The following is a 144,179-nucleotide window of genomic DNA, read 5'->3' on the forward strand; positions in this document are numbered from 1 at the left end:
GAGTCAAACTCGCAGCATATAACGGGAATTAAACCGCAGCATATAAGCTTTTTTCCACTAGGAATTAAATGTAAGTTGAGTTCTAGTATAGAGCACCTACATATGACCATTGGTGTAGAAGAGGAATTAATAGCTAGTCATGCCTGATCGCTCTAAAATCTCAGTTGCATTTTTCTTTTGAGAAAGAAAAAAGAAAAGAATGATTAGTATTAACAATCCCTAAAAATATGAGTAGCCCTAAATCTTTCATGGAAAATTTAGAATTTAGCTAAGAATAATGACATCGACATAAAGTAGATAAGCAATATTGTAAAGGAAAATGAAATTATCTGATAAATTCTCAATAGTACCGCAAAAATTAAAAATGTTGGTACCGAGCTTGAGGTGCTTATTTCAAACCGTAAAGTAGTTTCCTTAGCAAACAAATATAATTTGATTTATCTGGATTTTGAAAATCCATTACCTAATGCATATAGACTGTTTCATTCAAATTTCTGCGTAAGATGCAATTTTAACATTTAACTGATAAATAGATCAAGATATGGATAAGGCAATACTTAAGACAAAACGTATAATAGCTGGTTTGACAACAAGACTGAAGGTTTCATCAGTATCAGGACCTTTTCGCTAACTTTTACCATTACCTAATATCTAATAAGAAGATTGAATTATTAGCCGTGCTCATTCTCATTCGTGAAGTCAAATATTTACAAGAGTATATAGACTTGGCCAAATGATCCATTAAGATACAAGAGTATAGGAATTTTAAAGAATTTATCAATTTTTGCTCCGCCTCTACTATCTATGCATTTAAACTAACTTTTCTATGATTATTATTTTAGTTGAAAATGCATAAATAGAAAGGGTTTTGCCACTAAACATATCCATAAATGAGACAAATTCATTTAATCAATCAACAAAAAAATCATTTACATTTATTCATATAATCAATAAGGTCGCGTACATAAAAGTAAACAAATAATGAACAATTAACCTTCCAACAGAAAGTATCGTCCATTCTAAAAACCAAAATGATATAAAACATATCCTCTCCATAAATTTTAAAAAAATAAATAAAAAAGTGAATCAAAGTTATTATGCACAATATCATCGCATGAGCTATATGTGAATACTTCTCCGTCCATTTAAATTTGCTAATGCATATATAATTGCTTTGTATATAAATATAGTAGCAAATTCAAAGCAACGGAGAACATAATTGACTTAAATCTATTAATTAATTAACAAACCTACAATGTCTCCTAATCTCACCCAAAGACCCAAAAAGTGGGCTAATATTTCCCATTTTGAGCATAGCATTCACAAAGTCTTTGGCAAAGACATAGTTACTCCTCCCATAAAGCCTAACCCAAGGATCTTGGGACCCACCATTGAATAACACTTGGTCAGAATGAAGGAGGCCTTGCTTACTCATAAGGTTCTTGAAATAGCCATTATCAAAGTGATTAGGGGTGCTCATATCAAGAGGGGCTAAGTTGTTGTCCCCACCTAAGGATGGACAATTTGACATCTTGGTTGTGGCAAAATTGGCATTGATATTGTTAGGCTCATTGTAGATACGGAACCGAAACGTCGTGCAACGTGCCATGCCGATTGTGTGGGCCCCGCTTAGGGCGGTCATGTCTCGGGCGGTTAGGTTTTTAGTGGCAAAGAGTGAGATGAGGGTGGTGAGGTTGGCTGTTGGTGGTGGGAGGTTGGCATTTGCTGCACTTAAGCTTGCTATTCTTGCGTCTTTTCTTCCTAGTGGTACCGTCCATGTGGGACCTCCCAACTGTTTTTATAGAAATAGAAAACAAAAAATATTAAATACTACGTTTAGAAATAATGATTTCATTTGAAAATTATAATTGACTCAAATTTAGTATTGACAAATAAAAAATTGTATTTGAATTTCAGCCAATTTCACATTGTTAAAAGTAGTTCAATTTGAGAATTTAAAAATGACTTTTCAAAACTTGTCATTCTCAAATTCTTGATTTATAATTTCATAATTAAAATTTAGAATTTAAAATGAATTACTTACTCCTAAACACAAGAGATATTATGTTTGAAATGATCATCTAATTGAATAATAGATTAAAAAAAAAAACTAATTTTATAATAGTTGGCTTTTTAAAGTAAATAATCATAATAAATTTAGGTAAATATATAATATACAAGGTCATAAGATTTTAGTATTTTTAATGTTATTGACCATTGCTTTGAATTAAAAAAAAAAGAAATTTGTGTGATCTAAATAAAAGTTTATAATAAGTTATTACTATTTTTATATATTTAGATTTACAGGTTGATGATAGAAAATAATGTAAATAAAGAATTTTTAATAACGACCATTAGAATTGATTTATTAGTTATGTAGCAGACCTTAATCATTCACTACAACAAATTTAATAAATTTAAATTTTTGTGACATTGGATTTGATGGCATTAAAAAAATGCCACTAATTTGTATTTTAAATGTAATAATTATTGGTTTTTATTTAATGTTTCACCATAAAGTGATTTAGTGACACTTTATTTGGTCTTTAGTGGCATAAGTAATTGATACTATAGTCTATTGTGGCATTTGTGAGAAATGTCACTAGATCTTATGCCGCAAAAAGCTTTTGTGTGATTTTTTAATATGCTGCTAAAAGACCTAATAAATGTCATAAAATCCTCTATATATATACTATTAGCAATTTAAAATAGCGACATTTAAATTAAATGTCATTAAATATATCCCATTAAAAAAAATTATGTTGTAGTGATTTCAAATTATGACTTTAGCATTATTAATACAGATTAATATTATATTAAAGAATCAATGTTTGCGATAGCATGATTGTAGTGATTGATTTACCACAAAACAATCCCTAAAAAAACAAATAATTATAAGAATTAAAAGTAGAAGTTACCAAGGAGACCGAATCCCGTGCAGCAAGTGCAAGAATATCAGCACAAGACACCTTTCCCTTGCAAACACCTTCCACATTCCTTTTAATTGTGTCAATCAATTTAAAACCCCTCAACGAATTTTGATTTGCAAAGGCAGTTTTTTCGCCTTTGAAACTAGGTGTGTCATTTAGCAGTATCGATGCATCACATCCCTATTCATACAATAAATTAAAAAAAAAAATACTTCAATAAATTTAACACAATACTTCTCATGTAAGTATATATATACGAATTACATACAAAATTAAAATCCAGACGATACTCACATTTACAAAGCAATCATGGAAAAACAAGCGAAGAATTGAAGCACCCATTCGCGGTTCCTTAGCAACGGCTTTAGACATTGTTCCACGTACAATATTTTGCAAATTTGGGCAAGTTTTAGCGTAGAAAGTGGGCGTAAGCTGCGCATTGATACTGTTGTTACAAGAAGTGAGTATTAGCCAGAAAACATAAATCTTAGCCAAGTATCTTGATGCTGAAGAGCTGCTCATATCTTTTGTTATTCTGTCTTGCAACATTGAAATAGTGGGATAATAGTTGAATGGATGTCTATAAATACACATATAGCACAACTTGTGGAATGGGCTTTTCTAAATACACCAATATAGGATTATTCTAGTTTGTCCGGTATTTCCTTCTTATTTAGTGTTCAAAATAAACTTAATGACTAGATATTTACCCAATCTTGTAATTGAATGAATTAAACCGACCTGATAATTTGAATATACACCTATTTATTGTAATTTACATTTTGTACTAATATATCGTAAGGAGAAATTTTGTACTAATTGAATGAACAAACTCGAGACTCATTTTGGTGAATTAATTTCAATTCAAATCACTTTAACGCAATTTAATTATTTTCTTGTGTGTCAATTATTAGACCATAATTATTTTGTTAATGTATCGTCTATTTTGACCCGTAGTTTATGATTCCAACTAAGTGACTTTACCCTTGAACAATAATAGAGTTGGCTAAAGGAGCTGGAATATAGACTGAACAACTATAAATAAAAGTAATTATACGTATTCTTTTAAATAAAAGTAATTATATGTATAAGAGTAAATTACTTTAACAAAAGTATAAAGTACGAAAATACAGCAAATGATCGTTATTAATTATACGTGTGGAGCCGTATATGTATATGTATATGAAATTTGCAGTAACTTTGTAATAAGATACAGTAGCTAGAGACAAATTGCATAGACGCGTATAAATGTAATCTGTCAAGACGATAATAATAGAAACAATGGTTTCCTTTTGTTTGTCCAATTGAATGTGGAAAAAAGATGTCTCATTACATGGAATTGCTGCTCAACGAACTACCCGTGAAATGATGTACTGTCAAAGGAAGGAGCCAGGATATTGTATTGCTCTACTAAAGTGTCACGCTATTAATAGATTAACTTTAAAAAGTTGGCGTATTTATGAGTTATGACCACCAAATGGGAAGCTAGTATAAGTTTTGATGCCAATTGCCAAATGATATACACCAACTCAACAGAACAGTCTTTGAGGACGTGCGAGGTCATGGATCGCATAGGAAAAGTTAATAAAAAAAGAAGTATATTAAATTTATTAAATAAAAAAAATAATATTTACTATAAAAAAGACGCAAAATAAAAGTTTAGCACTGTGCCCTCATATTTTTCAAGACAGCTCTGATACTCAAAAATAAATATAGTTTTATTGTAGAGGATTAATCGAAAATAATTTATACAACAATCTAGGTTCAATCGATTTTGGTTTTGGTTCCATTTGTTTTCGATTTCTAAACAACGTAAACTAATTTGGACCATAGGGTTTTGATTTCTGCATATATATATATATATATATATATATATATATATATATATATATATATATATATATATATATATATATATATATATATATATATATATATATATATATATATATATATATATGTATATATATATATGTATATATATATATATGTATATATATACATATATATATATATACATATATATATAATATGTATACATATATATATATATATATATATATATATATATATATATATACATATATATATATATACACACACACACATATATATATATAAACAATTGTTAAAAGATTTATTAAAAAGAAGAAAACATATATAGTTAATTAAGAATGATAAATTAATATTAAATATGATTAATAAAAAAAGAAGGATGAAAATAGACTTCAATTTAGTATTCGAAAGAAATATTAAGCAACCTTTGTATCCAAAGGAATCAAAGTCAATGTAGTTCTTATCATACTTTTTATTTGTTTGTTTTGATCGTTGTCCAATTTACGTTATCCTAATCTTCATTTCTGTCATCATCTTCTACCTTGTTCGTTATAACATATTAATTATTTATATAATATTATTAATTCTTTTACCCCTGTCATAAATTGATATCAAAGTTAGTATCTTGGTGTGTAAGGTGCTAGATATATTTGGTGTTGTATGCATAGTCTACTCCTATGTTTTTTCTTTGAGTTGCTTGTCTTTTGGTCCCCTCTTTTAAAGGTTTTTTCCCTCGCGGAGTTTTTTATGCTGGCAGTTTTGGGTACCTAAGTTTCAATGTCTTGTTTCTAAAAAACTTTTCCCAATTTTAAAAAATAAGTATATAAATAAATAAATTGATATCAAAGTCTTTTTTGTTATAACTAAAGTATTAAATATGTATACCACGTAAAACACTTTAACCTCTACCAGGGTATTCTAAGGGAGATAAGGGAGTGTTTGCAATTGGTTGTTCGCTGTTGGTTTTTTTAATTAGTTCGTTTGACCAGCTGAAATTTTTAATTCTTTTTATTGGTTTTTAAGCTAGCTAAAAAATGCAGCTATTTATGGAGATGTTTGTAAATGTAGATATTGGTTATTAGTTGTTTATTAGAGAAAAAATAGTTCAACAATCAAAAGCCAACAACAAAGCTAGCTGGAGTAGCTTTTTTATATTGGCTTAAAAACCATTTACCAAACATTTTTTTGGTTTTTTGATTGATTGAAAGTTGTTGATTGTTGACTTTTTTAGTTGACTTGTTTGATCAGCTGAAAACGATGGTTGTTTTGTTAGCTTTTAAGCTAGTTTAAAAAGCCAGCTTTTATGGAGATGTTTGATAAATTTAAGTATTGGTTTGTAGACTCAATTAGGAACGGGAACAGCAACAAGAGGGGGGGTGAATTGTTGTTGTTACTAGTTTAAGCGTTTTTGCCCTGTTTTTGCGGAATTGAATAAAATAAATAAAGCTTAAACTTAGAGCGAAATAATTAAAAGAGACAAACGATTTTTACGTGGAAACCTTCTAGGCCTAAATAGAAGGAAAAACCACGACCCCTCGGGATTTCTAAATTCTCCACTATGTTTAAGGCAACTCGTTACAATTACATTAAACATCTTACTTCACTCGAAGCGCATCAACTAGGCCAACTCTTCTCTCTTAAATTGCTTCACTCAAAGCAACAAACTTAGCTTCACTAAAAGCTAATTCTCACCACAAGCTTCATTAGAAGCTTTCTCCTTAGCTTTACTCAAAGCTAATCTCTTCTCTAGCTTCATTAAAAGCTATCTAATTTCCCCTTAGACTCACCCGAGTCTAATTACAAATTCTCTCAAAAACCCTTACAAAGGATAAAAATTCTCTAAAAATAAAATCAATGAGTTGCACAAGAAAATATTATAAATTAATTGGCATTTTAAAAACAAAATTTTCTTGTAAAAAATTCTCCCAAAATTACGTATGATTTAATGGCTCATACTAAGGCGAGTTTTGAAGAATAACCGAGTCCACTATTTATAGAGCTAAAGTCCCTAATAAAAAGGAATATTCCAATCCATTATTCCATTATCAAAAGATCATGGGAGTAATGTGGATAATGCAGCCATACGGTTATTTGACTAAGTCAAACCAGACAGAAATAACCGCTGTCTTCTGTTCCCTTCAAGCAGCAGTTTCTTCAATAGCTGTTCCTGTTCCAGTACTAATTGCTGGAACGTTTTTGCTATTAATAGAAACGGTTAATCTTAGTGGGAATGGTTGCTTGCTAATTTTTAGGAATAAAAACCAGTTAAGAAGATAGCTAAGACTAATTCAAATCAGTTAGTTCTATATTTAACAAATCCTGGATTTACTAAAAATAGATCCTAAAATAAAGGATCTTAAAAAAAAACGTTAATTCATTTTATTTAAGAAAAACGATTTGCCAATTAATTTAATAAATTATTACTGCAACAAATTAATTTTATTAAATACATTAACTAAAAATACTAATTAAAATATAATAACCAGAATTTTCAGTCAACGTAGTCAACCTTCAGCTTAGGAACAGTGCGCTGTCTCCAGACTTCAGTTTAGCTAGAACATCCAACTTAGGAACAGTAGACTTGCTGTCTCCATTTTACATCCCAAGCGATATGCTTCTCCTAACCTCTTTTGAAACCTTTTGACATGTACGTTTCCATAAGCTAAATCATAGGTACTATCAACGATCATTATCACGACCGGATATCGACCTGCACACAATCTCTAAAAACATATTTGCTTAAATAAAGTGTAGTCATCATCAAAACTCAAGAGGTCCAACAAATTCCCCCTTTTTGATGATGACAAACTTTTTAAACAAACTTAAACAAAATAGAGTAAAACCAATATTGAAGAGCATGTTCGAGATTAAAACAACTCTACATTACTTAGTAAATTAAATCGTTACAATATAATTTACCAAGCATACATTAAAAACAAATTACTCTATTAATTAGAATTATTTAAAATAACTTAAGCATAATCAAAACATCGGAAGTAGTTTATAACTTAAGATTTCAAATAAAACTAAACAAAACAAAACTTACCAAAATTCTAAGCATTGTAAGAACTTTTATCATAGCATTCAAGTAATCATCAGAGCATATAAATCATAACAATATTCAAGTAATCATCAGAGCATATAAATCATAACAATATTCAAGTAATCATCAGAGAATATAAATCATAACAATATTCAAGTAATCATCAGAGCATATAAATCATAACAATATTCAAGTAATCATCAGAGCATATAAATCATAACAATCAAAGTATGTATCTCAATATGTATATCAGAGCTAAACTTATTAATCATCAGAGCATAGCCATCAAAGCATAACTACCAGAGCATAGCCACAGTCCTAATGTTCAACAGAATAAATGTATATCAGACTAAGCATACTCAAGCATTATTTAAGTTTGTGCTAAATATTCCCCCTTTTGACATCATTCAAAAAGAAATGGAGCAATCAAGCCACAGCACTAAACATATAGTTATAGTCAAAGAGAGAATTAGGATGCACAAATTAAAAGAGCATAAGCAATGAATGCAAACATGATCAACAATGATTAAAATGACAAAAGTTAGTAGCATAAAAGGAAAATATGATCGAGAGTATTAAGCAGTACCCCAGCTGGTACAAATTGAAAAACATAAAAAGATTGTTTAATGAGAGTGATAGTTGCAACAAATAAGAAGGAATGAAAAAGGAGAAATTAAGTTGCAGGAGCTTCATCATCAACATATTCTGTCTCCACCTCTACTGTGTCCAGTTTGGCCCCTAAACGTGCTTCCATTTGGTCCATTTGAGCAGATAGTGAGGCTATAGAGACACGAATTTCATCTTTAAAAACAAGAAAGCTGGACTACAAATCATTGAGTTTCAGGAGAATGAAGGATAGAGGGGCTGTAGGAACTGTAGTGTCACCTAAACCTTGATGTGGTGAAGGGGGTACAGGTGATGGTGATGGTATAGGTGACTTAGGTGGTGAAGATGGTCGTATTGGTGATTATGGTGGTGATGGTTTATGGTATGACGGTGTGGCAGGTCTAGGTGAGGAAGGTTGGCTTGGTTGTGCTGTTGTGTATGAGGTAGAGTCATCATCAATAACAACAACAGGTTTCTTTCCTTTAGAAGCTAGCCTTCTACTCTTCCTAGGGGTCAAACCAGGTGAAGAACCCTTCTCATTTTTCTTTTCTTCTTCCTCCACAGCAACCTTCACCAGTTCCTTCTCTACTTCCCCCTTACAAGAGTTTTCCTCCTGTTCTTCCTCCTCAGAATGCCCTTCTGCCTTCTCAGTGGCAGAGGGAACAGGCTCCTCCTGTTCCTCCTTGTTTACTTCCTCCTCCTCAACATTTTCTTCAACTTCTTCTTCTTCATTGGTGTCCTCTGATTGTTCAAAAATGTTTTCAAGGGTCCCATTTTCAGTTAATCTTAGATGTAAATTTTTCAAACATTTTACACCCACTTTGTTGTTTGGACCCATGTGATAGTTTGGACCATCAAGAGGAACACCCAATTTCTTAAATATCCAGGTCAACAGTCCACCATATCCTAATACATTCCTTTTAAAAATACAATCATTTAAATGACAAATCATTAAAGAAGGAAAATTAATCTTGATGTGGTTCGCCAGACAGTAGATTAACGTAGCATCTCTAAGACTAACCTCACTTCTTTTTGATGTGCGAGGCAAAATGAATCTTCTTGCTATGTTGTACAACAGTTTGTGCATAGGTGATAGCACATTATGACTAACTTTTCCCTTTTTCTCATTCAACCCTAAAAACTTCCACACCAACTTCTCATTTATACCGGAAAAATTAATTTTTGACCCAACAACATATCTATCAAAACCAGTCGAGGGAACACCCAACCATCCTCCTAAAATCAGGTTATTAAATTCAATTTTGATCCCCTTTACTTCACTAGTGCAGACTCCATGGTCAAAAGAAAAATTTAAAGCAAACTCACGCATTAAGTTGGGATACATTGGGTTACAGCAATAGTTTCCCATTAAAGATTCCCAAGCTTGATTTTGCAATATGGCGTGAAATTGAGGAAAAAAAATTTGATTCATACCATTGTTTGTCCAATCCGAAGCCAACAATCATTTCTTTTGATATCTCTTCAGCAGATACCTTAACATTAACCTTTGCCCTCTTTGAGGATGAATTCCTCACTATAGCATCTCCTTTGCGCTTCGAACTTTCATGCACTTCAGAAGGATTAGGTGTGTCCTGCTGCTTTCTTGATGAAGACTCAGTTTTAGGAGTGAGTGGTGTTGGATAGATGACTTGAAGAGGTGTGGGTTGTTTCATTTTTGGGGTTTGATTCTTGGTTTTCATGGTGGTTTGAAAGTTCAAGAGAATAAAAAACTAGGTTGAAGACGGTTTTGGGGGTTAAATGCAATTGATGATGAAGTGAAGGTTTCGACGTGAGAGAGAGTATAAAATGCATGTGAGGGGACGTGTGTTTAGGTAATTCAAGTTCCTTATTTAATTCGTGCATATGAACACAAAATGTGAAATGGAAACAGACGAATTTAGTGAAGAACTATGATGATTTAACTCCCACTTCTTAAAAAAAATGCTGGATAAATATATATATTTAATATTATGAAGAAAAAATTTTTATGATAATAAAAGATAAATGAAAATTTTATGCTACTACAATCTGATCAAATCAAACATGCAATCATAAGAGCACTCACAGTATATACTTTTAAATAGTGCGTACCTGATTCTTTCAATAATTGATTTTTCAATCAAGATTTTTGTGGTTGATCGTCTTTTTCAAATTTCCATTTTGTTTTTAAGGATCACATTTATCACTTACTTCAATTCAACTTAATCATGCCCAGTTCTAATCTCATCTTTTCATGTTGTTCCCTTGGAAGCGGCTTTGTCATGAAATCAGCTATTTGCTCGTTTGTATTAACATGCTTGACGATAATATTTTTATTTTCGACGTTGTCCTTAAGAAAATGATGCCTAATGTGAATATGTTTTACTCTAGAATGATGCACTGGATCTTTTGAAATGCATATGGCACTGGTATTATCACAATAAATAGGAACACATTCAAACTTAATACCAAAATCTCTTAGCTGTTGTTTTATCCAAAGCATTTGGGAACAGCAAGCTGCTGCTGCTACATATTCAGCTTCGGCAGTGGATAGTGCAACAGTGTTTTGTTTCTTGGAACTCCATGAAACTAAACATGAGCCAAGAAATTGTACCATACCTGATGTACTTTTTCTATTTACAAGATCACCTGCATAATCTGCATCACTAAAACCTTTCAAATCATAAACATCACTTTTAGGGTAAAATAAGGACAAGTCGTCTGTTCCCTTCAAGTATCTCAAAATCCGTTTTACTGCTGTGAGATGTGATTCTTTGATCTACGTTAGTCCCATTTAGGTCTTCATCTAGTCTAACATTGGTAGCCATAGGTGTAAGGTTGGTTTTAGCACTGTTTAGTCCATATTTCTTAAGAAGCTCTTTGATGTATTTTTGTTGATGAATAAAAATACCATTTTCAGTTTGTTTAATTTGCAAACCAAGAAAGAAAGTTAGTTCTCCCATCATGCTCATTTCAAATTCTGTACTCATAAGGTTAGCAAATTCTTTACACAATAAATCATTAGTAGCTCCAAAAATAATATCATCAACATAAATTTGAACAACCAAAATATTAGAACCTTTATTCTTAAAGAACAAGGTTTTGTCGATTTTTCCTCTTATAAAGTTATTTTGAATCAAAAACTTTGAAAGTCTTTCGTACCATTGCCTAGGAGCTTGCTTCAAGCCATATAGGGCTTTATCAAGCTTGTAGACATGATCAGGACAAGAGGTATTCTCAAAACCTGGGGGTTGTTCCACAAAAACTTCTTCATCAAGATAGCCATTTAAAAAAAAGCACATTTCACATCCATTTGATATAATTTAAAGTTCATGAATGCAGCAAAAGAAATTAAGATTCTGATAGCCTCTAACCTTGCTACTGGAGCAAAAGTCTCCGTGTAATCAATACCTTCTTGTTGATTATATCCTTTAACCACGAGTCTTGCTTTGTTTCTAACAATTGTTCCATGTTCATCTAGCTTGTTCCGAAATACCCATTTCAAACCAATTACCTTCTTGTGTTTCGGTTTGGGTTCCAAGTGCCACACTTTATTTCTCTCAAACTCGTTCAATTCATCTTGCATGGCAACTATCCAATCGGAATCCTTTAAAGCTTCCTCGTGACTTTTAGGTTCAAGTGATGATAGGAACGCAAAGTGTGCACAAAAATTTCTCATTTGAGATCTAGTTTGTGTTCCTTTATTCAAATCACTTATAATCAAATCAAGAGGATGGTATTTTTGATATCTCCAAGGTTTTGGCACAAAATCTCTTGTGGGAACAGTAGCATGTTCTGGTTCATCAGCTTGATTAACATTCTGTTCAGCTACTGGATTGTTCTGCTCATTTGTGGGAACAGCTGGATTGGGAACAGTCTGCTGTTCCTGATGTTCTGGCAGTTCCTGAACTTGATCAGTACTTTCTGCTTCTGCTGGAACCGGCTGTTCTGTTCCTTGATCTTGCACTTTAATTCCTTCATCATCATCTTCCAAGTTTGCAAGACCTATTTTAATATTACTTGTTTCCTGTTCACTTGTCGAAAAGTTAGATTCATCGAAAATTATATGAACGGATTCTTCCACACTCATTGTTCTTTTGTTATAAACTCTGTATGCCTTACTATGTGATGAGTAATCGAGGAATACTGCTTCATCACTTCTTTCATCAAACTTACCTATGTTTCTTTTACCATTCACATGAACAAAACATTTGCATCCAAACACACGAAAATAGGAAATATTTGGTTTAACACCTTTAAGCAATTCATAAGGTGTCTTAGAAGTAATTGGTCTTATTAATACTCGATTCAAAATATAACATGCAGTGTTAACAGCCTCGGCCCAAAAATTTCTAGGTAAACCACTAGCAATTAACATGGTTCTAGCCATTTCCTCTAAAGTTCTATTTTTCCTTTCTACTACACCATTTTGTTGTGGTGTTCTTGGTGCGGAAAAATTGTGACTTATTCTTCCATGTTCATTGCAATAACTCATAAAACTTGAATTTTCAAATTCTTTACCATGATCTGACCTTATGTGAATAATTTGATTATTAGTAGATTTTTGTATTTTGTTAGCGAAGGAAACAAACTCATTAAAAGCTTCATCTTTACTAACTAGAAATAAAGTCCATGTAAATCTACTATAATCATCAACAATAACAAACACATATCTTTTGCCACTACGGCTTTGTATTCTCATAGGTCCACATAGATCCATATGTATTAATTCAAGTGGTTTATTAGTGGTCACAATATTCTTAGATTTAAACGATGATCTCACTTGTTTTCCTTTGGCACAAGGATCACAAATTTCATCCTTAAGGAATTTTAGAGATGATAGTCCTCTAACTAGGTCTTTTGATCTTAATGAATTAATTAATGAATAACTAGCATGACCTAGACGCTTATGCCAAAGAAGTGGGTCGTCTTCTATAACGCTTAGACACGTTAGACTGTTTCTGGGAACAGTGTCCAGGTCTACCACATAGGTGTTCCCTTTTCTGATTCCCTCAAGAACGGTGTCTCCTGTGTCATTCCTAGAAATAATGCATCTTTCAGAAGTAAAGTTTACAGAGTTACCTTTATCACAAAATTGAGAAATGCTAAGTAAGTTATATTTCAAATTCTCGACTAAAAATACATTATCGATAGCATGGGAACATGACCTTCCAACTTTTCCTTTGGCTATTATCTCACCCTTCATATTATCACCGAAGGTTACTGTTCCCCCATCATAGGCTTCAAGTGAGAGAAACTTAGATTTGTCACCCGTCATGTGCTTGGAACACCCACTGTCGAGATACCATGAGCTGTTCCCCCTCACTTGGACCTGAAAAAAATAATTGTTAGTTACAGGAACCCAGACTTTCTTGGGTTCCTTGTCGATTTTGCATGAATCATTTTTCTTAATCTGAATGTTATCGACATAGTTTCTGTTGGAGACAGTGTACTGTTCCCTTTTGGTGCACTGGTCCTTCAGATGACCAGTTCCTCCACAGAAGGAACAGAACCTGTCGCTAGGGAGATCAACGTAAGCCTTTTTCTTCTTGTTATTCTTAAAATATTTTAGGCCTTTTGAATTTTTACTTTTAGCATCTTGAATCCATTTGGGAGTAATTTTGATTTTCACTTTTTCTCTTGAACTTAATTCAAGCTTGTCATCATTGTTACGGTCGGATTCCTGATTTAATTTTAAATTTTGAAAATCATAGCATAAATCTTTAATAGATGCATCATTCAATTCTTCATTTAAGCCTAATAATTTGTATTGTGATAACTCAATATTAAGAATAACATTTTCCTTTTTAATTCTCTCCATACTTTCCTTTAGGATTATGTTTAGGTCCAACAAACCGAAAAATCTGTTTTGGACATCATATCTAAAGGTGTTTATATAGGAGACATGGTCTTTGCTTACCTTGAGATCCTTTTCTAATTTGAGACACTTAACATTACAATTTTCAAGTTTAGCTTGTGTCTCCTTTAGCAACTCTATTAATTTATTTTTACTAAATTTGGATGGATGAAAATAAAATGAGTTAGAAATATGTACCTGTTGCGGGTTTGAGAACAATTTCATTGTTGGAGTTAGTAGTGGTTACCTCAAAATCTCCAATTTCGATTACTCTCCAAACTTGATAATTTTCTGCTTTGATAAAGATCTCCATCCTATTTTTCCATTATTTATAGAATTTTCAATCGAACATGGTTGGTCTTTGAGTAGAATACCCTTCTTCCATTCGCTCGTTCATAATTGACATTTTCGGGAACACCAGGATTCTGCCCTCAGGGTTTCCTGATCTACTGGGAACAGGGCTCTGATACCAATTGTAGACTCAATTAGGAACGGGAACAGCAACAAGAGGGGGGGGTGAATTGTTGTTGTTACTAGTTTAAGCGTTTTTGCCCTGTTTTTGCGGAATTGAATAAAATAAATAAAGCTTAAACTTAGAGCGAAATAATTAAAAGAGACAAACGATTTTTACGTGGAAACCTTCTAGGCCTAAATAGAAGGAAAAACCACGACCCCTCGGGATTTCTAAATTCTCCACTATGTTTAAGGCAACTCGTTACAATTACATTAAACATCTTACTTCACTCGAAGCGCATCAACTAGGCCAACTCTTCTCTCTTAAATTGCTTCACTCAAAGCAACAAACTTAGCTTCACTAAAAGCTAATTCTCACCACAAGCTTCACTAGAAGCTTTCTCCTTAGCTTTACTCAAAGCTAATCTCTTCTCTAGCTTCATTAAAAGCTATCTAATTTCCCCTTAGACTCACCCGAGTCTAATTACAAATTCTCTCAAAAACCCTTACAAAGGATAAAAATTCTCTAAAAATAAAATCAATGAGTTGCACAAGAAAATATTATAAATTAATTGGCATTTTAAAAACAAAATTTTCTTGTAAAAAATTCTCCCAAAATTACGTATGATTTAATGGCTCATACTAAGGCGAGTTTTGAAGAATAACCGAGTCCACTATTTATAGAGCTAAAGTCCCTAATAAAAAGGAATATTCCAATCCATTATTCCATTATCAAAAGATCATGGGAGTAATGTGGATAATGCAGCCATACGGTTATTTGACTAAGTCAAACCAGACAGAAATAACCGCTGTCTTCTGTTCCCTTCAAGCAGCAGTTTCTTCAATAGCTGTTCCTGTTCCAGTACTAATTGCTGGAACGTTTTTGCTATTAATAGAAACGGTTAATCTTAGTGGGAATGGTTGCTTGCTAATTTTTAGGAATAAAAACCAGTTAAGAAGATAGCTAAGACTAATTCAAATCAGTTAGTTCTATATTTAACAAATCCTGGATTTACTAAAAATAGATCCTAAAATAAAGGATCTTAAAAAAAAACGTTAATTCATTTTATTTAAGAAAAACGATTTGCCAATTAATTTAATAAATTATTACTGCAACAAATTAATTTTATTAAATACATTAACTAAAAATACTAATTAAAATATAATAACCAGAATTTTCAGTCAACGTAGTCAACCTTCAGCTTAGGAACAGTGCGCTGTCTCCAGACTTCAGTTTAGCTAGAACATCCAACTTAGGAACAGTAGACTTGCTGTCTCCATTTTACATCCCAAGCGATATGCTTCTCCTAACCTCTTTTGAAACCTTTTGACATGTACGTTTCCATAAGCTAAATCATAGGTACTATCAACGATCATTATCACGACCGGATATCGACCTGCACACAATCTCTAAAAACATATTTGCTTAAATAAAGTGTAGTCATCATCAAAATTCAAGAGGTCCAACATGGTTGTTGGCTGTTTATTAGAGAAAAAGTGGGCTAACAAGCCAAGCCAATAAAAAAAGCTAACTGGAATTTTTTTTTGGCTTAAAAGCTATCTTTTCGACTAGCTTAAAAGCTATTTACCAAACACTTTTTTTGACTGTTTGACCAACCAACAAGCCAAAAGCCAAAAATCAATGTAAAAACCAAGTACCAAACACCTTCGGTGTATAAGCCAACATCTAAACACCTGATATGTATACCACGTAAAACACTTTCACCTTCAGATTCTAAATCACAAAGAAGACAATTTGTTTTGAGACTTTGTTTAGCTATATATGACTACAAATAAAAGTCAAGGCCAATCTTTAAAAGGGAAAATTGCTAATAATATACTAACTTTTATTTGATTCGCTGAAAATAAATCAACTTATTATTTATTTGTCACAAATTCTTGTATGAGATGATCTTATCATGAGACATGCCTCACTCTTGGGTCAAATAGCCCAATAATAGAAACTTTTATCTCATGGGCTTCTTATTTAAAGGTTTTCTCACCGTGAGACGATCTCATACAAAATAGATTGCTTATTTTTGAATATTTCTCAAATCCTACATCGGTAAATGAAAGAAGGCAAGACCATTATCCTCTTATAAATATAGTTTCGTGTAGACTATATGCCAATGTGCTCTTGTTGGCTGCTTATAGACTTCTATAGGCTTGGCTATTTGAGCATAGGCCATAGGGTCTAAAGTTTAAAGGACTTGGGGCTTTTAGGTTAGGTTAGAGGCTTAGGGTCAATAGGATAGGATAGGTTACAAGGGCTTTTAGAGCTAGGATGGGGTAGAGGCTTAAGGGCCTATAGGATAGGTTAGAGGCTTTAGGGCTAGGATAGGGTTGAGACTTAAGAGCCTATAGGATAAGATAAGGTAGAGGCTTTAAAGCCTATAGGATAAAATAGGGTAGAGGTTTTAGAATTTATAGGATAGGATAGGATAAAGGCTTTAAAACTTATAGGATAGAAAATGGTAGAGGCTTTTAGAGCCTATAGGAAGGATAGGGTATAGGATAGGGTGGGTTAGAATAGAGGTTTAGGTTTGTAGGGTTATGAGTCTGTAAACACATATTAACTATAAACTTATGAATAAATTCTTTGTTTGAGAAATTTTTTTAAAAAAGAAATTTCAAAAACTTTAACTATCTCAACATTGAATCTATAAGATTTTCATAACTAAATAACTAAATAAAAACTTAAGAAAATTTAAGTTAATATTTTTTTATCTTCATAAGAAATAAAAACTTAACTCAAGTTCTCAAGAGAATGCAAAAAAAATTACAACAGTGAACACAATAAATAGTCTCAAATATAAAATTCTATTAACTTGATATCAAGATTGATGTTCATCAAATATTAATGAAATTATTATTGTATTTTTCATACATAATTTTAGAAATTAATTAATATTGATGAAATTACTAGAAATTAATAGATCATATGAGTATATTATACAACTATTGTATTTTTCATACATAATGTCGGATGCATCACCTCTAAACCGTAAACGTGGCATGGTCAAAATCAGCAAATGCTACATGTAGGGAATGAATATTCCATTGCACCAAACAAGACACTATAAACACAAAGGAGGACGGAGCAATCCCCCCTTTTATCGCATCAGTATGAAGGAGAGACCTACTTTCAATAAACGGACGTCTCAACTCACTCTTCATGTGCAGAGAGAAAAAAGCGCCTCACAGACAGAATCAGAAATCAAAATCTATACAAGAGTCTAGGCAAATAATAGTATACATTCCTCATCAAGGTGAGATGGATAAAGAGTGTAGATCCTCCCTTTAACCTCTTGTTGAACTTTGTGCAAAATAGCTAAAGTAGTGCTCATACTAAGGTTTCAAATCGCATCATTTCGAGCTGTTATGAATGGTAGTGTGTGACTTGAGTGCACATTAAAGGGTTGAATTCATGAGTGTGACTCTTGGATGATGGTAACTAAATGGGTGTAATTATGTGTGGAGTATTCATGAAGAATTATGGGTGTTAATGAAGATTAATGAAGAAAATGAAAGGGTTTGATTTATTGTATGCTCGATCAAAATCTGACAGAGGAAGCAGTAAGGTCGCTCGACCTACCCGCTCGACCGAGCGAGTCATTTTGGTAGGTCGAGCGGTCAGACAGAATGCCCCAGTTTTGGCTGATACTCGCTCGATCGAGCGAGCTCTCTGATCCGGTCGGGCGGATCCTCTGATATGCATGGGATGCTTGTTTTCGACCTTTCAAATCCTTAGAGTTATTTCATAGTATTCATTACTCAATATTAACTATGTATTCAAGTGAGCTATTTATCTTCATGTACCTAGTACTATAAATAGGGCTCTCATACTCACACATCAAACACATCAAACACAACCCCTAAGCCAAACACATAGCCTTTCTTGTTTGTTATCTCTATCTCAATTGTAATTCTTCATATTGAAGTGTTGTTTGTATTCTTTTGATATAATATAAACATAAACTACACACCACGGAGGACGTAGCCAACATTGGGTGAACCTCCTTAAATCTTTGTGTCTTTTGTTACATTGTCAAACTTATTTTATTCATTGTTGTTTGTTCTTTGCATCGTATCGGTATTTGGCGGTCATTCTCACGAGCCCTCCAAATGTGATAGCAGAGGCTAGTAATAATTATTTCCCTTTTCATACTAGAGACTTTCCATTTCTTCCTTGCTAGCCTATCCAGACTGGAGTTAAGCAGAGGGACACCTAACTAATTCGATAAGGCAGCAATACAGGAGAGCTGAACACACATTCAAAGAAAAGGTGTTCCAAGGTCTCAGCTGCAGTGAGGCACATGGCGCCACTAGCATCATCAATAAGACCAAACTTGAAAAGTCGATCTCGAGTCTTAAGTTTGTTTTGGAAAGCAAGCCAAAGAATAAACTCTCTTTGGGTATTGAAGGCCTGTGCCACACAAACTTTGCCCAAGCTACAGGGGTGTTATGTTGAGCATACTCCTTATAGACATCAGCACTACGGTAGTTGTCCTTCATCACCCAGTGGCTGAGAGTGTCCCTTGCTTTGCAGATCTTTCGTAGGAACCAACTAGCTGTAGGGGGGATTAAATCGTAACCAATTAGCTCCTTTGGTATAAACACCATGAATCCATCGAATCCACAGTGACTCTGACATATGATAAACATGCCATGAGAGTTTGCCAACAGTGACAACGTTCCACATTTCCAGGTTTTGAATACCAAGAGCACCCTCCTTCTTACCAAAACACAAGTTTTGCCAGCTAACAAGCCCTGGTTTAGTGTTGTTAGCGTCCGCATGCCAAAGAAATGCTCTGCATGGAGCATTCAAAGATACTTATCTTTAATAAAAAGAATTTTTATTTATCTTTAATAAGTTATCTTAATTTGAAAAACAACTGCGTATTGTCAAGGAACCAACTAGATTCGAACCCGTGACCTCTCACGTTGGCTTCTGATACCATATCAAGAGACCAACTCAACCAAAAGCTTAAGCTTATGGTTGAGGCCCCAGGATATGTTATATACTCTAACATGTATAAGTAGTTATCAAGATTTTTTAAAACAAAAATATATAATCAGATAAAAATATCATATTTACACATTTTATGTTTGGTTAATAAAATAATATTGATATTTTTATAAAACTAGCAAGCAACTAAAATCGTAAAATTAATTCCTCTCATAAGTGTTTCAGTCATCTAATTAAAGTAAACGCATCTATTATACACCTTTATTAATTGAAATATATTTAAAAAATATATTAAGGTAGTGTAACATGCTAGAAAAGATGCAGTGGATATTAAAAGAATGGAGTGAAGAGTAAAAGAAATATACTTAGAAAAATTGAACAAAATCCTATTAGACAAATTATACTACTAACTCATTGTAACTTTTGCTATTAATATTGATAATGAAGGTCTTTCAAAAAAAATATTGATAATGAAGTTGTCTACAATTATTAGTAAAATCTCAAAAACAAATTTTTAGGACTTATTTTACATCGATTAAAGTTAATTAATACGAATAAACTAGTGTTAATTTTCTTAAAAGGTGTTATAACATTATCATGGTAATCAATCTTTTATAATTAGACGATATAATATGACTTACAAAAATTCGTTTTTAAAATTTAATGACTTATTTTGATAGTAAAATCATTGCTATTAGGCTGGCTCAAATGTACGTGTACTAAAATAATTTTATACGATTCAATTTTAATTTGCTTTTAGCTTGTTTTCTTATAAATTTTTGATGTGTTCTGATAGTGAAATTATCTCTATAAGGCTGGTTCAAATATATTCTCATAATAAAACCAAATGTGTTTTTGTAGTAAAACCGTGTCTATATATTTTACTTTTACAGAAAATATAATAATTAGTTTTCATTGGAATGTTTTCTTTAGTTTATCAAGTCCTTTAATTTCTCAAAGCAACGTTCACTTTAGAAGAAAGTTTGTTGTTATCCCTCAACTCTTAGCTTGCCACTCTGTCTAATATTATACTTCTATACTTTGTTTACTTACTTGAAATTAATTAGTGGAAAAACTTGCCATCTTCATGCATATAAATGATTACATAGCATAAAATTGTGGTTATATTTAAAGAGAATAGATTCTACTTTGAGTTGCCTTCTAATTCTTTTTGTTCAAGTGATTCCCCACTTTACATGTGCCTTTATTTTCATTTTTATTTTAGTCATCAATAATTAACCTATTTAGTTTTGCAATCATTATTAAGCCAAGTGCCCAAATCATACTTTATACTAAATCTATCTATATATAGCGCTAAAGTAAAATAATTACTTTTATGTAATACTCCCTATGTCCCGTTAAATTTTAAGTATTTTTCATTTTGATCCGTCTTATTTAATTTGCATCATTTTTATTTGGACAATGGCCTACCACTTACTTTCATTCTTATCCATACATTTTAACCATTTTTTAATTTCATTCACACAATTTATTCTTTTATACATTTTAACCCTCTTTTAATTTTACCCGCATAATTTATTTTATCTCTTAATTTATTACCATTTTCTTAAAATCATCTTCTTTTCTTTAATTTAATTCTGTCAGGACAGATGAGTAATTATCTTTTAAAATTGACTCTGTGTCACATTATTATATAGGAAATTTTCCATTTACAAAACATAGATGATGTCATTTCACTTGGTATGGTATACTTTGAGAATTTCTTTTTTAGTATTTTCTCTGTTCTATAATACTAGCTATTGAGTGTGACATATTGTATAGAAAAATTGTCACTATCAATAGAAAATATTATGGAATTGAAGTAAGTATTTGACTACTAATATATTCAACTATTATAGTACTTTTAATCACCTTCTTTTGGGTATTTAATTTTCTTAAGTTTTTAAAACTATTATACTTTGCAAATTGTACTAAGTATAAATGGTATTATATATTCAACATAAACTAATTTTCACAAACTTTTGATCAAAAAGATAATACAATCATGTGGCTTTATAAAGTTAAAGAGATTAAACAATGCCATGTAATTTATATCTTAAAATATTTTTCTCACCCCCGCAGTGCCGGCTCAAATGCTTTAGAGGCCCGGAGCAAAAAGCAAATTTTGAGCCCTCTGAAAATATAATATAAGTGCGTGTTATTATATAAATTAATAATAAAATAATTACATATAATTAATTATGTAAAAAACTACTTAAATTTTATTCTAAATGAAATGGACACTCGTAATTAAAATGAAAATCACCCAATAAACTTAATGAAAAAAAAAAAAAAATTATAATTTTCAAAGCACATTTTATCATCTATCTACTCTTGAGCCCTTTCTTACCTTTTTCTTAAAATAGATAGATAGAAGTACCTTAGGAATGAAATTATTTTTCTTATTAAAAAATACCCACTTCTATTCTCAGTTTCATTAGTTTTTTTCTTCCCAACAATATATTTCATTTATGAAATAATTTCCTAAATTTTTTTTATTTTTATTTATACTCATTTGTTTCAGAAAATTTTGCTAAATCTGATTTATCAGACTCCTTAAAATCCAAAATTTTGGCAGTGAATATGAGTGATGAATTTATGAGAAAAAAATAGGTAAGATAGGACAAGCATAATTGATAGAGGAACTAAATTATATTGAGGCTTCAACTATTAACTCTAATATTATGTTAAATAATCAATTTAATCAGCTAAAAACTTATACGGATGATTAAATTCGAAAAATATGTTTTAAACTTTTCAATAATCATAGGAGTTGTCAAGTGTTTACCATTAATGCAAAAACATAAGATGCATGCAAAACTCAACAAATGTTTTGATGTAGCAGCTAAAGTGGAGTAGTAAGGCAATCTTATTCCAGCAGATGGAGATAGAGAATGACACATAAAATAACAAAAACATGATTGAATGTGGGATTCCCACTTTATAATTTTTTGTATAGATTTTTTATTCATTAACAATGTGGGACAAAAACATCTAAACTGCGCTAGGATTAATGATTCAAGCCATCAATTGAATTGAGAAAAACAAGATTAAAATTAAATGGTTTAGAACATCTAAAATGCACCTTCTTAAAGATTCTACCTTCACTATTACATACTACTAGCTCACATACTAATGGGAGATTGCCCAACTAAATCTACACAAAGACCAAACTTTGGTAGTAGAAAAAGTTTTGGTCATTTTATCCGAGGAACTATCTTTTCGATTTTAACTAATGTCAACCTTTTCAATTCAATCTGGTCCCAAATGAAGTTGTATTTTATATCAACGTGGTTGGTTTACTAATAATAAGTATTCTAATTTCTAGCGAAATGTATTGCACTTTGACAATCACAATGCACACATACCAAACTCAAGCTAGAAAAAACTCTCCAATCTAACCTTTCAGCCACTTTACTTCCTTAAAAGACTCCACTATGGTTATAAATTCACAATGAAGATAACCAACTAATGAATGCACATTGGAATCGTTTATTTAGACTTAATTCAATGAAATACTATAGAATACAAGTTATAAAACATATCCAAGATATAGAAACTTGGTACAAATAGTCTATCACAAGTCCTTTTGACCCTAATAACATTTTATTAATAAAAAGTAACATATAATATTAATTAATAGTTCCTAATTAATAATCTCATTGGCTGTGTATGAGTTGTCGTCTTTTTTTACTCTCTAGATCCTGATCATAGTTCCTACTATCGGAATACACTGAGTATGACTGTGATGAGTTCCTAATTAATAAGCCTACAATTCTTCCTAATTTCACCATTAGATCCACTAAGTGGACTAATATTTCCCATCTTAATCATTGTATTGACAAAATCATCAACAAAAGCCTTGAAATTCACACTATATAATCTAACTAGGGCATCTTGTGATCCACCATTGAACAATTCTTGATCCGAATGAAGAAGCCCATGTCTAGCCACCAAATTTTGGAAGTAGCCGTTACCAAATCCATTAGGTGTAACGATGTCAAATGGGGCAAGATTATCGTCGCCCGTGCTAGAGGTGGGACCCGGACATGTCGCCTTACGAAGGGTGGCGAAATTAGGGTCAGTTTTTTAAATGTGGGTCCGAAAGGTGGTGCAACGCGCTTGACCGATTTTGTGGGCGCCCGAGAGGGCGGTCATGTCGCAAGCATTTAGGCCTTGCGCGGCGAATGGGGAGATTAGGATACTGAGGCTTGCTGTAGGTGGTGGGAGGTTGGTGTTGGCTGTAGTTTGGCTTGCTGTTCTTGCATCTCTTCTTCCCAATGGTATTGCCCATGACAGGCCTCCTGACTGCATGATCTTTATTATTGATTATTTTTTGCATGGGTGAATAATATTATTGATTTTTTTATAAGTAAAAATATTGGAAATTGGAATTCTATATATAAATTGTGGCCTTGAAATATAATTTTTATTTTCATTTATAAGATAATATTGGTTATTGTTGAGTGTAAATTTAAAGTTTCGCATCGCAAAAATAAAAAACCTAAATGCTGACAAACATATAAAAGATCAAACTCTAAATTAATAGCGCAAATAAGTTAAAATAATAAGAATATTAGTAAAAAGAATATGACTTAAATTATTTTAAGGTTAAGGGAAAATACCTTAGCTTATAACTAAATTTAGCAAAATATAAAGTTCTAACAACTTGGGAGAAATAAGGTAGGTAACAAGGAACCAACTTAACCAAGAGTTTAAGTCGATAGTTGAGGCCCTAATTAAGATATGATATATATTCTATCACGCCCCTCATGACACGAGAATCATTTAGACTAGAAGTGTGGATGCAACACAGACTCTTCTCAAATCTGGCGCTAAATACTCCATATTAAATGAGGGTGGCTTACCTTTGAACCCGTGACCACTTATCACGATGGCCTTTGATACCATGTTAAGGAATCAACTCAAACAAGAACTTAAGCTCATAGTTGAGACCCCAGGATTTACTATATATTCAAACACTAGTTCATTATGAACAAATTTAACAAAAATAAGATGAATAAAAGTAATTGAAATTTAGAAAAAATAACAAATTATGCTCAGCAAAGTTAAAGACAACAAACTAGCTAGCTCTTATATATCAAATATTCTTACCAGGAAGACAGCTTCTTGTGCTGCAAGAGCTAGTATGTCTGCACATGAAACTATGCCACTACAAGCACCTTAGCTTCTACATTAGTTTTGATGGCACCGATGACTTCAAAAACCTCTAACTGAGTTTCTATTAGGAAAAGCTTTCTTTTCACAAGTAAATGTAGGTGCGTCGTCTAGAAGTAGAGATGCATCACATTCCTAAAAATAAGAAAAAAAATTACAACGTTAATTAGAAGTAAAATATAGAACTAAGCTATATGATATATACTATGGTTAAATTCACGAACCAAAAAATTTAAATTTTTTCACCTCAACAAATGAACGTATTCACTTATATTAAAAAAGGAATCATGAAAGAAAAGGCGAAGGACAGAAGCTCCCAAACGTGCCTCTCTAGCCATAGCTTGCCTCATTGTGTTGTGGACTATTGACTGAAGATTAGGGCATGTTCTTGAATAGAACGAAGGCGACAAGAGTTGTGCGTTACTAGCACATGCAAGAAGTGCAATCATAAAAATAACGGGTATACTTTTTATTACTGTTGAATTCATGACTTCTTTAAAAAATGAAAAAATTAAGGAAATACGTTTACTTTTGTTGCAAAATATTGAGATCTTTCTAAGTCTTATGCTTAAGTGAAAGATTTTTAAGGTGTGATGAAGAAAAACGTACAAATGATGAGGAGTATTTGTAGCAAAGAAAATCCAAGAATTATGTTGAACGTGTGCATGGGCAATTAAATTTTACGTTAGAGAGTAACGTCAAATATTTCAGCAATCAGTTGACACGTTATATTTAGAATATCAAGATGATGTCATATGTATATATATATATATATATATATATATATATATATATATATACATATATGTATATATATATATACATATATATATATATATATACATATATATATATATATATATACATATATATATATATATACATATATATATATATATACATATATATATATATATACATATATATATATATACATATATATATATATATATATACATATATATATATATATACATATATATATATATATACATATATATATATATACATATATATATATATATACATATATATATATATATATACATATATATATATATATATATATATATATATATATATATATATGGGTTTTGCTACGCTTTTCGTTTTAGTTCGTCATATGAGTTTTCCTATATTTTTAATTATATTTAGCAATGACTTATTATTTTTCATTAATTCTCATTCATATATTTAATTCTCATTCATAAATTTAACTTATTTTTATGATTTTATATGCACATTTTTAACTTTGATTCCAAAAAAATGTATAATATTGCAGCTTCACCACGACCAACGCTTCTGTAAGATTGGTCGATAAGAATATGCTCCCACGCCCACAACTAACGATTGCAAATGTAATTAGTATGTAATTCATCAAATGTGGATTAGAATTAAATGTTATTTTTATTACCTGTAATATGGCTAATGGTCCTGCAATCTCCTTGACGTTCTTATGGACAGCACCACATAGCCTCCTGTACAAGTATCCAAAGGCTGCGGAGCCCCAGCTATACTCGGCGATGCGCTCCCATGGGTCGTCAAGTAATGTCAAATATAGGAGCTGTATTTGGTTGCTTGTTTTATCAGCAAACAAGACAGATCCTATCAAATATAAGAGAGAGTACCTCGAAATGGTGCCCTCATCTAGAGGTGGACATAGAGCATGAGGTGTAGGGGAATGATTGTAGGAATGTTGCCTAGGGTCATGTCATTTGCTAGCGCATCCTCATCGTCATCCACATCATCCTCAGAAGGATCGTCAACGAGCTCATTACTCTCATTTCCATCATCTCAAGGTCCCATCTCATTCTCCTAAGTTAATCATTGAATCATTTGGTACATGATTCGGAGGGGGTTGAGAAAGAGTACAAGATGTGGAAGGAACAAAAGAATTTTAAGTTTCTTGAGTTGATATAGGCATAGGGGTAGGAGTAGGATTAGAAGCAACTACATTCCCTAAGGATACTTCTTCTATGTATAACTTCAAAGAGGGAATTTGGGTGGACTTTGAATGCTCCCACATAGCATCTATAGCCTCATCATCCTCAACAGGAAAAGACTAGCAATTCTCCACTCATGTCATATTTAAAGCTTATATTTACGGTACTTCTAGTGGAGTCCAATCCAATCTTAGAACATATAAAACGTTTAAACTGATTCAAATCCATGTTCGAGTTGCATGCTAAAAACCTACGTCTTCCCCCAACACAATTAACTTGCCACTACTTTCTCGAATAGAACCATTCCAAAAACATACTATAGTGACGCGAAATGATGCCATTTCTACATGAATACAAACAAAATCAACATCTTCATGCCCATACAAGTACATTATATTCATTTGATTATAATCTTTTTGTTCTATAAATTAATAAAGTCCATAATATAACTAAGATCATACATATATAATGCACATAAAATTCAACCAATAAATCAATTAATTACAACATCAAAATTTCTAATAATATATAATGTACATAAAATTCAAATAATAAACCAATTAATAAGTTCATAAATGATAATTCTAATAACAACATCAAAATTTCTAATAATATATAACGTACATCAAATTCAACTAATTCAATATGCTCATCAACAACAATACTTCAAATAACAACATAAAACTATGAAAACAGTCAAACATTAACTTGAACAGTTATGGAAGATTAAGAAGAGTGTTGATTTTAGAACTAGTAACCTACATTAGAGAAAATAACCAAACTTCATCAAAACCCTAAAAAAAGATATATATATATATATATATATATATATATATATATATATATATATATATATATATATATATATATATATATATATATATATATATATATATATATACTAAAAAAAAGCATACAAGTTTACCTTTGTGCAAGTTAGAGTATCGTAGACTAAATTTGAAGTGCCAAATTGAAAGAGGAATATAAGAATTGATGTATTGAAGCTAGTCTAATAGTGGTTTTTGTAAAGAGAATGTCGAGTTGTTTAAGATAGGGTTTTGAAATTGGGAAAAATGGAAAAGAAGGGAGCTGCTGCTGTGTATTTGTGGTCGACGCTGCGAACAAGGTCAAACAAAAGTCAACACCTGTTCGCAGCTGCTTTGTTTTTTCCACCTGTTCGCAGTTAATAACTGCGAACAGCCCCAAACCTGAATTACACGTTTATTTTTGGAAATAAGTTGAAACTTATCTTATTTTGTGCATTTTTTTGATAATTTTATCTTATTCATTTCAATTTTTCTTAGATATATGGGCTAATTAGCCCATTAATACAAATCAAAGAGAAAATGAGAATGTGGGCTTCTTATTTTTAGATTGTCTCTTTGAGAGACGGTCTCACAAGAAACAAAAAAGCTACTCCAATTAGCTTTTGGTTTGCTGACCCACTATTTTTCTCTAACAAACAGCCAACAAACAATACCTTAATTCACAAGACATCTCCATAAACAACTAGCTTAAAAGTTGAAAAAGCAAACAAAACAAACAAGATTTCCAGCTGGTCAAACAAGTCAACTGAAACGGCCAACAACGAACAACTAACAGCTAATTGCCATTACACCCCATTTAATTTGTATTAGTTAGGTTATTTAGTCTATGTATATGGACATATGTTACATTGAGACCTTCTCATACAACAATCTAGTTTAAGTAACTGATATATCACAATATTAATCCTAACAAAGTTTGATAAGAGAAAATTTTGTTCAACTCACAATAAAAATGGAAAAAAAAAGGTGAAGAAGCTTCATTTATATAGCAAAGTATACAATAGATTTATAAAACGGAGGAATTTGTTTGAAGGATAAGATTTACATACATATGCATGTTCATTGTTGATGTGGGTTCTCAATAATTTTTTCCTCCATAAATTATTTCTGTCTTTTGCGGAAAAAGATAGACATTCATAATTAATAATAATTATAGAAAAAAAGAGAATCTGTTCTTCATTGGATCTAAAATTTTCATAATATGCGTAGCCTAGCTGTATACAACCATATCAACTGATTACAATTTCTTTTTAGAAAAGTAAAAAATCAGGGCCACCATTTTTCAGTTACCCCCTTGATCAGTAACATCGGCCCAATATGATACCCTAGAATAGTCACTCCAATAATGATGCATCACTAGAAAAGTGAAAAAAAAAATGATAAAGTATATAACATATATTGAGAGTTTAACTATCTAATAATTAGTTAGTATATTTTCTTCATTTTGAAATACTCGCTGCATAACGATTTTTAACATATTCATCGTTTAAGCTTATTTTATATATTACGGCTAATGTGTTAGAAAAAATATAGGCAGTTGGGATCTTGTTTGAATCGTCTAATCTCATACTTTTATAATATTACGTTTTTATAATTTTTAGATGTGCATAATTTAATCTATAAATGATCAAAATAACATATTGAATTGCGTAAAAAGTCAAATGTAGAAGTATAATGGAATGGAGGAAGTATAACATAACTCGAGGTTTGATTATGACTTTAAGAGCTATGGGTTAGAATTTAGAAAATGAGTCTGAACAACCCAAATATGAGGAGAATAAACATTATTTAAGGCTCCTTAATCAGTCGTAAGATTACATGTTCAGTCAAAAAGATTAAAGACACAACAACAATTTAAGCTCTCATACCATGTTAGAGTTTAGAAAATGGATCTGGATAACCAAAAAAAAAAAAAAAAGGTAACCCACATAAAAACTCAAAAGATGTTTAGTACTAAAATTAATTGGTATTAATGGGAATTACTCCTCAACTTTATAAAATTGCATACCCTTTTCTCTTTTCTCTTTTCTCTAATGCAAAACGACTCACTTGTAGGTAATAATGGGCACATTTATACTATATTTATGATTAAATAATAGATATATTATATACTCTATTACAATCCTAATCCAACTCTATTTGAACAATTTTAAACGAATCGATCTATGAACTGAATTAATTAAGTTAGTTAACAACCCTACAATTTTTCCTAATCTCACCATTTGATCCCATAAGGGGACTAATATTCCCCATCTTAATCATCGCATTAGCAAAATCATTAGCAAAACTCACATAATTTGTACTATAAAGGCTAACCAACCCATCTTGTGATCCATTATTAAACAAGACTTGATCCGAATGAAGAAGCCCACGTCCATTAATAAGATTTTGAAAATAGGCATTATCAAAACGGTTAGGTGAAGTAATGTCGAGTGGTGCGAGTATACTGTTTTCAGAGGTAGTGACGGTTCTAGGACATGTAAATTGTCGTAAAGTTGCAAATGTGGGATCGATATTTGATTCGTTATAGATACGCGTCCGGAAGGTAAAACATTGTGCTTGGCCTAGAGTGTGTGCGCCAGAGAGGGCAGTCATGTCACGGGCATTTAGACCGTTTGAGGCAAACATTGAAATTAAGGTACTAAGGCTAGCTGTGGGTGGTGGGAGCTTTGAGTTTGCTGCACTTTGACTTGCTGTTCTTGCATCTCTTCTTCCCAGTGGCACTGACCATGATGGACCACCTAACTGCATACATCATAAAATTGTCCATTAAATAATTAATTCGGTGGTTTTAGACACGCCACTGCACATTATTTCTAAAATTAAGGTGCCTTTTACATTTACTTATATTTTCTCCGTTTTGAAATATTTTTATTGACACTATTAATCGTTCAAGCTGATTTTATATATTAGATTAATAAGTAAGAAAAAATATAATCAAATAGGAATTTGTTCGAATCCTCTAGTAACATATTTTGATGATATTAACTTTTTTTATAATTTTTAGTTTGCATAATTTAATATATAAACGATCAAAATCATGCATTGAGTTGCGTAAAAAGTCAAATATAACAAGTATAATAGAGCAGAAGAAATATTTGTTTGCATTATATTTACTTTAATTATTCATTTATAGATTTCAAATTGTAGAGTAATAGAAAATAAACTTCACCTTAAAATTTATACTTTAAAGTCTTAATTAGTTTACTTTCATCTTGCTAAACCAAAATGAACTTGTTTTTTTACTAAAGTAAATATATTTTAAATAAAATATAAGAAGAAATACTTAAAAGTATAATAGCAAAGAAAAATCATCAAAAAATAAGAAGATGAATAACGGATCAATTTGAATAAATCTAACATATATAGACTTAATCCACTATAAAATAGTATCAAACGTTTTTCAATTGGCTCTTCGCTAGACTATATTTTTTACCGTCCATTCAACTAACTCACAATTTTTTACTTATACTTTTCAAATTAAAGGTTAATATACATTATTTTAATCTAGTCTTTTTTTAATACATGAGCTACTCATAAGATTTAGTACCTTCATTTTATGCATTATCATATTAATTACTAAAGTTTCATCTAATCATTATCATTATTTCCAAAATCTCACATAGATTATCTTAGTCAATTGTCAACACTCAAGAAATATTCTTGAATAAATGTTTGGTGAGGAAATGAAAATCCAACTGAAATAAAGAGTATATCAACAATGTGGAGTAATTTTATTATTATCTAAATATCATTTATTTGTACAATTAATTTAACTTAATAATATAAATTTTACCAATTGATAAATTTTTACTTACCAAGAAGACAGAAGAACGTGCAGCAAGTGCAAGAATATCAGCACATGAAACTGTCCCATTACAAGCTCCTTCCACTTTAGACTTGATGTTATCAATTACTTCAAATCCTCTTAGCGAGTTTCTATTCGGAAATGCATTCTTCTCTCCTGTAAAGTTCCCTGTATCGTCTAAAAGCACCGATGCATCACAACCCTTCATCACATATCACAATTTATTTTTTAAAAATTAGTTGATATCAAACATTGAAGCTAGTAATAAAGAAAATAGTTGTCCAATTGATTTAGGATACATGCAGAGATAAATATGTGAGGGTGTTTTGCAAAACATCTTATTCGGCAATTTTAATTTATTTTGCTACAAATAGAGGGTTGGGTGGCTAATCATCCGATACTAGTGTTTGGTGAATTACTTGGTTGAAAAGCTGTTTTTAAACAAGCTGCTCATAGCAGCGGGTTAAAATCAACAAATCAAATTAGCCGCTGCTATTAGCTACTAACTACCAACAATTAGTTGTTTGTCAAATACCCCCAATAATATCTTGAGTTGACCACATATAGTAGTTGCCAAGTACTAGCTACCAACAATCAACAATCAGCTAATAGCCACCAACAATTAGTTGTTTGTCAAACACGCCCATAATATCTTGAGTTGATCACATATACTAGCTACTAGATACCAGCTATAGTTACCATCAATCAACAATCAGCTACTAGCTACCAACAATCAGTTATTTGTCAAACATCTCTATAATTAAATTAACCACATAAACTAGCTAGAATTAAAATAGGGACAAAAAAAAGATAAATCTTACATTTACAAAGCAATCATGAAAAAACAATCGAAGTATGGAAGCTCCAACCCGCGGGTCCTTAAATATTGCCTGGCTCATTGTATTAGTTACTATAAACTGAAGATTAGGACATGTTGTAGAATAGAAAAACGGTGAAAGTTGCGCGTTAGTAGAGCTCACAAATAATGAAATAAAAGAGAGAAAAACTAAAAGATGGATTGCTGAAGCCATGAGTATAAATTTTGTTGTATATATGTTAACTACATATAGCTTAGATGAAGAAATGCTTACCATATATATATATATAAGAAGCAAAATAAGGCCAAAAATCACGTGCATGAAACATTACAGCTAAATACGCGTTTAATATAATGTGTTCCAATGAGTGGAAATTATATATGCAAGTGACAATTTGTCCCTAATTTCATATACATCCTTCATGGATTGCTTTACTCTTAAGCTTGTTTGGTTCATCCAATTAAAATATTACAATGTCTGAGATAACAATTACCAATTATGATTTTGTACAATGTTTTATACTTTTACTTTACAGTGTGATGATTTTATGCTGCTCCTATAATGTGATGGAATATGAAATAGGAGTACTTATTAAATTAGATCTGGCAAAAGCTGATCTGATCGGCATGTTAATTCGATCTAAACCTAATACAAAATAAGTGCGCTTGGTTGAGACTCTTCACCCAATTATTAAATGGGTCGATCAGTTTAAAACTCATTTACATGATTTAATTTCGAGTTAACTCAATAACTATAAAGCATAGTTTCTTTTTCAGAGTAAATACAAAATGAACAACTAAAAAAATAAAAATTTTAAAATTAAGGACTAAAAATTAGATGTAATTGACGCTAAAAACCTTAATGTGAAAACAAAAAACTCTAAAAGGGTTAAGTAGGTCGAAATCAAGTCAACCTAATTTATTGCAAGTTAGGTCAAAGTTATGATTTTCAACCCAATTAACTTAATATGTTTGGTTTGGGTCAAAGGATTTATGTCCTATTTATATATGACTTATATCCGAACCTGAACCCATACCCGACCCAACCTGATCTGTTTAACAGACCTGCTTGAAATGTTGATTAGAATACGAAAATTAAAAAACATAAATTGTATATAATAGCTTTAACTCTAGTCTGTTAAAGTTTATTAGATTGAGTTTTAATAATTATATTCGTTGAGATAACTTTAAATTTAGTTTTCATTCAACATTAATGACCACGGACGTGATTGTACACATAAATATTGATATTATTTTTAGAGAACTACTATAAGGAAAAATCATCAGTCTTCGAATAATTTGCACAAAATAAAACCTAGTCTAATCAAATCATTCCTCTCTACTACAAAGATGGGTGTTCCTGTTTACTTTTGTGGAACAATTAATTACAAAGTTAATCTCCTGATTTAGACTTAGTCAAAGGCTAATGCTAGTGATGTGGAAGTCGGTCTTTGCAATCTTGCCAAGTTATGCAATAAGACCACCTGAGAAGATACTTGTTCATGTAAAATGCAACAAGGGGTTAGCTGGGCTCGAAATGTTTTTCCGGGGACCTACTCCGACGCCCAAGTCAGTATCTGTCTAAAACAATTTGCCTAATAGGTCCTTTTAGGAGCACAGTAGCTGCAAGGTGGATTACTACTTAGGACTTATTTTGACATGAGGTTTTTATGAAGAAGATGATTGCTAGAAAATATTTCTAGTATCTGACAAATGTTCTATTGAAGATTAATTAGAACAATTGTAATTACTCTCTTGTATTTATGGTTATGCTTTTAATGTTCTTTTGAAAATCAACGTGGGTCATTGAAATTCAGTTGTAATAACTCTTTTGCAATAAATTACTAAGAGTTCTTTGTATCTCTCTCAATAGTAGAATTTAGTTACCTCATTTATGTGTCTCATGAAGTGTATTTATAGTCCATCATTATGCATGTAGAATGTTTCTTCTGATATTCTCTTGCATGTTCATGCAGCGTCTTTGACATGTTGATTTCTCCTTTATTTTGGTAGCTTTTCTTCTAATTTAAACGTTGCTCTTCACTTCTCTTATTAACACGTGTCCCACTACGTTATATTAATCTCTACAGTGGACAACTGTCCTCATGATCGTACGTGACCTTCTCATGTACTAACATTCTTAATGCACGTTCAAGCCTTCTTCAATCTTCCCAGATAATTGTTCTCCTAAAAATTTTTTTTATCTGAAGATCTTCAATTTTTGTGGGTATTTTTAGCTAAAGAGAAAAGCTGGTTAATTTGTTTGAACTACTAAAAAAATGCTAGACAAAAGGTTGATCTGAAAATTAAAGAATTTTCAGAGTATGGTTTTGTGGGTCATGGAGCCATAGGAAACTCACTATGAACACCATATCCCTACCTGGCGCGCCAAATTGTTCCGATTAAAAATCGAAAACAATCAAATAAATGGATACCTTCGGGTGGATGTGATGGTTGATTGGAAAACCATTGAATACCTGACAATAAACACCAACAACCCCGCGTTGGTCCCCGGGGTGGTGCCTCCGACGTCCAAGTTAGTACCCATGAATAAGCTTCTATGATGTAGTAGTAGTATTTTTTTAGAGAAATAAAGTATTTTAATTAGTTTAGTGAAAAAATCTCTCCCCTTTACTTACTTCCTAAGAAGTATATATAAAGGCTTCTGATAGACTTATTAATGAGTTGACTTTAACCCATTAAAAAAAATAAACTTATATTTTATTCACTAACAATGTTATATTTAATTTTTGATAATATTATGAACTCGATACTTTCTCTGTTTCAATAAAAGTCACCATGAAGCATGTGCTTAGGTTTAAGTTCTGTAAAGTGAGGTAGTCTGTCATTATCCAATAACAGCAATTAGCAAGTAAAACCAAACTTGCTTTTTCTCTTGTAAAGGGGGGGATTTGTAGAGTTAACTATTGAATCATGTCAATTATAATTGAGATTTATTGAGACACTTGTTTAAACTTATCTTCACATTAGGTCATTACCCAACTTCTCAATTGTTCTTCATCTTCCTCCTGTGTATGTCTTCATCTTCATCCTTAAGAATGAGATTCTTCATCTTCCTCCACTGAAATGGGTTTGCACGATTTCCGCCTCTCTCTCTCCTCTTATTTGTGTCTGTTCTTCATCTTCATCCTTAACATCTGGGTTCGTACGATTTGGGTTTTTGTCCTCTGATTTGGGTTTGTTCTTCATCTTCATCCTTAAAAATCGGTTTCCCCTCTCTCTCTCCTCTAATCTGTCTTTGTTTATCTGAGCTTGTTCTTGGTTATCCGGAATATAATCCGAAATTTCTCTTGAATCTCCACCATGGAAAGCAGAAGACGCTCTCAAATGAATAACAACGGCGGTGTTGTTTCATCGCCACCATCTACAAACCAAAAATCTGAAACATTTGCAGTATATCAAAACTCAACTCTTTCCATTTTTTAAGTTTGATTTTGTCTTAGGGTTGTGTATCGAACAACTATCTAGATAGAGAGGTTAAGTTTTTGATTTAAGACTTAGTTTGACAAACATCTCTAATGGCCGAAGCCCAGAAGTAATATCTCCAAGTAAGGATGAGTAAGGGTGAGCACTATAATTAGATAAAAGGAATGAAAAATTAGTAATTAATCCAATTTATTAAAATACCTTAATTATTATCGTTCAAGTGGTCCCCTACTATTTTTAATATCTGTGTCCAATTTAAATGGGATAAGTAAAGAGAATAAAAGAGAGTATATATTTTTTCTGTTTTCTACAGAAGTTGTTTGCATTTGTCATTTTAGGTTGATCCATTTGCTATTTTCATGAAAAATCTTTCAATTTATATCATATATTTTGGAAAGTGTTGGGGGGTTTGTACTCAACTTAGTTATCTGTTATTTTAAGAGTACATGAATAAATTAATTAGTGAATTTGTTAGTTGTTGTGTGTGAGTGGTTAATGGTGGAAATCATAATGGGATAGCTATGTAGTTACTTTAGAAGTAATATCTATTAAGGTTGATATTGTATTACAAATGTTATTAGAGATTTATAAGAGTAATGAGATGTTAACATTTCATTATTTTTTATCTCTTATTATCAACAAACTACACACGTATAAAATCTAATGAAGTTAGCTGAGGAGTTTAAGTATATAACATTAGCTGAGGAGTTTTAAGTATATAACATATTGAATTTGGAGTATCAATCATTAGTTTAAGTTTTTGGTTGAGTTGATTCCTTAACATGTTATTAGATCCAACGTGATAACTGGTCACGAGTTCGAATCTCAACCACTTCTCAAAATCAAGTGGAATATTTCGCACCAGATATGAGAAAGATCTGTGTTGTGTTGTATTTACACTTCTACACTAAAGGATTCTCGAGTCTCATATAAAGAGACGTGTCAGAAAATATAAATATATATATATATATATATATATATATATATATATATATATATATATATATATTTATATATATTTATATATATATGATAAATAATTATTTGAAAGATGCAATGAAAAATTAAGATAAAAATTAATGATTCAATCAATGGGATTTTTATTTGAATAAATAAAGTCATTTTTAACTAAAATGTTTGTACATAATATAAGGCTCTTGTTTTATTTCAAAGTTAAGTCCAATGGATGAATATAAAGGCTCACTTGGGTCAACTCATACCTCTATATTCATATACTCCCTCCTATTAACTTTAGGTGTCTCATTTATTTTTGGAATACTATTTATCTATCACTTTTATATTGTATTTTATTATTAATTTATAAGTAAAAATATAGTCATGTGAAATCTTGTTTGATTCGTTTTAATGTAAATTTTATTAATATCAACTTTTTACAATTTTTAAGTATGCATAATTAGATGTATTAAGAATTAAATAAGTACATTGAATAGAGTGTATAAAATAAATGAGACACTTAAAATGAATAGGAGGGAGGATAATACAATCCTACATGGTTAAAATGAAAGTAACTTGAATTTGCCTCTCAAAGTGGATCATATAACACATCCTCTAACAAAATACTACATCATTTTACCGATATATTGATACTAGCTTGGGTGTTGGATACGCTATTATCAAAGACCACTTCGGATTTTTGGTAATATCTCACTAGTACAAAAAGAATTGAATTCGGAGATAAAATCCATTTTTGAGGAAACGCTGATAAGTGCAATTATTTTCACTTATTTATATCATTTTATACTCCTTAAAGGTGATTATTATTAGTAATTTCGTGTTTATTTTGAAGAGTTATGCTACTTTACCCATTTTGGTTATTCATGTTGATTTTGAGTGGTTTTGATCGTTTTTAAGCACAATTCTTATGGTTTTAATGATGACGGAGTTTACTAAAGAGATTATTTCTCGTTTGAAGATGTTTTACAATGAAGATGGGCAAAAGAGTTGAAAAGTATTTAAAATGCAAAAGTTTTGAAGTGAAATTTGATACATGCTCACTATTTTGGTCATAACTTTTGATAGAAAGATCGCATTAATGCAAGGTTTCTGGCATTGGAAACTAGACTTCAAGAGCTTTCCAACGGTATATTGTATGTTCAATTCTGACAACCAAGAAAAAAATGGCGACATTTAAATTTGCTGCAATTTTTCAGCATAAAACGCCGACTCGGCTTTTGTGGAAAAAAAGCTGTCGCCGAGTCGGCTTAAGTTTCTGGAAAATCAGTGTTTTTATTTCATCAAAAGTCGACTTGGCTTTCTGCTGAACACTTACCATAGCCGACTCGGCTATGCACCCTGCCTGGTGGTTTTCCCTAATTTTTGGAGCCACTATTTAAAGTGGCGGTGCGGTTACTCTTATCATTTTATTCAGTTTTTAGTTTAATTTTCTTTAATTAATTTCAGAGAATTCTCTCTAGTTTTTTAGTTAGTTTTCATTGAAGATCCATTGTTGAACACCATTGTTACTCTTTAATTCCTCGCAATTTACAATTACGTTCTTCTCAAGATTTGTAAGTTTTCTTGTTTATTGTTTCGTTATTTGATGTTGTCTATCATTTACTACATGTTCTTCGTTATTAACTTATTATGCTTAGTGAGTAGTTTTCTTATCTAAGGTTAGGGCATAATCCCTAATTCAAAGCATGGGATAATATTTTATCGATTGATTGTGTGTGGATTGAGTCTATAATTGAACCTACTCTTAATGAATCTCGATTTGAACATCTTTATTAACCTTTTCAACAGAATGGAAGTTTGAGATTAGGATTAATTTAGGATTGAGATATATTTAAGTTAAATTCCTTCTAGTTTAACCAATAGAACAGAAGTTTGAGGATTAACACTAGTTTGGTCTTAAATCGATATTAATCAATAGAGCGGAAGCTTGAGATTAATTAGATCATGTTTAATTATGTCGATGACTCAATTTCATATTATCATGAGAGTGATTGACTCCCATGTTGGAATTAGGTGACACCCAACGCCCTAGAGCTTGTCATATCATTGTTATCTCCATATCGTTTATGTTTTTGCACTAGTTTATTTGCATCGTAATACTAGCTTCTCAACCACGTTATTGTTCAATCCGTGTCTTGTAGTCATTAAACAACCAATTGGATTAACTCACCTCCTTGTGTTCGACCTGCAGCTACACGTCAACCGTGCGCTTGCGGTTATTAAAATTTGCACTATCAAACGCCAACTAGTGACAAAATGTTTTATGCCCAAATCCCTTTAACGACAATTTAAGCAACAAAAACGCCTTATCATGAAACCCTTTTCATATTTGTAGTGATTTTATATAATTATAGTTGGAATCATACAAAAGTTACAAAATCATGTTCATTTAGACATGCACCAATCAAGTAATTTTTTCCTTGAAAACATAAGTACAACCAAACAAAACATGCGCAATTTTCAAAACAATGAGAAGATCATGGATAACTTTCTTAAGTCAAACAAGTTGTAATATGAGTTGTGGTTGGCAACTTGTTAGTTGTAATTGTGCACCTTAGTCTATACAAGTCCTGTGCTAATCAAACTGGTCAGATCCTGTTGTTAATGTAACGTTCGATAATCGATAGCAGCCAAAACAAAACAATAGAACACCCATAACTTACATGCAATGCATCATTCGTGAATCTCGAATCCTATGTGTTTTTGTCTTCTTTTCTTTGAAAATTCCTTGCATTGTATATAACATCCAAGATTTGTACGGCGATTTTTTTCAATATTATCCCATTAAATAAAGTTGGGTCCAATGCCTTAATATTAATTGGAACTCATATATGGTCAAAGAATTCTTATGACTTGATAAAGCACAAGTCAAAGATAGTCTAAAGGAATGGTCAAACCCCAATCACCGATTCAATATTAGTTTGTTTCAACATTACTCAGTGCGTCAAAACAAATCTAGTCATTTTACCATCCGCACAAAGCCATTTACTATAAATATGCACAAAATAAAATTCAAATGAAACAAGTTTTCCTAATTTTTCTCAAAGCCATTCTACTTTCATGTTCATCCTACTTCTGATTTAAACATCGAAGACTCTTTTTCGAGCGTTACCACCAGGTTAATTAGTCAACTTCATTTATTTTGTAGATTAATTTGAAGATCTTCAATCCATTTGCATTTAACTTTAAGGAATTAAATTAAGTTATTCTATATCTGGACACATGGACAATTATACTTGGACATGCAATAGAAATACCACTTAATACAAATTGTAAGTAAGTTTCACCTGAAACTCTTATATAGAAACACCATGACCTACTGTAATGGACTTGTGTGTACAAGCCCACAATCACCATTAGATTCATGTGTACAAGCTCACATAAGAGGAGAGTAGACTACACACATCTTTAATGATGTTATTTTTCAAAACCATATAGTTATAGGAGTGGAAAATTTGAAGTAAATAAGTAAAATAATATAAAAATATCTCAAAATAACCTTTGGAGAAACTTATTTCTCAAAATAAGCACTTTTAGCTCAATGCTAAGGTTTGGTATTTGTTCGCACTTATAAACAACGACCCTTTACTAAGTTGAGTGAAAGGAATTCAGCTCAGCAATCAGCCACTGTTAGTAAGAGCGGCCTATTGCTGAGCTGACTTTCTTTGACTCAGTTTAGTAACGGGCCGCTTTAATACAAGGAAGTCAGCTCAGCAATGGGCTGCTCTTACTAACAGCGACCGATTGCTGATCTGAATTTTTTTCACTCAACTTAGTAAAGGGCTGTTGTTTATAAGTGCGAATAAATACCGAAAATTTGAAGTAAATAAGCAAAATAATATTAAAAAATCTCAAAATAAGCAATGGGAAAACTTATTTCCCAAAATAAGCACTTTTAGCCCAATGCTAAGGTTTGGTATTTGTTTGTACTTACTAACAGCGGCCCATTAATAAACTCAATCAAAGAAAATCAGCTCAGCAATCGGCCGCTCTTACTTACAGTGGCTGACTATTGAGCTGACTTTTTTTGACTCAACTTATTAATGGGCCGATGTTAGTAAGTGCGAACAAATACCATAACTCAACATTGGGCTAAAAGTGCTTATTTTGGGAAATAAATTTCTCCATTGTTTGTTTTGAGATCTTTTTAATATTATTTTACTTATTTACTTTAAATTTTCACAAATACCAAACCTCGACATTGGGGTAACAGTGTTTATTTTGGGAAATAAATTTTCCCAATAATCATTTTGAGATTTTAAGCACTGCTGGGCACTTCCTCAACACACGGACACATACATGCTATTGTTGACCCAAGTGAGGTACGTGTAGAGGTATTCAACTTGACTCGGCCCAACTGCTACTGTGTTCAATCCGTATTTGAATAGATAAAATATCTCTGAAAACTAAATTCGACTCGAATTGGTTGCTAACCAAAATCGAAAAAAAACCGATTTATTTTCAACATATTTGAATTCAAATCGAACCAACATCACTTCGACAACCGAAATGTACCCGTTTAAATTGACATGTAATGGAAGTTAATTCGAACAGAAAATGAACCGAACCAATCAAGAAATTACGCAAACATAACCTGAACTAATTTTTACTCCTTCAAAACTAAGGATAACACCCGTTTAAACACCTCTTGGTACCGATGTTACAGTAAATGTTCAACGAATCAAATGTATGATTTATTAATTTATTTATGTAGAATCATTTATTAATTGTTGTGGAATATCAAACTATATAAAGTGATTAATCAAAGCTTATTTTGTGAAGAGAACTATCTTGGATGGATCACTTTTCATGTATGACTTGGGCCTTTGTTAAGACTTTGGGTAACTACCTAATGGCCTTTGTTACTCCTATCTTGGTTGACTTCGTTGGAATGAAGTCAACTTTATAAAATAAGTCTTACATGAACTTAATTTATATTAATATATTATATATATTTTTCTACATTAAATTTTATTTATATTAATATTATTATATATATTTACACAATATTTTATTTGGTCAATCAAAGCCATGACGACACGTCTTAACTCCCAAGTATAGAAGCAACGTTCAATCCTAGTACTTAAGATTGGAACGTTTGGTAGTCACTAATATGGCCAACTACAACACTTTCTCTATTCCTTTTAATTTGCATTGCCTTTTATTTTACTTGTTTTCAATGATTTTGTACTATTTTCTTTAATGATTTTACTATTTTTCTTTTAGTCTCATCCACAAATTTATTCTCTTTTCATGTTAATTAGTCATTTCTACCTCCACTTATAATTTTTATACAAAATATATACAAAAGTAAAATAATAGCTTTAGAATATTACTACTATTATTATTCTAATACTAAATGAGAGGGACAAAGAGTATGGTCTTAATTTTTTTTATGAGGTTTTCCTCTATAATAATTTTTTATTTTCTGTTAATTTTTTGTTTAATTCTTATGATTTATTAATTTGTATTACCTTTTTTGTTAGTTTTAATATTTTCTTAATTTCACCTTTATATTATTATCTATTATAAATAATACAAAACTTCATTTGAAAACTCTCAAACACTCCTCACAATTAAGATATAAGAACACTCGCTAATCTCACAAGATTCTCTCTCAAAATTTAGGAATACAAATATTAGCAACTTAACACCCCTAATAGGAGTTCGTAAAAATCCTAAACCTCTTTAGATTAGAAAACTTACAATTACTAAGATATTGTAAGGAAACCTATATAATTAAGTAACTATATTTTTCTAATTATATTTGTCATCATTTTTCTAATTACTATCTAATAATAATAATATAGAAATATATCAAATAATAATAATATTTATATTTGGTTTACTTCGTTCTTAACACATAAATTGTCATGTTCATTAAGTAGTGCACCTTTAGGCCACAATATTCAAGACTTTCTTGTTCTTAATTAACTCGTAACTATACCGCACTTGTTAGATTCATAACAGGTGGAATTCATGTTGCAAAATATTTTAATTTTTCGCACGTTAAAAATTTATATAGCATTATACCTTAATAAATTCCTACCTTCTTATTAATTAAGAACAATTATGCTCGTATACAACTTAATACGTACCCGTATATGAAAGCGCAAGCCTCAAAGAGGTTTAACAAAGAAAAACAAATGAAAAATATAATGCAAAATGAACACAAGTGTTTATGAGGTATCTTGAATACCTCCCCCTCAAATATAGTTTATTATAATGAATTTAAAAATTACAAGTATAATAAACCACCCTTATCTTGAGAACAATCTCTCAAGATCACAAATACTAAAGCAAAGTAAGAACACTCTCAAGTTTCTAACAATGCAATAGCCCTCTCAACAATATGTGTGTTTGTGGTGAATATTACTATGAGTGATGAATTCTATTTATAGCCAAGATATTCATCACTCTTAGTATTCCCTCATAAATCACCATAAACATACATGTAACATCTCAATTAACATCCTAATTAACTATGACAATAAACATTACAATAAACAATAGAGTAATGCACCACATAATTGCATAGTCACTTCACATTCTGACCAAAAACAGGATCCAATGTGGTTTGCTGAACTTCCGCTCGACCCGAGCCACTACCTCGCTCGGTCGAGCGAGCTTCCAGAGAAGCTACTAACTTGTTCTGTACACCTTGCTCGACCGAGCCAACACCGCTCGACCGGTCGAGCAATACTTCACTCGATCGAGCGGTTGGTCGAGCCACTCACTGTTCTGCTTCTTTATTTGTTGCTTTGATCAAGCAACTCTCATCAATCGTTCCAAACCTTAAACCACCCATATTCGACACATCTTTATCGACCCTCTCTAAAGTACAAGACAAAGCATGTTCGATTATATGTTTAAAGTTAACGTCATCATTAAGATTATTGGTACTTGCTTTAACAATATATACTTGCTATAAGTTAATAAGTACTCCATACATTATTTTATATTGTTGGTTATATTTATTTTTTTATATAGTTTTCAAGCAAAATTCAAATCTCAATATCTATACACTTCTATATGTTTTATAAAAATACAAAAAGTATATGTAAAATTTTTTTACATCAAGATAGATCTTACAAAATTCTACATGAATACATTTTGAAATTTATACATCCATAAAAAAACATGTTAAAATTTCTGTTTGATATAAAATCTAACAGAGGTCGGGAGGCAGTATAAAACAAATTTTCCTCACAAAACACTATGTGGTTTATTTATATATAATTAATAGATAAATTTATTTTCAGCGGATCAAGCATAGATTGATTTATTATTAACAATTTACCAAAAAAAACATTATCCTACAATAAATATGTAAACAAATACGATAATATTATGTGATTCCATTACAAATTTTGTATGCCAAAATATCTATCACACAACATACATTTATTATGATAATAATACATATATAGTCCTACTACATAAGATCAATCACATGCAATTAAGTAAATTACTACCTCCATTTCATACTACTTTTTGGGTTGTTTCACTATACTTAAACTATTTTTCATATTTTTGAAAAAAAATATTCAATAATTTTGTATTTTATATCTATGGTATTTTTACTTATCACATTATTATTTTTTCATCTGCCATTCAAAGATGTAAATCAGACAAAATTAAAATACATTAAAAGTAATTTTTCTCGATTCTTGTATCACCATTGCGAAGATTATAGTACTAGATCAACTTAATTAACAAATTGACACTTCTTTCTAATCTCTCCTTTAACACCCGTAAGAGGAGAAATATTTCCCATATTGATCATAGCATCCGCAAAATCCTTAAAAAACAAATCTTGATTAATACTATAACTCTTAACCAAATTATCTTGAGAACCACCATTATAAAGCTCTTGATCCGAATGCAAAAGCCCACGTTTAACCACAAGATTTTTAAAATAATAATTATCAAAATAAGTGGGTGTTTGTAAATCAAGAGGGGCTTGATTAAAATCTCCATTTCCTTGTGTTCTAGGGCATTTTGCTTGGCGAGTGACAGCAAAGTTAGGGTCAATATTGGTGTCATTGTAGATGTGGTTGCGAAAGCTGGTGCACCGAGCGATGCCGATGGTGTGACCGCCGGAGAGGGCGGTCATGTCTTTGGCGGATAAACCTTGTTTGGCAAATAGGGTTATGAGTCTATCAAGGTTTGCAAATGGTGGTGGAAGATTTTGGTTTGCAGTTGTTAGGCTTGCTTTTCTTGCATCTCTTCTTCCGAGTGGTACTGTCCATGTAGGCCCTCCTAACTATTTGAACATGTCATCAAATTTGTTAGTTTTTTCTTATAAATATGAGCACTTGATCTCAAAAGAAATTAGTTACTTGAGCTATTCAGTTTATATATGTAGAGTGTCTTAGAGTGAAACTGTATTGCACAAGAACTTGTTTATTGATATATTACTCATTTCGTTTCATAAAGTTTTTTACACAAGAAATGTTTACGATAATTGAGAAAAATAAAATCTATTAGATGGTATTATTAATATGATGGGAAAAAGAGGACCATAAATATTAAAAAATATTAAAATTTGTAAGAATGTTTTAATAAAGTTAGTAAGAATGTCAAAATAAAGTTAATGAAAAATATGTGGGGATCATAAGCATCGTTAAAATATTAAAATTAGGATGAACAAGGTTAATTATGTCTAAAATTTGTGATATAGATTGAAAGATCCTTTAATGTGAACAATAAATGGAACAACCCAAAATGACAAATGAGAACAACTTTAAGGAATAGAGGGAGTATAATTTGCGTATTTTTCATATCTCTATGAATATTAATGTTGAAAAGAAGGACAGGGATTTGGAGCGATGAGAGATCCCTTGCTTGAATAACAAAATGAAAAAAAAAATGAGATTTGTATGAAAGAGATTTGAAGGGATTGGTTGGATATTTTTTTGTTAAAGTATCAATCTTTCCAAAAATTAAAAGATTTGAAGAAAAAATACTTACACTACGTTTGAATAGCAAATTGAGAGATATAATAAAGAAAAGGAAGGGAAAGAAAAGAAAGGAAAAGGAAGGGGAGGGAAAAGACGAAAAAAAAAAAAAAACTACATTGTTTGTATAGGAATAAGAGGGGAAAGAAATGAATTTCATTTTCCTTTTAAATCTTTCTTCTTATGAAGAGATTTGAATGTTAACAAAATAAAAGTTAATCCTTTCAAATTCTTTCCTTCCTTTTTGTTATTCAAATAAGGGGTTTTTCATCCCTTTAAATCTTTTCTTTTTTTCACTTTATTTTCCTCCATCTAAACAAGACTTTATCTCCCTTCATTTCTCTTCCATTTCCTCCTAAACAAACAAGAATTCTTCCATCCATTTCTCTTTCCTTTTTTTTCCTCCACTTCCTTCTATTTCCTTTTCTTTTATTTCTCTCTAAAATTGCTATACAAATATAATGTGTATCTCTGTAAATATTAATGCTTACCAATTTAACACCATCTCGAGCAGCAAGAGCTAGAATATCCGCACACGAAACAGTGCCACTACAACAATTTTCAACATTAGACTTGATTGCATCGATCACTTCAAAGCCTCTTATTGAATTGTTGGCATTGGATTTTGCAGTCCTCTCTCCTATAAAAGTCGGTGTATCAGCCAAGAGTACCGAACCATCACAACCCTATTGCAAGAGTACGCAACCCCTTTATGAGTTAATAAAATATCTATAATAGGTTGAGTTTTAATCATTAGTTTAATCTTTTAATTTAGTTAGTTTTTTAATATGGTATCAGAACTCAACGTAACATAAGGATTGCAATAGGTTCATACTAAAGGTATATTAGTAAAAAACTATTTAAAAAATAATGAAAACTGAATTCCTACTTGTACAGAAAGCGTTTTTTTTTTAATATTTTTGATTGATCCAATTGAAGTCGTTTCACGGTGAGACGACCTCAATAGAGAATTAGTGAATTTTATTTTGTATTTATTTGCTTTTTAAAGTTTTTTAAATCAATTCATAAAAGAGTCTTACTTATATGTGTGCCAAAAAAAATAATTTTCATTAATATTATAACATAAAAACATCAATAATGAGAGTATTGATAGTTATATTTATTATATGATCAATATCTCATGAAAATTTACACTAGAAATTATTCCTACTACAATTACAATTACTACTAATAATCAAAGGAGTCGTAATAGTAAATGTTTATTTAGAGAATTTATAAAACCAATTACACTGAGGGGCTATTTGGTTGGGTGTAATAATCAAAGGGAAAGGGAATGGACGGACCCAATTCTCTTTGTTGTTGTTTGTTTGCCACTTTCTATCATTCTCTTTCCCCTTTTTTATTTTTGTGTTTACTCAAAAGTATTCCATACTCATTCCCCACCCTCCCCAAGACTTTTCCATTCCCATTCCCCACTTCATTACCCATCACTTAAAATTTGAACTTTGATTTATGCGTATTGTTATAATTCGTCACTCTTTTCATTTTATCGCCACTCCCTAATTAAATTACAAATTTGCCCCTGAATTTTAAAAAATTACGAATTTGCCATTGGACTTAATAACACTATTATCAACTAAATTAATAAAAAAATTATTAATAAAAAATTAAAAATTAATTAACAACTAAATTTTAATTAATATATTAAAAAAATAATTAAACATTCAAATAAATTATTTAAATTCAAAACTAATTATTATAATAACATCATCATAATATAATATTATATTAAAATAAAATAATTTATTACAACATTTATTTAAATAACAACAACTTAAAAAATAAATTAATTAAACAAAAAAATTTCATAATTCGAAATTTAAAAAAAAAAAAAAAACATACCAGTCGCACAAAAGTGCGACAGTACCTAGGTCGAGTCGCACAAAAAGTGCGACTGGTAATTTTTTTTTTTAAATTATTATTAATTTTATTTATATTATTATTGCTATTATTATTATTATTGTTGTTGTTGTTGTTGTTGTTGTTATGATGATGATGATGATGATGATGATGATGATGGTGATGATGATGATTATTATTATTATTATTATTATTATTATTATTTTATTTTTTTTTTTTTGTAATCAATGGAGCTAGAAAGATATTATTTAGAGTTATGTTTTTTTTTTCTTCATATTACAGGAAAAGATGATACAAGTTAATGATATTTTTTTAAAAAAATAAGTTTTTCAAGTTTATCATATAATAACTAGTTATTTTTGAAAAAAAAAATATAAAAGAATTTAAAAACTCATAATTTGATTCCTTAACTTGAACCAAACAGTCACAAAGGGAATCAATGAGCATTTCATTCCGTTTCCTGAACACAGCCAAACGACTAGGCTAAATTAGGGGAATCCATTCCTTTCTCCTTTATTCCCTTTCCTCATTTCATTCCGATTCCCTTGTGCGAACCAAACGACCCCTATATTAGCATTCGGTTTGTAATTTTGCTACCATAATAACTATTACCAACTGATATGATTTAACATCGGTGAGAGTATGATTTAATACTTTACTCTTTTTTCATTAGATTTATTCTATTTTAGTAACCAATAGAATTTAAGAATATTTTTCCACTTACATTCTAATAATTTATAGAAATTAACTTATTTTTAAAATTCCCAACCTAATTTTTTATTTTATGTAATGAACTTTATGTAATGAAATCACTAAACTTATTTAATTTATAGGATTTCTAATTTTTTTACATTGTTTTACTCATTTCTAATAATATTTAATGAGTAATAATTATTTATCTTGATTTATTTTCAGATTTCTTATAAGGAAATAGAAAAAAGAATGGAGGAAGTATTTATGTATCAACTTGTAACAAAACCATTGAATATTACATTATTACTTCTATTCACGTTGAACGTTTTGATTGTAAATAATTAAGGCTTTTATTAATGTGACGTGACTATTATTTAAAATAACCAAAACAAATGTCTTTTTATGGAGAGAGCTATAAAAATAGATATTTGTAGAGGAGATTCGATGTCAATCATTGTTACCACCCTTACCTAACTTTACTATTTACTCGTACTCCTTATGTAACCCGCTTTCTTTTTACTACTTCATGTCCAATGAAATTCCTTTTATCTATATTTTTAATTTACATATTAATTAAAAAAATTATCCTTTTTATTATATTTAGTCTTCTTATTTAATCTGACACATATATATAAAGAATGAAATCGAAATTCAACTTAGATAAAAATGACTTACATTAACGAAACAATCATGAAAGAACAAACGAAGGATAGAAGCCGCTATTCGGGGCTCCTTCTTAACTGCTTGTGCCATCGTATTAGTCACAATTTGTTCAAGATTAGGGCAACTTGAAGCATAAAAGTTTGGCCTAAGCCATGCATTACTACTACATACAAAAAGTGATAAGATAGAAAAGATTAGCCAAAAATAGAATAATTTGGAAGCCATATGTAGTTATTGAAACCTTAGGCTTAAGTAAAATGAGGTTGATGGATAAAAATTTTATTAGAAGTGAGTTATTTATAGAGGCAAACCATGCCATGTATAGCTCACATACAAGGTATCTCAATTGATCTCATGCATGAGAATTTGGTTGTATTTAGAATTAGTTGTATATTAAATATTAAATTAAATGGGAGTAGACATTTCAAACACTAGCAACCCAAACAACCCTACAAGGAATAACTATTTGGTCTCTCAATATTATCTTTATTACACATATTCTATTCTTAACCCATATATATATATATATATATATATATATATATATATATATATATATATATATATATATATATATATATATTAACAATTTCTTGCATTGCACGAGTTTCTATACTAGTATAAAATAATATATATCCATATTCCTTGAAGCTTTTCATAATAACTATTTCCTTTGTTCTGTTCTCACAATCAATGTTCACGAAAATCATAAAATATTAAAATAAGTTAATAAATTTTCTAATATGAGGACTATAGTTATTAAATAATATTTTAGTTAAGTTATTGAATTGAAGAGCAACTTAAAAATTTTTAAATGATTTTAATGGAAAATATAGACCATATGCATTAATCAGGGTTGTCGTGTAAATTTTGGAGCCCATGTGCCAATTTTATAAACCCTTAGAATTTAAGAAAAGAAAAATAAAATACTAGTATATGATAAAATTTCTCTATTTATTAAAATATTAGTATTTGATTTTTTATTACTTGTTTATTCTCGTGTAGACCGCTTTACACTTGCTAATGACAGTCATGTGCATTATTAAAATATTAAAATGAAGATAAATAAAGTCAATTATACAAAATTCATTATAAAAATAAAATGATTATTTTAGTGAATAAAAGATATAGAAGCTAGAATGATAGATAAAATGAAAGCGAGGGAGTATATTATATCCACGTTTCTATCACATTTACCATGTTGTTGCAGTTATCTATTAAGTCAATTATTACATTTAACATATTGTTGGAAGTTAGAAAGTTTATGTCTATCACTACATGCATAATCAATTAGTAGTTGCACTTATCTATCAATAATCCTAACAATATTTATTAATAATGGACATTTGTCCTGAAAGCTGCCAAAGCTTGAGTCTATTCAATAGCATATTTGGATAAAATTAATAGATAGCCTATTGAGAGACGTATTTCAAGTCCAGCCTATTAAAGATTAATATCTATTTATTATATTTTTAATATTTACTTACATTACTCTTAATGTATAATTTCCGTATCCTTAATGTCTATTTTCAATATCTTAAATGTTTACTTACATCATTCTTAATGTCTACTTACAATATTTTTAAAAAATATATAATGAGTCAGCCCAATTAAAGATGCTCTCTCAAAGAGACCGTCTCTCACAAGATTTTTTGTAAAATTAATTCTCCATTGAAGTGGTCTCACCATGAGACGATTTTAATTTGATCATTCTAAACTATTTTTTTTTAAAAAAAAAAACGCTTTCTAATACGAGTAGGAATTAAACTTTCATTGTTTTTTACTTTATTACTTTAATCTTAATTGAATCGTAAATGACTAAAGCAAATGATGTTTTTATGTGGTTTAAATGAAATAGGATACCTAATTATATATGTCTAGTATCAATATTAGTGTCTTATTGAATTGGGAAACAATTTAATTTCAAAAACCCAAATTTAAGAATCAAATTTCATTGGGGATGCATAAAGAAGACTTTAATTGGCGTTACTAACAAGAAATAAATGTTTTTACAACAAAAATCAATCTTTATTCAGTAATTAAAGTTTCATTTTTCATTTCTAGCTATTATTTTTGCAACAATGATTATATAAATTTTATTGTTTTACTATATTAGTTTTCTTAATTCATTTTGCAGTTTAATTTTAATTTGTTATTTAGTTGAAAATTTAAATTGAATTGGACTGAAAAAAATAAGAATCGTATCAGTTTTATTTGGTGTTGATTTGGATTGTGATCAAATTTGGTTTGGGTTTGCATTAAAAAATCAAGAACCAAAATTGAATTTGGTTTGGTTTTTTTTTTATGAAAAAATCAAATTGCAAATCGAAGTTTCATTCATAGTAATAATCACATGCCATATAATGAGCCAGCACCATATAATTCAAATTATACTTTGGATTATTAATTTACTCCCTTCAATTCACGTTAATTGTCTCATTTAATTTTTGCACACTATTCAATATATAAACTTAATTCTAAATATCTTTAATTATGTATAATTAAAAATTATAAATATTTGAAAAAATTTACATTGAGACGAATCAAACAAGATCTTACTTAACTATATTTTGACGTCCAAATAAAAAATAAAATACAAACTAAGAGTAATAATAAATAGTATTAAAAAACTAAATAAAACAATTAACAAGATCTCCATTGATTTTCACACTTTCTAGAGTGTTAAGTAACTATTTAAGTTAATTCATTTCTCTTATATAACTCTAATTTTAATTATTTTAATGCCTTTTTCTTATTAATATTTACCTAATTTTGTACTTATCAAGTAATTCATTCATAAAATAGTTTCTTTCTATTGTAAAAGTAACTCATTTTTCTATTAAAAATTCCCTCGTCATATAATGAAAAGAAAGGACCCATGTATAGTTTATTTAGGTTGAAAAGTATCTTTCATAATATTGTTTTGCTTATGATGGAGCACGTCATTAATTTAATTTATTCAATAAAGAGATTCTATTTTTAAATTTTCACCATATAATTCAAAAAACTCTTAAATATTTAAGTTATAATATTTAAATTATATATTGAAAAAATAAAACAAAAAAGTATGACTAATTAAACTTATTATTGCCTGTTGTGATTAAGGGCGACTTGGTTCATCCAGGTTCATCCAAAAGCATCATTTGGAACGTACTAACTGAGTCATGCAACTATGCAAATGCATGTATAGATGGATGAAAATGATCCTAAAGTGTGGTCCTCACCACTTCAACCTTGTACTTGGATTGGTCAAAGAAGGAAGCTAGACCTCACCATGACTTTGGCATGTTTGGTTATAATCGGGTTGAATTCAGATAAGGTATTTTGGGTCGGTTTAAAATCAAATTTTCTGTCTATATTGGTTTTTACATATTTACATTCATTTTGAAATCGGATCAAATCAAATTCGATTATAAGGTCAGGTAACTATCGGATCGTATTTTGAACACCTCTAAGATATACACACATATTATGTTCAAGCATGTATGAGTTGGTATGAACGCGTGAGCAAGGTTTGGTACGACAATAGTATGCAGGGTGGAGCAAAGATTTTAGAGACTTGATTTATTTTTACGATGTCTTTTAAAATGAGGTCCTTTATTATATCTAAAGATAAAAAAAATTAATTTTAAGAAAAATAATTCATAACAAAATGTATTATAATATTATATTCTAAAAATAACTTCAAATATAAAAAAATATACTAACAAATCACTTTAAAAATGTTGCTCAAAATCAGACTTGAATAGCTCTATTTAATATTTAAGACTTTTTATTTTTAAGACCCTAGGCGATCCACTATCCAAAATGGACCAAGAACAGATCCTGATAGTAGAAAGAAGCATGGAATTAAAAGGGACCAAATCATCACGTGAAAAAAAAAACTTAAAATAATCTCCAGTGGACTTGCTCGTTCGTTCGAGCAACATAAGCGCTTATTCAACCAGGATGTAATAATAAATTAACGACCCATTGATGCATTTTGCTGTGTTGTTTGTGAATTGTGATTTCGTACCTTGTCTTGTGCTTGCACCGTGAACACCTTGTAAGTTTTGCCATGATAAACTAATTTATGGAGAAAAAAACTTACATACTTTTATAATCATCATTTTACGGGTAATTTCATATTTCGGGTATCATAACAAAAAAAAAAAAAGTAATGTGAGATCATGTTATTCGTCTCGTCGTAAAAGTGATAAATTTTAACGCTGTAATTGAAAAATTATTCTAATTAAAAAAAACAAAGTAACTGATTTATATTAAATGTTATACGACCTAATAGAAGTTCATGCAACATACCCATCAACCAAAAGAATCATAGAAGATAGAACAAAGAGATATGGTAAATCAAAAGCTCATTCTTTAAGTGCACCAAGAAATTCAAACAGGAATCAATATGATCATCTAATAATGTCAAAAAAGTGATCAAATTTCAGTTCATTAATTTCCTGGCATCCCCTCTACTTTAAAGTAGTACTAACAACACATATTATACATACAAATTTTTTTAGTCCCACCCCAAAATCTTAGTGAATGAAGCATTCGCGATGCATACAATGACTAAGACTCAGTCAATACAGTGTCGTTACTCTTGTTCTTCCCATCTACGGCTACTGGAGACTTGGGTGCATGAAAGCTAGAACAACCGCCAACCTTAGACGATGATTTATGAAGCTTCACCAAAGGTACAAGAGATTGTACTACATCTGCCATTAGTGGTCGGTAATCAGCCTCAGGCTGCACGCACATTGCTGCAATTGCTGCGACTTGGATAGCCTCCTTCATTGAGTACTGCCCTTCCATTGCTGGATCCATGATTTGTACGACTCTTTCTCTATCAGTAAGCTTCGGCAAAGCCTATTTCTCGTAATAACGTCCATAAGAGGTTCGATAAACATACTAATATGGTAATTTAGATCAGACGCAATGTTCAATGATCGATGGATTAATTCCAAGCTATTGCTACGTTCGAAATTTCTTATTTGTTCCCTTAAATTAATCTCAAATTGTAGCTCGCCAATGTATTTTTAAGGTAGAAGAAAGTATAAAACGAACTTACCCACGATACAAGAACACCTTCACCTTGAGGTCTCTTCATGTCGACTGGTACCCGGCCTGTAAGCAGCTCTAGGAGTACGACTCCATAGCTATAAACATCTGATTTTGTTGTCAAATGTCCGGTTAATGCGTACCTAATTACAAAAGTAATGAATTAACATGATCAAATCGATTATTTACAAGATTTAGATGTAATAAATGAAATTCTGACTGGAATTTTCTTGAGCTATTTGATAGGAACAATGTATGCATCACACAACTAGATGGGTTCAAAACAGACCCGATGACCCGAAATTTACCCGACCTTGTAAGTTGTAACAGAACCCAATTTTACCTGACTTCAAAAATGATTTACAATTATGTAAAAGAAATATACAAACTCAAAACCCGATTTCAAATCGACCCAAAATATCTAACCCGAAATCAACTCGATGACCCGAATGAACACCTCTACACACAACACAATGTATGAATGAAGGTGAATAAATCAAGTGACTCTTACTCGGGGGCGACATAACCCTGGGTTCCCAAGACTCTAGTAGAGACATGTCCGCCAGCTTTTTCAGGTCCAAGCTTAGCTAATCCGAAATCAGAAACTTTGGCATGAAAGTTCTTGTCCAAAAGAATATTGCTGCTCTTAAAGTCTCTGTGAATCACTGGTGGGTTCACATGCTCATGGAGATATTCCAATCCTTTTGCAGCATCCAATGCAATTTTTAGCCGGGTTTCCCAGTCCAACTTCGAAAGAAAAGAATTTGAAGCTGAAAAAACATTGCCATCTAGTAAGATCGGCTTAAATCAAGTATAACAGGTCATTAGCATAGAATTTCACGGAAAATATGAACATAGTGTGTCTAGGCATCCAAAGATTTATAATTTTTTGTTTCTGATTACAATGAAATATCAAGAGTCAATCAAAAACAACCTCTTTGTTGGTGTTGCTTTAAGGATAAGGTCGCGTACATCCACCCCCAAACCCCCACGCTAAATGGGGGCCACTTAAAGGCGTTGGAGTAATGCAATGATGTTGTACTTACACTCGTGTTAGTATGAGCAGCGAAAACAGATAATGGTCAATTTAGCTTCTAGAGAAGCAACTTGTTCTCAATCCCCGAGAGTTTTCCCCATACACCTTTAAAAGCTCACATTTTATGGGCATATGGGAAAATCACATGAGGATGGAAGAATAAAAGTCGGTGAAATCGATACATATATGCATCAATATGACAATTACAGTAAATGTCGAGGCCATCTACATACCTCTAGCAGGATACAGATGCTCTTGCAATCCACCGTTTGCCATGAACTCGTACACCAGCAACCTATGATTACTGTCTGAACAGTGACCGACCAAACCGAGCAAATATGGAGAGCGAAGACGGCTCAGTAATTCCACCTTTACACATACAGACGAGTCAACCATCAAACAAGATCTTAGCATATGAACAAGAACGGATATTAGTTGAAAAGCCAGAGATCAAACCTCCATTTTAAATTCCTCTTCTCCGTGCTTTCCTCCATGATCCATCAATTTAATAGCAACTTTTCTCCCATCATTAAGGACTCCACGGTACACCGAACCAAATGCACCTTGGCCAATGATATTTGACTTGCTAAAGCCACTAGTTGCTGAATTAAGCTGCTTAAATGTAAAAACTTGCAACCCTTTATCACAAGCTACTTGTAGAGTTGGATTTGATATTCCACTTTTTTCATCATTGTCGAGTCCTTCAAATACACAATTGAAAGACATATGGAAATGCCCCACTTAGGCAAAAGAATAAGATGTCAGGCTGAAGAAAGACAAACTTCTACCAGAATAAGTGACATTAGCAAGTGTGTAACATTCATTCACACCCTAAACATAGTTATATAAAACCCAAGTTTCGAATTCCTTCTTTTGTATTCCAGCAGCACACCAAAAGGCACACATTTTAAGCAAAGAGAAATATTACAACAGTGAGCTCTTTATAGTTTTTCGTAGGAAGCAACACTACAGCTTTTGAATTTGGTCTTTATTACGTTGTTTTCACCCGAACATAATGAATCTTACAAGCCAAAACTAACGATGAAGACTGGATGCTATTTATCAGAATCATATGAGACTCTTCTACCTCATAGGTTTCCAAGGCACTTTAAATCATATTACACATCTTCCGTCAAGCAACCAATTCAAATAGAATATTAAGTTGACGGTTAAAGCCTAATAAATAAATATACTCTCTATCACGCCCCTCACACGAAAGTCTTTTGGGCTAGAAATTTAAATGCAACACAAGTCTCCCTCATACTTGCCGCTAATAATAATGTTCGAACCCTTGACATGGGCTTTTGAACCATGTAAAGGAACTTATGATATTATATCTACATTTTTCCTTTTTATGCTTATCATCACATATGTGTTCTCAAGATATGATGATAACGTTGACCAATGTCAAAATCAGTGGTTTTGAAGCTTTTTGATGCATTAAATAAAATTGCAACTCAAAATCACTAATGTAATGCATATAATTGACAAGTCAAAAATCTTTTCACAACAATGAGAAAAACATAGCACAGCAAAGAAGAAAAGACAAACACACACTTAAGCAAGAACACAGTGATTTAATGGTGTCTTGGACACCTACCCTTAAATAGCAATGTATTTGATCAATGATTTAACAATGTAATAATAAAATAGCCCTCACAAGGCTTGAACAAACTTCAAACTCAAAGTTTCCACCTTTAATGGAAACACTCACACTAATATATGAAGACACTAAAAGTTTCTCCTTCATTCATATCATCCAATGAACCAAACCTCAATTGTGCATACCCTTATGCACACCCATTATTACCCTCTAATGTGTATGTCATTGTGATAGCAGTGATGAGATGATCAAAATCCCCTTCAACATCGGGTGATTTGGTACTTGCCACTACATATTCAATTCTACTTGTACACAACATTTCAATAGTCTCAACAACAACAGCTTGACAAAATGTAATCTTTCTAACAAACTATCAGCATCCATAGCAAACAAAAACAACATAGACCTTTATGTTAAAATGGTTTCATTAAATCATATGATGTGAAGCTGTATACGATGATTGTCATCAAGGGTCAACTGAAAAAAACTATTTAGTTATCACAAGCAACAAGATAAAGGTTACGTGCATCCGACCACCAAACCCCTTAAATGGGAACCACTTATTGGCGGTGGGTTAATAGAACGTAGTGTAATGTAATCTACTATTTTTATCTCAACAAAACCATATAACAAGGTCACAGATGAATATAGCTAAAAGAAACATTTTAAGCCGAAACTAGTACATTTCCTTGTGAAAAATCTACCTAAAACTATTTTTCAACTCTCATCTTACTGAGCTCATTTGGATGTTTAAAGGTGTTTGGCAAACAACTAATAGCCGGTAGCTAGCTGGTAGCTGATAACCGCTAGCTAGTAGCTGATTGCATTGGCTGATTTGATCAACTGATTTTACTGACCAGCTGATTTTAAAACCCTGTTATGAGCAGCTAGTTCAAAGGAACTTATTCGCAACAATTAGCTATTTCAACCGGCTAATTTACCAGACACCGGCATTGAAAGGTTTGACCACCTACTCTTCTATATGTATTAAATAAGCTAAAATTGCTTAATAAATTGTTTTGCCAAACACACCTAAACATTTTCTAACCCAACATTTACAATTTACACATGGAAACTCACAGCAGAACAAGAACACAGAACCACCTGCTTTTCTTCTCAAAGAAAAATCAAAAAACATAATGTAGGTAATCTACCACCAATTTCTAGTACATTGAACAAGGGAAAAAAACAGAAAAGATCAACCCCCTAATCCCTTGCAAAAACAAAGAAAACAAATTTAGAAATAGCAGAAAAAAGTTGGAAACTTTTTGAAAAAAAAAAAAGGAAAAAGAAGTAACATACTTTGCTGGTGCTTGTTACGCTTGGAGACTCTGCTACGAATATAACAATAGTAGCTGAAAGCAACGAGCAAGGAAACCATGGAAAGAGAAGCCATTATCAAAGAAACAAGCAAAGCTGTCCTCTCTTTTCTCCTGTAATCTTCGGACTCCATTTTTAACCGTTAAAAGAAAACTAAATTTGAAAAAGAAGAAAAACCCAAAAGCTTAAGTCTAAAAGGGGTGTAAGAAAAAGAGGAAGAACATTAAATGGGGGAGTAAATGCAGCATTGGAAGAGGCAGCCAGAGACTGTGTAGACTGTAGAGTAAAAAAAGGAGAGATGACTGATGACACTACTGGTATTGGACAGTAGATAGTGGGTTTCTTGTTTGGTTTTCTTTGTTTGAGACTATTTTCATGGGGATTCCTATATTTTGTACTATTTTATTGTGACTCCTTATATATTAAACTTTTAAAATTATTTTTGGTTACATTTTAAATTTTTAATTTCTAACATCTCTTTGAACCCTTCTTTTAAACACTTGTTGAAATAAAATAAGCTAAAATTAAAAATCAAATTACTGTAGCAAATGAAAATAAGCACCAAAATGATTCGATAAGCATCAATAACGATCGTAAATTAAAAAAAAACGTATGTTAAAATTTGATACAAGTTCACTATTTTTGCTATAACTTTTAATAGGAAAATCGCATAATTACAATGTTTGCAGCATTAGAACCTACACTTCAAGATCTTTCCAATAATATATTATATGCTCAATTCCGATAACCGAGTAAAAAATGACAATCGTTTAAAGTTTGTTTATGCTGAAATTTTGATACATGTTTAATCTTTTGGGCATAACTTTTTATAGAAAAATCGTATTAATGCAAGCTTTGCGTTATTAGAAACTAGACTTCGAGAGCTTTCAAACGACGTGTTATATGTCCGATTCCGACAATCATTTAAAGTTTGCAAGGATTTTTAATATCTAGTCGCGCGCGACCGGACAGCGGTATGGTTGCGCAAAACGCGCGACTCCACCGCGGTCCGTCACGTGTTTTACGCGACCATAACGCGGTATGGTCGCGCGCGCAACTGAATGTTAGATATTACTGCAAACTTTAAACGATCGTCATTTCTCACTCGATTGCCAGAAAATTGGGCATATATTATGTCGTTGGAAAGTTCTTGAAGTCTAGATTCTAATGCCGCAAACCTTGCATTAATATGATTTTTCTATAAGAAGTTATGCCCAAAAGATTGAACATATATCAAATTTCAACACAAGCAAATTTTAAACGATCATCATTTCTCGCTCGGTTATCGGAATTGGGTATATAATATATTATTGAAAAGATCTTGAAGTCTATTAATGCCGCAAACATTGCAGTAATGTGATTTTCCTATCAAAAGTTTTGCCCAAAAGAATGATCATGTATCAAATTTCAACACAAAACGTGTGACTAGATTTATTTTCCGATGTTAAAAAATTATTTTCTTTTTTAAAATTAATAATTTTTATTTTAATTTAATTATTATTAAAAATTTAGTTTAGTAATAATAATGGTTGATTTTATAATTAAAAATAAATTTAAGAACATTTTAGTAATTTTTTCAATAGAAAAAGAGGTGGCGACAAAGTATAAAGAATGACGAACTTTAAGAATTGGGTTTTCATGAGGAAGAGTAAGGCTTTTGAATAGCTTTCCGTGACACAAATTTCCATTATAATAATCGCTATGTTTTATGTTTTAATTTTTTTTATTCGTATTTTACGCAGATTTTAATATAAACTTAAAAATTAAATAATTTTAAGAAAAAATCATTTAGAATATTCACACTTATGGCCCATTTGTTGCGAATAATCTTTACTATTGATTATTTTTAAACCAATTTTTGTATATTATTTGCTGACAGCACCCCTTTGGTGGTAGTTACCTATTATAGCCGGTAAAAATTTGTGAAAATTGGTGCTGTTAGCAAATAATATACAAAAGGTTGGATTATTTAGAAATAATCAACAGTAGGGATTATTCACAGCAAATGGACAATAGGTGAGATTATTCTAAACAACTTTTCCTAATTTTAATTACAAAATTTCCTAATTAATAACTGTGATTTGTAAATCATTATAAAAAGACAAAAAATAATATTAAAATAAATAAAACCAAAAAAGATAAATTAAAATAACAAAACTATCAACCTATCACATCCTACCACATAAGGGCGCTTTGTTAACCTCACAAATGACCATTATTTACTAAGACCTTCTCATTTTAATTATGAATTTTTAGTAATTTAAAAATATTGTTTATTTTATTAAGATTTTACATGAATATATTTTTTTACATAAATCGATGAGAAATCATAGTAAAAATTTAACACTAAAATTCATAAAAATGAATTTGAGAATAACATATGAAAAAGAAAAGAGTATCTGTTGACTTTTTACGTAATTTAATATGTTATTTTGATCATTTATATATTAAACATTGTACATCTAAACTATAAAAGTATGCAATTAGATGATTCAAATAAAATTTCACTTTTTCTATGATTGGGATGCACCGGATAGGATGATGATAATGATGATAAAATAAGATTTCACTTTACTAACTTTTTTCTTACATATTATCTGTAATATATATTTGTAATATAAAGTATTAAATAAGCTTAAACAATAAATAATACTTTAAATGGGTTATTGCTAAATGCTAAAAGTGAGTTTTGAAACAATTGGTTTTGATAAAATTAATTTGTCAAATTAGTCATTTAAATTGATTTATTTATTAAATTTTGCTTCTAAAAATAATAAATAAATTACTTTGGGACGAGAAATAGTCAGATGTTGACATAAAAAAAGGCATTGAAAAGATTTGTGGGGACTTAGGGTTGATGATTTCTTCTGTTGCTGTTGACTGAGACTCAGGACTAGACATTTTTCACTTATTTACGTGTTGTGTTTGAAGGTCTTTATTGGGACCATCAATTTATTGAATGATGTATTTTGGATCAGTTTAAAATTTATTTGTATTATTATAAGTTTTTATAAAATTGGATTCGGTTAAAATGTTAAATGTCAGATCATCGTATTTTTACGAATTTAATATATTATTTTAATAAATTATATGTTAGTGACTATTTGACTGCATTCTTCTCTATGGGTATGAGCTGTCGTCTTTCTTTCCCTAGACTCTAACTATAGTTTTTTATAAGCGGAATACATTAAGTGTAATAATAATAATGATTTTAATAAATTATATATATAAATAATATATAAATAAAAATTATAAAAAATTAATTAATATTATATACTATTAAACGATTTATATAAGATAGTGAGATGAATTAGGTCTCTCCTAAAGTCTCTAAGGGAGAGAAAGGAGTGCGTTGGGAGAGGAAACAGTTTGTTTTTAATTCATACATGTCATATATAGGATTGGTGGGCCAACTTAGGGCTTAATGCTCCTTTTAGGAGTATTTACTTTGGCTCCGTACTCCGGACACCTCTCTCGGCCTCTCATCTCATACCTTGCTACTTGCAATGTTTGCAACGTTTATACAACTTTCATAATACTCCCTCCGTCCGTACAAGAATGCAATCAAAATATTTTTGGTAAAATTTAGTGAAAATTAAAATTAAATTGGAGAATAACATAAAAAATAAATAGATATTAAAAATAAGTGGTTAAAATGAAAGAGATTATAATTTTGTGGACGAGATTTAAAAAAAGAAAGTAAAGTCGTTGCCAGAAAGAAAAAAAATGCAAAATAAGTAGGGCAAACTAAAATAGAAAAGAGATGCAAATTGAGAGACGGAGAGTATAATATTTTCTCAGTTTCACTATACTTGTAACATTTGATTATTTATGCAAATTAAAGTATTATTTTGAACATCTATATATTGAACCATATATACATCTAAAAAATATAAAAAATTAATATTATGAAAGTATGTGATTAGACGATTTAAACAAGATAGTACTTGACTATATTTTTTCTAACACATTAGCCGCAATATATCAAATAAACTTGAACGATAAATAGTGTCAAAAACTGTTATATAGCGAGTATTTCAGAACAGAGGAAGTAAAACACTTCCACCATTTAGGCTTGGCGTAAATGTATTATCGAAATGATTATTTGATAGAAAAATATTCCCTTCGTTTTCATATGTTCTTCTCAAATAAAATATACGAATTTTAGTGTCAAACTTTGACTATAATTTCTTATCGATTTATAAGAATAAACATATTCATGTAGGATTTTGATAGATTCATCTCATATATATTTTCTAAATATCAACTTTTTAGAATTTTTAACAACTTACAATTAAAGTTATTTAACTTTTAAGTTTGCATTGGGATCTGCGTAAAAGGTGCATATTATTATTTTCTTATACTCCCTCCTATTCAAGCTACTAGTCTCATTTACTTTTTCATACTTACCGAGACAACATTTTAACCCTTAATATTTCTAATTATTCTTAATTAAAAATTATAAAAAGTTGATATCACACATGACTATGTTTTAACTTATAGATTAAGAGTAAAACACAAATTAAGAGTGATAAGTAAATAGTGCCAAAAAATAAATGAGACTACTAGCTTGAATAGGAGGGAGTATAATAACATGTTAGAGTTATAAGTGACTTATGTTAGGTTTTGATTAAGCAAATAAGACTCCAAATATACACGTGAGATTGGTTGAGAGAGAATCTGATGGAGAGATGAACCTTTAAAGACTTAGTCGGAACAAATGGGGTAACTAACCAAGAAGGGCTAAAGCGCGTGCTCCAATGGTCTGGCGCTCCACTTAGTCGGGAACTCCTCGTACTTACCATTGAGACTTTATTGGTTTGCCATTACTCCTCCATCAGCTGGATTTATTTGATTGTTAATTAATCCTATGACTAAGCTTAATGAAGTTGAAATATGATTGTAGGGAAGTGCCTATATTTAGTGGCTAATGGGTGTTTAATCCTTTGGAAACACACATTTCTGATTTATTTCTCTCTTCTTCTTTTATTCACTTGTACAAGAATGGTATTTTTTCCACACCTCAAATAGGAAGTGTGCATTACTTTTGGCGAGTCTGTTAAACTTAGAAAAGTCCCATCTATTTACACTTGAGATAATGGAAAAATAAATTTCTTAATGCAACGATAAGTTTGTATCACACCATACATTTCCTTATCAAACAAGTGCTAAACACATTTCTCATATACTCATCTTACACAAATTATCATTGCTACTATTTGTTGTCCATATAAGAAGACATTGTAAGGACCTTATTAAGGCCTATATTTCCGCCAAAATCAACCTAGTATACTTCATTCTTCCAATCATTGGATGAAGCAACCTTGGGCATCAAAGCTAGAATCAAACCAGAATAAATGTAGGATGGCTAAAGTGATCATTAGGGACAATGGAACATATTGCACAAAGTCGATATCCAACCAGAGGTTGCAAGCACCATTGTGCTCGAACGAGCACCTTTATGTTCGAACAAATACATGGCTCTGAAAGGTCACTAACTCATTTTTATTCCCCTCATTAGCTCCTCTCTTCCTCATCAAATCTCCATTGTAATTCGTTTAAGTTTGTAGTTTGTCTTTTAAACACATTATTAATACTTTCTTATCTAGATGGTGGATGCAACCTTTACTTAATGAACCACCTTAAATCCTAAGCTGTTTATTGCTTTGTTCATTTTTCCATTCATTACACTCTCGTATATTCGGTTCATATCACTGTGCACTTCATAGACACTCATTTAATTTACTAGCTGATCTAACCCCTCGTCCTCTGTAGAAAATATCCACTTCAATAGGTAAATGTTCATGAAAGCAGGCGTGAAATAAAAAAATCTAGTGCTTCATTTTTGATTTTGAAAATTTGGCTCGGATTCAAGTTGATGATGTTTCGTGTATTTCTTAGAGATAGACAATCAAACAATTTCCAATTGTAATTCATGCAAATCGAATCATTCATATGATACATAAAAGAAAACTATAGATTGATATTGATCTCTATGATTGAGATATCTTACAACTATAATCCCTCCTTATTTCGATCTAGTTCCTCCACCATTCATAGCACGGCAGCAATCGAACAAGTGAGAAATGTTAGGATGAACCAGAAAAAATTGTCTAAAGTCAAATCTAAGCATTGGCTAGGTAAGCGTACAAAAAAAAGAACTATAGTGATAATTTATCAACATAGAAAGAAAATGAAATAAAATTAGTTAATCGTCTTTAAATAACAAAAAGGTATGCAAGAGAAATTAATTGTGACATGTTTGCTAAAAAAAATCCTTGTAGCGAATTCTTTTTTAAAACAAATTTAAAAGCTTAAGACAAAAGTGGAGTAACTTGATCACGAGCATCTACTACAATACCCACAATGATTGACCAAACAATTGCTATCTATAGTGTTGGCCACAAGGCGAGTTACCAGAAACCAAATCGATCCTAAATTGACCAAGAATCGTCCCTCTAACCAAAATCGTCTTTGACAAGTTTCAAACTAGTCCGAACTGCGATCCATAAAAGTTCCATAAAAATTATGGCAAACCCATGGAACCGCTGGTAGAAACCGATACCGTAGAACCATTAAGGTTCAAATCCATTTTCTCTCTTTTGTTATTAATCATTTTTATTATTAATTTATCATATTTTTATTAACTTTATTTTTTCCTTTCTTTTTTACTAAATACTTTAATAACGATTGCCAAGCAACAAATTTCAATAATAATCGAAAATATATGTCCACATCATTTTGATACTTTATATGAATTTTTATATTTATATTCAAAGCAAAAAAAAAAAAAGAAAATTGATCTGATAGTCTGACCAATCCAACTCGGGAGTTGAACTGCTAGGAAACGCCTCCTGACTGCTACGAACCACCTCCTAAACCGCTAATGAAACGAAATCGGAACCCAACGTTCCGAATTAGGTTCCAGCTTTTAGACACCAAAACCTAATGGAACCGGAAATGAAACCGGCCAACGCGGATCGTGGCCATCACTAGCTATCTATTGCATATTTACACAGCGGATCATATGGTAGATGTCAGCCAAGATTCATGGTAAGAGGTGTTGTGGCCACAAGGGAAGGAAGGTGATGAAAGGGCATCTTGCATTTGTTTTCAAGGCAATAATGAATAATTTAAGAAGACGAGTAGTTATGTGTATCTGGGTACCAAAAAATATTTTCACCAACAAAACCTTTAGATAGAAATTGATGGACTTTCACAAGGACACTGGAAATACCACCAAATAGCAGTGACTAGTATTATTCATTAAGGGTTTACATCCGTCGGCGGGAGTATTACTGTCCATCTCAATATCGAACTTCCAAACAAAAACAAAACATTCCAATGTATGTCTAATCTAACAAAACTGGGAAAAAAGAGGTAGTATTACGATACTTCCTTCCGAATATTTAAGATGATGTCCTAATGTTGCAAGACCTCAGTTCTCACTTGAATCTTTCAGGACCCTGTTTCAAGCCAAAATTTGCATATATGTTTAGTATAACGAAGAGGTTTTAATTCAAAACAATTCTGGATAACGGTGATGGTGGCAACTACGTAAGCGAGGCAATGGAGAAACCATCTAAAAAGCTGGTTGTTTAAGAGTTAATGGTATCAAGTATCAACGATAACTTCGTTCAACAAACAGAGAAAGCTGTTGCTATCATCAATACTAGAATAATCCGAGTTAAAACTTACGCGCAATACCTAATATGTCAAAATTGTAGCTAAAAGCCTAAAAGATATTACCAGAATCCGATCTTTACATATTTCAATATCAGCCAGTCTCCTAAGAGACCGTCTCTTTAAGAGACGTCTCTCAGGCCTAACCCATTAAATCTTAATGTCCACTTACGGTAACCTTAATGCTTATTTAATTATCCTTAATGTCTATTGACAATATACTTAATGTCCACCGAAAAATTACTTAAAATGCCAACTTACAATATTCTTAATGCCCACTAAGTAAGTATTTAAGTACTTACAATATTCTAAATGCCTAATTACAATATATTCCTTTTTGGGCCGGCCCAATTAGAGATGTCTCCCAAGGAGATCGCTTTCACAAGAATATGTGTTTCAACATTCACAGTGCTGATGAGGGAACTTTACGAGAACCATCAGAGTGACAAAAATGCAGAATGGAACGGAACATTAATTAAATAGCAGATAAGATCTAAATTGACCTTATTTAGACACCATTTCTTATGTGTTCATATTTTCATCAGAATTTGTTATCACAGTCAACAGGCAGCGCTCTTCTCAATGGAAGTTGAAAAAATGCGATCCCCTTTTTAAATTGTGACACAGTTCATTGATTTTACACAGAACTCAATGAGGGTCAAAATGTTGGTCTTTCAAAAAAATCATTCTAGGAAGATTGGGGAGCTGAGATGCATAGCTTAAGATGAATAAGTGCACTTAACCTAGAAGTAAGAATTCGAAATTAAGACATATGAATGGTCTTGAAGACACAGATATTGAGAAAAAATGAGAAAACTACTTGCGTTAATTTGGTCATTTGCAACAAAGGTGGAAAAACACCAATTAGAAAAGTGGAAGTTTACGGAATTGAGGAGCTTAAAAGAGGAAAAACTACACCCAAGACGACTTAAATGATAGGAGTAAAGAATGACATGAACTGAGAGTTGCTAGAGCATATGGCAATAGACGACAATAAATTGAAATGAATAGAAGAGACTTATGTTTATGAATTAGATAAAGTATACGTTTTCTTTTGATTCATGTAGTAGACTCCATATTGTTGGGATTAAGGATTCAATATTGTAGCGCTTTAGTTCCAGTACCATGAGTTACAAAACAAAAGGCAAAATGCAAACAAATGGTCAAGGGTAAAATACTTATAGAATTTTTAGTGGATAAGGTATCACAAAGAGAAGACACTAAAATCCAGCAATCTTGGTTAGTTAATCAGACTTGTCACACAGGAACCAAGCTAATAAGGGATAATATTTTAGAGAGATGGTAAGAGGAAGTTCAGATTTTTCTAGGTATGACAATTATTATTCAGTTTCTCAAATTGATTCTGGAAGAAACTGGGTATGACTGAAAACTCAAAACAGAGTAGTGAAATGGGGAGCTAATTGTGGTGTTTTAAAGTTTTGCCTCCAAATGTCCAATTGAAGTATCGAGCTTAACCTACTTTCCATAATAATAGGACTTTTACTCATTGGGCAAAATGTATGTTTCACATGATTGCAATCAGATTAAGCTTAATTAAAAAGAAAAGAAAATAGTGGTTCTCACCTACAACTCACCCAAGTAAATGTTTAGAGATCCGAATAGATTACACACAATGTTAATAGTTCACATATCTATAAAGAAAATCTAGCAAAGCAAAATAATAAATAGTACAGAACCTTAAGCCTTGACTTCAATCTCTATAACTTCAAAATCTTGTTTAAGGTTATAGAGACATCCTCATACAGGATAGAAATATACACTAAGAAATGAGCCTTGAACCCCTCATATTATTTTTAAGTTTAAACTTCTACAGCCAAATCTAAAAGTAGCTGCAAATATAGCTATGTATAAAAATGAGCATAGTATAGGATGATAACGGAAGGCAAAAGTGGATAGATTTGGGATGAAAGAAACAGTAGGGAAGGGAAAAAGAAAATTGTGGTTACTTAGAAAATTAGTGCATTTCTTCTTTGATGAACAAAATTTTCCAGATTTGGAAGAAAATACATACTCAATTGATAGTCGAATTGTAATAAATGTAAATATCAGAGAATATTTTGCTCGTGCAAGAGTATGTGGTACTTGCACATGCAAACTTGGACTTGGTTTACACGTTGATGAGACAACAGACTGAAGTGCAACGTGTTTTGATCTTAGGAGACGGGTGAAAGAAGACAAGCATCAAAATGAAGAAACAAGCGAGCAGCCGACTTCAGCGGTATAAATTAGTCCTTATCAATCTACATCTAAGTATCTAACTGTCGGAGTAATTGCTAGAAGCAGCGTTTCAATGTGTTATAGTAGTCTCAGGGCATGCTTAGAATGGAAAAATAAAGTAGGGGTAGAAATGGGAAGAGCAAGAGAGCAAAAGTGAATTTATTTCCCAGATACCCCAAGTCTCATTGTCATTATTTATCAAATTTACAAACTAGATTTACAGATGCATCAGCAGGTACTAATACAGTCATACTCCTCCCAATATTCACTTGACAACATAGTCTTCACTCCTATACCTTCCCAACCATGACGTTAAGGTGGTTTTAGGGTAACATGTGAGCAATGCCTACAGAGAAAACTAAGGTCCATCAGTCATAAAACTTTCTGTAGGCAATACAATATAGACAAGGTTATTCCATACATTCAATCGAGAGAAAAGCGTTGAAGTTGAAGGCATTGACAAGTGAAGTATTACATAAATCGCACCAGGGTTTTCCAAGACTATGTGAAGTGATAAAAAGAAGTGCTAATATGATCTGAGTGGCATAATGGACTCTACATAAAATGATATGGTATAAGTTAAGTGAATTATGGGTACTGATTACTGACTACAACATTGTGATACCACACTACACATTCCCTCTCTTCCCTCACTCTAGATCTATTGATCTAAACTCATATCAAACTACATTGTGGCTGCTTTTAGACACCATTTCAAATCCATTCAACCATTATCGTCATTTAAAATACAAATTGTATTCACTGATATTTGTTTATAAAAACTCCATAGAACCTTATTGTCCCTCCTGCTCCCCCGGCGCCCAAAACTAGTCTAACTTCTCTCTCACACATCTCTCTTCGCTAACAAACCTTTGCATCACACATGATACATTAATGAAATTGCCATGGTACCACACTATTTTTGGCCATATAACCACAAAGTCACAATAGTGCATGCCGATCACCACAAAGCAAGTTTCGAGTGAGTTGCAAATATAATAGCAATCTTTGGATTCCAAAAGCTATATCTCATGTCCATTAGCAAAGAGATAATTTATGGAAGATAGAATTTTCTTTTGATTTCAACGAAAGATTCCAAAGAGTAATTTCTTATGAAAAACATTTTGATCTTGTATATGTGTAAATTCAATAAAAGATCGAATTTTCACTTTGACCTTAGTGGTATACCTAGTTGCATAACATTTCTAACGGTCTCACTGCTTGCAACCTTCTTATCTCCTTTGATAAGAGTAGAGTCCGTCGTTTCTCATCTCTTCCATCATAGCTTCTATGAGAGGAATATACTAGGTATGACGATGATGATCTCCATTCAAGTCACAAACTCACACGTTCAACATCTTATTCGATATCTTCATTCTTGTGAAGAATTAAGTAAATCTAATTGAAATAATCCTGTTTATTTTGTCTTTGTTTTGATCTTCTTATATTTTGCATGTTATCCTCAAAACTACATTTCCCTATTGCCAAATAGCATTCTTTCTTTCTCATTATTTTAGTGTTTAATTTCTCACTCCACCATGATGTGTCTATTTTCATCATCATACCACCCTTTGCTTAACCTAGAATATCTTTAGCTGCTCAAATAGTACAATTATTCATCTATGTCCAAATTAAATTTGCATTCTCCTTGAGTCCTCGCTTGTCCAAATTCCAATTAGCTTATTCACTCTTATTGGCCAAAATTCTACCATTTCCTAATTTTAGGTTTCCTTGAATTTTTTTCAATGTGTGATTCATAGAAGCCAAACATTAAAACAGTGTCTTGAGTGACCACATATTTTCTTAATGTAACCTTAGAGTTTATAGAGTTTCTAACATTCCCTCCCCTTCTTTAAATCAACAAGTAAGATATCGCGTATTAATTATTGACAAATAATATGCTTCTCTAAAATCTAAAATTAAATCTTTATTCATTACTCATTTCGTACACGAAATCTCCATGTAACTCTCAAAGCCTGTATCTTTCAAACATCATTATTGAGATAACTGCGAACATACAACTCATTTGCCCCTCTTCCATTGTGAGGTGCACATACATAGATGATAGTTACTATTTATCTTATAAACACAAGTTTATTCTCACACCTTTACCCTTGGCTAACCACCCATCTATCATAATGTGAACTCAATTTCTCTTCCTATCCCATCCTACATGCCACACATAGAAAATCATGGTCACTTCACTAAGCCACTTTGTCTCTAGCATACAAAGAATGTTAATCTTACAGTTTTTTTTTTCATAACATATAACGCCTTAAGGGATCGCAATTCTTATTTGCAACATTTCAACGAACAAATATCTCATAGAAGTAAAGGGTGATAGGAAACAACCACAATACAAAGCCAGTTCCTTCATTCCAAAAGGACCCTCAACGATGACAAAAGCTTCTGCCTTATTGCCTTTTATTCAAACATAAAAATACTCCCTTGCGTCGCTCCTTTTCTTCATTCATGTCCCAATGAAAGACCACTAAACGGAAATGTAGCAAAATGAGTAACACAGGAAGCAATGACCAAGAGCACATTGGACGGAGACATGACCATAAACCAAATAAAAGATTGGTGAAAACTTAAAGACCACAATTCTAAAGTTTTATTTTTGTGTGCAAAAACCAAAATGGCTCCTTGATATAGTAAAGATAACATTGTCAATCTTATTGAAACAATTTAACCATTATCATTCAACAACTACAAAATTTAATAAATTCAAATTCCAATTAAAAAGAAAATTGTGCAGAAAATTCAATGAACATAACAAGAACATTACCCAGAAGAAGCAGCAACTCTAATCTGATGAAGAACCCGATTATCACCCGAATCTCCACCCTCAATCAATTCTTTTAAACCCATATTCTCCACCTTTTTCTCACTCTCCTCTTCCTTATCTTTCTTCACTTTAAACATCAATCTCTCAAAATAATTCCCATAAATATACTCGGGAGTATACCCATTTTCATCATCAAACAACATAATATGACCATGCCACTCCCAAACCCGATACTCCGATTCTTTTTCCTCATGAAACCCAACACAAACATGATGTTCACCAATCGAAACCGCTTGCCCTGAATTGGGTTTTAGAGTTTCAGTGTTCCCACTAAGAATAATCTTAATTAATTCCTTCTCAAGCCTTGATTCTTCCTTAGAAAGCTGGGTTTTGACATTGGAAAAGTTTTGATCATCATCGTCATCTTCATCGGAAAAAGAGAAGTCGGAGAAACGTCCACCATTGGTGGCGGCGTCTAGGAGAAGGTCTTCGAAGGATTTAGAGAGAAAAGGTGGAGAAGCAGAAAGGGGAATTTGATGGCGTTGTTGATTTTGGATTTGGCCGAGTTGAAGACGATCCATGAGAGATTGAAGGAGGAGATTATCAAAGTTTGGAGTGGTGTTGAAGGAATTGCTGCTGCCATTGTTGCTCATCTTCGGGCTTAGGGGTTTTGGTTCTTGCGCTTGCCGCCAGGAATTATATTATTTGGAATACATTAGAGCATCATTAATTCATTATACATGACCTTAAAAAAAAAATCTTCTTATTATTTTATAATTTTTCTCTTTTTTTAAAGTTTATTTTTCAACCAAATCTTATTAACAATGACCTCATTTAAAAGGTCATTATGTTATCTCTTGCTTTTTTATTTTATCTACCTCACTATACTTTCTTTCTCTTATTTTATCTGCCTCTTTTATTTATTTTCTTAATAACTATATCTTTATGAACAAGATAAATTTATTTTTAAAAAAATTAATATTATTTGAATTTTTTTTAATATTTGAAGGATTTTTGTGAGATTTTATATTAAAAGAAAGAGGTAGGAAATTAGCAAAAAAATTATGATTTTTGAAAATATTTCAAAAAATATCAAAATTGATCTCATTTTATAGATCTCGAAAAAATAAAACAGTTGATATATTTTTTTAGATTTTTTAAAATTTATTTAGAAAATAGCTATTAAGAAAAATTTATTTTTCTACACCACCCAATTATATGGCAACACATGACACATGGTTTAGAAAAAGAAGAGATGACCGGTTGCTTGAAGAGGTCATATCTTGATCCAATTGCCTAACCTTTTCCATGATTCACCTAATTTTGGGTCAATATTGATAGAAGTTTTGCCATAATTTGGTCATATGACCTCTAAAAAGGTCATTAATATGGATGCTCTTATATGTCCCAAAAATTTAATTATATTTGTACTTTAATATTCATTAATTTACAATTATATCTAATTATACATAAATAAAATATAGAAAATTGATATTTATAAAGTACACATTATGACGAATTAAACAAGAAAAAAATTAAGTTTTATTTTATAGATTAAAACTAAGTTCTTTTTTATAGATTATGAATAAATAGCAAATTGGTAAACAATACCAAAATAACAAATATAGCTAAAAATTTAGAACAAATGGAGTATTTATTTGTATATGTGTTTGTGCAATACACAAATTTCATAATATGTTAACTTACATAAATATAATTTAAAATTTTAGCAATATATACTTGATTAGTTTTAGGGGAAATTGTAAAATATAAACTAACATCCGGTGAATATGAACTCAACTATTATTTATTTTCAAATAAAATCACTTATTCGATTTAATTGCTGAAAATAAACCCGACTATTATTCTTAAAAGATTATTTTTCATAGACCAAGCAAGAAGAGCGTGATATGAGAAGCATTCTACACATAAATGTTGTCGGTAGTGGGATGTATGCAACGATGTATAGTAGACTAATATTCAAGCCATGAGCAAAGTTAGTAGATATATATATGGACGAATCAGGAAAGCTGCATTGGGATGCGGTGAAAGGGTACAATGATGTATGTCTCAAGTTTGAAAAATACATGGGCTCATTAGATTCTTCCGACTGAAATGTGGAAATATGATAGAAAGTAGATCTCAGGTTTTGTATTCACTTTGGGTGCGATATTTAGTTGGTTATCTTCAATATGAGATGTGACACCCTGTCTATGACCGATGTGAAATAGATGGCTATAGCGGAGTCTTTCAAGGAGCTAAAGTTGTTGATAAAGGTTTCACTGGAGAGTAGTTTCCTAACTTGGGTTTAGTGTATGTGCATTGAGATAGCTAAAAGCGCCATACATTCTTCTAGAAAATTAGAATACTTATTACAGGCAAGCCGAACACATTGACATTAAATGCAATTTCATTTGGGATGAGACAAAATCGAAGAGGTTGACATTGGTAAAGATTGCTAAGTAAGACAACTCCTCGGACATGATGACTATGACTTTCCGATTTTACTTTTTGTGTGGATTTTGTTAGGCTTTCTCCTATTAATATGTGAGTCACTAGTGTATCAAAGTAAAGGTGGAGTTTTTGAGGTGATGCAGTAATTGTACAAAGGAGAATGTAAATTCTCAACAAGAATATTGTATGAGAATTACACACCTTTAATGTTTATGTACCTGTGTTTGTGTGAGAATTACTAAAGTCGAGGTGGAGATTGTTGAAGTTTTGGGTGCCTTGAGTTCATTTTGACTCTTGTGTGGGCATACTGACATATTGATCGAGGATGTGTCTTATACATATAGATAAGATCTTTGTAATGACTTGTTTGAAGAGATAGAAAAGTTGGTGGAAATGCTTCAAAAGTAAAAGTTGGAACGACTTTACTTTTGATGGACCATAAGTCGACTTGGATCTATTTAAAGATCAACAATTGTGTAAGCACTTAAAGCCGACTTAACTTTCCTAATTGACCATAGGAATGCCAACGCGACTTTCCTCTTTGGAATGCGGGTTTTCATGCTTTATTTTTGCTATTAATTATATGTAAATGGATTAAGCTACTTCCTCCGTTTTTTGATAGTTACACTTCACTCAAAAGCTATTTCATAAAAGAGTGAAGTGTAGCTATTAAAATAGGCGGAGGTAGTATATGTTATAATAGCTTAATTAAATATTAATTTAGTGAATCTAATACTTTCTGATCTCTACATCTCTCTCTAATTGTAATCTTAAACACTTTAGACTTCTTTTCTTCTTTGGATCACAAACCACCATTGTAGACCATATTTAATTAAGCTATTATAACATATAACACAAAATTATGTTATAATTGCTTAATTAAATTTTAGTTTTGCATGATTGTTAGTTCTTGAAATAGAATTCCTAATTTGTATTTTTCCCGATTCAATTAAAGGTTCAAATCATTAAGTGTAGGCTAATTTTGATTTTCTAAGCCGCTTAAATCATGTTGCAAACAACAAAAAAACATCATAAACAATATTGTTTATAAAGTCATATTTTTCCAATACAGAGCTTTTAGACAGAAAACATTGACCTTTTCAATGCAAAAAGTGCTAAAAATATTTTTCGACTATTAAAAAAAATCTAAAAACAAAGAGAGTTATAAATCTTTGACGCTTGATTTTTAACAGTTTATTTAGTCGATAATAGACAAACGTTTTCGACACTAGTAACAGTTGAAAAAGTATTTACATGCCCAAAAAACCACTTGAAATGTTTAAGCTTCCAGACGATTTTATGCGTAGATAAACCTAAATACTTACTTAGCTTTTATACTTCTAAATCAAAACAAACACTCCAAATCTACACAACCAAAAAACACGGGCATTTTAAATGGAAGAGTATGAGGCTTTTCAACGCCAAAAAAATGTCTAAAAAACAACCAAAGTAAGTAAATTCATCACAAATTTTATTTTTATAGACACATGTGTGTAAAAATTCTAACCTCAATAAAAGCTATAAAATATATAAAAGTAATATTTAACACATAAAAAGAAGATTAAAATAAATTAATTTGAATATACAAAGGAACTACTAGATGTCATACTAGCAACATATATCAAAGTAATTTTTTATTTTTCCAATATACTTTATATACACATTGTATTGGGTAAACATATCCAATTCCTATAAATTAATGTCCAAGATAGTTTCACACAAAATTTGAATGATTCCCAATATTCCCTTATTTTGTTGATGCAAATATTTTTGTTTTTTTATTTTTGATTATAATGGATGATTATATTGCGATGTAGTTTTTTTATTTACGTGAAGCTGTATATGATGCTTGATATCAAGGTTTAATCAGATATAATCTTTTTATTAGTTTTAAGTGCTATTATTAATAATAGTAAGATTGCGTATATCTAACCCCTAAATCAGCTTTTAAAGTTAATGTACAAAGCACAATGATAAAAAATATGATGTTTTCAATTCTCAAGTCAATTTAATTATGAACACAAAAACTTGAACGAGACGGTCTCATTATGAGACCGTCAATATGGGCCGGCCCAAAAGCCAAAAATTGAAAAATGAAAACGACCGCTCTTTCAGAAATCAAAAAATAAAAATTCAATTTTGACCTTCAACGTATCAATTTTGACTTTAAATTTATCAATTTCAACTTAAAGTATACCTTAAATAGATCAATTAAAAATAAAAATGATCAATTTTGATGTTAAATTGATCAATTTTCTACCTAAATATGATTTTTTTTCACAATTTCGGAATGAAGGTAATATAATGGTATTATTCTATGGTTGAATTTCAAACAACAAATAAATAGTGTAACACTATCAATAATAGTGTTAAAATATTGCTCTTTATAAATACTCTTATTTGATGCAACATGATGGTTCTAATGGAATAATGGAACATAAGAGTACATGTACTCTTTAATTATCGATCAATACTAGTGGTATTGCTCTTCCCAAACAATTTTCTGTTCATAATGAATTTAGAAATAAAGTTGTAGGTGTAATGTTTTTTTACCCTGGATGTGAATGTGGAGGAAGTATCGATTTCAAATTATGTTTACCAATTAATTCAATGGATGCTCTTGGAAATAACCAAAAGTTCATGACTTATTTGAAATAAAAAATTTTAATTTTAATCTAAAAATAATTAACTCAAACTTTAAAGTAATTAATTATGATCGGTTAGGAGATTCGGATAGGAGAGAGATTCATGTGGCATTTAGAGGAAGAACTACTAGAAGTTATGAATGGATTGATGTTCTTGGTGCTAAACTTCAGTCTGTTAAATCTTTATTGTCTCAACCTTAAGGAATAAGTCATCATTATGGTATGATTTTATGATCATAAATCTAATTCTCAATGCTTCTTTTGTGATTGTTTTTTTCTTTTTCAACTAATTTCTTGAGAGATCATCTTTTTAAAATATTGGCATAAATTTATTAATGACTTAGAATTAAATTATTAAGACCGTAGAAAATCAGGTCTTATCACAATTAGAATTACTGTCATCTTCTTTAAATAAGGTCTTGAAATTGATTATCACCTAACCCTTCTTTTTCAGCTGCTTGCCAAAATTATAAAGTTAATGTTGTTATTTATGTAGTTTGGTCCATCTTTAAATTATAGGATTGCCTAGTCTAAGGCTCGAGCGATGGCTTGTGATGCTCCCTTAGTGAAACAGGTAAGGGAAGTTTTAACCATGTTCAACATGTTCGACCGTATAGGACCTCGAAAAATTAGGGGCCTCAATGTTAAATTACGTTGTATATATTTAATGTCTAAAGATAAAAATTTATAAGAAAAATATCATAATTTTTTATACGAGATTTAAAAAATTTTTTAATTTTACTCCGTCCCGAAAACAAGGGTACCAATTCCATCCTTTGAATTCCATCCTTTTAATTAACCGATTTCCTTAGCTTGCATGTTTAAAAAACGGAATGTTTGTATACCATTTTTTTTATTGATTTATTTTTATGAAAAAAATATATCCAAACTAAGCAGCCAAAGTGGACTTGTTGGCCACTAATAGTGTTAAAGATTGGTGCTTCTTTTTTCATTTTGAGTGGTTGGAACTTGCAAGTTTGCAAGGTTATTCCAAAATCAGTCACGTATCTAGAAATAATGAAATATGTTTAATGGGTCATAACTATAAAAAAAAAATAAAAAAATTAGTGGAGATAAATAATTTATAACAAAATGCCTAAATATCTCAAATTCGTTTTAAATTATATCAAATAAATTAAAATTTTGAGGATAATAAGGTTTGAAAAATTACTTTCAAAGTAATATTAATTATAACACTTTTATTATTGTAATTGAATTGGCTTAATTTTATTTGAATTTTTTTTAAGTCAAATGTTAAATTTAAGTTAATTATAGATTTTTAAAACACATAGCATAAAGAAAATTCCAAAGTTGAGTTTAAATGAAGTAAAATGACCTCTGTCACTATTCAAAAAGTGTATTGTGGCAAACAATAAGCAAGAATTAATAATAAATTCGAGTGAAGACTATTCACAAATCAGACTGTCTAGGAGACCGTCTCTTTGAGAGACGTCTTTTATGTCCAATCCATTAATTCTTAATGTTCATTTACTGAATCTTTAATATCTACTTACATTATCCATAATGTCTACTTACAATATACTTAATGCAAACCGAAAAAGTACTTAAAATGTCTATTTAGAATATTTTTACTGCCTATCGAGAAACTTAGCCTACTAGCATACATACCATATCCTTAATGTGTACTTACTATATCTTTAACCCCTACTTACAATATATTTAATGTCCATCGTGTAAGTACTTAAGTACTTATAATATTCTAAATACCTATTCACAATACTCTTAATGTCTACCTGAAAACTTACTTTATATTTTTCTTTTTAAATCAGCCCAATTAAAAATTTTCTTTATTTCTCTCAAGAATTTGCGTTCACATATACTTCCTAATCCCTATGTCCCTTTGTGTTTGCGTTCACAAAGTACTGAGAAAGTATTTGTGTTGTGCTATACCACTTATCTCTTTCTTTTGTCTTGGTCCAAAAGGCATATTCTCATGTCTTCTCCTTTTTTTTTCTTCTCAAAATTTGAAACAAATAAGTATTTTTAACAAAAGAAATAAAAAAGTAAACTTTAGGTAAATTTAATTCTAAAAATAAATGTCTTTGTGTCCGAACCTAAAGTCAGGTATGTTCGCAGTTACTTACAGCGAACAAAAAAATGGTCAAAATTATTTGTTTGCTGTTATTAACTACGAACAAAAGAAAGACAACATCATAATGTTAGATGAGGCAAAAAAAAATAGAACTTATGTATGTTAGTAGCTGCAAACAAACATGGCCTTTTTTTTGTCCCATCTAACGTTATGACTTTGTCTCCCTTTTGTTCGAATTTAATAACTGCGAACAAACAATTTTGACTTTTTTTGACCAATTTTTTTGTTCGCTATTAGTAGCTGTGAACATACCTGACCTTAAGCTCAAACATAAAGACGCTTATTTTTTGAATTAAATTTACCCGAAGTTATATTTTTTTTAAAGTTACTTATTTGTTTCAAATTTTCTTTTCTTCTATCACATATTATTGCTTAAAAGTTTTTGTTTTTTATTTTTTTTATTATTTATCATAATAACTTAATCAAGTGTTGAACCAATTGGTCACAGTTCAATTATGTTATACCCAATTGATCATTTTAATGCCAGAGATACTAAATTAGCTAGTAGAAAAAGATTGCAAAATTATCACAAACCTCTTCTTTTCGTATGCAAATTATGGTTGTAAGTTGTAACCAAGGGCAAAGCCACATGGGGCTCAACCCCAGCGACCTACTTTCGTAGTCTATTCTTACGATTTATTTTTCTAGTTCGATCCTAGTAGAATTTTCAAATCTATTAACAATATTGCATCATAGTTTCTCGACCCCATTACCTTTTATTTCTTGTTTTCTTGGAACTGTCGTCATCCAATCCTCCTTATACCTTGACCATAGTTTCTATGAGCGAAATACCAGATATAATGATGATGATCATCGCCATCTAATATTACAATTCATACCTAACATACTAGATTACCGAATTGATTAAGTTGCTTCTCTTATATATGCAAGATGACAGCAACGAGTACGAGGGAGACGATAAGGACAGCCGAGACAATGAAGATGATCGTCACAATATATCAAAAGTGATGAGAGGGTGGCTAACAATATACACATCAGACGATCCAAAATCCCCCTTCACTAAACTAAGTGCAAGATCGCAACTCCTAAACAAGATCAAACAACTAATCAGCCACTACAAAGACGAACAGCTTAGCATCATATTCACAGGCCGCAGTTTGGGCACAACCTTATCATTTCTAAGTGCATTCGACATTGTCGAAAAGGTCACGTCAGAACTCCCAGTTACAGCCATTATATTCGGATGCCCTAAAGTGGGCAACAAACCCTTCAAAAACAAGGTTGATTCACTCTCAAATTTGAAGATCCTACACATTAGAAATGTGAACGATACGATCCCACATTACCCAGCACGAAATGGGGTATGTTCACATTGGGGTTCAGCTCGAGATCGATAGCAGGAAATCGCCATTTTTAAAAAACTCGAGACATGTGGGAGATTGGCATAACTTGCAAGGTATGGTGCATATTGTGAATGGTTGGCATGGGGTTAAGTAAGAGTTTAAGCTGGAAATACAGAGAAGTATTGCTTTGGTTGATAAATCATGTGGTTATTCAAAGGATAAATGTCTTGTGCCACCTTCTTGAGTATGAAAAGTATTTGCTACTTCAGTTTAGTTATTTCTTTGTGTTTGCCATGTTAATATTTGTTCTTGGTTTGATTAAAGATTGAATGATTTGATTGAATTTGTGAGTAAATTATTGTATTTAAATGTAATAACCATTGGAATTCTATAGTGAAGGAAGCTTTCAAGTAATTACTTAAGAGAATCATGAGTTAGTCTTTTTTGAAAATAACCCACTTGTGATCTACATCGAAGAATTAGAGAAAGGTTGACTATAATATATACTTGATCGGCTACTCCTAATACGAATTGGTTTTAGGATGGAACCTTGTTGGGTTTGTGTGCACCCAACTCTCTCCTCTTATGCGGGGTCTTATTGAAGTACAAACCCAACAACAAATTTATCAAGTCTAGTAATTAAGGGTTTTCTCTTTCATCTTTGTGACAGAAGGTCGATTTAACCTCCTACAGTAATAACCTAGTTCCTTTTCCCTCTCGACTTAAAATAGGAAAGAATAAGCGTATAATCATTGTAGTTAATGCTCGTTCCTTTGAATTTGTTACTCTGTGGACAAGTAGCTCTGATATTAAAACCACAATGTAACAAATTCAAATGAACAATAGAATATCAATTTGGTACCGCATACGCTGCAAAAAGAGTACAAATAAGGTACCGAAACGATTATAAACCAGAAACAAACAGAGAATGTACAAATTCTATTTCACATCTCAATACCCAAAACTTCTGGAGAAGAAAAACTATTGGTAGAAACAAGAAACATAGCATAAAAAAGACACCAAAATAAAGATCATTTGAGAGAATTCCAATTAATCATAGGTAAACTTTCAATTTCAAGAATTGGATAATAGATTAAGAGTTAAAACAGTAGGATCTCCGGGTTGAAGAAACGATATCTAGAGCAAGTAAAATCATCTAACCTGTTTCAAAGCTTGACGTATAATATCATCATTTATAAACGGTCTTAAAGACCACATTAGGCAATAGCTTTCCAGTTCGCCACTCGATGATTTGAAACTCAATGAAGAAACAATCTTTTCCTGCATCACATAATCTTGCTTTACCATGCTGTAGATGACAGCCATATAGGAAGCACAACCAACCCCGTCAAGTTTTTCAGAACCAATCGCTTCTGAAGCCTGGATTTCCGTCTCTAATTGGTCGTCTGAGGTCATACATAATGCATTGCCAGCCTTATCCATAAGATTTTTAAGTTCGTCAATTATGGATTTTGATTTTGTGACACAATCGTGAAGGTCAGACAAGCTTGTGTTCAACTGACCGACACTCAGTGTGCTATCATAAGCATTGAGGCAGCCAGCTTGTACATACGCATTAACCCTCTTGGTTTCATTCGCTTTGGCGATGCTCTTGACCAGGTCGGATGATTCGTATATTGAAGGGCGTCTGAGAAACTCAAGAGCCTGCTGAAATCTTACGAGAAACTTCCTTCCGACTTCCACTAACTCTTCCAACTTTATGACTTCCACCATAAATTCTGCCAGAATTTGCCTCAATTCATCATCAATATTGGAAATCGGTTTCCCTTCTTCCATCTTGAAAGCCAGATCAGATTGTGTTGCGCTGCACAAAAGTAAGCATTCGTATTCACACTACGATCGAAAGAAACTACAACTTGCAAATATAACTTCACAATCATTTTCATAGTTGTACTTTTGCATAACAGATAGAAGTAACAACTCCAAATGTAAAATCACGAGGTCAAAAAGAAATTTGTTCAACGATTCAAGAGCATAAGAGGAACGTGTTTGTGTGGTCGTCTTGAAAATTAATTGCTGCTTTTGTACCGTAGCCTGCTACACCTTTCTTGTTTCAATTTGATGTCATTAATCATTGTAGCGAAAAAATGGAAACCTCTATTCTATCCTATCCGCGATAAGATGACATGGATCTTCATTAACACTTGGGAAAATATGTTTGATATTTTATAAATATTGATTAAACACTTTTATAGTCCTAGGAACTAAACAATAATAACAACAATGTCAGAGCCTTAATCCCAAAAGAATGAGTCGGTTATATGAACCAATATATCAGTTCCACTAATCGTCAACATGGATTATCTTTCTCCATATATTTTGGTATTTTACCATCCCGACCTCTAAATCTAAAATTTTCATATTATTCTTCACTCCATCTATCCAGGTTATCTTCGTTTTTCACTCGTCCTCATTTTAAATCTCCCAAGTTTCAAATTTCTATTTTTCTTAACAGTTCTCCAATACTCGGTCATTGCACATGTCCAAACTATTTTAGTTAATTCTCTTTCATCTTAACCTCAATAGTTGTGACACCTAAATATTTTGTTATGTCTTTGATTCTACTTAAATCCTCAAAGTATGTTCATTCATCCATCTAAGCATTCTCATTCCACTACTCCCATCTCCCTAAAGAGCTCAATATTTTGATGCATATAATAGTGTTGATCTAATAGAAACTTAACAAAAAACAAAAATAAGATAACACCTCCCAGTGAGTAATCCCGGTTTATCTCCAAGATTTCAGCAAGAAGAAACAGGGGGAAACCAAAAACACTAGGAAAGGAAGACAAAAGTGGACAAAATAGTGAATCACAGAATAAGCCTAATGTTAACTAAGATTAACACGCCGATCACTTTTTTCAAGATGTTTCAAACAATGGGAACATAAAAAACTATGCAAAGAAGTAACCAACAGAATGGAAGGGACAATAGGAAATATAGTGGGCACCGAACGCATTGTGTTCCGATGCTCTTCGATCCCCCCTCGGGAAAAGTAAACCCCAAACACAACAGAACTAGTGTCTGTTCAAGATCCTTGTTATTAGAAATAAAGGGTCAATTTCTCACTAGAGGTAGACAAGTTACTCAGCAGCTTATATTCTCTCCAAAGGTACTGAATAATTAATTCTATCACAATCTGCCAATAAGAATAAGAATGTATAAGATTTTCAAGTTAGAAAATATCAAAAATTTAAAGTACAATCAACAAATTTCAGGTCACAAAGAGAATAGGGAGAAAAAGAATAATCAACAGTGGGAACTGTCCCAAAACATGCAAGTAAGTAGACCTCAGCAATTATCTAGAGATTGAATCATCATCAAAAGGTTAATAATATTTATATGCATCAGGCAGAAAGGTATCCAAAAACAAGCGATTTACTTTAACATCATTGGTTAAGCAAAATTAGTAATTGATATGTCCTAAGATTTGCTTAGCTAAGGTACTTCAGATCAGTTATAGCTTCAACTTATTTATGGTCTTTATTAAGCGGATGGTAAATATAATCCACAAGCTTAAAAACACAAATGCACAATCAATTGAAGCGATGTGTGACTCCATCAACAACTATCCTAGAATGCACTGAGCAGTTAAATGCTAAAATCAAACAAACATAGCACAAATAACATCCTAATACACCATTCAAAACAGTAATACAACCTAGGTTAAAGAGAAATATGGATGCAGATGAAGCAATCAAAACCTGCAACAGATTCAAGGCTTGAAGCTAGAGCCTCTGGTGCATCCCTTTTATTTTGCAAATTAAAAAACTCATGGGAGCCGGAGTAAGACCAACACAACTAGATGCCAGCACAGACCAAACATAAGACAAGTGCTTCACCAAATAAATTCATAAAATAACTAAATGACTGTTATTCATTGAGTCATGAGGCTCAAGAGAAGAAAAGCTATGTTGATTGAACAATTTAAGTAACTTATAACATACCCAATGTCGATTGTCATATTATTTATTTTTCTCAGGACAGTTTGCATATTTGTCTACAAATAACCAGACAAAAAACAGATTTCCAACCAAATAAACAAAGGAAAGAGCATGCCGAATCATCCTCTAATCAACTAGACAACATGAGGAATACCAATGAAATGAACTCTTGGTAAATGGTAACAGGGAATTTAATTTATCTTTGCAGAGAACCGGATATTGATACTGAAACAGCCCAAACCAACGTAAACAGTGTAATAATACTGTCTACAAGGCACAGCGGAAAACTTATAGAAGTCTCGGCTAAATCTGACCTGTGGCTAATAGCCACAACAAATCAATTTCAGAGTATTTAAAAACTTTTTACATAATTAAGTGAAAACTATTTACAAAACATTATAAAATTATTACAATTTAATTTACAAATATCTAATTTACATTATGAATTTCAAAAAGAAGTCCTCGCCTCGCACGTAACACATAATACAAGTATGCATCGTCTCCACTGCAGAGCTAACCTAAAAATGGATCTATCCCCCGTAAGGAATAGGCCCCATCAAAGACTGTCAACAATTGATTTATTCAGTAATCCAACCAACTATTACATTTATATTCAAGTCCTTAACAAAACATCTCCAACTTTTGCTCATTTGGTATCTCCATATGAAACATTAATTTATAAGAACCCAAACTCTTTTAAAAGACCCTCTGGTATCGACATAAATACGACTAAGAACCTTTGGTTCATAGTGAATCAAAACACGGCTATAACTTTACAAGTTAATAGCGAAAATCAAAATGCGGCTATTACTTTACAAATCAATAGCGAAACAATACGGCAAATGAAAAATATGATATCATTTGCGAAACAAAAAAACTTTATGTACCAAATGTATTTATTCAAAACTCATATTAAATCAATAATTTAACAGCACTTTAAAACGTGAGAATATATGGACCGTCAGGAAGTAGGCTTGATCTAAATCCCGAGAACACGGGTGATCGTCATCACCGAAAATACGGTTCTTGCAAGAACGAAACGGGATCGGGGGCTCGAGACCGATCCGAATAACCATTACCTATTATCAAGCTAAAGGATTTCACAATAATTCGGATATAAATATCCGTTGCCAATTCCCAAAAACGGACATTTTTCAATGTCGAACATTTTAATATAAAACGAATCAATAAGTCACTTGATTTTCTTTAAAATCAATAATCATAACTCATTTTCCTAGTACAATATTAAAAAGCTCATATTTATAAAATTGTGAACATACAAAACATAATTTTGACCAAGAACTAGAAGCAAGGTCAAAACAAAGTTAAAATCAAAAGTTTCGAACACCAAAAATTATACGATTTTGCTCAAATATCAATAGCAGTAATACCACACCTTATAAACCATAACTTAAACTTTGAAATACTTGAATTAAATTTAAAACATAATAGTTTGCTTGTAGATTACCTTTCTTGCCATGAATAACAATCAATAATTACAATACCAATCAATACATCATCAACCATCAACATGTAAAAACTTGAGTTACTATCAATGGAGTTTAACCAATTTTAAATTTCAAATACCCAACTTATATCATACCCACATAATATCAACTAATCAAATACCCAATCGACACTTATGTTCCCAAATTTGATACTAGAACCAATTACCCATACTAATCAAATAAGAACCCATAACTCAACAATATCAATCAATAAAACTCAATTGAATAATAAATAATAACCCTAAACACTTGGAGTACTCAATTTGAACCCAACTTTAATTATGAATAAGCAAATCCAAAATGCTATTTTGGATTTTCAGGACACCCTGTTAGTATTTCGGGCATAACTCTCTCATACGAACTCATTTTGGGGCGATTCAAGTGCCCACGCGACCGCGACTCGGAGCTCTACAAATCATATGCAGAAAACAGAACCCAGAAATGGCTAGAAGAGGCTCTAAATCAGCTAAGAATAGTGAGGACAGAATCTGATGTTTTTTTAGGAACTCTAAATGAACTTTGCTCTTAAAGTTTGAAGATGAATCAAAACTCCAAATTGCAACCACTAATCAAATACTACCACATGAATTAAAACTCAAAGAGAATCCAAATGAATCCAACATCAACACTTGAATTAATTACCCAATTGATGTAGAAATTAAACCCAAATAATCATCACTAATCAACATTAAACAAGAATCCAAAACTTAATAAGAAATCAATTTGATACTAATAACCTAATTTGATATCATAATCAAATTAATCATAATCATAAATCAAATGAATTTGCAATATAAAATCAATTACTCAAAATTAAACTTTAAAGCTTTACTAATTGTGTCTTACCTCTTTATGAACAAATCTCCATTAAAACTTGATATGCAAGCTTTTTGAAAACCATAGATGAATCAACTCTTCAATGGTATACTTCATTATCTACCAATGGAACTTCAATTCACTAATTTTTCCCAAATCAGAAACCCTAACTTGATTCTTCAATAAACCTACTTGAAATTCAACTCAGAAACCCCAAATTAATAAAACCCTAACTTTAATATCAATAACAAGACATAAAACTTTGCCAAAAATAAAGAGGTGAGGAGGTGGTGACTGAAGTGGCGGAAAAGGTGGTGCAGCAGTGGCGACGTGTCAGAGGAGATCGCGCGTACAAGGGGAATCGAGTAGGGGGTTTTGAATAGGGAGCTGGGCTTTGGGGGTGCTGTGATTGGCTGAGCTGCGGTGGAGGTGGGTGGTGAGGCGGCGAGCTGGCACAGAGAAACCGACAGGTATGGAGGCGTGATGGTGGGATAATGGCGTTGAGGTTTGAGGGAGGAGAGCTAAATTTTGGATTGGGTTTTATTTTTCTTTTCTTTTTTTTTTTTAAGTAGATGAAGGAGATGAGTAATATCTGATTATATAGGGTCACTCATAACTTAAAAGATGGGTTTTTACCTTTGGGTGACTCATATTTTGGATGAGTCATATAATGTAGTGGCATTACATGAGCTTATAGCTTCTTACCAATACCTACTCATCTATTTAATTTTAATCTCAATTTTCATCGTATAACTTATTTTGTCCCCAAAAATAATACAACGAATACCCAAATACATCTTTTACTTGTTCCCAATTAACTTAGTTAACATACTTAAAATTTAATGCGCAAATTAACTTAATTATTTACTATTAATTAAGCCGCTAAAATAGAGGTTGTATCAGTTACAAGGCAAATATTCTTATTGGGATAACACACATCTAAGTTATCTCCATGTAAAAGTGAATGTATTACCATGCCAACGAAATTCTTGGGAGTACTTATATTGTATATATTGTAAGTTAGAGATCATAACATCAGGATACGTTTGCATAAAATTAATCTTTCAATTTTGTAATAATGTGTAGACATAACCAACCAACCCCCTTCCAATACCTTAAAAAAACAATACCCACACAATCGAGTATCAACCACAAATTAGATATAAGGGAAGGTACATGAAACCAAACGGCATAGATATAAATGAGCCAACAATAACTACAGATAACGACTTAAAAATCATAAGTAAATAAATGTTACAACGATCCAATTTAGGGAAAAATCCTTCCGTTTTTCTTCACTTGAACAAATACAAACAGATAATTATCATTAACTTAAATTCATCAAATATGCTATCCAAAAACATTGCCAGTCCATCACATCTACAAACTTCAAGTAATAAATGTGGAATTGAAGGGCGTGTTTTAGCTATAAATAACTATATAGCTTGTTAAAAATTAACTGAAAGAAAACAAGCTCTTCCATTGATAAATCGAAACAATCATCAATAAGATTTTAACATCATAACAACACACACAAAAAATAAAAACCTACTAACATAATCAAAAACAGATAAGTTCAGCAATCAAGCGCATCAAGAATCAGTGATTCAATTTTCGTAACCAAAATCTTTCGCATAAATTAGGTATAGCATCTTAGCCTCAACAGTTGTGACACCTAAATATTTTGTTATGTCTTTGATTTTACTTAAATCCTCAAAGTATGTTCACTCGTCCATCCAAGCATTCTCATTCCACTACACCCATCTCCCTAAAGAGCTCAATATTTTGATGTAATAATAGTGTTATTCTAATAGAAACTTAACAAAAAACAAAAATAAGATAACAAGTAAAGAAGAATAACGTGGTACTACCAACTGAACACTAAATAGTCGATCAAACTTGGAGTGAACAACCTACTTAATTCGTTCTCGAATTAAATGAGTTGTGCCTTGTGAAATCAAGAAAGCGTAAGAAGACTTTGCCTAAAAGAATCAACTACACTTTCAAGCAATCAACTTATAACACCTTTTTCCAAATATATCTAGTAAATCACCGACACTTTATGCACAATCTTCTTTATTTTCATTGAAATCGACTTATCATCGAGTGTGAATCACCAAATGTTGTAATCCTGAAAAACAAATATAGCAAATACTAATACCTTTCACACTAAAAAGATCATTACTTTGTACTCCAAGAAGAAAATCATCATTGAAATCACAATAGTAAAGCCCAACGGTGAAAAACGCACCCACGAAAGACATGTGTATTCTTAAATAAAATAGAAAATCTTGATTGAAAATGTTTGATAAAATAAGAAATTTCGGTATAGTTTCTCATTTATACATCACATTTACCATGAGGATGGTTGATGAGAATCATAAACTCACAAATGAAGGACATTATGTAGTAGCTTTAAATCCAGCTTTATCAAGTTTTATTCGCTCAATACTAGTAATTTACAAACTACCAAAGCCTAATCCTTTAGAAACTCATATCATGTCTATTACATCAACAGTAACAGTAACATTTTTGTTCAAGATTCCTTGATTTCACTTAATGACATTTAGTAAGTGTTTGGTATGGAATTCAAGACCATAAGAACGGATTTATATAGCCAAATTTCTTGGAGTTTGTTGGTTTCACAAGTTTACATTACCCAATTTAATACCAATAGTTGATTGAAACCCAAAATTGTTACCTGTCAGTATGCATTATGCTAAATTACATGTCACTTCCATTATCGTTTAAACTTTCAATTGTTACGACATGCTCTCTCCCCTGCTTCACTCTCTCCTATAAATTCTCTATATTATTCATCTCTTTACACCAATATTTTGTTATCTTTCCTCGATTCGCAACAATAGAGGATTTGGCCATTGCGCGGTTTTAGGGCTCCTAAATCAAGGTTGTCGAAGTATAGGGCAGTAGTAAAGGTGGTATCCAGTAGTTCCAACCAACACGACGGAAGGAAGTAAGAGTGGTGGAGGTGTGATAGCAAGATTTTCACAGTCGTCTATGCTAAACCTTGAACCAAACAGTACTTATAACAACCTACGCACTACACAAGTATAGTGGGGTAGGGGATCGAACCACGAGGACAAGGTTGACAATAAACTCCGCGTCTCAACATAATTATTTTTTTTGTAGGTTGAAGAGCATCTAAAACTAATGACCGAAATAACAAGCACGGTTGATTAACAATATAAATCAAATGGGAGAAAAAGGGATTCAGATTAGATTCACCCTAGGAAGGCGATCTTAAAAGAGCATATATTGGGTCAGAGGAAATCAAACAATAACTAGCCTAGACACCCAAGAGTGCGAGAGGAAGTTGGTGATTCCACAAATCACAAGGAACGACCTATAATCGCCCTATGTCTTCGAAGGAGTTGCAGGACAAGATTCGCATTGGGTTTCGAGAACCAATCATTATCATCTTTTTCTTAATCCTAAACAATGAAGAGCATAAACATTCCTAGGGTTTCACTAATCAATCCCCAAGGAGAACTACTCACACATGATTAAAACATAGGAAACAATGATAATCAATAGAACAACAACCATAGATGATGATGATCAAAAGAAACCAACAATAGTAAAAGTAATGTAGAAACTATTCTAGATGAGCAATAAATACAAGGCAAGACAATAAATGCAATAAATGAACTCAAAGTAAATGCATTAAATGAACTCGAAGCAATGAGGAGATTGATACTTACAACCAAATTTTGATGGTACATTAAGGAGGTGCCAAAAATTCAATAATCAAGATTGAAATCCAAACTAGAAAGTAAAGAATTGAAATAAAAGATTGAGATAATAAAACTATGATAAACTAGGTTTTTTTACTTAAAAGGCTAAGTAATAAAGCTATACTAGAGAATGTATTAGGGCTCTCCCCTTGTTTCTACAGAAAGTGGGGTATTTATACCCTCTAAGCAAAGGAAATTCAAATGACGGAAGGAAGTAAGAGTGGTGGAGGTGTGATAGCAAGATTTTCACAGTCGTCTATGCTAAACCTTGAACCAAACAGTACTTATAACAACCTACGCACTACACAAGTATAGTGGGGTAGGGGATCGAACCACGAGGACAAGGTTGACAATAAACTCCGCGTCTCAACATAATTATTTTTTTTGTAGGTTGAAGAGCATCTAAAACTAATGACCGAAATAACAAGCACGGTTGATTAACAATATAAATCAAATGGGAGAAAAAGGGATTCAGATTAGATTCACCCTAGGAAGGCGATCTTAAAAGACCATATATTGGGTCAGAGGAAATCAAACAATAACTAGCCTAGACACCCAAGAGTGCGAGAGGAAGTTGGTGATTCCACAAATCACAAGGAACGACCTATAATCGCCCTATGTCTTCGAAGGAGTTGCAGGACAAGATTCGCATTGGGTTTCGAGAACCAATCATTATCATCTTTTTCTTAATCCTAAACAATGAAGAGCATAAACATTCCTAGGGTTTCACTAATCAATCCCCAAGGAGAATTACTCACACATGATTAAAACATAGGAAACAATGATAATCAATACAAAAGAAACCAACAATAGTAAAAGTAATGTAGAAACTATTCTAGATGAGCAATAAATACAAGGCAAGACAATAAATGCAATAAATGAACTCAAAGTAAATGCATTAAATGAACTCGAAGCAATGAGGAGATTGATACTTACAACCAAATTTTGATGGTACATTAAGGAGGTGCCAAAAATTCAATAATCAAGATTGAAATCCAAACTAGAAAGTAAAGAATTGAAATAAAAGATTGAGATAATAAAACTATGATAAACTAGGTTTTTTTACTTAAAAGGCTAAGTAATAAAGCTATACTAGAGAATGTATTAGGGCTCTCCCCTTGTTTCTACAGAAAGTGGGGTATTTATACCCTCTAAGCAAAGGAAATTCAAATGCCCAAAAATGCCCTTGAGTTTGGCTTGAGAAGAAATACGGTTCTCGCAGAAAATAGGTCTATTCGCCCGAATGGAGGATCCATTCGCCCGAATCTCGATGTTTGAATAATTTCAAGAACTTTCTCTGAGGTTGGTTCGCCCGAATGAAGTGTCCATTCGGTTGAATAGGACTATTCGCCCGAACGGTGTGTCATTTGCCTTTTCCAGCAGCTTTGGTGAATCTTCTTTGAGATAACAGGGGCCATTCGACCGAATGACATTTCCATTCGGTCGAATGGAGCTTAATTCGGCAGTTTCAGCTACTTTTGCCTCCAGATCAACTCCAATTGCTTGAGTGGTGTCTTGGTTAGCCTAAATGGGTTAACAGCTAGTGATTAGAGGCTTCCAAGCTCAGTGTGTCCTCCGGGGAAGTCTTCGCTTTGCGTGCCAAAGTCTCACAGCGCATCGATGTTGACCTTGTTGTCTTCGAATCTCCTGAAATAACCACAAAACAACCCCAAAGACAAGAACAAGGTAAAATCGTGCGTAATGTGCATAATAACGATTGAAAAGCATAAAACTTGGCACAATAAAGCGGTAGTAAACGTGTTCATAAATGAGCACATCAAGGTGGTGGCACAACCGACTACAGAAGAAGAGCGAATCCAAAAACATAATGAGAAAAATCAATAAGTGTTTCTTCTCCATACACATACCAAACTGTCTAACGAAAACACTTAGAAATCTTAACATTACCTTTTCCTTTCCTCATTTATTCCCTTTTCATTCCATTACCACAATTCATACCACACACCCTTAATAGACTTCACACAGTATATAGTACCTCAGTACCCAAAACTTACAATTTCCATTGATATCTATCACCAATTGTAAAGATATGAACAATTCTCTTAGTAAGTAAAATCACACCTTAAAAAAGTTTCACTTTACTAATAGAGGATCCATTTATTTGAATAAGTATTAAATATTTAATAATAAAAAGTTTTCACCCTTGCAATTTCCACCTAATCAACTTCCTAGACGTTAGCAATACAAAAATCGGAAGGATTTCAATATAAATCAATCATAATAACATTTACTCACGATGATCACTAACATGACTAGATTGTAGCCTCTGCAAAAGGTGGCTAACTCAACCTAAGCCACCCACTATCTTCACTTCATGTGGTAAGACTAATCATCTTATATTGAGGCCTAGCTCTAAAATATGTGTAATCACCTTTCATTCTAGCTCATGTTTGTATGTTGACAAAAAATAATTACCACCGGTATGCTGATACAATTTAATCAATCATTCGTTCCATTACACGATAGCAAAGTTAGCATCCTAATAAATCAATCTAGTAGAAACCAAAGTCATCTACAAGCAAATCCCTTGCAATGAAAGGATATAACTTAAGCATGCCCATTTCATAAACTCCTAATTGAAACATTTCAACTTTATGGAGAAAAAGAGAATAGTTATACATACTCCCTCCGTCCCATTGAATCTGCATCATTTTCCATTTTGGTCCGTCCTACTTAATTTGCATCATTTCTACTTTTGAACAATGACCTACCACTTTCTTTTAATCTCACCCATACATTTTAACTCTCTTTTAATTTCATCCACACAATTCATTCTCTCTCTTTATTTATTACCACTTTCTTAAAATTATACCAATTCCTCTTTGATGCAATTCAAAGAGGACATAGTAGTATATGTAAATAACTCAATATTATTCATCTGTGGAGGAATGTACAAGAGTTAGTTTTAGATTGCAAGCCATCATTTTTATTGATTTTTTCTTGAAGGTCTACCTTTCTTCTTTTATGGAAGCAATGTTTTGAATTAAAAATGTTCTTACAACACGTGAGATAAAGGCTTTCCAAACCCTATGCTTTTTGACATACAATCTTCTAGAAAAGGCTAAAGAATAAAGGAAGAAGTGTGGTCAATTTCACATAGGATGCAAATGGGAAAGGATTTGTGTGTAATCATCATTAGGTAATGTAGTAAAAAACAAAATAAATAAAAAATTAGTAGTTCCCCTATTTTTGTGGTTTGAACGTTGACGACTGAAATTCTAAATGACATATAAATTTAAAAACATTAACTAGAACAACTTACACATAAAGTCCCTCGTCCAAACTAATCATTGCCTCGTATTATAGAAATTTGGACAAAGTTGATACAACATTGACAACAATGCCAAGCCGCAATCCCAAAATATGAGAGATCATCGCAAACAATGGTTATTAAAATTTTGGTTGTAAAACAAACTTAATAGTTTGTCATTTTAAGATGAACCCAAGATTAAATAAATACCACATGCATGAAAAAAAAAACTAACCTTCAAGGTGAGAAACTAAAATGGGAAAGAATAAAAAATTAGCTCAGTAAGCTCACAAAACAATGGAACACACTATAAAAACCACCCACTTTGATATATTATCCTTAGACACTACAATGGTTATAATTTCTACGGGTACTAAAGAATAAAAAGAGAGGTTTGGAAGGAGTTCCTGCTAAACATCAATAAAATTCAAGAAAATCTGTATATTGTTTAATCCTTATAGTAAGATAACTCACTCATTCTTGCACTAGCCCACAATCATACATGAATTTAATGTAATATAACAATTAAGGAAAGTAATTGAAACATATTCATATATCACAACACCACCACTTAAGTATTGAAGTAAAAGACTCATAAATCTGACCCCTGAAATGATGAACAACCACAAGTCCACAGACACCACCAAACGGTTCTCCATTTGACGAGGCGTCGGGGAGACTATGTTCTTCCAAGCCTTACACCTAACAAATCAACGCTGCCACTTAATATGGCTCAAATCATGTGCACTTTTCGAGGTGAAGTTGCAGATGGTGTGCGACCAAGTGTTCATCGAAAATAATATATTGGTTATCACAAACAAGAGTAAAACCCCGCTTAGGTGGGAGGCATGTGGGTGTCACTTGCACCTTGTTTGGATTGAAGGAATCGAAGGGAAAAGAAGGAGTGAGATTTGAAGTCATATAGTTTCCTTTATTTGGATACCAATTTTGGAGAGGTTGTCTCTTGCTTTCCTCAAAACAAATAGAGAGACTTTGTCTTCTCCAACTATTCTCTCCCCATCCTTTCCCTTGCTTCTCTTTCCCCTTCCCTTCCTTTCCTCTACCTCCTAAATTCCAAAATTCTCATCCAAACAAAGTGTAAACGGTATTAGGTAATGGAATTTGTGACTGAAAATAAAGGAGAGGCACAACAATGTCCATCAATAATGGCATACTTATGAATGTCAATGTAAGGTTCTACTTTTTACCCACAATTTTCATCAATTATTCTAGTTCCAATTCATGGTTTCTCCAAACCCAAAACCAAAAAGATAAGAATGCAACAAAATAAGAATTGAAACTGAAACTTAAATACATTCACAAGAGCATGAATTCAAATCAAACAAAAAAAACTTGTAAACAACAAATATTCAACTAAAAAACAAGTGTGAAAACAGACCTTTCTGTTTTGAGTGGGGATTTCCCAAAAGGTTCTGTTCAATTTCTCGAATTGGGATGAGTTTCAGTTTACTTTATCCAGTCTAAGGATGTACAGTGGTTTTTTTTATCACATGGGAGGAAGTTAAAATCGAATGAGGATGGAAGGAGGTGGTACTTGGCTACTTGCTCCTCTGTTATCAAATGCTCCATTTTCTCAACAAAAGTCGGGTTTTTTTTTTTAGTAATTGAAGGGGAGAGTGTCTAATTTAATCATGTAATTAAACATTGTCTTTACTAAGTACTCAAATTTATTTATTTATCTTTAGTTTATACAACTATATTATTTCTTTGTTTTTGTTCTAATGGACAGCTTGTTTAGGCTCGTTTTGCGGTAAAATAGTATCATACAAGACTTGTTGACCCATATTTAAGCTGACCTAAATAAGGTCGTCTGTCAACAAAGAATTAGTGTAAAGTATTTATCTTCCAAAGAAAAACTTAAAAGTACTCTAATTTATTATTTAAAAATAAAATCAAATTAATCTTTATTTACAGTTCAACCCTTTAAGGATAAAATAAAATCAACAACTATGACTTGTATTATTTTAGTTTATACTTTATAACATATCAAAACACTATCGCAACATCTTACGATCTAATTCTATCAATTTTGGTCCTGCCCCTCATCGATCCAAGGTAGATCCCGATTCTAACCTTGATAGTCAGTTAGTAACAAATGTTAGTGGTGTGCAGTACATTTATAAAACATTTTTCATAAAAGATTATTCGTCAGTATATTTTCAACATGCAGCTCCTAAGACAAGAGGCCATCATACAAAGACCATAAAAACAGAGTAAGATAGCAAAGCTTCTCCACCAGTCTCCATATGTTAAGTATAAGACATCTGCAGAAATCTAAAACAATACATGATATTTGTTTTTGCATGTACTAACACAACACATAACACATCACACATTATATTGATATAGCTTAACCTGGATAATATTAACTACCCCATTTTTAATTGTCAACCAACGCACACAGTTCACTACTTCAATCAAGAAGTGTCTTTTAAAGAGAGCAAAACAGCTTAGTAGCTAAACAAATACCATAGAAAAGCCTCAGAAAATGTCTCAACTTCTTATTTATTTACAGCAGTATAAGATGCCAAACTCGGTAGCAAAATCCTGATAAAACCACTTAACTGGTTTACATAGCATCAGCTCAGCAAACACAATGCATGGTACCACTGGATTGTTCCAGAAAGTTGTTCGCGCAGCTGGAATCAGGGCTATCGATTTCAATACCATCATCAAAATCCAGCAGCGTGAAAGCAGCAAACTTGTTTGATGGTGGTACCCTATCGGCATCCGAAAAGGAGTCCAAACACTTATCAGACTTTCCGCCCATGTTGCGGCGCTGTTTCTTATCTTTCGATGCACTTGCTCCCCCACGTGCATTCTTACTCTTCTGCTTGCTCTTTCCATGTTTCTTATTGCTCTTTAACTGAAGCCGAGACTTTTTCTTTGGATAGTGAGATAAGGAAGTTGGTACTGGATCATACACATCAGGTGCCCAAGATACACTCAGCTTCCTAGGAGGAGCATATTCCTTTTCTCGGCCACCTTTCATAGCAGAGATGAGCTTGTTTGCAGTCAGAAGAGACTGAGAACGCGTACAAGACTTATTTTCTGGCTGAGATTCAGGTGCATTTTCCTCTTTAACCGCAATAGGGAAAGTAGCGCTCTTGTGTAAGCACTTACAAGATGTTGCATTAGAGCCTTCTTGATCTAGGTTACTGTCACCTGATCCTGTGCTTTCATCCTCCAGACTGCTACTGCCATAATCTGAAGGTAGCTTGCTGCTGCTTTCCAGGTTCTCATGATTATTCACTACTACAGTATCATGAAGTGCATTTTGAAGTTCCTCTATAGTTTCAATTCCAGTAACAAGGCAAGCATGCTGCTTCTTCACGGTAAAAGACTGTTCATCTGTAGCACTACCGTCAACATGAACAATGTCCATCGGAATAAGAGCCAGGGAACTGAAAACACAAAGTTCGTATAGCAAAGAAAACACAGAATTGCCCTAAAATAGAAGTAGAAAAAATCTTCTAAGACTATTGCAACGATGAAAATGCAGATCAAACACCTCCCAGTGAATAATCCCGATTTATCTCCAAGATTTCAGCAAGAAACAGGGGGAAACCAAAAACACAAGGAAAGGAAGACAAAAGTGGACAAAATAGTGAATCACAAAACAAGCCTAATGTTAACTAAGATTACCACGCCGATCACTTTTTTCAAGATGTTTCAAACGATGGGAACATAAAAAACTATGCAAAAAAGTAGCCAACAGAATGGAAGGGACAATAGGAAATATAGTGGGCACCGAACGCATTGTGTTCCGATGCTCTTCGACCCCCCCTCGGGAAAAGTAAACCCCGAATGCAACAGAACTAGTGTCTGTTCAAGATCCTTGTTATTAGAAATAAAGTGTCAATTTCTCACTCGAGATAGACAAGTTACTCAACAGCTTATATTCTCTCCAAAGGTAGCATATTCCTTGAGCTTGAGGTATTGAATAGTTAATTTTATCACAATCTGCCAATAAGAATAAGAATGCATAAGATTTTCAAGTTAGAAAATATCAAAAATTTAAAGTACAACCAACAAATTTCAGGTCACAAAGAGAATAGGGAGAAAAAGAATAATCAACAGTGGGAATTGTCCCAAAACATGCAAGTAAGTAGACCTCAGCAATTATCTAGAGATTGAATCATCATCAAAAGGTTAATAATATTTATATGCATCAGGTAGAAAGGCATCCAAAAACAAGCGATTTACTTTTAACATCATTGGTTAAGCAAAATTAATAATTGATAAGTCCTAAGATTTGCTTAGCTAAGGTACTTTAGATCAATTATAGCTTCAACTTATTTATGGCCTTTATTAAGAGGATGGTAAATATAATCCACAAGCTTAAAAACACAAATGCACAACCAATTAAAGCGATGTGTGACTCCATCAACAACTATCCTAAAATGCACTGAGCAGTTAAATGCTAAAATCAAACAAACATAGCACAAATAACATCCTAATACACCATTCAAAACAGTAATACAACCTAGGTTAAAGAGAAATATGGATGCAGATGAAGCAATCAAAACCTGCAACAGATTCAAGGCTTGAAGCTAGAGCCTCTGCTGCATCCCTTTTATTTTGCAAATTAAAAAACTCATGGGAGCCGGAGGAAGACCAAGACAACTAGATGCCAGCACAGACCAAACATAAGACAAGTGCTTCACCAAATAAATTCATAAAATAACTAATTGACTGTTATTCATTGAGTCATGAGGCTCAAGAGAAGAAAAGCTAGGTTAATTGAACATTTTAAGTAACTTATAACATACCTAATGTCGATTGTCATATTATTTATTTTTCTCAGGATAGTTTGCATATTTGTCAACAAATAACTAGACAAAAAACAGATTTCCAACCAAATAAATAAAGGAAAGAGCATGCAGAATCATTCTCTAATCAACTAGACAACATGAGGAATACCAATGAAATGAACTCTTGGTAAATGGTAACAGGTAATTTAATTTATGTTTGCACAGAACCAGATATTGATACTGAAACAGTCTAAACCAGCGTAAACAGTATAATAATACTGTCTACAAGGCACAGCGGAAGACTTATAGAAGTCTCGGCTGAATCTGACTTGTGGCTAATAGCCACAACAAACCAATATCAGAGTATTTAAAAACTTTTTACATAATTAAGTGAAAACTATTTACAAAACATTATAAAATTATTACAATTTAATTTACAAATATCTAATTTACATTATGAATTTCAAAAAGAAGTCCTCGCCTCGCACGTAACACGTAATACAAGTATGCATCGTCTCCACTGCAGAGCTAACCTAAAAATGGATCTATCCCCCGTAAGGAATAGGCCCCATCAAAGACTGTCTACAATTGATTTGTTCAGTAATCCAACCAACTATTACATTCATATTCAAGTCCTTAACAAAACATCTCCGACTCTTGCTCATTTGGTATCTCCATATGAAACATTAATTTATAAGAACCTAAACTCTTTTAAAAGACCCTCTGGTATCGACATAAATACGACTAAGAACCTTTGGTTCATAGTGAATTAAAACACGGCTATAACTTTACAAGTTAATTGCGAAAATCAAAATGCGGCTATTACTTTACAAATCAATAGCGAAACAATACGGCAAATGAAAAATATGATATCATTTGCGAAACAAAAAATCTTTATGTACCAAATGTATTTATTCAAAACTCATATTAAATCAATAATTTAACAGCACTTTAAAACGTGGGAATATATGGACCGTCAGAAAGTAGGCTTGATCTAAATCCTGAGAACACGGGTGATCGTCATCACCGAAAATACGGTTCTTGCAAGAACGAAACGGGATCTGGGGCTCGAGACCGATCCGAATAACCATTACCTATTATCAAGCTAAAGGATTTCACAATAATCCGGATATAAATATCCGTTGCCAATTCCCAAGAACGGACATTTTTCAATGTCGAACATTTTAATATAAAACGAATCAATAAGTCTCTTGATTTCTTTAAAATAAATAATCATAACTCATTTTCCAAGTACAATATTGAAAAGCTCATATTTATAAATTTGTGAACATACAAAACATAATTTTGACCAAGAACTAGAAGCAAGGTCAAAACAAAGTTAAAATCCAAAGTTTCGAACACCAAAAATTATTCGATTTTGCTCAAATATCAATATCAGTAATACCACACCTTATAAACCATAACTTAAACTTTGAAACACTTGAATTAAATTTAAAACATAGTAGTTTGCTTGTAGGTTGCCTTTCTTGCCATGAATAACAATCGATAATTACAATACCAATCAATTCATCATCAACCATCAACATGTAAAAACTTGATTTACTATCAATGGAGTTTAACCAATTTTAAATTCCAAATACCCAACTTATATCATACCCACATAATATCAACTAATCAAATACCCAATCGATACTTATGTTCCCAAATTTGATACTAGAACCAATTATCCATACTAATCAAATAAGAGCCCATAACTCAACAATATCAATCAATAAAACTCAATTGAATAATAAATAATAACCCTAAACACTTGGAGTACTCAATTTGAACCCCAACTTTAATTATGAAGAAGCAAATCCAAAATGCTATTTTCGGATTTTCAGGACACCCTGTTAGTATTTCGGGCATAACTCTCTCATACGAACTCATTTTGGGGCGATTCAAGTGCCCACGCGACCGCGACTCGGAGCTCTACAAATCATATGCAGAAAACAGAACCCAAAAATGACTAGAAGAGGCTCTAAATAAGCCATAGTGAGGACAGAATCTGATTTTTTTTTAGGAACACTAAATGAACTTTGCTCTTAAAGTTTGAAGATGAATCAAAACTCCAAATTGCAACCACTAATCAAATACTACCACATGAATTAGAACTCAAAGAGAATCCAAATGTGTAGACATAACCAAACAACCTCCCAATACCCTCAAAAAAAAATACCCACACAATCGAGTATCAACCACAAATTAGATATAAGGGAAGGTACATGAAACCAAACGACATAGATATAAATGAGCCAACAATAACTACTTTAAAATCACAAGTAAATAAGTGTTACAACGATCCAATCCAGGGAAAAATCATTATGTTTTTCTTCAGTTGAACAAATACAAACAGAGAATTATCAATAACTTAAATTCATCAAATATGCTATCCAAAAACAATGCTAGTCCATCACATCCACAAACTTCAGGTAATATATCTGGAATTGAATGGCCTATTTTAGCTATAAATAACTATATAGCTTGTTAAAAATAAACTGAAAGAAAACAAGCTCTTCCGTTGATAAATCGAAGCAATCATCAATAAGATTTTAACATCATAACAACACACACAAAAAACAAAAAACAAAAACCTACTAACATAATCAAAAACAGATAAGTTCAGCAATCAAGCGTATCAAGAATCAGTGATTCAATTTTCATAACCAAAATCTTTCGCATAAATTAGATATAGCATCACCAAAAAAAACCCCAATTTAATTGAAAAAAAGGGGGAAAATAAGAGAACAAACCTCACCAAGATCGATCTGAAAGGATGAGAAAGAAATAAGAGCATAGCGGCGAAGATCTTCACAAAAAAAGCATTGTCAATGGAGTCATTAAAGGAAAAATCTAAGGTTTGGGGTTTCTGTCTTGTACTTGAAAATTAGGAGAATGTTTATCTTGTTGATGAGGAAAGGGAAAGGATAAATAGAAAATTCGTATTTATAGGTACCTTTTGGATCTGTTGAATGCAATATGCTATTTATATTGGATAATAGTCAAATGGGATATTATTGTAACTTGCAAGTTGTAACAATCAACATTATTAGGTGGTTTGATTTTTTTACAATTTTTTTTTAAAATTTAAATAAAATCCCAATATTGGTGATAGCTAGTAAAATTTAAAGTTTGAGTTTTTTTGTCAACACTTATCTTTGATATTTTATTTGATTTTTTTACTTTTTCTTTTTTTTGTCATGAAAATAATTAGATAAAGCATTGCTATAATTAAAAAGGAAAATACTCATTTAAAATTTCATCTATAATATTGTTAAAAAATTTAACATCAAAGGAACTAATTAACAAAAATCTTGGTTGAATACAAAAAAAAAAAAAAAAATTTTACAAAGTAATAAGAAAATCAAAACAAAAGATGTCCAAATTAAAAAGTAATTAAATTGAATTAAAAATATTTAAGTAATTGAAATCAAGAATAATAAAACTTATATCAAATAACAAAGTCGCTAATTAGAGCAGCGATTCATATTAATCCATTCATGTTGCACAACACTAAATCAAAGATACAATATATAGCCCGATGTAGATTTAACGCACATAATGGTTGAACATTAAAAAATTGTAACTCTCTTTATAACAAATTTGAATGAGTTTAATGCATGATGAATGCATGAATGAATTATAAAATGAAACATGTGGAAAAACATAGACAATTTAGGGCAATAAGTGTTGAACCAAATTTAAATACTAAAATGATTATTATAAAATACTAATAGGAATATGGAGTTTCCTTGAAATGTTATCATGGATTATGGAATGGTGGCCAGAAAGGAATTAGTGCATTTCTTAGTCTAAAACTTAAGATGGAGATTAATCAAACAATAGAACATTCTGAACCCAAAACAACATAGTGAGTTCTAAATAGACATAATTAAATAATGTACTATATGTTTTGGAAATTTAAGCTGGATTAATACTAGTTAAAACTCTTATATTGTTGGTGATGGCATGGTGCTGTAAAAATTTTGACGGTGATGCCGTAGAGGCAGCTAAAAGGTTATATTGTTGGTGGTAATCTACCATCTGGTATATGTGGTGGCAGAGTCTTCTTGAAAAATTTATAGTCCTATGCAAAATTTTTATTTTGCGTTCTATTTATAGTTAACATATTTCTTTTTTTTATTAACTTTTTCATATACAGGAGAAAGAGGGGGTCATATGCGGTCGATTAGCTCGCACATCTTTAAAGACCCCTACGTGGTGCCAGTGATCTAGTTGTCTTGTAGTAGATAAAAAAGAAGAAAGATCAAAAGTCACACAAAAGATTGAAAATTAAAGGGATAAATAACAGTTGCAAGTTCCCAAAACAATTAAAAGCCTAAAAGAAGAAAAACATAATACTGATGAATGTTTCCATAAGTATTTAATATTAATTCTACTAGAGATTCATTGAGATACCCTCTTATATACACAACCTTAAGGGTTGTATATATCATTACCCAATAAATAATACTCCCTCCAATTCAGTATAATTATCTATTTTTCTTATTTGGTCAGTTTACCTTTATTGTCCCTTTTTCATTTTAATTTATAGGTTTTTTACCATATTGTCCTCACGAAACCCTGAATAGTTACTAAAATATCCTATGTTAATAACATAACCGAAATCCATAAACAACCCTAAACCCTAATTACCACTAATCATTTCCTTCACTTTATCTAACCCTGCCCACCCACCCGTTCTCATTTACCCCCTCCATTTTGATTATCACATCCCCTTTCAAACTCTAATTACCACTAATCATTTCCTTATTTTATCTCAATGATGAGAACATCTTGTTATGTGTCACATCTTACTTCATGTCTTCATTACTCCGAAATATAAACCCAAGGTATTTGAAGCATCTACTTGGGGTGATTTCTTTCTCTTTTAGTTTCATAATACGTCTCATTATCTCATTAGTGCTTAAGGTACACTTCATGTGCTTTGTCTTACTCCAACCTAATTTTAACTTTCTTGACTCCTAATCATGTCTCAATTATTCTAACTTAGTATATATCCCTTCCTAGTCTCATCAACAAAAATAATATCATCAACAAAAAATATGTGCCATGGCACGTCTTCTTGTAACCGCCTCGAATTATGAAGGCAAACACTAATTGGAATTTAGTATTAATCAAGCGGAAGCTTACTTTTGCCAACACAATTAAGGGGTTACTTAAAGGTTAAACTAATATTCAAGTATAATTTTTGAACCAAACCAAAGCAATATAACGGAAGTTTTAACTGTCCAAAATATAGGAAAATTACAACCAAATCGAAATAAGTCCAAAATTCAAATTACATCCTTAAAATAGTCTAAATCTAAACTAATAATCTCTCAAATAAAATAAAGAGATCTAAACAAAAGGGGAGTCATACTCCAACTCGGGTTCAACTTCCGCTCGCATATCCATTCTCCGTCGAGGTGCCATAGGGGTTTACTCTAAAAACAAAACCATTGGAAAAACATACAAAGCATAGTATCAGCAAAAAGGCTGAGTATAAACACACTGGTGTCCGTCAAACAAGTTATTAAAATCTTTCTTTTTTTTTTATTTGAGTAAATTCATTTTGAAATATGCTTTTTCATTTGATAAATCATATTATGATTCAAATGAAGTTCAATGGCTCTATAGTAATTTAAAATTCTCATTTTTCATTATAAATCATAAGATCTCAATAGATCCAAATCAATTTCAAACTCATATCATAAGTTTACATGGGTACTCTGTGAGTCATCCTGTGACTCGTATGGTAGTCGGTCTACCGTCCGCGACATGTCCGGCAAGTGTAACACAATGGTATTGTGAACAATACGCGCTCAGCATTGGTGAGCCGTTTAATCATGCACACAACATTTGCTGTGGCATATGTACCCGCCATTTAGGCTAAAACATTTTTTTGTACATAATATATATCTTGTAATTTTAATAGCATTTGAAAGTCAAAAATATTAACTTTCTCCATATGATAAACATCTTTTATTTGCACATAGCAAAACATACTTTATTTGCAACTTAGCAAAATCAAATCATAATATTTCCCACATGGGTAAAACATGCTTAGCATAATCATATCATTAAACATAACCTTTGTATTATATTGGGGCATCACTAGCATGTATGGAAATTCATAGTAACAAAAAGTGATCAATACGATTTTTTTTTTAAGGAAACCACTAAAATGTTTTGTTCCAATCCTTCTTAAAGTAAATATAACTTAAAAGGGTTTTGAAATTCATTCAAAACAACTAGAATATGATTCATAAGTCTATAAAATCATTAATACAGAAGATTTCATAAAACACTATTTTCTTAAATACGAGATAGTTTTGCCGGTAATAAAATCGATAATTGATTTACAAAGTACATATTAATTCTCCAACAAGGCCCAAATTAATCAAGTCATTATAATACCTTATTTTAAATGAATTTAAGTTTGTCCCATCAAATTATAATGGGTTATGCGAATTTATAACGATCTTACAATTATTTTCGACAATTTGGGTATTTACTGTTATTTAAATGGTGTCTTAAATCCGTAAAATTTATAAACCATCTCATTTAAAATTAATTTATACTATGAGGCAGTAGGTTATTAATATAATTATAACTTTTTTATATAGGTTTATTTTTACCCAAATTTAATTAACAATATTACACTTTCTAATAAATAAACATTTTCTATTATTTTGATAAATTAGTAAATAATTAATAATTTATTTTATAAAATTATACCAAAGTTCCAGAAGTCATATAATATGTTTATTAGGCCATTTGAACTTATAAAACTCATGTATGATGTTTTATTATTTTGTATAGACATTTTATCGATAAATAGAATAAAATAGGTTTAAAATTATTTGAGTCCGAATAAAATATTGTAAAAAAATTATATGATACTCCAGAAGCTATTGTAAGGAGTATAAAATTTTAAATTACCATTAAAAATCATGTGGCATATTTTTAATAATTAATATCGTTATTTTACCGATAAACCGAATAAAATTTATTTAAGTCCATATATGGTCACGAAAATCCATATAAATTTTTGAACATGTATCTACTGTTTATATAAGTGTCTCATAAAATTTTTATGTCCAAAAGACGTCATTTAGTATTTATTTTATATTTTACCGTTTTCAAACTTACCGATTATTAATAACCGAGTAAAAACTATTAAGGTCCTTAAATGTCAACGAAACCTTCCCAAAATTTTACCAATTTTATCTACTGTCCATATAAGTATGTGATAAAAATTTCAAGTCCATATGTCATTGTTTGGTAATTATTTTATATTTTACCATTTTACAATTTACCGTTAAACAATTTAACAATTATTCAAAAATCATAATAAAATTCAAAACTAAATATATTCTGGCCAAATCTTGTTGGAGACATTATAATATGTTTTTATAAATTATTTTTGATGATTAAGAGTTCATCTAATACCATGTTTTATAATAAGAGTATTTAACACCTTAAAATCCATTAAAATATCAATTTAACGAATAATCTCAACAAAAAAAGTATCCAAGAAATTTTTTTAATATATAGCTACTGAAAATTTCTTTTAAAATGAATTTCAAATATTTTCAAATTCATATAATCATTTCCATCACAATAACTTTCACAAAGTAGTGTTAAACATGCCTTTAAACATACAATAATTTATAAAATCAACATGTATGATGCCCACAATAATAATACATGTAATAAATAATTCCATACTCAAATTTATCATTTTCACATCATTTTTCAAGATTTAAGAACTTCACTTTGGGAATTTTATTTTTTATTTTTTTTTTAAAAAAACAAGTTTATACACAAACTTTCCCAACTTGTTCTTAAATCCTTTAAAAATCACCCCATGTGACATACCTCGACTCCAAGCCTATATAATTATTCCGTAAGCTCCCACGTAAGCTCCTACGCGTTCTTAGATGTGGTTCTAACTTCGGGTCCTTGCCCTTCAAGTCTCAACTCCAACTCTTCAACTAAACATATTGCATTCATCCAAAAAAAATCAATAATAATTTTGGATTTCTAACATGCACTTAACTTTTCCTAGTTAGAGTTGTCAAACTAATACTTGTGATGATTTTAACATATTTGGAGTATACTTATTATGTTGAGCAACATACTTAGTTAAGTCCCATAATTTACTTGAATCCTTTAAGTAACAAAATTTATATGTTTGTGGAAAAACATCTTCTTACTTTCTATTGTGGCCGATTTTTATAGATTTATAAGTGATGATTTTCTTTGTTTAGAGATAAAATACTCATTTTATAATGATTTTAGTTTATAGAAAGATTCATGTAAAAAAAAAATGAAAAAAATGTTTTACATGAACAAGTTTTAACAAAACTAGTGGAATAAAGAAATGAACATAACTTACTCTATACTTGGTGGATTTCTTCAAGTTTGGTGTCTATGGAAAGCTCTTAAGATGAAGATTATTTTTATGGGAGATTTGAGTTTATAAACATAAATTTTCAGAAGTTTTAGATGGGTTTTTGAAGAAGATTTGATGAGAAAAGAAGGTGTTTTAGTTATTGAAAGTTTAGAGGATTCTAGTGTTTGTTCATGGATGAACTTGGGAGCAATGTGTTGGGATTTATGGCTGAATAATAATTCAAAAAATTGAGTGCTTTTGCTTCAAATATTTGCCTCTTGCATGCTTGTAATGATGCACAAGCTTTGGGTAGAACAAAAGAGGTTTTGGGTAGTGTGATTGGCTTGAGTGTGTAAGTGAACAAGGAGCTACTAAGGGGATTTGGGACAGCTATATTAGCTGCTGTTTGGGGCTGATTTGGAGTGTTTTTTGTCCTCAATTTGGTCTATTATGGTATAAGAAAGGTTTATCTAAGATAGTTTAAAGTTTGGGTAAAAATTGTTGTACATGTAACAAGTTATGTAACTTGTACTTCATGTTTAAAAATCACTTGTATATGTGAGAAATATTTAATTTACTCCCATCATGGTTATATAATATGCTTGGGTAATAATTAAATTTTTTTTGAACTGTTATGGGTAGTTGCTCAACTTTAAGTTTTACCTCCAAAGTTTACGTTACTTGTTACGATTCATAATCATGTTACGAATTAACAAGTTTCTTATCATCGTAGAAATTTTTCAAATTACTACCATCACTAATTAAATTATAATTAGTAACGAACAAATATATAAGAAAAAAAAATTAGGCGCTAAAAACGACTAATGAAATCTTCTAACAATACGACTGTTTCACTTCTTGTATTGATTGAGTTATCTCATCTAGGACTCCTACAAAAAAAAAAAGAAGCTTATGGTTGAGCCTTGATGAAGATCAATTATGATGGAAAAATCCCCAATTTACCATCTATATGCCATAATATTCGTCTTTACTTCTCGATACATATCTTTGTCTATATATTTCTTTGGAATACGCTTCTTTTTTGCCCACTAAAGCACTTCTCTTAGTATCTTATCTTATGTTTTTTATTTCAAATTAATAAAAACCATATGCAAGTATCTTTTTCTAGCCCTATAGTAGTCTATCATCGAGCTTATAAAATGAATTGCTTCCATCATAAATCACCTCATCATAAATATAAATTGGCTATATGATATGCTTATATCTTTCCAACTATGACTATTTCACTTAACTTCATAGTATGGCTCATGAGTTTTATTTCTCGATAATTAGAGCAATCTTAGATATCTCCTTTATTATTGTACACGGGCATTAGATTATTTCTACTCTAGCTATCAAGCATCTTATTTGTCCTCAAAATTCTTGTTGTAAAGATTTGCTAGCCACGTTACTCTAATCGTTCCTAGGCATCTCTATACCTCAATAGGTATATCATCTGACCAAAATTGCTTTATTTAGCTTCATGTTCTTCAAAACCTCCTCCACCTTTGATGTTTATGTTCTTTGCATAAATTTTCTTTATTCATCAAAGGTAGTGCTTGTTGTGTCTTCTAAAACATTTTCTTATTCTCCATTAAATAAATCATCAAAATACTCCCAAAATCGATCCCTAATGTTCTCATCTTGATCTAAAATATTCTTATCCTTATTCTTAATACACTTTACTACACCTATGTCATTAGTATTTTCTTGTCTCCTCTTTGCCATCTTATAGATATCTTTTCTAACTCTTTTTTAAAAGTCTTTAATTTTGCCTCGTGAACAGCTGCTTTTATCTTGGTTTTAATTTCCTTATATTGGGTTATATATTCCTGATTCTTGCATTTTGCCAATGCAAGATAACAAATTTTCTTTTTCTTGGTAATTGTCTTAACCTCCTCATTCCACCACTTTGTATCTTTCTTTACCATAATAGTATCTCCATGGTTCTCCTAAAATCTTCCTGGCTATTCGAGTGATGCAAGTATTCATCTTTGTCCATGTATCTTCCGCATTCGAAGTCATCTCATAATTAGCTTCTTTGACAACTTTATGGGTGTAAATTTATCATTATCCTCTTTAGATCTAATCTATTTAATCCTACGTTTTTCTTTGGCTTTATTTATTTTTTTTTTCTTTAAAAGTTTGTGTTGGGTGGCTACATACTCTCAAGGGATAACCTTACTTAAGGCAACTACTCTTCCAACCATCCTGGTAAAAAATTAGTCAATTTAGGTTGCATTTACTCTAATTCTAAAAGTCACAATGTGGCTATCTATCTTTTTTAAACCATGTGTTAGTAACCAACAACTTGTATGAGAGTGCGAATTCCAAAATGAACTCTCCTTTTTGTATTCATTCCCCATAGCCAAAGCCTCCATAGACGCTTTCGTAGCCACTACGAGATACCCATATATATATATATATATATATATATATATATATATATATATATATATATATATATATATATATATATATATATATATATATATATATATATATATATATATATATATATATATATATATATATATATATATAACGCTTCTCATTCATTGCGTATGTTTCACATCATATCATCAAAATTCTTCCTAAATTTCCTTTCAATTGAGTCCTGCATCTCTACTTGCAATGTATAGGACTTATGACTTTCACTATCTTGCTACCATTTACATTTTTCACTCTTATAATTTTATTCTCTTTGCATATCTCTACTACATCTTTAGATGTTCGTTCATCTCTAGTAACACCAACTCCCTTTCGGTTTCTATCTTGTCTCGAGCACCACAATTTATGGAATAATTCTGCTTTTAAGTCTCTTTTGATCTTAGCTTAATTACACTTGGGTATAGATTAGTGTTAGTAACCTATTTTGTTATTCATCCTTAAGTGCCTAATAATATAAGTTTTTATGTTTAAGTTTGAAAAAACTAAGTCCTCTTTTGTTCAACATTGTTTTTATATTAAAGTAACGGTTTTATGTACTTAATTTTATTAAAGATAATTTAAAAGTAATTTATTTTCTAATATTTTTTTCTAAAATTGGTTAATTTGAAAAACATATTAATTTGCTTTATTATAGAACTATGTACTATTTTAATTGATTTTCACAAATAACTATTTTGACAAAAGCTTATCATTTATGCTTTGATAAAAGGATTAATATTTTGATTTGAAGCAAATATATAGATTTGTCTAATTTTGAAAGATCATAAAAATAGATTTACTATAATATCATAGTTCATTGGTTACTAAAAATAAATTTAATTTGGTTATCATTTGATATTGTTTTCAAAGAAAATATATTATTTTCAATAAACTTTACTTTCAGTTTTTTACTTAAAATTTTATGTCACTTACTGAAATCATTTTAAAATAGGAACTGAGTATATTCAACCCGATATTTAGTATGACATCCACATACGTGTTACCGAAGATATATAACCATTAGATTGGGATGACTTGTGGTATATAATTAAGGGTAAGAGTGTAGAAGTGCGCAAAGGTCATATTATTAGTCACTATAGCATGATCTAGAAGATACTTATGCTATACCCTTGTAATTGAGTGCTACAACTTGAAAACTTTTAGTAACATCCTAAGAAAACTAGGGACACCTCATACATATGCCCTCATCCAATTCAGAAACAACTTGGAACTTAGAAACTTTCACTGACATCCAATCTTTTTATACCCTTCATCTCAACACTTTCTAGTTAGCCGTGTACCTGACCACATTTGAAACTTCTACCCATATTCCTCCTCATGAATGATAAATAAACCCTATGGTGGTCTTGTACAAAACTTTCCTTATAAATTAGATCCAAAAATTACATTAATGGAAGCACACAAAAGTATATTTTGCCCTTAAAACATCACATATAACATAACTCAATTAGACACTTGATTGTTTGGATTTAAAGTTCAAAGCTAGAAGTTGTATAAAGTGAGATTAAATTAATCATATGAAATTTAAGGTACTTATAATGATGAGAGAGTTGAACTTCAAATTAAATGTGAGATTAAGAGTTAGAGTTAGATATAAAGTTGGATCAAATCATTGATGATGTTTATGTGCTCAAGGTACACACAATATACTTATACTTCATGTTGAAACCATGTTCGATGATGAATGTTTGATGTATAAACTTGTGGTTATTGATCTATATTTTAAATATATATTTTGGGTGTTTGATGAAGTAATTATCTTTTCTATTTAAAGTATTTGGATATATATATATATATATATATATATATATATATATATATATATATATATATATATATATATATATATATATATATATATATATATATATAAATTAATAAGTTATTGTTATTAGTAAAGTGTTGGATGTTGTTTTTAAACACATAGATGTTTGTTTTATTGGAGTTTCTTAATTATGTTTGATCTTATAAAATTCAAATTTTTTATACTTATTATTTTGCCTTAAAAAAATTAAAAATTTCATTTTCAACACATTTTATGAATATGGGAACACTACCTTGACAAAAGAAGCTATTTTAAAGTTAATCTTGTAATCTAATTTCTCTTAAAAACAAGACTTACAATTCCAAAATTATGATTTAATTATTGAGTTTTTCAAGTAAACTTTGTAAATAAATTTAGTTTTTTATAATCATAAGAATAAAAGGATTATTTTGTTTACAATGTTAAAGAAATGGCTTTATATAACTAAATTTTACCAAATAGTATCGGATAACAAGCTAACACATTTAGTTAGTCAAATCAGCTCATAAAATCAGTTAGTTAAATCATCTCTCTCAATCAGTTACCAGCTATCATGTATTTGTCAAACACGTAAAATGATACAACTTACTCTAAATTTACAAGTATTTTCATGCTATCGATATTTAGAAAGCAAGACGGAGAAGTTGTTAAGAGTACTTGCACAAATCAAAGAGTACGTTCTCATTTTTCATATTCTTTTTAACGCTATTAAATGCACTGTTTTATTTAGATATAATAGAAATATACTCTCTTCTATTTATTCTAATAGTTCTATTTGACTGGGCACATTTGCAATATAATAATTGTATTATTAATACCTCAAATTATGCATAATTAAAAATTGTAAAAAGTTGATATTAATAATCTTTACACAAATCAGACAACATCGCACTTGACTATGTTAGAATTTATATATTAAGAACAAAATAAAAGTCAAGAGTGATCGATAAACTGTATCAAAAGTCAAATGAGAATATTAGATTGAATACGATGTTATATAAATCAATTATTAATAAAAATTATAATAAAATTAATATTGGACTATTGGTTGGTGAAGTAAAATACTCAATTTTAGTATCACTACTCTAACAAATCCTTTCAACTACTTGCACAAACTCTCAATTCTTCAACCGTAATCAATACTCCATTTTCAACTTTCTTTTCCAAACTCCATTTCCTCATTCTTCAATCCAAATCTACCACATTTCGTTGCATTCTTCTCCTCAATCTCGACTTTCCTGCCGCTATTGTCAAATGTAAGTTATTCTTCTACTACTGCTGATTTGAATCTCTTTTCTCTTCACTCTTTTTCCTAATTTCAGCTGCTTTTTTGTTGAATTTAAATTCATGTAATTACTACTTGTACTGGAATTGCGTTCACTCTATTTGTACTTACTATTTGATCAATTTATTTCGTTTTTTTCTACTGAAATGGATTTCTTGGACTCGCTATCAGATGAATGTTTCTCCATTAACTATCATTCTTCTATAAACAACAACATCCGTTACCCCAATGAATTACCTTTCTTCTATGTTTACTTGATTTCATGTATTGGATTTGAATTTTTTTATATGTTTTCGGAATCGCCATTTCTTTATCACATTTCGTGATATTATTTCTATTTTAGGATAGAAATCCTAATAGAAATCCCTGATATTGCGTTTGAGTTGCAAGTAGAAATTCCTGACATTGCTTTTGAGCTGCAAATAGAAATTTCTGATATTTCTTTTGATTTGAAAATTATTATAGCAATAATAGTGGGCTTTTTAATAGTACATCAGTTATAATAAAACAAGGCTGCATCTTGTAAAGGCTTATGAGCCTCTCACCGCGGGATATAGGCCGGGTCAACAGGAGAACTATCCGCATTGACAGTAAAATCCAATTTGTGACCGTTACTGCACCTGTGAAACCGTATTTTTCCACTATAGCCTGAGTCAATTGGGTCTGACGATGTTTTTGGTGACATCAAGACTAGTTGTTGTCAACTTTAATCTTACATTTGCCAGATTTTTGCAGACAATTTCATCATACAATCAAAGCCTAATACCTGACTACTAGTACCTCACTTAGTTTTCGGGTGGGGTCCTAAAATGGCTACACCGATGGCTTTGAGGAGCTATAAAAGTATGGGTCCAGACACTCAAGCTCAGAATTCTGGAGGGTCATCTATCAAGGGTTTGAATATTCAATATGTTGTACAACTCACTGAGGTCGGAGAAGGTCTCATGGCCAAAATGTATAGACTCAATCAAATTTTAGATCACCCGGATCCTGTCAATCATTTTTTCTCTGAGTCTTTTTGGAAATCTGGTGTCATTCCTAATTTCCCGAAAATATGTACATTGGTGGCAAGGAAGTTCCCTGAGCATACCAGCAAATTACAACTTGAGCGTGTAAGTTGTAGCCTCTCCTTTGCTTATTTATTGCTCTTGTTATGGATATATGATGAATGGTGATTGATATCGTGATATCTATTATTGGTATTGGTATTGATGCAGGTTGATAAAGTCGCTTTTGATTCATTAACAGATGGTGCAGAGGTCTATCTCCAGAATTTGGAGCCCTGGGTTCAGGTTTGAACTTTGTTGATCGTATTCTTAGTCTTTGTTTTCTATTACCTATTTTGTATCCATGACCATGTAATTAGTGCATTTTTTCTATCCTAAACTTTAAAGCTATTGTTGTGCGACAAAGGAAGTAATAATCGTAAAACAATGAAAACAATATAGGGATTCAATGCAAACAATAAGAAAAACACACCAAGAATTTACGTTGTTTACTATTGATGTGATAGCTATGTTCATGGGCGTCGAGATCAAAAGTTTTATTATAAAATTGCAAGATTACAAAGATGAATTAAGAAAATCTTTTTCTCAAAAACCTTTTGTGTTTCTAGTAACCCTAACTCTAATTTTGGGAGGGGTTTATATAGTAAACCTCCTTTTGGAAGAAATTAGGGTAACAAGAAATCGAAATAACCAGCCAAATTGTGAGAAAAACATAATTGCTCCTGACACGCTCCAAAGCCGAGGGACGATGACTCGGCGTTGTCTTCTGGAAAAAACTCAAGTTCAGAGTCCTGCAGCCGACTTGTCTCACCCATGACCTCCATCAACGCCAACTTGGCGTTGGTTACTGGAGACATGCCTTTTTGATTCATCTTTCCCATGTTCATGACCCTAGTTCGAGTCATCCAAACACCAACAGTTTTTCCGACTCTTTATAGAGGTTCCATTGAAGGTTTTGTTGCAGTGTACATAGCTTCCCCTTGCATTAAAAGTGAGACTGTTTCAATTAGAATAGCTTAATAAGTTGCTTTGATACATTCTTATAATATTTCAATGTCAAATATATCATGAATTGTAAATCTTTAGCTCTATTAAGTATGACGTGCAATTAGTGTGCTTGATGCTTGTGGAAATGGCATTTCCTTAGCAAGTACTCATTATATGGTTCATTTTAAGAAAATAAGTTCCTTGTAATTGTTTTCTAGCAAGGCTACTCAAATGTTGTTATACAACGCATGGGCGAAGCCACATGGGGGGCTGGTTGTGGCTCGGGCCTTGTGGCCCATCTTCGCGGTCCATTTTTTAAGTTTGGCCCCTGCACATCTTTTGATTATATAGTATTAGTGTAACTATTAGAGTAATAAAATTTGGTGGTTTAGTGGTAAGAGAAGCTTTAATATTGCATGTGGTTATAGGTCAAGTCTTCTTATTAGCAATTTTTAAAAGTAATTTTGCTTCATATATTGGCTTCGCCCCAGTTAACATATGTATGAGAATTCATAAAAAAGTCTTGGTGTAATTGTGATTGTCATTTTTCTCCGTGATCAGCTGCTTCTTGATTTGATGGCATTTCGAGAACAAGCACTACGTCTTCTACTGGATTTGAGCAGCACAGTGATTACCCTGTTGGTTAGTATTCAAAATATGTTACTACCTCTGCTTTTATTTACCTTTTTTTTCAGGGTGTTCTTTTCCTCCCTCTGTGTGTGGGATTGTAGGGTCTATGTCTCTTCAAGTTGAATCTATTTTCAGATGACATATTCTGTGCAGATAACTCAGAAATGAACTCTAGCCTTCAAGTTGGTTGATGCTTGTGAATGAGCTGGTCTAGTAGTTTTAACAGTAGAGTGTTCTTACTTATATTATTATTCTTATCAATCTCTTTAGAGACATTGGCTTTTCTCCTAAAGAGATTATGTGAAATTTCATAATTATGATAATAACGAGGAGTGTCCATGAAGCTTTCATTTTATGTAGCATGGTTGATGTTTCTAAATTTGTCGTCTCTAGCACTTTTAAACGCTTATGGTCTAATTATTTTCTTCTTTATTGTCAAAAACTAAAATCTTTATTAGAGATACATATGGACCCATGAAAACCCTTGAAATTAATGACTTCCTGGCCTCTAAATTAATCTCTAATCAAGCAATGTCTCTTGCAGCCTCATCAGAACTCATTTATACTGCACGCTTTCATGGATCTGTTTTGCTCATTTGTCCGCGTGAATCTATTTTTTGAAAAGGCAAGTGCTTCATCTTAGTATACTTTCTTTCTCAAATTTCATTACTTATATTTGTGCTTCTTTAAAATATATTTCTCTTGATTATGGACCTTTCCGTACATAAAATTTTGTAGGAACTTTTAGTTTCAGTACTAAAAATTTGTTGCTTTCACTTTAGATACCTGGGAAAATGTTGCTGCAGATGTACAACCTTCTACATGGAATCTTGAGGAACGACCGTGATTGTGATTTTTACCACAGGCAGGTTTCTTGCATCACTTTGATTATTTAATTAGAGGGTCTGGTCTACATATTTATTTCTTCATTGAGTTTGTTTAGTTTACATGTGGAAGTTTTTTTTTGTTTTTATGATTTTGTCTATTGCTGTCTATCATCTTCTTTCTGATCTCCGGTGTGCATATCAATATAGTCATCTTGCTTGTTGAAACTTCTATGCAATATTTCTCTTTTCTGAATGTTTTTAGGAATATTAGCTCTAATAAGTATTTCACATTTGAGCATTTATTTTTAATATTTCTATTTCCATTTTAATATTATTCAGATTATTTGATATGTTTTCATGAAAAGCTTCAAAATTTGAGGAGGATAAGGGAATGAGATAATATGTATGTTATAAAGTTCTATTTGAGTAATTTTCTTTATAGTTTGGACTTTGACATAAAGAAATATTGTTCTGCCTAAAAAAGGAAGAGACTGGAAGAATATTTGTAGGAAATTGGCTCATGGCCCATGGATGATGGGACATCCCTGCTTGAGTATAACTTGAATATATTTATTTCTTTGATTGTTCATTATCACAAAACATTACATTCATTTGGAAGTCACTTTCTAGGGTGATAAATAGAATTTTTTAATGGGAAACATGAACAATTTTCTGATTCAGAGATGAGTTGTATGCCATATTGTCATTAATGTGAGATTTTTTAGTGTGGTTGACAAACTATATGTTTTAAATAGCTCCAAAAAAAAAAAAAAATCCTAAAAGTTCTCTTATTTCCTTTGCTCCATAGTTACCTTTTGCTGCACAAACTACGTTCAGCCTGATGGTTTTTCTTGTTGCGAATTGCAGGCTGGTCCAATTCATAGACTCGTATGATCCACCAGTCAAGGGGCTTCAGGTGGACTTAAATTTTGTCAGTCCACGTATCGGAGAGGTTGTATAACCTTCTTAATCTGATTTCATACAAAGGAAAGCTTTTGTTTATTCAAGAGTGAAATTTGAAGCCCTTTTACGTAGGCTTGTATAGTAGAGGCATTAAATCTATTTTGCGTAGTTGTTACACTTGTCTTGTATATTCGTCTTGCCAAAAATGCCTACCATGGTATAGCCTTTGCATTATCTAATTTTACTCATACTCATGTATATATTCCAGGCATGATACATGTCCTAGTATTTGACTTGGCTACTTCATAAAAAATTCGATGATTTTAGCTCAAAAGTGTCCAATTGTCATATCCAAGCTACAAAATGATTAGCTATTTGAAAAGATTCCACTAAATAATTTTTTTTTAAAACCTAGGTCTCAGGTCTAATTGGAGTTAAGTATCTTGTCTGCACAACTTGTTTCGAAAAGCTCAATTGCTCAAAACCAATGACCAATATCTTACCGAGTGCTGTGTTTAATACTTGTTAAAATGGTGGGGAGAAATTATCTTTTTCAAGTGGCTACATTTCTTTGAAATAGATTGTTTGCGTTTCTATGTTTTCAATAGTCTGCTTGTGGTTTTATGTTTTCAATAGTCTGCTTGCTGCTTTTCTTAGTATGCAACTCTACGTATCCACTTATGGGAGCAACTCTTGGGTTTTATTGCTGTTGAAGTGACCATAGACTTTTTTCTACTGTAATGTTTTATTGTCCTATCTCTTTTAGACATTTTCTTTTTCATACGTTTTTTCTTCATCGCTTGCAACGTAACTGTGGGGCATAATTGTTGCTTTATTTTTCAACTAGTATCATTTAGCCTTGATAAAATTTTATTATTTTCCTTCCTAATGAGCTCATGACCAAAATCTTTTGGTGCCTCTTTCCAAACTCATCATTCTCCATTTGCTGTTCTAATCTCCATGTTCCAGTCTTTTTGTATAAATAAAGCAGAAATTTTGCATTCAGAAACTTTTTGGTGATAGATAGAGCAGGAAATGCCATGCAACACACCTCTTTTTCGACTGTACATGATCCAAAAAATGTGAATATTGTTTCCAATCGACGGGATATCTTAATTTTCAATCTCTACTATTAGCTCCTTATTAATAAACCAAATTATTATTGTATTTCAAAATACATCTATGATGTAGAATATTTATATATTTATCCGGAAGAATATCTTGCCAAATATTAATGGAACCAAAATATTTGCTGATTTGTTGAATATTTTTCATTTTAGCCTCATGATTTTTGGCGGGAAAAAACATGGACACGTATTGAGATTAAGGGCTTTAGTGTATAGAATATAGATTTTCAAAAAAAAAAAAACAAAACCCATTTTGTGATGCGATACCGTTTCATAAGACATCCATCCTAGCCATGTTTTGGAGTAGAAATATGTTGTTGACATCATGTACGTTAAAATATGAATGCTCTGGTTTTCATACTTGTACAGAGCGATTGCATTGTATATAAGCAAGATGTCGAGACTCAAAGATATGCTCTGAGACTCTTTATCTTCTTGTGCTTGCACTCTCTAGGGGTGTGACTATGTAAATGTATATTGTCAAAAGATTTACATTGTGATTATAATCCTGCTATGTGATCTTATTATCACAAATTTATACTACTGCTGCTTTGGGCCTTACATTGTGTATTATATTACTACATGTTTAAGGTGCTATAAAATGAAAGCTTTTAGGGCCATGTATTCCCAATATATTAGAATTAGAACTGAATTAAACATCGTAGAACTAAATTGAACCTTATACATGATGAATACTAGATAAAAAAAGTAGTGGGAAAACTTGAACTGAACTGAACTGACCTTGACGTTCTTGAACTTAAAGAATTGTACTGTAAGAAATTTTAATAAGCTAGGTGACAAGTCCTTAGTGAATGGATCACCTCATGATTGTAAGGAGTTAGGATACTAATTCTTCCATTTCGTTTTCTCTAGAAAAGGATTTTCAGTCTACTAAACTTCTTGTGACTATATGTTAACATTTAGTCTTGTATGATGCTACTATCCAAAATAATACTACTTGATATGTTTCTAGGTTTTAGAGGCTGTTGGGCCCGTTATTTTTTTATCAGCAGATACTAGGAAGCTTAGAAATGAGGGTTTTTTGAGTCCCTTCCATCCTCGATATCCAGATATCCTAACAAATTCTGCACATCCAATGGTAAGTGTGCACCTTCTGTTCCAATTCCGCTGTACTATTCTAAGCTTTTTAAAATTTAGTATATTTATGAAAGAGCTCTCAGCTACTGAATTTCTGATAGATGGAACTCAAAATCTTATTGATTTTACAGAATTATCAAACGATGTTGCTTCTTTTTTCTATCGTGGATTTTTTTTTCTATTCTTGTCAATAACGTGATCAAACAGATGCCATTTTCATTTACTCATCTGCGCATGGCAGAGAGCTCAAGATCTTGCAAATGTTACTTCGTATCGGGAGTGGGTGCTTCTTGGATATCTTGTTTGTCCAGATGAACTTCTTCGTGTAACCAGCATTGACATTGCTTTGGTACATTTTCTGTCTGAATTCTTTCTGGTTTTCCCTCATGGATGACAAATCTGTTGAGATAGATAAAGCATTGAGCAAAAATAGATAAAAATGCTTGTGTGTGCTTTTGAATGATGATTTAAATCATTTAAAAGTTAAGCCTAACCCTTTTGATGACAATATGATGTTTTTTCCAGTGTTTATTCAGTTTTTTCTGGCTCGAGTTTATTTCATTTTTAATCTTTTCCTATTATTTCTTCCTTATTACAACTTTGATAATGATTTGTAGGTTGTTTTAAAAGAAAACTTGATTCTCACGTTATTCAGAGATGAGGTGAGTTTGTCAGTTTGATTTTGGAGGAAGTTCTTTTTAGATAGCTAATGAGGGTAGAATTACCTATATGTAGCATATACTACTGCATGAGGATTATCAGAGATATGTCCTACCTCGCATATTGGAATCAAAGAAGATTGCAAAAGCTGGCCGTACAAAGCAGAAAGAAGCAGATCTTGAGTATAGTGTGGCAAAGCAGGTTGAAAAAATGATCAGGTACGAAGTTAGTATCTCACTATGCTTTTCAATAAAAGAAATATGTGCTTATTTAATCTATAGCCTCAGTTTCCTCTTTTGTCGACTTGTGTTTATTATGCTACTGAGGTTGTATTATGTTGCATTATATAAGGTACATTTTCTGAGTGATTTTAGGTGTATATAGGCTCATACCCCTGCCGTGTAAAGCTTAATAGGTTTTTCATCATCCTTCCATCTTATGAGCATGCTACAGCAGACCTTGCACATGTATGCAATTATGTTTTCATACTGAATTTCTAAATGTTAACTTCAGCTCTCATTTACTCAGGAAAACAGAACATTGTAAGAACAGAGTGAGGGAGAAAGAGAGAAGATATCGTGTCGTTGAAAAGAAAGGTTTAAATTTTTTTGTTCAAGTTTCACAATCTACTGAATGACAGTTAGAGAAACCGCTTTTCGAGAATCTCATTTTATGCACCCAGATAAATGCTAAAACTGTTGTGGTTGTACAGTCATTCTTATAAATCACAAAATTGACTTGTGAAAAGATCCTTGTGTTTTCCCATCACCCAATAAATTTCAGAAAGCTTTTTGTAAATGCATCTGACAAAATATGCATTCCCAGAAAGTGATTCGCTGAAGCTGTTTGGTTTCATTCTTACTGTAGTTTACTGCAATGTCACGATACAAATGCTTCATAGCTAGAAGGTAGAACTCAAGATTGTATGCAGCCTTGAACATAAAGTTTTTTGCAAATGCATCTGACAAAATCTGCATTCCCAGAAAGTGATTCACCAAAGTTGTTTGGTTTCGTTCTTACCGTGGTTTACTCTGGCACAATCCAAATGCTTCATAGCTAGAAGTTAGATATCAAGATTGTATGCAGCCTTGCACATAAAGTTGGAGATAGCTCTATCTGCTCAATCCCTATAATACCAAGATGATCCACCCCAAACCTCCTATATGGCTCACTCTGCCAAAATCCAGATGGAAATTACAATCAAAGGGTACATGGGACAGTACAGCTTTCTGGTAGAGACTGGATGACATGGTGAAGTTAGTTAAAATGAGAGGGGAATGGGAGAAATATGACCTTGCCAAGATCTAGGAATTTCCTTGTAAGATCATTTTTACCTTTGGGGAGATTTAGCCTCAAAATCTTCCTACTGCTTTAAGCATTCCTTTTCAAGATAATGATCAATACAATCCCCCCCCCTCTCTCTCATTTTCTCCTTTCAAATCACTTCAGAAAATTTCCTGTTCATAGCAGGGTTGTTTTATTTAACCTCTTCAACTGAGAGTTAACTTGTTTTTTTTTAAAGATATTAGAATACTAGTTTTAAGAAATGATGTTCAACTCAGGTTTGTTCTCTTCAACTTACATCTACTTATGTTAGCTTAGTTTCGCAATAATAAGTTCAATTCGACAATTGTAAGTTCAGTGTGGTTTGGTACTTTTAAATATAGTTCAGTACTAATTAGTTCAGAATGAACTCATTTCACTTAAACTCAATAGTAATAAGTTCTGATCAACTAAACAATAATTATCTCAGATGACTTGAACACTAATGGGTTTGGTTCAATTAAGCACCTATAAGTTCAGAGTTAAGACTTCTGACAGTCAGTGAAGCTCAACTTATATAATTTCAAATCAATTCAATAATAATATGTCTAGATGAGTTTAACATTAATGGGTTTAATTTAATTAAGCACCTATGAGTTCAGAGTTAAGACTTCTGACTGTCAGTTAAGTTCCGCAAATTTCAGTCAGAGATGAGTGTTGTAATTCGAACCAGATATAAACTTGGGATTTGAGAAAGATTCTCTTTTGGGAGGCTTGTTGGGTGGGTCCTCCACCTCTTGCTGAGTTGTTTGCTAAACTATACTGTCTATCCCCCCATCATTTGATCCCAATAGTATCTTTTTACATTTGGGATGGAATGACTGTCATTCTATAGTGGTCCCTCTTTCTTCATCATGCCCCCCTCAAAAGAGATGTAGATTCTATAGTACATTTATCATCAATTCTTCACTCTGTACAACCTTCTTCTCGTCCTTATGAAAGAATTTGGATTCCTGATCCAGCTAAAGGTTCTCATGTGCCTCTTTCTACTCACAATTAGTGAGCCCATCACAAAAAAATGATCCTCTTGTGGTAGCCGGTTTTATTTGGAAGGCTAAATCGCCTTTTAAAGTTAGGACGTTGGCTTGGCTTATGGCTTTGGGCAAACTAAACACAATGGAAAATCTTCTTTGACTCTCAACCCTAATCCGTTTATCATGTGCCATAGTCAGGAGTTCAATGATCATTTATTTCTTTACTTTGATTATGCAAGAGAATTGTGGGATATACTCTTTCACATTAAAAAGGAATCTTGGATTGCACCACAACATATTTGTGATTTCTTGGGGATGAAGTTTTATGGTTTCGGCCAAACAATATCTTACATAATCTTTGGAATACATGTTTCTTGGCTACCATTTGGTCTATTTGGTTAGAACGAAATCGTCGCATTTTTAGAAACCAAAGATTTGTGTGTAGATATTATGTGGGAGAAAAATTATTTTGTAGCTTCTTTATTGATGAAAGCTTTTGGATGTTTAAATGATGTTTCTCGGGGAGATCTATATCAAATTCAAAGTGATCTTAGGGTTATTTTGTAAGTAATTTCATGGATGGGACATGTTGTCCCTTAAGTGTATCTTCTATTTTTATTATATATTTTCTTTATAAAAAAAAAACAACTCAAATACTGTAGAGTTTAGGCCAGGCCACATCAAGCCATCAGGGTTAGTTTTTCTCTTGCTTATATTTTTCCTTCCTGTTTTAGTGTATTTCTGTTGTATTTTTTGTCATGCATTGAAATATATAGAAGACTGGAGTTCTGCCTGTTATAGTTCTATTTTCCTTTCTATGTGATCTTTTTAGTTGTTGCATAGGTGAAGATTGGGGAAGCTTTTCTAGGAATTTATCTGTATCATGTTATTAGTTAAAAATGACACTAAATGGTTATAGGGTTGTTCTTTTTTTCTTCAAATGGCCATTGTTGTACTTCATATCTTTGTATCATGCTATATTGCATCTGACAGTTTCATCTTTTTCCAGTGAAGTGCATGACCAAGCGTTGGTGTATTGTGATGCTATACACCAGGAAAAAAGAATACTGCTTAAACAAGAAATTGGAAGAATGGTTCTCTTTTTCACTGATCAGCCTAGTTTACTAGCTCCAAATATTCAGGTATGTTAGAAGGTCAGTGGCTTTGTTTTTGGATTATTGAGGCCAGTTCATTTTGTCGTCATATGTGGAGTCCAAACCCATAATTTGTTTTGATTCAGAAAATTGTGCAAAGAACGAAGCCTGGAATGAAATTCGCAAACACATACCTGGATTAGTTTTGTTTTTCTTTTTTTTTTTTTTTTTGTATTTTCATAAATAATATGGACAATATTTCTTTCTTGCACAATTTCCAAAACGGTTATCTTGTGAACTACCACCATCTCCTGGCATCTAATGCAATTGCTGAGTAACAAGAATGAACAAGACATGAATATTATTTAAGAAAGCATCTTTAGCATAACCTTAAATGATTAAACACAAGATTTTAAGTATATTTCGCTAGCTCAGAATTTTTTTTAGCTCTACAAGGCTTATCAAATTGTATAAAGATTGCATCAAGAAACATGATTTTAAATCTAGACGTTTTCCAAATTTCCTCATAAATGTAAAGGAGTCATAGAAGTAAAGGAGGGAAAACATAGATGGTTTGTGGTTTGATGATATAATCTTCTATCAAATATGTGGAATACTTATTACTCATTCTAAACCCTGGGCTGCATTCCAAACCCCATGCAACCATACTTGATGCCAAATGTTGAACAAAACGCCCCCAAAGTGGTTCCTATTTTCCTTGAAACAAGAGTTTGAAAATGTTTGGCACCTGAATTATGGTAGCATTACTGTTTGACTAAAATTGAACCAGACTTGTCGGCACCTTGTCTGGTGCCTAGCATCAATATGTTAGGTTCATTATTGAACTACCATTTCAGAACATCAAAACATATTGAGGTTTCAACATTGTTCCTCCTCACCCACTAACACCCCCTTCACTCAAAATCAATGTCAGGAAACAGGATTATTTTGGTCGGTACTTATTAGATGCATCCTGCTGCTTTCACCACTTATATCCCTTTTTCTCATAAAGTGACCAAAATGTTTCTTCTTATTCTTCTCATTTTGTGATGCAATATATATATATATATATATATATATATATATATATATATATATATATATATATATATATATATATATATATATATAGGTTTTGGATCACGTGAAAACCAATTAAAGTGGTGAAAACTAAAAACAGGTGTACATAAAGCTTAAATGGTGTACACATTCCTATGAAAATTTTGTAAATAATTGGATATTTTCTAAAAGGTGTACATAGATGCTTGAAAAGTATACATATTCGGATGGCATTTCTGTAAATAATATAAACCTTTTCCTTTACAAAAATATGTACACCCTATAAGACAGTATGTACACCTGTTGCCACAATATGTATATGTCAGTCTGGTTATCAGTTTTCACCACTTTAGTTCTTTTCACTGATCCTGCCCCTATATATATATATATATATATATATATATATATAGGGGAGGGATCCAATGAGAAGGGTGTTGAAAATGAGAAGGGTAAGAAGGACTTACACCCTTGATTTCACTAAAATAAAAAAATCTATGGTCACGATTATGCCAAAAACACATAATTGTAAAAGTAACTATGTTACACAGAAAAGTAACTATGACATAAATTTTTAGAATGCTCTTACTTTATAATATTGTATCCTTTATTGTATATATAGTAACAAAACAAAATCAAACAAAAATCCTTCTCATCCTTATTTTAAAATCCTTCTTATTTGATCTTTTATATATATATATATATATATATATATATATATATATATATAGAGAGAGAGAGAGAGAGAGAGAGAAGTTCAAATGAGAACCATCCTTATATGAGAACCGTGAGAACCAATTTGCCGGACAAAAAAGTGTTACTTTTTTACTAAAAAGGTGTTATTTTTGAGCAACAAAGTGTTACTTTTTTTTGAAAAAAAAAAGATACTTTTAGGCAAATAAATGTTACTTTAAGAAAAAAATTCTGAATAAAAAATCACAAATAGGTGTTACTTTTTACATAAAAAGGTGTTACTTTTTGAGAAAAACGTGTTAACTTATATTTATATTTTTTTTTTGAAAGAAACAGTTTTTTGCTAAAAAGTACCAGATTTTTTTAAAAACAAAAGTAACTTTTTTTGTCCAAAAGTTGTCCTTTTCAGTGAAAAATAACACATTTTTATCGGAGGAATTGGTTCTCATGGTTCTCATATAAGCTTGGTTCTCACTAGAACTTGACCCTATATATATATATTTGTGTGTGTGTGAAACTGACCTATCTGACGTCTCTTTTTCTCCAATTTTTGAAGATGGTATTTTCGGCCCTTGCATTAGCTCAGTCTGAGGTGATATGGTACTTCCAGCACGTAGGAATTATGTCATCAAAGTCTAAAGCTACTCCTCATTCGCTACCACTGGAAACGGTATGCATATTCTCACCCGGTCTCGCTGTACATTTTTGGCTGAATTTGGCAGCCTGGGTAGTTGAACTATCTGAGGGCTTATAACATAACAAAGAAGGTTCTTCAAAAAAATTTGTATTTGAGTGATTCCCTTTTTGTTTGAAAATCCACTTTTCTGGTAATTTTTCTCTTTTGCTTCTTAAAAATTGGATTTCAGGACACAAGTGATCCAACTATCGGATATTTATTGGACGGGATGGACCGTCTTTGCTGCCTAGTTCGCAAATATATTGCAGGTTGGCCTATTTTCTGTTAGTTTAAAGAAAAAATGGCTACCAAGATTTACTGGTGCCAAATATTGGTACTTTCTATGATGAATAAATTAGTGAATATTTGATTAATTAGTCAAATGTCATTCAAAAAAGATTATGATGATCACCATAGTATGATGATTGTGGATATCATCTATTATCTATTTGAATAATTTTAATATTTAAGGGAACATGGTCAATATCCTCTCCCTTGGTGGAATCATACTGTGATGTTATCATGTTTGAAGTTCTTTTTCCCTCCTTTTCAAACTTACTCCTGAATATGATCCAGTGAAGGTTTGAAAATTTATGAAAGATTGTCTGAATTGTTTTCTGTTGCTTCTACGATCTAATTAATGTATGGTGTTTTCCATGGTGGAGTGCAGCAATCAGATGTTATGCATTATCATATTTGTCGTCTTGTGCTGGTAGAATTCGTTTTTTGCTGGGAACTCCTGGAATGGTGGCACTTGACCTTGATGGAAGCTTAAAGGGACTTCTTCACAAGATTCTTCAGCACTTGGAAAAGATACCAAAACCACATGGTGAAAATATCTCTGCAATTACATGTGATCTCTCTGTAAGTATCTTGGAAGCTAATCTTATTCTCCCCCCCCCCCCACCCCAACCCCCATCTTTTCCTCTGTTGTCTCAATTTTGTGACCATTTTTAAAAAGTTACTCTTTGATTGACTTTAGTATCTTGTGCTTTGATAAATTCAGACAAAATAACTTTTGGGCGATTTTATGATCAATCAGGCCAACAATTGGCTGTTGCTTGTGCATCATAATGTCGGATATTTTCTTTATTTCTAATAAATTCCTCGGTATTGATCCAATGTCTCATAAGTCTCATTTCACCACATGTACTTGTACTTCATGGTTCAAATTATAGAACTACATGCACTTGGAAGGTTTAATTTGAATGCAACCACTTATAAATCTTATTAGGTTTTAAGATCTTGGAATGGAATGTGACTATAGGTTATGCTAAGAATGTGATAACAAGTAATTGAGGTAATCTAGTAAAGAGCTACATAATAAAGGAGACAAAGTTAATAAACTTTCTTTGTACAAAATGACATCTCAATCATCTTCAAGTATTTTAATTGTAATATCTTCTAGACCGGGATTCCCAGTCGATACTCTATAATGCATCACTGCCTTTATGATATAATCTTGGGTGAAAGGAAAGGTTGAGTTGATGATCTTCACCACAATCCCATTTGCGCTAAAATTTCTATAAAATAAAGCATCTCCGCAGAGAGATGGGTAACATGTTCCCTGATGTATGCTAAATTGATTGGATGTCCAGAGGTTCAAGGAAGAACTCAGAAGGTGAAAATATCTAATATGAAGGAAACATACCTTACATTCCTGAAAGTTCTTGAACACGTATTTTTGAAGGAGAAACTTTCTTATATGAAGTTTCAGTGCAATGTTGGCTTAGAAATGTGAATGAAACCTTGCACTGTTGCTTACTTGATATTTCCTGTGAAAAATGATGACGTATATAATATTGAGATCATAATAAGGGGAAAAACCAAAATCCAAGAATGAAACATGGTCTTATTTGAGTACTTCTGGAATAGATCTACTTGGTATCCATTCAGATTTTTATGCAAAATAAATGGATTTTATTTTATAAGATCTCTAACGTAACTTTTTTGTTGTGACGGGACTGTCTTTCCTGAAAGTTCAGTCTGAGAGAGGTATTCAGAATAAAAAACTGAAAACTGATGGTATTTGATTCTCGTTTTATTCTGCATTCTGTTGTAAGGGGGTTATTAAGGAATCATTCTGGTGGTTGCTTCTATATTTTCTCTTCAATTATTTGCAGAATCCTACTTTTCAGTTGCTAATTTCATTCAGAAACGGTTTTTCAAGAGGTTTTGAAGTTTTGTATGTATTGCTGGCTTTGATTCAATGCCAAAATTGTTAATGAATAAATTGCAGTTGCAGAGAGTGAAAGAAACACAACTTTTGACACACTGTATTAATATGTAAAAGGGTCTGTATTACCATTTACAACAATATAAAAAGGAAGAAAAATGGGCCTAGCTTTTGACCTGGCTAAAAGCCCTTCCTCAGATTGAAAATCTCTGTATGTCAAGCACAAGAAGCTCCCCCCACTGCCGTGGTATGTACTTGACACAGCTGCTGAAACTGTTTGATATTGTGGAGACCCTCTAAGTCGATCTTTTTTCTTACATATATAGTTATTTCACTAGGGGTGAACGAGGCTTTGTAATCAGTCTGCCTTGTTGTTTGTGAGTGCTGTGGTTTTACTTCAAGAGGAATGACAAGATTTTTCTTAATATGTAAACTCTTAATGCTTAGTGGGAGTTTTGTGATTAGTTTCTCTTCAAATCCATGCCATGAAGGCTTTTTGTGGACTTAAGTTAATTAATCTGCAGCATGATATCATCCTCACGGTTTGTATATTCTATTTTAATTTAATTGTGAATGTATTGTTTTTCTTTGTTGGTTATTGTGTGTGTAATGGCGGTTCTTTATGCGTTCTAAATCTAAAAGCTGGAAGCCATGTTTATTAAACCCAGTTCAAGCTTATCCTTAATATTTTTTCTGCGAATACAACTCAATCAAGCAGGATTATAGGCAAGTTCAGTGATAAAAAGCCTATGTTATCGACCTATGCGAATTTTTAAGCTTTCTTGGGCAACAGCTGATAAGCACTATCTAAGTGGTCAGTTGGGACTAGGCACGAGGCATACAAAAGTTGATAAATCATCTCAACTAAAAAAGAAAATTGCTTTGTGTTTTAAGTACTAATTCTTACTAAAATCATCGTTACAATCTTACAACTTACAAAGACTTCCTAGATCTAAGATCACCCTTGATGTTTTCTAGATTCAACTCTTTTCTCATTGTCCTTGATCTCCCTCACGGCCTCAGTACCACTTATTTGCCAATTTTTGTGATCGTGAGACTATTGAGTTCATAGGTCTTGTTATTATTATCGTATTAATAAGTTTCAGGAATATCAGATAAGAATTATTTAGTTTACTTGTTAACCTAATGTACGTCAGTTATCGGTAGAATATATGCTAAGAAAGTTTCAGGTTAAAAGAACAAACCTTGCTCTCTTTAGAACACATTGCAACTATTTGCCTGAGCTACTTGGCATTTTTATTGTTATTTCTGGAAATGAGTCTCTTTTGTAATGTTGTATCTTCAATAAAAGCATACCCTTCTATTATTAGTAGTCAATTTTAGCTTTATATTTTTCCATGCTATTGCTTGCATCAAAATGTCTAGCTACATGATAATACAAAAATAATGGTTTTCTTCTAGGAGACACCTGCATAGAAGATTATGCATGCTACTGATGGTAACTCACCTAAAATTAGACTCTACAGCATGTTTTATTTACATAACCAGTCTCCATTCCACACTGCATTCTTTAGTGTTCCTCGAGTATTAGAATTATGTTCCATACTCAGTTTCATAGTTTTATAAGACAATTTTCTATCGCTTACCTTCATCATTTTTCTTTCAGGATTTTCGTAAAGATTGGTTGTCAGTATTGATGATTGTCACGTCATCTCGATCATCTATTAATATTAGACATCTGGAAAAAGCTACTGTTTCTACTGGTAAGGAAGGCTTATTGGCAGAAGGAAATGCTGCATATAACTGGTCCAGGTGATTGTGAATTCTTCAACTTTCTCTTCAATAATTTTCATTTGAAACTACGCTGCCATGTTTAAGGAAAACAACTTTATGCAATTAATGACTCATATCCTGAATGTACAATGTTTTGGACCATGACACTTTATCTGAAACTACATTGTGGTTCTATTTTCTTTGAAAAAAATCAGAAAAAAGGAAAGTGAAAAAAATGTATGTGGTTCTTTATCCTGAATTTCGTGTACAGTAGCAAAGGGCAACTTAGGATTTACCAATGGTGCATGTGTAGACCTTGTAGATTTTGTGTTGCTTATCCAAATCCCAGTGTTGTGCATGAATAAATTTTGCATGTCAATGAAACTGCAGATGCGTTGATGAGCTTGAATTACAGCTTGCGAAGCATGGAAGCCTCAAGAAACTGTATTTTTATCATCAGCATCTTACTAATGTGAGTCCCACCTGGTTTTCCCCCTTTTCCCACCATAGAGAGTAACTAGAACCTTTAATTTTTGTAGCCAATAGATTGGATCTAGGATATGTAGACTGATGTATGTTGATACAGGTTTTCAGGAATACCATGTTTGGCCCTGAAGGACGTCCTCAGCACTGTTGTGCGTGGTTAGGTGTTGCAAGTAGTTTTCCGGAGTGTGCTTCTCACATTGTTCCTGAGGAGGTATTCCATTGACTGACAACATATTTATAATACCAACACAGTATTATCTTCATATTCATTATGTGACAAGTGAAAAAACAGGTCGTATCACCATATCGCAACCGTATTGTATAGAGTTTACCGCAATTGAAATACAGGCCGCATTGACCTCGAAATCATCAGTATTGGCCATGAAATCCGTTTTGCAACCATTACCGCGACCTTGACCAAAATCGTATTTTTGCACTATGATTGTGTCTACTGTTTACTAAGTGATTTGATGTTTGACGTAAAAGTGAGACTTGGTTAGCAAAATTTAGATTTATAATCTTAGGTTATTTCACTTTAATAGCTTTAGTAAATATGTGTTTATATGGAGAACCATCAGATTTTGGATTTGTTTACACTGGTAGCATGTCATTAGATTATTCTTTGATTAGGAAATTGTGAAATATTTTAATCTTTTCCCAGGTTGATTAAGGGGTGTTTTTTTACTGCTTCATGCTTTGTTCTTGTAATCGAAAATCATGTTAAAGTGCTCGCAATGGTTTATGAATATATTAGCCGTTGAAGAAGACTTAAAAGTTCCCATTTCTTGTGTATAATTCACAAATTACATTATGCTACTCCACTTTGTAAAGATTTTGGATGATCTAGAAATGTTATCGCTTGCCCTTGTTCTCGTGGCCTTTTTTCTCAACCCCTCTCCTTCTCCTTGTTTCATATAAAGTGGTTCTTGTTGATGCTAATTTTTGGAGTCTACCTTGTCTTATTAAGAGGACTTGATCGGTATAATGAAAGTATCTTCTTATTCTTGTGTCTTTCTGGTTACATTAATTTGTATATTGCATGCTTTCAGTATATTTGGATTGGGTGCAGAGAACAATAATTTTATTTCCTAATTTTTGAGAAGTAAGATTGAAGCAACACTTTGTGACTTTGTTAGTTAGACATTGGCTCGTCTGTTTGGCTGGAGAAGGGAATTTAGTTTTGAATCAATGGTTTTCTAAACATTTCCTTGATTTGGACTGTGGTTTTGGAGCTATGTTCAATGTACCACGAAGTCATGGAGATCAGGTATGTGTTCTAATGAAGTTTTTTGGAATGGTCTAGCTGGGACAAGGAACATGTTCTTAGGTTTCCATTACCAGAAGACTTCAATTAGTAGTGTTGAATTGGTACATAAATCTTATGAGCTGAGACATCCATTCCATCAAATTTATGCAACCTACTTGTACGATCTATTGATAATAATTTATTGTTCGATGAAAGCATTACAAGTTTCGTGAAATATAGATATTGTTCAGATGGGAGCATTTTGTACTTCGTTTTGTTCATTTATAATAGCTCTGGACTCTTGTTGGTGGGTTGATTTATCTATAAAATTGTTCTAGAAAACATTAAAGATTGTGTATGATTCAGGTTACAAAGGTTGGACGGGATGCAGTTCTTTATGTTGAGTCTCTGATTGAGTCGATCATGGGTGGACTTGAAGGTTTAATCAACATTCTTTGTTCGGAAGGAGGATTTGGTTCACTGGAGATGCAGGTTGGTACAGAATACCAATTATTTGATTTTTGTACTCAAGATTTTCTTGTACCATGATATGGGTTATGTATATTTCAGCTTCTTCCGGAGCAAGCAGCTGTTTATCTGAATTCATCATCAAGGCATTCTATTCCAGGAAGCAAATCCCCAAGAGTAATATCTGGAATGCCTGGTCATGAGAGCTATCCCGAAAATAATAATTCTATTAAAATGTGAGGTCTTTCTCATGTGCTAACTTTTAATTCTGCCTAACACTGGCTGCTATATTGATTCCTTTTGTTTCAGGCTAGAAGCTGCTATGCAGAGGTTGACTAATCTCTGTTCCGTACTGAATGACATGGAGCCCATTTGTGTATTGAACCACGTCTTTGTTTTGAGAGAGGTGAGGTTTTTGTTTACTTATTTGGTTCTTTTTTGCTTTTGACTTACAAATGTTTTTCTGTGCTCAGTTTGTGGGATGTGTTGGAAAGTTGTATTTTTCTTTGTACTCTAGGTATGTATTACGGATGAGTAAGAGTCTCCAATTCTCCATGCTGAGATAAACACTTCTACTTTCCACATTTCCTCCTGTTGACGTCATAACTAAAAAACAAGGGGAAAGGAAGGTCCGGTCTTACAATTAGAACCTTTTTTGCCAAAATTTATTTTGGTCTCAACTATTGTCCTTGTGTTTATTTTCAGTTGAGCTTGTTACTTGGTCAGTATGTGGTTACAGGTAGGTTGGTGGCATTACAACCACTTATGGTGCATTTTTATTTTAATAAAGTCTTTTAAAGAAGTCATCTTGTCTAACCTGAGGGTGAGAAGTTCAAATTAAGAACTTCAATGTTGCATACTTGTGGCAGGGATCTTTGAGCCATTTCATAATCATCTCATCAATGTTCATAGATAAACAATTGCATTTTCTAGAGAGCCTCGACAATAATCAAATTCCAAAGCATTTCACCATTCCTCTCCATCCATAAAACTGGAAATTGCAGTAAAAGCCACCCAATTATTCGATGATCTGCAGTGGTTTTCTAAGTATATACATAGCATACCACTTAAAAAACATTGTGCTGCAGTGAGGATCCAGCTTTTGATGCAATTTTTTATAGGTTTCTGACAACTGCTTGTGAAATCTTCAAACATGTTGCCATTTTCCTAAAGTATACCGAAGGCATTTACCTAACGCTGCTCACTTTTTAGTACCTTTAACTTACAAATTTTTGTAGAAGGAAACAAAGTTTTTGGGTTTGTATTAGTTTATATGTGATTAGATAGAAGAGTAAGAACAAATTGGGAATGTCACATACTCGCATCTGACTGCAGCATTAAAGACTGGATAAGGAGACAATGACAAGTATACCAAACATATAAGTAAGCTCGTCTGATTCCCAATGTTGTGGACACTTCTTAACTTGCTGTTCCAGGATATATTGTTACTGAGACAATTATAAGAACATAATAAACTGGATGAGTATGTCGAATTGCATTTTCCAGGAGAGTATGGATGTCTTCTAAAATTATTGCAAATTTGCGGTTTTATTTTATGATCCAATCTTAAGACTCCTTCCAATTCGTAGTAAAATATCTTTTTTGATGGCCTTGTATACAAGTTGTTGGACTCTAACCTGCTTTCAAATAAATTTAGGTCTCCATGATATGTTCTGATAGAATCATTCCTGAATGTGCATTTATTTAGAGTCAATATCAGAAAGTGGATATTGTTTGTGATGTAAGTTATTTAATTGTGTATGTTGCTCGTAATTTCATTTCTGTAACAATTCAAATCAAAGGGAGAAGTGACATGTTATTAGGGCTGGTTAATCATGTTATCCTAATGGTAAAGCTTACTAGAAGTGCAGAAATCCTGTGAAAATATTGTGCAAAGAGAATGTTGCATGTAACGTGAAATTTTTGTAAATCAACCTTAAGCAAGATTTACGCCATGTTTCTCTTTGGTTTCAGCATGATTCTTGGAGTATGCAAGCACAATGGCTGATCAATGTCTCCTTTAAAGTTGGATTATATCAGGTGTCATACATTTCTATGAGGGAATAAGGGAAAATGTAACAAAAATAGGCATTTTAAAGCCTTGTAAATCTCCTTAGTATGTTAAGAGTCAATAGAATAATACAAACAAAATCACTCCAGCTGAAAAACTATCTGCATACATTTTACTGCCATACCAATGCTTTGGTAGAAACCTCATAGATGATGGTCTGTCTTATATTGTATTTGCCTCCTGTTTAGAATATTTGAGTGAATCTACTATTTTTCCTTATAATATGACAGTACATGAGAGAATGCGTCCTTGGGAACTTTAGAAGAAGACTGATTTCACTGCTCAAGACTGATAGCGACCTTCAGCGTCCATCTATCCTGGAAGCTCTAGTTCGCAGACAGATGAGTATAATTCACCTTGCGGAGCAGCATGTCAGCATGGACCTTACCCAGGGTGTCAGAGAAGTAACGCTTGCTGAAGCCTTCACTGGACCAATGTCTTCCCTACATTTGTTTGATAAACCCACCAATTTACAGACAGGATTAGCCGCTGAAACTATATGCAACTGGTATGTTGAAAATATTGTAAAAGACGTATCGGGTGCTGGTGTATTATTTGTGCCTGCTCACAAATGTTTTAGAAGCACTAGACCCATTGGTGGATATTTTGCCGAGTCTGTAACTGATACTAGGGAGCTGCAAGCTTTCATTCAGCTATTTGGTAGTTATGGAGTTGACAGGCTGAAGCGAATGCTGAAAGATCACACAGCTGCGCTTTTAAATTGCATTGGCACTTCATTGCGGTCAAATCGTGATATCTTAGAAGCTATTGCAGGGAGCTTGCATGCTGGTGATCGCATGGAAAGTGATGCCAACACAAAGCAGATTGTAGACTTGGACACAGTGGTGGAATTTTGTATACAAGCAGGACAAGCGCTTGCTTTTGATCAGCTTATTTCAGAAGCTGCTGGTGATGTGCTCAAGGAAGATGCACCATTGATATATTCTTTGCTAGAAAGTATTGTGCCACATTTACCTAAGGAAGTCCCTGAAAAGAAGGATATAAGGAGGATGAAAGAGGTGGCAAATAGCATAGGCACCTTAAATGATCATGATACCGAGTTTGTCAGATCAATCATGGAGGATATAGGGGCCAGTAATGAGACTTCATGGAACCTATTGCCTTATTTATTTTCTACTTTCATGTCGTCAAGTATTTGGAATACAACAACATTTAACGTTGATACAGGGGGTTTCAACAATAACATCCATTGTTTGGCAAGGTATACATAATGAAATTAAGAATTATTTACCTCACTCAATCATCCAAAGAATTCCAAATCATTATTTCTTCCCTGTAGCCTGTGTTCTTGTTGAACCCCTTTTACTGGTGTGCTTCTGGAGTTGTATGTTGATTAGTTGACAGTTTGAATACTTCCATTTTTATCCCTCTTCTCTAAATCTATCCATCAAACTTTTCTCATTTGCTTGTTACTTAATGTAATCTGGTGGATACTACTTTGATTTCTTTCTCATAATACATTGGTTCGTTCTACAGATGCATAAACGCAGTGATTGCTGGAAACGAGTATGTCAGAATGGAAAAGGAAAATCAGGTGGCAAACGGCCATGTTGATGAGAGTCTTCAAAATCAAATGCAGAGCTCATTAACTGCTGAAGCAAGTGCAAAGTCCAGTATGCTGCTTTTTGTGAAAATGTCAACTGGTATTGTCCTGGACTGCTGGAGTGAAGCTAACAGGTCTGGTCGTGTTACTTTCTTCTAGGTGTATGGTATCCTTGTCTGCATTGGTTACGTAATTTTACTTCCCCGTGCAAGCTGTGTTAATCTTGATAGATTCAACCTATTTATTTTTTTATTTAAAAATTGGATCAATTCCTTTCGTTTTTCTCTCAAGGGTCAATTAGAGAACAACCTTTGTTATCACAAGAGTAAGGTTGGAAAATCCAACCCCTTCAAGCCCCGTCTAAGTGGGAGCCATTTCATGACATTGGGGTGATGGAATGCACTTAAATCAATTCATAAAGTTGTGCGAAGGCTCTCTTTCATTTTCATCCTTTTAAAAAATGCATGTGTTAAAGCAGGTAGCGTATGAATGAGCTTTGTCAGTAACACTTAGGCCATCTTTATAGAAACCAGGTTACGTGTTTATTTCTTTGCTTCAGAACCTATGAAAGTTCCAAGTTGAGATTGAGGTCATAGTAAGCTAGCTTTCTGGTAATACTGTCTATGATTACCTTTTCTTTAATGCTCAATGATACTAAAATTTGGAGGAAGTTACCTCCAAATTAATTAATCAGTCTCGAGAAACGATTTTTGTTATGTCTAGAGGTAACTGACATCCTGAATTTTAAACTTCTGATTGTGAATAAATCTAATGGAAGTCTTGACTCCTGCTCTCCATGGGACCTGAGTAATTGATAATTCAGATTAATTGGCAAACAGAAAGGAAATAATCTCTTCTCTTGGATGAGATGCGACAATACTTTTGACTATTTCAATCGTAAAAGTCTTACCATGACAGTATGACACTGTGGGACTTCAAGAATGTTGGGTGGTATACTGGCATGTTTGAAGGTCCCAACCTGCCAATACACACCAGAAATGATTCAAAACTGATATTAGGATTGGTTCACATGTATATAGTTGTGTTTCAAATTGTAATTTCCTGGACTTGTACTCCTCATACTACAAGTAAACATAGAACTTTGAAACCTTGGTCGATTGATACTTCTTGCGTTTCTTTTCGCAGATCTGATCTAGCACCCAAGCTTATATTCCTGGACCAACTGTGTGAAATATCTCCTCATCTCCCTAGAAGCTCATTAGAAGCGTGTATCCCATATTCCATTATCCGCTCATTATATAATCAATACTACGGGATTTCTTCCTCGTTACCATTAACTCTACGAAGCCTATCACCTCGCAGCTCACCTGGAGTTTCGCTCATGCATAATTCTCCAGCATTTCGACACCTCAGAAATGACTCAACTCAGCCATTTTCTGATCAGTCAGGTTATTTCAAACAGTCTTCAAGCCAATTATATGAAGCCGATAGCGGAAGTGTCCACAGTAATGATCGGAGACACAGAAATTTGCGCGGGTCTGGACCTTTGGATTACAGTTCAACCCGCAAAGTGAAGTTCAGTGAAGGATCAACATCAGGAAGCACAGGACCTAGTCCTCTTCCAAGATTTGCCGTGTCAAGGTCTGGTCCAATCTCATACAAGTAGGAATATAGCAGTCTAATCTTGAATTTAAGATGTATGATCTAAATGAAGTACCAATGATTAGTGAGTTACAATTGGTATTAGATGTTTTAGTTATTCGCTTAGTTAAACCTTCCCAACTTAAGTCGAGACGCTGCACTTGCCGTAGTTACTGTATAGGTGTACTATGTAAATTTTAAGTTGCAATTGCAGAGTTGAGTTTACTGCATGAAGTTCACTTCTACTTGATCAGTTTACTTCAGGAATTTATCCTCAAGAACTACATAATCCTAGTAATTTACAAACCAATTTTCTTTAACCCAAGGGGGTACCCAAGATTTTGTTTGTTTGTTATTCCCTTTTCTATCATACTTTTTACCTGGCCAAGCCTTTGTTATGTCATCAATCTTTGCTAAAATTTCTCCCAAAGGCTATCACGTTTCTATTGAACTTGGTGCGCAATTATATTAAAAGAAATTTCACATGGTAGCATCCAACTTTCATGAAACGCCAGTGGTAGTATTTTGTAAGATTTTTCCACATGGTAAATCCAGTTTATGCACTATCTAACTACCGTAGCATTTTACGTTAAATTCTAGTTAAATTCCGTTTAATTCATTATTTTGTAAGATTTTTCCACATAGTAGCATCCATTTTTGCTCTCAAATGTTTAATTCACCATTTTAACGTTTAATTCACTGATTAATTTATCAACGCCCTTAAATGTTGTAACAATTAAGTAGATATGTATTAGTGCTTGAAATGCACCTTTTGAACTTATAAAATGCACTTTTTGAGCTTATAAAATGCGCCTTTTAAATTATTTATTAAGTGTTTGTAATGTACCTTTTGAATTTTATAATGTCAATAATTTGAATAAAAATAAAATTATTACAATATTTAAAGGCGTTGATAAATTAATCAGTGAATTAAACGTCAAAATAGTGAATTAAATATTTGAGAGCAAAAACTGAATGCTACCATGTGGAAAAATCTTACAAAATAATAAATTAAACGGAAATTAACAAAAATTTAACAGAAAATGCTATGGTAGTTAGTTAGTGCATAAACTGGATGCTACCATGTGGAAAAATATTACAAAAGTGCTACCACTGGCGTTTCATGAAAACTAGATGCTAACATGTGCAATTTCCCTTACACTAATATCGAAAGGGGCCATTTATCTAGATTCTAGAGCTTAAAAACTAATTAAGTCGGAAAAAACTTAGTTGACCAAGTGGGTAAACTACTTATTAACAATAAACAAATTAGATATGTTTGTGGTTAGTAAATTGATTTGTTGGGATTGACATATCACAAAAACTTGGAAGAGACGGTCTCATATTGAGACGTCTATATGGGCCGGCCCAAAAGACAAAATTGAAAAATAAAAATTCAGTTTTGAACTATTTTTTGAATAATACCTGATTTATTAATAGTCATACGACATCTACATTAGAGATAAAAATTAGCAAGTACATAACAACTTTAATCAAAGATAATTCAAAATTAACAAAACTACGATCGTCGTATATGAGATAATTCAAATTAAAGATAATTTAGTTTCGAACTTAAAAGTATCAATTTCAACTAAAAATAAACATTAAATAGATCAATTAAAATAAAAAATTTCAAATTTGACCTAACGGTGATAAATTTTAACGTTAAACTAATCAATTTCTACCTAAATATGGTTCTGTTTTTATAATTTCAGAACGGAGGTAATAAAATGGTATAATTCTATGGATGAATTTCAAACAACAAATGAATGATCAATAACACTATCAATAATAGTGTTAAAACATTGTACAGTACAAGTCCTCTTATTCGATGCAATATGATGGTTCTAATAGAAGTATAGAACATAAGAGTACTTGTAATCTTTAATCATCGATCAATAATACTGACACTGCTCTTCCCCCATCAGTTTTTATTCCTAATGGACTTGGAAATAAAGTTGTAGGTGTAGTGTTTGCTTACCCTTGCTTACCCTGGATGTGAAGGCGGAGGAAGAATCGATCTCAACTTATGTTTGTCAATTGATTCAAAAATTTCAGTTTTGATCTAAAAATGATCAATTCAGACCTTAAAGTGATCAATTATGATCAGTTTTAACTTTTGAAAAAATCAAATTTAACTTTACTAATTATAGCATTAAATAGATCAAGTACTAAGCGCATATTAAGAAAAAATATAATTGAACTGATTAGGCTATATATCTCAGACCATCGCTTGCAAGAGCCACTGTTGATGTATTGGAGTTAATTGAACTTAGCTAATCATGTAGGTAAATTCAAGTAGCTCCTATACTTGGAATCTCAATAACTCAATTCAACCATGTTAATTGTCAAACATATCTATAATTCCCTCCATGTTCTTGATATTAGCAGTTAAATACACCTATTCCTATCACATTTACTTTTTACACATTTTCAAAACAATATATGAATTTCAATATTTTAAAATAAGCATTATTAAAAATTGTAAAATATATATAGTAAAAAACTAAACATTAAAACAAATCTTACAATATCTTACATAGATATATTTATCTTATGTGCATATCTTTTAAAAAATTAAATTTTTTCTATCCTTAAACTGAAGTATTTTACATAAAAAGAACATTAAAAACAGAAAATAATATTATTATAAATTATCTTTTTTGATTTGTTATACTTTTATATTTGACAACGTATGTATTCCAAATATCATTCACCAACTCATTCAATATATTTATCTCTTCTACACATTTTTTTCATCAACATACTTTTTACCCTTTTGTTTCACTACTCTACCAAACACTAAAAGTAAATATAAATTGGTGTAATGATTTGAAGAGAACAAAGGAAATCTTTGATGAAACTCATGGTATGAAATTATGAATGACACAAATCGTGATTCGTACCCCAATGGATTTATTATACTTCCATTACAAGCTCACAGCTCACTGCTTTAAAAGCAAATCCCAGTTAATAATATAAATCAAATTGCAAAAAAAAAAAAAAAAAAAAAAAAAAAGCAACGTTGGATAAATTATACTCCCTCCTATTCACCTTAGATGTCCCGTTTATTTTTGGGACACTATTTATCTATTACTTATAAGTTGTATTTTATTATTAATCTATAAGTTAAAAATAGTCATATGGGATCTTGTTTGATTCGTTTTGATGTAAATTTTATTAATATCAACTTTTTAAAATTTTTAATCATGCACAATTAAATATATTAAAGATTGAATAAGTGCATTGGATAGAATGCATAAAGTAAATGAGACACTTAAGATGAATAGGAGGGAGTATGTTGTAATCTGCTTTAGATTGTATAAAAATGGTCTGTATGAACACTAATATGAACTATATTAGCGGGATACCATGAAATCATCTTACATGAGTTTCATCGTGTATACGAGTTTCATTCAAGAGCCGAAATTTGTTTCTTCGTATTTTAAAATCGGATATCATTCGATTATTTTTCGGCAACACTTCAATAATCAATTGACAGATTTCATCATAAAGTCTCTTGAGAATATGAAAGTCTGTCTTTAGACTCGCCATCCTTCTTATTACCGAAATCTGGGTATGAGTTTCACAACCAAGATACAGAGGTAAGTTGGCAGCTTTTAACATTTTAAAGAATTGTCTTGATTGAGGGTTCGAATCTTCTTCAATATGTAAGGGCGATTGTGGTACATTAGCGACGACATCATCACAATAAGGTAGAAAATGATGTGTATCAGGAAATTTACTCACAGCTGCATCGTACACCATTTATGCATACGGATTTTGAATTGTGTTCTACTGTTGCTCTACCGGAGCCAACACATTAACTGGTGCACCTTCAGAACATTTATGCAGGTGCTAATCGTAGTAGTTTTCAACAAAGCTTTTCTTTAACAAATGATCTCTAACGACTTCTAGAGTAAACAGTTTACAGTTATCACACTGTTTACACGGACATCTAACATCATCTGGATTTTTTTCTTTCTAAATTGTATAAATTCTTCAACTTCTTTTAAATATCTAATATTATAAACTCCTTTACAACTTCGCTTATACATCCAACTTCTTTCACTACATAAGTCCATTACTCTGCGAAATACGTAACACGGAAAATATTAAAACAAAAAAAGCCGAAAAGTCAGACAACTTTACAGAATACCGACCAATTTCCGACTAGATGTTGGTCGCAAATCAGTTGGTAACTGAAAAGTTGTTCCCCACTAACACGCCTGTCATAGCATCTTTAATAGAATTTCAAATTTTGAAATTCGAATTTCCGACTAATCTGCAAACAAAATCTGGTCAGAATTTAGTCGGTATATTATTAAAAAAAATCTAATGAGCTTTTAGGGCGGCCATTTGTTTCGTGAATATTATAAGTACTAGATACAAATAGTAGTTTTTCTTGATTATATCTTCGTATGTATTATAAAAAAGTGAAAATATTAAATATATGTTTCTCAAAGCTAATAGCATCGTAAATTTTACCTATTGTCTATTGCTTTTGTTGCAACATCAAATTTTATTAAGAAAAATTTGCAAATCAGAGCTTTCAAATTGTGCGAATTTCAGCCTTAAAAAATAAACATATAGGCCGTAATTAGCACAAGTGTCCAATTTAAAAGCTCCAATTCACAAATTATTCTTTTACTAATTTTAGTAAGATTTTATTGTTGCAACTTAATATAAGTAAATAATACGATGCTTAATTTCATTAAATTTGAGGAATATATTTTCATCATTTCTAACATATTTTTATAGAACATACAAGAATATCATTAAGAAAAACTACTATTTCGAGTAAGTACTTATAATTATTTAAAAAAAATAGCCGCACCTAAAAGCTCATTAAAAAAAATTTCAAAATAAATACAACATATATCATAACATAATAAACAATGCATATATAACATAATGTAATTAACATTAATGAAAATATAACTAAAATTCATGAAACAATAAATAATGTAATTAACAGGAAAAAAAAAACATCGTGATAGTGTTAAGAATACTTGTAATTTTGAGAGATAATGTAAATATGATAATTTTGTATAAAGAAATGAAATTATTTAGGAGAAAGAAAGTTTTATAGAGTGTGAGAAGTGAAATGAGTGAAGAAAATTGTTAAGTTGGTTAAGGGTATTTATAAAAGGAATACGAGTTTTTCCGACTAATTACCGACCACCCTCCGACAACTTGCTCCTCTCCAAAAATGCCGACTAACAGAGCAGTCAGAAAAATACCAACTCTTTGTTTAGTCGGTAATCAATCGGAGGTTCCTACCAAGTATCTGGTAGTAGGAATTTAGTCAGAAATTTTGACTATTTGAGTTTAGTTGGTAATTTAGTCGGAAATCGACTGTTTGTGGGTAGTCGGAATAATTAGTCGGTAAATTGAGTTTTTTTGTAGTGAATTAGCGAATTCACACTATTGAAAACTAAATATGGACATGAAATTTAAAAGCAAATACTCTATCTATCCGTATAAGATTGCAATAAGATAACATTGTACACATTATTTATGATGGAGATAATTATAAGATTAAAAATAAGAGAAAATTAAAGAATATGTGTGAGTAAATAATAGAAGTAAATAATCAAAGAAAATGGTGGTAAAATCAAGCAAAGATAAAAATATAACAAAGTTGAAGAAACTAACTAAAAGTTGTCAAACGATTAGTGAAAGTCAACTATTGAAAAACTAAATATGGATAGGAAGTTAAAAATCTTAACCGTGATTAAATCACCACAAAGACAAAAATATAATATTTAAATAAACAAAATCAAAAAATATAAATTAAAATAATAAATCTTTCATCATATCACATCGTACAGTACACATAAGGGTGACTTAACCTCACAAATAACCGTTATTTACCAAGACCTTCTCCTGTCCATCTCCATCCCTTTTCTTATTTGTAGGGTGTTTTATTTATTGTTCTTAAAAAATGCTTTTTATTTATATCATTAATTTTTGACAAAAATAACCTTGTTTATCTAATTTAATTTTTCAATAATACTTATTGTCTCCACATAATTTTATTTTAACATTTTTATAGAAGTATCTTATAGTCCTCCTATATTTCTCACTAACTTTATAAAAATATTCTTTTATTAGTTATGGTCCTTATATATTTTCAACTAACTTTCTTTTAATATCTTTTAAATGTTCATACTCTCCATTTGTCCTCCATCAAATTTGTAATTCAATCAAATAATATATTTACTATTTAAATTTTTTTTTTTAACTCTTGTGAGCGTTTTTTGTACGAACTTCATTAAGAAACGAAAAAAGTTATATATATATATATATATATATATATATATATATATATATATATATATATATATATATAAAAGATTGCAACAAAATGACATTGTATACTTTACTAAGAAATCGGTGAAAATAATTAAATTACATAGATAATATTAAAAAAAAAAAGATAATATTAAAAATAAGAGAAAATAAAAATTATATACATGTATAGTAACTAAAAATTGGTGGGACCATAATCTAAATAAAAATATAGCAAAGCTAAATGAGACTTGTTAAAAGGAAATACAAATTTTTGTGTAAGGCGGTTTCTTTGATTGGGTTAGCCTATTATATATTTTTAAAAAACTGTAAGTAGAAATTAAAAAAAAAATGTAAATAAACATTTAAGATATTGAAAGTAGGCATTAAAAATACGAAAATAAGCATTAAGAATAATATAAGTAAATATTAAGAATACGATAAGTAGATATTAATTTTTAGTGGGTTGGGTTTGAGATACGTCTACCAGCACACTAACTAAAAAGGAAAAGGGTAATTTTGGGGGAGAGAGGAAGGAAATACTATAAAACGATCAATAATCGGCTACAAGAATTAGAATCAACAACCACCACCACATCCTCCACCGCCACATCCACCGCCACCACCGCAATTGCTTCCACCGCCAGCATCACCACCGTAAACTCCAAAACCAGCGGCGGCGCCTCCTGTAGTACTATACACAGACGCACATCGTCTCGCCGGAACATCCCGTCTTCTTCTTCTATCCTTGTTTTGTTGCTCAAAACCATCTGCACAACCAAATACGAGCATGGAGATTATTGAAATTGACATCACCATCAAACATACAAACAATACCAATCCGCCATAATTTCTCCATAATTCCGAATCTCCATATATGCCTCTCAACAATCTCGCCATTTTTTCTTAATTGAAAATTTTAGATACTCCTAAATTAATATTAAATGTACGCAATTACAAAAGCTTGAGCAATTATAAGGTTTAAGGCATATTTATATGGTTTTTGGTTACTAGTCCTTTTCTGAAACTTATCAAGTTTCACTAATAAAAAGTTTTCATTGACTATTAACAAGTTGAGATTTAAATAAGATCATTTTAGTAATTAATAGCTTGATTAAGAATGAAGTAATCACATGAAGTACTTTTTTATAAATTTAGTTGAAGATTAAATTTTCAACATTTATAAATATATTGATGAAATAAATGAATATGATTTTGATGAGTGAGATAAATCAGAGAGAAATAAAAGTACGACGAAAAATAAAGTACTCTGGAACTAGTATAATAACCTGTGCAATACATGAACTTTTAAATACATTAATAATTTAATGAAATTTTAGACTAATAAAATATTAAATAAAGGTGGATAATAGATATTTACATATGTATATTGTAATTGAAAAAGAATTAAATATAAAGAAACCCAAAATAAGTTGTTAATAGAGAGTTTATAGATTTTGAAACACCTCTTTATATACTAAATTCTCAGTACAATGACATATTTCACCCTCCTTGTCGCATATGATAATTCGTAGTCTTTTCTTGCTAGTCACTCAGGAAATGGCGACGTAAAATTATCCATGACTAAAAACAGACTTAGGTAGGAACAGACCAATATGGAATACTGTTTGTCCTTGACTTTTATTAATAGTCATTAATTTTTCAGGTTCCTCTATCATTCTGAATTTCTAAAATGTAATTTAAACTCATAGTTATTCTAGAACATATTATTAAACAACACTAAAGGTTCAGAGAAGAGAAATGGTATAAACAAATTAATTGGAATGGCCATACGGGGCTATTTATATTCTAATTTCTGCTATTAAAGTGTTTATACACTTTTACTTCTATAAAGAAATAATTACATTACAGAAAATCAAACAATATTTTAAATTGATTGATTTTTTTGCATTATATTTGGTAGCTAAAATAGTCTAATTGCCTACACACTGATTGAATTTGGTTGATTTTTTGGCATTAATTTATTTGTTTCCATAATTTTCATTTGGTTTAATAATTTGACATTTTTCCTAAAATTCAAAATTGTAATTATGGTAGTCTAACGATGTAAATGACTGATTTTAATAATCAATTAAATGAAATTTATGTCATTTTAGTTTTTAACAACTATTGCTAGAAAAAGGGCAATTATATACTTATAGTAATTTAATAAATTGCAGTATAATTGGAATGAATGTAATTTAATTTTCAATATAATTTTCTATCAGTGTATATTAGTATTTTATCTATTTTCCAATATGATTTTCTAAACTGTACATATATATGTAACAGTATAATTGGAATAATTGTGATTTATTGCATCCATTAATGTACAAATTTTTCCAAAAATGCAA

General features: G+C 31.7%; 8 protein-coding genes and 2 pseudogenes across 14 annotated transcripts; 2 read left to right on the plus strand and 8 right to left on the minus strand.

Annotated features, from left to right (window-relative positions):
* Positions 1-922: 922 nt before the first annotated feature.
* Positions 923-3,525, minus strand: LOC130826010 (peroxidase P7-like). The gene is made up of 3 exons (XM_057691485.1): positions 3,225-3,525; positions 2,919-3,110; positions 923-1,792 (listed from the first exon to the last, which is right to left on the minus strand). The coding sequence occupies exons 1-3, from the start codon at positions 3,522-3,524 to the stop codon at positions 1,238-1,240; spliced, it is 1,047 nt and encodes a 348-aa protein (XP_057547468.1). The 5' UTR covers position 3,525; the 3' UTR covers positions 923-1,237.
* A 19,747-nt stretch (positions 3,526-23,272) lies between these two features.
* On the minus strand, positions 23,273-29,692 carry LOC130797666 (peroxidase P7-like; annotated as a pseudogene).
* LOC130810485 (peroxidase P7-like) lies at positions 28,301-33,240 on the minus strand. Its single transcript, XM_057676567.1, has 3 exons — positions 32,251-33,240; positions 31,440-31,631; positions 28,301-30,366 (listed from the first exon to the last, which is right to left on the minus strand). Exons 1-3 carry the CDS (start codon positions 32,566-32,568, stop codon positions 29,806-29,808), a joined length of 1,071 nt encoding a protein of 356 aa, XP_057532550.1. The 5' UTR covers positions 32,569-33,240; the 3' UTR covers positions 28,301-29,805.
* A 10,815-nt stretch (positions 33,241-44,055) lies between these two features.
* On the minus strand, positions 44,056-49,231 carry LOC130810493 (peroxidase 4-like). The gene is made up of 3 exons (XM_057676580.1): positions 48,878-49,231; positions 46,120-46,314; positions 44,056-44,934 (listed from the first exon to the last, which is right to left on the minus strand). The coding sequence occupies exons 1-3, from the start codon at positions 49,088-49,090 to the stop codon at positions 44,377-44,379; spliced, it is 966 nt and encodes a 321-aa protein (XP_057532563.1). The 5' UTR covers positions 49,091-49,231; the 3' UTR covers positions 44,056-44,376.
* Positions 49,232-51,588: 2,357 nt separating this feature from the next.
* On the minus strand, positions 51,589-58,251 carry LOC130826643 (probable serine/threonine-protein kinase PBL7). 2 transcript variants are annotated; one of them, XM_057692215.1, is made up of 6 exons: positions 57,856-58,251; positions 55,407-55,690; positions 55,184-55,319; positions 54,426-54,684; positions 53,925-54,057; positions 51,589-53,722 (listed from the first exon to the last, which is right to left on the minus strand). In XM_057692215.1, the coding sequence occupies exons 1-6, from the start codon at positions 58,004-58,006 to the stop codon at positions 53,426-53,428; spliced, it is 1,260 nt and encodes a 419-aa protein (XP_057548198.1). In that variant the 5' UTR covers positions 58,007-58,251; the 3' UTR covers positions 51,589-53,425. The 2 variants fall into 2 exon arrangements, with proteins under 2 accessions (XP_057548198.1, XP_057548202.1); XM_057692219.1 differs by having other exon boundaries at positions 51,591-53,722; positions 55,407-55,651.
* A 6,329-nt stretch (positions 58,252-64,580) lies between these two features.
* On the minus strand, positions 64,581-71,301 carry LOC130821960 (uncharacterized). Of its 2 annotated transcripts, XR_009045525.1 has the most exons (3): positions 70,583-71,301; positions 70,147-70,285; positions 64,581-65,339 (listed from the first exon to the last, which is right to left on the minus strand). XR_009045525.1 is itself a non-coding variant. In XM_057687627.1 (2 exons), exons 1-2 carry the CDS (start codon positions 71,233-71,235, stop codon positions 65,312-65,314), a joined length of 681 nt encoding a protein of 226 aa, XP_057543610.1. In that variant the 5' UTR covers positions 71,236-71,300; the 3' UTR covers positions 64,605-65,311. The 2 variants fall into 2 exon arrangements, 1 of the variants encoding a protein (XP_057543610.1); XM_057687627.1 differs by lacking the exon at positions 70,147-70,285 and having other exon boundaries at positions 64,605-65,339; positions 70,583-71,300.
* Positions 71,302-71,800: 499 nt separating this feature from the next.
* On the plus strand, positions 71,801-79,342 carry LOC130797746 (phospholipase A1-IIdelta-like; annotated as a pseudogene).
* A 781-nt stretch (positions 79,343-80,123) lies between these two features.
* Positions 80,124-85,975, minus strand: LOC130809412 (uncharacterized). 4 transcript variants are annotated; one of them, XM_057675496.1, is made up of 3 exons: positions 85,418-85,975; positions 82,035-82,258; positions 80,124-80,923 (listed from the first exon to the last, which is right to left on the minus strand). In XM_057675496.1, the coding sequence occupies exons 2-3, from the start codon at positions 82,076-82,078 to the stop codon at positions 80,251-80,253; spliced, it is 717 nt and encodes a 238-aa protein (XP_057531479.1). In that variant the 5' UTR covers positions 82,079-82,258; positions 85,418-85,975; the 3' UTR covers positions 80,124-80,250. The 4 variants fall into 4 exon arrangements, with proteins under 4 accessions (XP_057531479.1, XP_057533275.1, XP_057532818.1 ...); XM_057677292.1 differs by having other exon boundaries at positions 82,189-82,258; positions 85,418-85,974; XM_057676835.1 differs by having other exon boundaries at positions 82,070-82,258; positions 85,418-85,974.
* Positions 85,976-94,630: 8,655 nt separating this feature from the next.
* Positions 94,631-100,144, minus strand: LOC130811721 (uncharacterized). Of its 2 annotated transcripts, none has more exons than XM_057678531.1 (2): positions 99,947-100,144; positions 94,631-96,397 (listed from the first exon to the last, which is right to left on the minus strand). In XM_057678531.1, exon 2 carries the CDS (start codon positions 95,817-95,819, stop codon positions 95,019-95,021), a length of 801 nt encoding a protein of 266 aa, XP_057534514.1. In that variant the 5' UTR covers positions 95,820-96,397; positions 99,947-100,144; the 3' UTR covers positions 94,631-95,018. The 2 variants fall into 2 exon arrangements, with proteins under 2 accessions (XP_057534514.1, XP_057533947.1); XM_057677964.1 differs by having other exon boundaries at positions 99,942-100,144.
* Positions 100,145-110,924: 10,780 nt separating this feature from the next.
* On the plus strand, positions 110,925-135,765 carry LOC130796712 (protein NAP1). The gene is made up of 24 exons (XM_057659084.1): positions 110,925-111,100; positions 111,865-112,241; positions 112,347-112,421; positions 113,685-113,765; positions 114,298-114,378; positions 114,536-114,618; positions 115,448-115,532; positions 117,584-117,709; positions 117,950-118,057; positions 118,326-118,370; positions 118,444-118,586; positions 121,675-121,807; positions 124,065-124,178; positions 124,375-124,453; positions 124,855-125,048; positions 127,988-128,133; positions 128,485-128,566; positions 128,681-128,791; positions 130,193-130,318; positions 130,397-130,530; positions 130,604-130,700; positions 132,596-133,587; positions 133,863-134,063; positions 135,076-135,765. The coding sequence occupies exons 2-24, from the start codon at positions 111,939-111,941 to the stop codon at positions 135,554-135,556; spliced, it is 4,020 nt and encodes a 1,339-aa protein (XP_057515067.1). The 5' UTR covers positions 110,925-111,100; positions 111,865-111,938; the 3' UTR covers positions 135,557-135,765.
* Positions 135,766-144,179: the final 8,414 nt, after the last annotated feature.

The sequence above is a fragment of the Amaranthus tricolor genome, chromosome 1 (assembly GCF_026212465.1).
Source record: "Amaranthus tricolor cultivar Red isolate AtriRed21 chromosome 1, ASM2621246v1, whole genome shotgun sequence".
Taxonomy (NCBI): Eukaryota; Viridiplantae; Streptophyta; class Magnoliopsida; order Caryophyllales; family Amaranthaceae; genus Amaranthus; species Amaranthus tricolor.

Excerpts from the sequence above, each read along its gene's own strand:
- LOC130826010 (XM_057691485.1), bottom strand. The coding sequence starts at position 3,524 with ATGTGTATTTATAGACATCCATTCAACTATTATCCCACTATTTCAATG. Across the intron at positions 3,111-3,224 it reads TCCATGATTGCTTTGTAAAT|GGATGTGATGCATCGATACT; the intron begins GTGAGTATCGTC and ends TTGTATGAATAG. Across the intron at positions 1,793-2,918 it reads CACGGGATTCGGTCTCCTTG|TTGGGAGGTCCCACATGGAC; the intron begins GTAACTTCTACT and ends CTATAAAAACAG.
- LOC130810485 (XM_057676567.1), bottom strand. The coding sequence starts at position 32,568 with ATGCACGTGATTTTTGGCCTTATTTTGCTTCTTATATATATATATATG. Across the intron at positions 31,632-32,250 it reads TTCATGATTGCTTTGTAAAT|GGTTGTGATGCATCGGTGCT; the intron begins GTAAGATTTATC and ends TATGTGATGAAG. Across the intron at positions 30,367-31,439 it reads CACGTTCTTCTGTCTTCTTG|TTAGGTGGTCCATCATGGTC; the intron begins GTAAGTAAAAAT and ends TGATGTATGCAG.
- LOC130810493 (XM_057676580.1), bottom strand. The coding sequence starts at position 49,090 with ATGGCTTCCAAATTATTCTATTTTTGGCTAATCTTTTCTATCTTATCA. Across the intron at positions 46,315-48,877 it reads TTCATGATTGTTTCGTTAAT|GGTTGTGATGGTTCGGTACT; the intron begins GTAAGTCATTTT and ends CTCTTGCAATAG. Across the intron at positions 44,935-46,119 it reads CTCGAGATGGTGTTAAATTG|TTAGGAGGGCCTACATGGAC; the intron begins GTAAGCATTAAT and ends ATGTTCAAATAG.
- LOC130826643 (XM_057692215.1), bottom strand. The coding sequence starts at position 58,006 with ATGGAGTCCGAAGATTACAGGAGAAAAGAGAGGACAGCTTTGCTTGTT. Across the intron at positions 55,320-55,406 it reads AAGAGGAATTTAAAATGGAG|GTGGAATTACTGAGCCGTCT; the intron begins GTTTGATCTCTG and ends GTATGTGTAAAG. Across the intron at positions 53,723-53,924 it reads AAGGTGTTCTTGTATCGTGG|GCTTTGCCGAAGCTTACTGA; the intron begins GTAAGTTCGTTT and ends TACGAGAAATAG.
- LOC130821960 (XM_057687627.1), bottom strand. The coding sequence starts at position 71,235 with ATGAGCAACAATGGCAGCAGCAATTCCTTCAACACCACTCCAAACTTT. Across the intron at positions 65,340-70,582 it reads AGAGTTGCTGCTTCTTCTGG|GGTCCTGAAAGATTCAAGTG; the intron begins GTAATGTTCTTG and ends GGCTTGAAACAG.
- LOC130809412 (XM_057675496.1), bottom strand. The coding sequence starts at position 82,078 with ATGCGTTCGGTGCCCACTATATTTCCTATTGTCCCTTCCATTCT. Across the intron at positions 80,924-82,034 it reads CCTATTGTCCCTTCCATTCT|CGCAACACAATCTGATCTGG; the intron begins GTTGGTTACTTC and ends ACTTTTGTGCAG.
- LOC130811721 (XM_057678531.1), bottom strand. The coding sequence starts at position 95,819 with ATGGACATTGTTCATGTTGACGGTAGTGCTACAGATGAACAGTCTTTT.
- LOC130796712 (XM_057659084.1), top strand. The coding sequence starts at position 111,939 with ATGGCTACACCGATGGCTTTGAGGAGCTATAAAAGTATGGGTCCAGAC. Across the intron at positions 118,587-121,674 it reads CAGGTTGAAAAAATGATCAG|TGAAGTGCATGACCAAGCGT; the intron begins GTACGAAGTTAG and ends ATCTTTTTCCAG. Across the intron at positions 128,792-130,192 it reads CTCACATTGTTCCTGAGGAG|GTTACAAAGGTTGGACGGGA; the intron begins GTATTCCATTGA and ends TGTATGATTCAG.